At 32.4% G+C, this 121,896-nt stretch overlaps 4 protein-coding genes across 10 annotated transcripts in view; 2 read left to right on the plus strand and 2 right to left on the minus strand.

Annotated features, from left to right (window-relative positions):
- Positions 1-22,622, minus strand: part of LOC111049406 (histidine decarboxylase) — a 28,301-nt gene extending 5,679 nt beyond the window's left edge. The window contains exons 1-7 of the mRNA XM_039442979.1: positions 22,438-22,622; positions 13,915-13,958; positions 11,717-11,889; positions 8,917-9,030; positions 8,381-8,503; positions 7,878-8,012; positions 5,988-6,131 (exon numbers count right to left, since the gene is read on the minus strand). Coding sequence (XP_039298913.1) covers positions 5,988-6,131; positions 7,878-8,012; positions 8,381-8,503; positions 8,917-9,030; positions 11,717-11,889; positions 13,915-13,942 — 717 coding nt within the window. The 5' untranslated portion in view covers positions 13,943-13,958; positions 22,438-22,622. The remainder of the gene's footprint in view (positions 1-5,987; positions 6,132-7,877; positions 8,013-8,380; positions 8,504-8,916; positions 9,031-11,716; positions 11,890-13,914; positions 13,959-22,437) is intronic.
- A 3,371-nt stretch (positions 22,623-25,993) lies between these two features.
- On the minus strand, positions 25,994-52,033 carry LOC111049407 (N-acetylglucosamine-6-sulfatase). 5 transcript variants are annotated; one of them, XM_022335463.2, is made up of 10 exons: positions 51,705-52,033; positions 47,352-47,566; positions 46,287-46,346; positions 39,773-39,976; positions 36,944-37,090; positions 36,033-36,167; positions 31,891-32,092; positions 30,396-30,718; positions 27,338-27,454; positions 25,994-26,448 (listed from the first exon to the last, which is right to left on the minus strand). In XM_022335463.2, exons 2-10 carry the CDS (start codon positions 47,463-47,465, stop codon positions 26,290-26,292), a joined length of 1,461 nt encoding a protein of 486 aa, XP_022191155.1. In that variant the 5' UTR covers positions 47,466-47,566; positions 51,705-52,033; the 3' UTR covers positions 25,994-26,289. The 5 variants fall into 5 exon arrangements, with proteins under 5 accessions (XP_022191155.1, XP_022191154.1, XP_039298918.1 ...); XM_022335462.2 differs by having other exon boundaries at positions 35,994-36,167; XM_039442984.1 differs by lacking the exon at positions 46,287-46,346.
- A 138-nt stretch (positions 52,034-52,171) lies between these two features.
- Positions 52,172-82,098, plus strand: LOC120354903. 3 transcript variants are annotated; one of them, XM_039442981.1, is made up of 3 exons: positions 52,172-52,253; positions 55,509-55,673; positions 76,733-82,098. In XM_039442981.1, exon 3 carries the CDS (start codon positions 76,760-76,762, stop codon positions 78,494-78,496), a length of 1,737 nt encoding a protein of 578 aa, XP_039298915.1. In that variant the 5' UTR covers positions 52,172-52,253; positions 55,509-55,673; positions 76,733-76,759; the 3' UTR covers positions 78,497-82,098. The 3 variants fall into 3 exon arrangements, with proteins under 3 accessions (XP_039298915.1, XP_039298916.1, XP_039298917.1); XM_039442982.1 differs by lacking the exon at positions 52,172-52,253 and adding an exon at positions 52,278-52,400; XM_039442983.1 differs by lacking the exon at positions 52,172-52,253 and adding an exon at positions 53,204-53,226.
- A 7,549-nt stretch (positions 82,099-89,647) lies between these two features.
- LOC111045210 (CTTNBP2 N-terminal-like protein) lies at positions 89,648-121,543 on the plus strand. Its single transcript, XM_022330553.2, has 11 exons — positions 89,648-90,052; positions 94,937-95,038; positions 96,028-96,267; positions 97,870-97,974; positions 106,628-106,807; positions 109,071-109,231; positions 111,601-111,788; positions 113,071-113,190; positions 114,330-114,490; positions 117,098-117,422; positions 118,116-121,543. Exons 1-10 carry the CDS (start codon positions 89,924-89,926, stop codon positions 117,380-117,382), a joined length of 1,671 nt encoding a protein of 556 aa, XP_022186245.2. The 5' UTR covers positions 89,648-89,923; the 3' UTR covers positions 117,383-117,422; positions 118,116-121,543.
- The last annotated feature ends 353 nt before the right edge of the window (positions 121,544-121,896 follow it).

The raw sequence follows: 121,896 nt of genomic DNA on the forward strand, positions 1-121,896 counted from the left end.
GAAATTTCTATGGAATTGATTCTAATTAGTTAGTTGGTTAGTTGGTAATGTGTTCATTAGTTGGCAGTGGTTCTCGTATTTAATTTTTCAATTCTCTTTAGAAAAACACTTCAGAGGTGAAAAGTGTTTTTCTTGTGTTTTAGCGGACACTGATTGATTGATGATTGATTGATTTATATAATTAATTAAATTATTTTCATATTTATTACATGATGATTTTTAGAGGTAAAAATGATTTTTCTTCATTTCTTTTTTAATTGATGAATTTTATTTTTATTAACTTTAACATATTTGGATACTTGGAATTTACTGAATTTGTGAATAAATCAAATTCAAATATTATTTTTCATTTTATTTGACATAGAAGTGAATTTTGATTATTAAGTGTCATCTAAAAATAACCCGGGACACAGGAGTAGTAAAAATAATCATTTACCATCTATCTATCAATCTCATAAATCTTTGATAATGGACAGTTTCTTTCATTAGTTATAGAAAATTTTAAATTTAATTCATAGAAATTCATAGACATTCTCTAAAAGCATCGAGTTATTTATTATGCACATTATAAATCGCACAGATAAGGTACCGGTACAGGTAATGAGCGCCATATAATAATAATAATAATAATAATAATAATAATAATAATAATAATTTAAAATAATAATAATAATAATGTGCACATGACTGAGGCATGTGCTGGACCTGTATAAAAGTGAGCCCAGGAATTGTGAACTTCTTCTTGTCTGGTGTGATGACTCAGTGGAGGACCACACTGGGATGGGGTAGTGAATCATACAGAACACAAGGTGTCCCAATCAGGCGAGGCATATTCCATGGGGACAGTTTGAGCCCCCTGTGGTTCTGTATGGCTCTAAACCCATTGAGTAGAATGCTCTGTGACTCAGGCTATGAGTATGTGCTTAAAAGAAATCCTCAGGTGAAGGTATCACATTCCTTATATATGGATGACCTGAAGGTTTATGCTGCCAACCAAGACCAGTTGAAAAATATGCTCAAGCTTGTTAAGAGCTTCAGTGATTCAATATGTATGGAATTCGGATTGGAAAAGTGTAAAGTGCTGCATGTGAAACGAGGCCAAATATCAGGAGAGGGTGATGGAGCTATACAGTTGACTGAGGAAGTGCTTATTCAGAGTTTAGGCAGGCCAGATGAATACAAGTATTTGGATCTTGCTCAGCTCTTATGCAGAGCTGATACTGTCGTAAGAAGAGAAATTCAAAGGAAGACTGTGCAAAGACTTGAGAAGGTATGCCGAACAGGGCTTAGCTCTAGGAATAAAATATCTGCTATAAATACCTGGGCAGTCCCTGTGGCCATGTATACATTTGGCATAGTCAAGTGGACAGATACAGTTTTGCAGGAGTTTGACAGAAAGGTAAGAACAACTTTGACAAAGAATAGACTTCATCACCCTTAGCTCAATCCAGAGGTGTTGCCTAGAGGTGTTGGTGTCTTACCTGCCTAGAGGTGTTGGTGGAAGAGGCCTCTTGAGTCTGGAGACTATGTGTCATCAACAGGAAGACAGACTGCGGAAATAATTCCAGAATGCAAACAGTGGTCTGCTAAAGGCCGTTTGTCTGGTAGACAGGGAAGGGAGTACAGCCCATTGCAGCTGGCACATGGAGTCCAACAGCTAACAGCCAGTTCAGTAGAAGAGAGGCTGGAAGCGTGGAAGCAGAAAGAGCTGCATGGAAGATTTGCTGCAGTACTTCATTCTGATTGTGTTGACAAAAAAGAATCAATTGAATGGTTGCAGACTAGTGGAATATTCGGTGAGACTGAAGGTTTCATGTTTGCCATTCAGGACCAGGTAATCAGTACTAGAACATACAAAAGATATGTGATGGGACTTACATTGGATAGTAGCTTCGGCTCTGCAGGAAAGCGATAGAATCGATACAGCATATTTGTGGTGGCTGCTCTGTACTAGCTGTACAAGTGGTTCATCAGGCATTGGTGAAAAGATATGAGTTGATAGCGACTGAGGTGCCCTATTACAAGTGTAAGCTAGAAATGGTCTTGAATGGTGAAAAAGGAAGACTTCTTTGGGATGCCAACTGACAGAGCAGTGGAGGCTAACAGGCCAGACATCGTCTTGTTTGACAGAAAGAATAAAGAGGCTTACATAATTAATGTGGCAGTGCCCCTTGATGAGAATCTTGTGAGTACCACTGCTGAAAAGAAAAGAAAATACCAGCCCCTGTCAGTTGAACTGAAAGATATGTATAAATTAAGGAAGGTGGTGATAATCCCTATAGTAGTGTCTGCCAATGGACTGGTCACAAAAGAATGGAGACAAGCAATGAAACAACTGCAGTTGGAGAACTGGCATATGAAATTATGCAGAAAGCAGCAGTTCTTGGTACAACTAATATTGTACGCAAGTTTCTAAGCCTCTGATCTGGAAAAGAGTGAATGAGTCTCTGCTTTGAATTGCAACTATTTAGTCTTGAGATCAGAATTGATCTCCGGCTACTTAGTTATTAAGACAAAAAATATTTTTCAATAATAATAATAATAATCATCATCATCATCATCGGTTACAATTTGATTTTTTTCCACAATGAAATAAATTGAAGGATAGACAGATGTATCGATCACTTCTCATGAGAATGATTCGGCAGCTCGTGGCTTCTTCTGACGTCACGCCCTTTTGAACTCTGTTAGCCTGGTAGCATGAATCACTGAGTGAGTGCTGTTGGTACGTACGAAAAATTCCCACACTCCATCGCGTTTTTTCCCTCTGCTTTCAACATTTTTCACTCCGTTTCTGATTTCCATTTTCCACGTCACATGAATAATTGAACAATTATTATTGACGCTCTTTCTATTTATTACAAATTAAGAATAGTCGAAAAAAAAGCAAGCGCGTATTATAGTGGAAGGAACTGATGAATTGTTCTGAAATTTCTATGGAATTGATTCTTGATGAGTAGTATCATAGCCACCTCTAATACCTCTAGAGGTGGCTATGGTAGTACTCCTAATTAGTTAGTAGTTGATTGGTAATTTGTTGGTTAGTTGGCAGTGGTTCTCGTATTAAATTTTCAATTCTTTTTAGAAGAACACACTTCAGAGGTGAAAAGAATGTTTTTTCTTGTGTTTCAGCGGACTGATTGATTATTATTATCAATTAATCTTTTCATATTTATTCCATTTGTTTTTTTCATTTTTTTATTCCATTTATTTAGGGGTAAAAATTATTTTTCTTCAACTTTTTTTTAAATTAATAAATTTCAGTTTAATTAACTTCAACATTTAGATACTTGGTATTTACCATACCAAGTGTATTTTACTTTAGTTTGTGAATAAATAAAATTCAAATACTATTTTTCATTTTCTATGACAAGAAGTGTATTTGATCATTAAGTGTCACCTGAACAATTATAAATACGTAAGGTGAAATAAAAAGATATTGTCAATTCCACCTTAATATGGAGAAATTCCACAACATCTCTGTGCCAAGTGCTAATTTTATAAATAGGTAATATCAGTAGGTAATGAAAAAATCTGAGACACAAAAGTAAGTAATTCAATGTATGAATAAATATCATTTACTATCAATCTCATAAATCTTTAGGCAAGGTTTAGCAAGTAAATCCACTTCCACCTCTAAACCACGTCAGTAGGGTAGTTTTAATTTTAAATTACTGAATGAATTATTGTACATAAAAATATATTCAAAGTGGACAGTTTCATTAGTTACAAAAAATTGAAATTGGATTCACAGAAATTGAAAGCATTGAGTTATTTATTATGCACATTATAATCGCACAGATAAGGTACCGGTAATAAGCTCCATGATCTAAGAACAACTGGTATGCTCCGTCAATATCACTTCATAATGGTTTGGAACCCACCTAAAACTAGGTCTATTCATGGCTCTTAATAATAATAATGATAATAATAATAATAATATTAATAATAATCCTTTCCTTTCCTTTTTCCTTTTCCCTTCGTCCTGGTACCCCCAGAAGAAGGGAGTTTATTATAGAAAATATAACAAACAAAAATGAAAAATACACTTATAAAAAGAAATCTCACAAACTAAACAAATGAAGAATAATAAAAAAAGAAAGAATGACAAAAGATTAGAAAATTCCTTTTCAGTGGAAAATTTTAAATATTATAAACCAGACGAAATATAAATTCTCCAAAACTTTCTAAAGAAGGTTTGACTGGAGGAGTAAAGTTTTACATTATATTAAAAAAAAACATAGAAATAGTACATTGATATAATCAATCAGTGATCCCAAAATTATAATAATAATAATAATAATAATAATAATAATAATAATAATAATAATAATAATAATAATAGTAATAATAATAATAATAGTAATAATAATAATAATATCATCATCATTGGTTACAATTTAATTTTATTTCCACAATTAAATTAAATGGATCAGACAGATGTATCGATCATAGTTTCTCATATAGGAGGTGATATGTGTATTACTCACACACGCACAAAGGGAACATCATCTTCAGCAAAGAAATGCAGTCGGAAGAAAATAAATATTGTCCCAGATGGTGTGTACTAAATAATTTTCAAAGTCGAATCCGATCTTGAAGAAATAAACGATTGTTCTAAAAATCTTTTTTGTGTGACGTCTAGAAGAGTGCAGAGGAAGCTCCATCATCTTGCTGACAGATTGATCTGGTTATTGTGGGAATTGTCGGCATTCAACTGAAATAACGTTTAGATAAAGAAGAGGAAGAATGGAGCGCGCATCAGAAGATGGTCAGACGAGGAAGAAAGAAGGAAGAAGAGGACAGGAGAAGGAAAAAGGAGGAGAAGAAAAATAAGAAGAAGATGGAGAAAAAAAACAAAATTGAAGGAGGAAAAGAAAATGAGATGTGGGAGGTGAAAGAAAAGGATGAGAAGAAGAGAAAGAAGAAGACTGAGTCCTAATTGTCAATGAAGTCTGAAAAAGCTAGAGTTGCCACATGAGAAAGCATTGCGGACAGCTGTGAGCACTAGTAATTGGTCCCTAAGGGAGAAAACAATCCCTATATAAGCTGATTGTAGTGCTCGATTAATATCCCTTCGCAGCCCTGAGGGACCACCTTATTGGCCTAGGGGCCTGGCACTGACGTCTTTCCAATTCAACCATAATGATTCAGTTCTGAATAATTTGTTGAACATTTTGCAACCAACACAGTTTTGCAAATCCTGGATAATAATTTGTTGTGGAGCACATTTTTTACATTTCACAACCAAACACAGTTCTAAATACGGACAATAAAGTTGTTACAACCACATAATAATGGACTACAAATAAATAATGTAATGAACCATGAAACCATTTTTCAAAGCCTAAATTTTATTTAATGGTTCATCAGATTGATTGTCCTAGAAACCGAAAATTACTTGAATTGGCTCAAAATCAAACAGGAATCTCAAAATTCATTTAGCGCTACTTATTAGCTTTCCAATATTAGATTAGCTTACTATGCCTAGTTTACTTGAAAATTTATTTTTCAGAAAATTATTTATAGCATCAAAACATTGAAAAGGAGCCTTAAAATTTATTTAGCGCTATCTATGTTACTTTGTCAGTAAAAGTTTGGCTTTTATTTTTAATTATAAATTAATATGAAATATATTATTTCAATCAATACAGTGTCACACGTCCAGTTAAATGCCCATTTATTTTCAATTATAGCTTTCTCTTCTCGATTGGCTCTAATTCAAAATATATTAAACTTCTTTTCTGAAAATATTTATAGAATAATCAAGAACTCAAGTCTGATTTTGAGGTGATGAATGAATGTTCATTGCTGGATTGAGAAAATTCTCATTGGTCACATTTTGAAAATATTTATAAAAAATCAGTAAGATTCATTTTTAGATGATGAATGGTCATTGCCAGATTGATGTAAGAGACTGATTCAACATAAAAGTAGAAGAAAGTAATATAAAACTTATTCATACGAATATATAATTATCCACTTACGAAGAATGGAATGAGACCTTTGTTTCGGTCTTGTGCGATCGCTTCAACCAACTTATCTCCTCTCAAGGACAGGTTGTCATCAGATTCAATGTATCTCATCTTCACCAAGCCTATCAAGCCTGCCTTTTCTACTGAGCTGTGTGCCTAAATTTATAAAATAAAATAAATTTGATGCAATAAATGTTGCAATTAATTGTAAACAGCAATATTAATGATTTAATTCAAGTTCATCTGTATACAGAGTGGGTGAAAAGTCCGAGAACGGCTTAATATATAATACACAAAGGTAATTTAATGGTGGGTGTGATTGGGGGTCCTACTCAAATTGAAAAAACTACGTTGGTATGACTTAAAAAATCTGGTCCACCATCTTGGATCCGCCATTTTGAATGAAACTTTATTTTTTTTTAAATAGGAAGGTGGCCATGTGATACATGATTTCGATATGGAATTTTAAGAAAAAATGAATGGTGAAAAACGCACATCGATATCTCAAACCGTTTAGAAGATATTCTTATTATTAATAAATACCACTTATATATTTCATTTTCTGATTTGCATGGTATTGATTAACAATGTGGATATCTTCTAAACGGTTTGAGATATCTATGTGCGGTTTTCACCATTCAATTTTCTTAAAATTCCGTATAGAAATCATGTATCGCATGACCACCTTTCCATTTGAAAAAATAAAGTTACATTAGAAATGGCGGATCCAAGATGGCGGACCAGATTTGTATAGTCATAGTAAAGTAGTATTTTCAATTTGAATAGGATCCCCAATCATCACCCACCATCAAATTACTTTTGTGTATGAGATATTAGGCCGTTCTCGGACTTTTTCCTCTCCTTTCTGCTTTGAATAATATTGATTAATAATGTGAATATCTTCGAAACGGTTTGAGATATCTATGTGCGGTTTTTGCCAGTAATTTTCACTTGAAGGTCTGCATCGAAATCATGTATCATATGACCACCTTCGTATTTGAAAAAATAAAGTTGCATTCAATATGGCGGATCCAAGATGGTGGACCAGATTTTTTATGTCATAGTAAAGTAGTTTTTTTTTCAATTTGAGTGGGATCCCCAATCACACCCACTGTCAAATTACATTTGCGTATGAGATATTAAGCCGTTCTCGGACTTTTCACCCACTCTGTATGATGTAGTATGTTATTTTGAAGTTTCATGAAGTGTGTATGATAATTAATTACTCTTGGCACCTGATTTAATCAAATTTACAATTAACAAAGCAAACTACTAATTCTTGAAATTTTTATTTTGTTGTCTTTCAAAAATTCAACATAAGCTATAGCATTCAAGATAGAATTAATTACAGCCGTACATAAATTATTCTATAGAATTGGAGTGCATAATTATTATACTACACTTGAATTTTATTGAATCGTATATTCTTAAAATGTATGAATGCAGGGCTACTTTTCTTTTATAAAATAGAATATATAGTACCCTTTGAAATTAATAAAATAATAGAATAAGAATACAAATTATAACTGATATAATCAAATTTATTTCGATTTATTTTAAATATAATTGAATTCTTATTCTATTATTTTATTAATATCAAAATGTACTAAAATTTTATTCTATGAATCGTAAATATTGTACTTGTATAAGTTGTAGTATTATACTGAAGTATCGATGGAATATGATACTATGATGAATCGTAAATTGAATTTTTATTTGTTTAATAGAGCAACTGAAAAACTTAATTTCTCGTTAAAACGTAATAAAAGTACCTCTCTTTGTTTTGTAGAATAGAACTAAACGATTAGACTAGTATCGTTTGTGACTATTTATCTACTGAAAAAAATATAAAATAATTTTAAATTTATTAAATTTAATTTTCATAAATTCATCGAGGCTTACCTGATCTGAACAATATGCCACTAATCTACTGTTAATCTCAGCATCCTCCAAGTTGTAATCCAGTTCTTTATATCTATAGATAGCTTCTGTACGTCCAGCTAATAAGCAGATAAAGGTTGCCTCACTTGAAGTAGTCTGAAAAATTTAAATTAGTAGAAGATTGTTAAAAAAATGTAATGCCGAATAATAAATATGAATCTTCACAGTGTAATGTAGACTCATGAATCTTTCAAAATTATAATATTAAATAGATTATTTTTTTCAGGTTATGTAGGCTATTTCAAGTACTGTATGACTGTAGGTATTATACAGAGTAGGCTGAATCCTTTCAAATATTCAATCCATCTATTTTTTACATCATAACAAAATGAATGTGTTTATGGTCGAGATTCTCAAAGGTATTATTCTCTCATTATAAATAAAACAATATTATTGCATAGTATAAATAACATTTGTCATTTCATTAGAGAATTTGAAGATGTAATAATTATTTAAGATATTACCTGTATTACTCCACCACCAGGACTATCACTTCTAGTATGAAGAAATTCATCTGGCAGTCCAATCATTTTTCCCAGCCAATTCATAACGACCGTCTCAAGTTCGGTACAAGCGGGACTAGATGCCTGAAAAATGTATAAACTTGAAATTGGATAAATGAATCAAATCAGATCAAATCGACTTTAATTTGACAGGAGATTTTGAATATTTTTAGGAAAAATTTAGGAAAAGGTTTAGCTAGAGAAGCGAATTGGGTGAAAATTATAGAAGTTGATATTTCAAGTTAGAAATTAAAACTGACCCTGATTATTCAAAGACTTAGCTTTGAAATAATAAAACTTTAAAGTATTCATATTATGATTATTATTATATGGTGAATAAAACCAGTAGAAAGGTAGAAAAGGATAAGTTATTGAAGTGAAACACTGATTCACTATTTCTATAAACTGAGAGGTAAACTTTTTTTAGTTTCTCCAGAACAAGAAAAAATGTACCATAATAATTAATTCGATTTCAAATTGAAGTTTTTGAAACTTACCCAAGTGAATCCGAGGCAATTGATGGCATCGGCTAACATGTCTCCGAGCAGAGAGGGAAACGAATTCAAAGCCGGAAAATAAGCATGCATATATGGACTTTGCCAATGTGTTACCTGAAAAATATTACATATTATTTCCAACATGTTGTTATAGTAAATGATGATTGCATTCTTCGCATTAAATGTTTTTCAAAAATTAATTATAGTTTTCAACACATATTTTTCCCCCTTAGCAAATGTATTTAAGTATATAGTTCACCGACGAAGAATTGACCAGCTAGGATAGTGAAGACGACTAAAAGTGGATTCGCACACAACAGTGAACAGTGAACAGTGTTCAGTGATTAGAACATAGTTCTAATTGGACTATTGCCACTCAGCCCGGCCGAGTGAGTATATGGATAATACCATTATTAGAGCTCATGGGAATTATATTTTCACTGTACCCTGCAACTTTTGTGAGCGAATCCAGCGTATGCACCATTCAGTCTGCTAGCGCTACCTCTAGTCGTGGGTTCGAATCTCACCCGTTAGGAATGGACGTTTGATCATCTCATCAAATCACCGACGCACTTTCCATTACCTACGCACAAACTAGAAGCTCAAGTGGGCATCATCCGCAATAGAATAGAATAGGAAAAACGTTTATGGGGTAAATATAATTATTTCTTAATAAATTATTAATTAGGAGTTTATGGAATAAATAAGCTACCTTAAGCGAACCTTAAAGAGGCTGCTTGAATAATAATAAAAAATATTGATAGGATATATGGGCCCTTTATACAAAGCAAGTCATGGTTTCAATGTTGCTGGTATCAGAAATATTCTTCTTAAATTATTTTATGAATTGATTATTGAATAAATTATTTCTCCGTATACATAAAAAAATATAGCAAAATGGGATGATTTTCTGTTGTGAGGGCATTGGACTATGTCTCCCACTACGGCACATTTATTACCGTTACTGATTTACAAAATATCCCTGCTGCATTGAGTCGTTTTGAGTTTCAGTCCATCTTCAATTGGCTTAGAGATAAAACCAGATTAGTTGTGAGTTTTCAATGTCAAATGCGATAAATAATTCACATCCATTAGGTAATTAATTCAAGAATTTGTCCTGGTTTTTCTCGACACTTTTTACAATTGATTAGAATCACAATGCCAAAATCTAGAAGTCCTTTTCAGGCTAAACTTGAATATTATGCTTTTCATTAATCAGTTCGTAGAAATAGAATAAAATTTACTCAGATAGAATGATATATAGGCTATTTTTAAACATAAAAATACGGTTGCAAAACTAAGTTACTGTCGCACTGCAAAATTATGTTGTAGCCTTATACTGGACCAAATAACATTCCTAAATGCTTATAAAATGTGGACATTACTTAATTCTTCCTCAAGTTCTAATAAACCTTTACTGTATTCTCAAGTTAAAATAGTTGTTCACATTGTAATAAATGTTACAGTTTTGTAGGCAAAAATGGAAGTGTTCGAATTTTGGATGTTAATTATTTCAGTATATCATACATATTCTTATATATTGAACGACTTTTACAAAACAAATTAGTCACAATGTAAACGTTGTAAGACATGAGGATTAGTATATCCTTTGTAAACTATTCCATATGAATTTATAGAGTTCAGCTAATAATGTAATAGTTATATTTTTCTGCTGATTAACGTTATAGTTTTTCGTCAATGAAACGTTATCAATGTATCTGAATTATTATGATCTTCTCAAAAATATTTATCTGTTATTGAAAATTTCTAATTCAAAATCCATTAGACTCAGCACCTCTTAGATAGGCGTTTTGTATGCTGCATAAAGAAGAATCAGTGATTTAAGGCTAGTGCGGACGTAAGGTTTCACAATGTGTTTTTATGGGGCTTCTCTGTGATGGAGCAAAGCAATAACAATTCAGCTAATACAATGAATATTCATTTCCTTTTCTTCCACTGTGATCCGACTTAGAAACCTAGAAAAACAATATTTAGTTCTCGAAAAATTAATATTTTTATGCTATTTATTGTAAGATCTCTCAACAAGATTGGACCCTAATAAAATGCTGGTTAAAAAAAAAATTGGTATAAGAATGCACTAAATCTTTTTAGTTACAGTAAAGAATCGTCTTTGAAATTGCAGTTCGGAATTTGTCTAATGTTCCACTATTAGGCAATTTTGGTAAAAACCACAGGATAGATAATAGACTACTTATCAACTAATAGTGCAAATAAGAAATGAATATTACGATTTCTAATAATAATAATAATAATAAATATTATACAAATGGTTGACAAAAGTTTAGAACTGCATCAATCCCAATAGATTTTGTAAAAATAGCAAAAGTCAATAACATTCATATACTATTAGAAAAAATGACAAGTAAATATTAATATTAAATATCAATACAATAAATATGCTAAAAATTTCATGAATAGCACTACACTGTAAATATCAGTTATGAATTATATTCCCCCTATCAAAAATAAACATAAGAGAATAAAAGTAATAGATGAATATAATAAAAATATGTATAAATGAAAAATCAATAGAATCTAGTTCATTTAATTCATATGAAATATGCGAGAATTGGATTTTTCTATACTTATTCCATTTTTACACAATATATCACAAAATATAATATTACAAAATTATTAAGTACAGTATGCAGTAAAAACCTGATACAAACAAATTGAATTAGTTAGGTACAGTAATTTGTAAACAAAAATCCAAATTACTCTGCTATTTAAAAAAATTAAATTTCCACCAGTGAATACAAATGACTTTCTGTTAACTTACTCCGGGCATAATAATGGTGTCAATATCAGCAGAAATCTTCTCCCAGGGTTCGGGATCAAAAGGAGCATGATCAGGCACCATCTGCCTTAAATATCCGGGCTTCACATCGGGATACACCCTCCGTTCCCGTATATTCATCAAGTAATCGGCAATATAGTCCACCATTTCTTTGCCTGCAATAGTTGGAAAAATGTAGCCTACTGCAAGAGTTCTTCAGGAATAGTGAGATTATGAGAATAGTATTCATAAGAAAAGCTGAAAGTGGATACCTTTCTTACTATATATATCTCACTATACCTATGGATATTCTAAGAGCATAAAGTTTCATACTTGAGTGTTCACCATAAAAAAACTAAAATTAACTAGTCAAATGTTATATGAAGGATATTATTGCATATTATTATAAATAATAAAGATTATTGAATACTAGCCGGCAGGCTCACTTCGCTCGCCTTATCCGTCTGAACACCCAGATAGATCATCTTATAAAATGAGATCAGCAGGCTCACTTTGTTCGCCTTCATAATCCATTTAAGATTGCTTCCTTCTGTCGGAAGATACTTTCAGGCTCGATTCAATGACCGGTTGATTTGAATTAAGTAACTCATAATCACAAAATTTTATATTTTTATCACAATGAATTCCCATTTCCCAGTTAACGACTTGAGAATCAAGCTTATTGTATTTCAGTCTAGTTTTTTCGAAATTTGAGATAGGATTGTGGAGAACTTACAAAACATTCATATCTGTTACCTCTCCCAAAAGTATGAATTTACTTGATAAACTTGGAAAAATGAATTGAAAACTCAATGAAAAACTGAAAATAAGAAACCCGCTAATTTTAGCACCGCCATTAGGCCTACCTTACAAACTGAACCTGCGTATCAAGTTTAAACTTCCAAGTTCAGTTATTCCTGAAAACACTTGAAAAAATCACTCCAAACCCTTTTAAAACGTTTTGATTCAATAATGAAAGAATTATTGTCATTTTGTAATCGATTTATAGCTGGAGATAAGTATTCATCTCAATGAAATTGCTATGAAATGTGATTAGTATTTGAACTATTAATGTGAATGAATTTCTAGTAAAAGCACTAGAAGAAATTCCACACAATTGCCTTTTTTGCGTCCTAGATTGTATTTGTTTTAATTTATAATATCGCACATCGTCACGGAAAATTTCACTTGTTTATGTAGGGAATAAATAATATCCAGTAGATCTGAAACGAAAATCTAAAAGCTTACATCCACACTTCATCTAGAACTGTATTTATTTTGCGATAGGGCTCGTCTTTTCTTTTTCATTTTCAATAGCAGCTTCTCATTGTACAAAATAAAACGGCTGCTCGTAGTTACTTGAGCTGAAATCCCATCAACTACGGTTAGTGAGTTGTTTCGATCGCTTCCTATGTAAATTACCCAATTTCATTTCCCTTGTATTGTTTTATGGCACCATCCACACTTCTTACACTCATATATTGGGACAGAGATCTCTTCTTTACTTCCCCATTTCTTATACAATTTACCAAGTCTGTGAGCTTGTAGACTGTGTGTATATTGACAGAACTGGGATACAATGCGTTTGATTCGATAATAAAGATCGAACTTTAAAAGGCTGGTTGCGATTTGAACGTCAAATAAAGTCTGCTCTCAGTTGGAGATTTGAAACATTTGTTTAAAAAATAATAATTTCATTCATAAATGGTGAAACGATATGGTGGAAAGTGACTTCAGCGTTTGTAATTTTATACATATTTTCAACTTCAAACTTCAACGGCTGATTGTGACTCCAATCTTCGTTTAAGAGTTTGGATAAAAAAAATATTTTTTTTTAAATACAAAATTTCAATCGTATTCAATTTGGTCAAAAGTGAATTCTGCAGCTCTCTGCCTATACACATACCATACTTTACTTTACTAAAATCTTTACAACTATTGCAAATTTATTGATCAAAATTCTATTTCTGAAGCCTGTTACATGAAATATTTAGTAGTTTCGCGAAAAGTGCCTTGATACTCCTAAATGTGACCAGCATATACTGCTCGAGAAGCCGTATGTATATTGATTCAATAGAATCTTTATATCTGTGAGATACCGTAACTTACGTGTAACTTATCTAGGTAATATAAATTATACACCTTAAAAAGCTATTATCCGCAATTAAAAAAAAAAGATTAATAGTATTTTATTGCATTACCTCGTTTCCGGTACTCTTCAAAATCCATATATTGAGTGGTTTATCTGAAAAATAATAAGTTGAAATATTTTTAAAAAATCAAAAAGTAACAATTTTAACAGTATTTTGATTGGTTTTATTGATAAGGTTACATTTATGTAGATTTCTTGTTGCTGAGAATGATATCCACATAAGTCCTAGGATTATGCGTGAGCTGAAATAATAGTATAGAATGACTTTTTTATCTGATGATGAGACATGAAATAACTTATATTATAGGTGGGTTCCGATCTACCGGGAAGCAATTTTCAAGCTTCAATTATATCCAGCATAGCCGACTCAAGTGGTCACCCGTCCAACGGGTTAAAAAGATCCACGACTTTCATCGAGGATTCAACTCACGACTTTCGACTTTATCTAAACGATTAGAGACAAGTTCGACCACGGAGTCAGCCACTTCATTCACTTGTTCAATCAAGATAAATACCTACAATATTATGCTTGAGAGTAAACTCAACACAAAACTGCTCTCCCCATTTATGTAACAATAATAACGTATTTAAGAAAATAATTTGTATTTTAACAATGTCATTCAAATTTTCAAAATATATAAAAACTAGAAACTTTTAACTCAGTAGGATCAGAAACTAAATAAGAATAGAATATCGCGCCTCAATATTCACTCCAAACTTGAAAAGTATTGGGTTATTCAAAAGACTAGGCCTATTATTTAAAGCCACATAAAGCCATCCGAAAATTGTTATCTCAAAACCTGAAATTGTATCGAAGATCTTTGCAAAATCAGGCTTTATTTAAAGTTGCCTACGAACCAGTCAGAATCATCAAACCAGTCATCAGAATCGTTCTGATTGGTTTTCCAAAGCGTATTTAGCTGAAATAAAGTTTTCTAAAAGTACGGTACGCTTCTTAGTTTGGAATGATTGGTTGGTTTCAATTTGGTTGCAAGCAGTGGATAAATGACTGATCAATGATTGGTTGGTTTCAATTTGGTTGCAAGCAGTGGATGAATGAATGCTCAAGACAGCGAACAGCAAAAGAGCAATTAAATCGAACGGTTGGCTTCCATTTACTGAAATCATTTTTCTGTTGTGTTAAGGAGAAGAATGAGAATAGGTGTTGGCAGTCGTCACCGGCTCAGGTGTTCCATTAGAAGATTATCAGCCATTAAGAAAGAAGAAAATAGCCGTTTTCGTCCAACAATGAAGACTCACTGCGACAGTGATGCACTTAAAGCCTTTCAGCGTTATACGAATCAGACATTTTGTTTTGATTGTATCAAAAACTTTTGCAAAATCACAAAGCCTCTAGGAAAGTCACGGGTTTTCAAAAATAGTCAAGATTTTCGGAAAAAATCACATTTTTTGCAAAAATTAATCTCTTTTGTCACAAAATATAAATGTAGCTGTCTACACTCTAAGGATATATACAGAGTGGGTGAAAAGTCCGAGAACGGCTTAATATCTCATATACAAAGGTAATTTAATGATGGGTGTGATTGAGGATCCTAATAAAATTGAAAATTCTACTTCACTATGAGTTTAAAAATCTGGTCCGCCATCTTGGATGCAAATTTATTTTTTTAAATAAGAAGGTGGTCATGCGATCATGATTTCGATACGGAATTTCAAGAAAAAAAGAATGGTGAAAACCGCATATCGATATCTCAAACCGTTTCGAAGATATTCACATTATTGATCAATACTATTCAAAGCAGAAAGGAGAGAAAAAATATGAGAACGGCTTAGTAGGTTTGCATATTTTTAAAAACTCCTTAAAAAATACCCCTTTTTTGAAAATTCGTAGCTCCGGGACCAAAAATGGTAGTCCTGCACGACCACTCATTTTATTGGAAAATTTATTATCTTTAATTTTGTAGAGAATGTTTTTTTCCAAAAATTTGAAGTTTTCGAGATTGAATGGAAAAGTTGAAAAAAGTCCGAAATTTTGGAGGTTTTGGGGGTGAAGCCACCCTCTGGCGTGTCAGCAAATTTCAGATTCGAATTTAGCGCCCCAAAATACATTTATAGAACCGTCGAGAAAAATTCTTTCGGGGCTGTTTCCTAAAAAAAGACCATTTGGCTGGACTATAAAATTACATATAATGTAGACCTACACAATCTTTGCATAGTTTCAAAATTCAAATTTATTCAAAAGCACACACAAAATGCAAACAAAGTAAAAATACCAAATACGAAGTAACAGGTTCGTGGTGGGGTGTGCTAGAAAAGGGGACAAGGAAAGCATTTTTAGATTTCCAACTATGGTTAACCATGTACTAGGAAATCCTTCCATACTTGAGATTTGAGAGAATTTAATAGGAATCAAGAAACGTGAAGGAAATTTAGGTATGACAAAATGGGATGAAGGTATGATTGAATTCGAAAAACTAGCAGATATTTATTCAAATGATGATAATTACAGTAAGCGAACCACAAAACAGAAGAGTACTCTAACTATAATAGCTTTTATAAGTAGAAAAACAATTGCTATAAAAATTCAATTGTTGATATCATTCTATTCTTTTTTTAGTTATTATGGCATAGTAAATATGATGTGCAGGGATTATTTATTCATAATTTTAGTGCTTAAGAATATAAGTTGTCTTCTGATAGTTTCAATGCTGGTATTGTAGATCAAATATTTTATTTGAGGTGGGTCTCAGGTTGTATTAGCTGTTGACAGTGTTATTTGTAGACGAATTTGTTATATGCTTAATTATAAATTAAAATTATAATTATTACATTATTGTATAAGAAAATAACACCCACTGAAAGTATTTTATTATAGTATTTATATTATTATATAGTACGAGTATATTGGTATTTTAGTTTTGTTGTTATTCGTATCTATTTATCTATCGTTGATTTTTTTGCTGATTTTATTGTATTATGGTGATGTAGTTGAATGTGCACCATCACTCTTTGTATAAAGGACATGGCCCTGATTACAAAATAACAAATTTATTTATTTACTTTTAATACTTAATGTAAATAATTTCCTTGATGATGAATCAAATTCAAATTGGATTTGAAATCAAAACTTCTTGGGAAGGGATCGTCTAACAGGGACTGAAAAGCACACTCTAAATGAAATAAAAAAATATTAAAATATATTAGAAAAAATACAGTGAAATTCCAAAAGTATGTAACGAGGAGAATAATGAAGTATTATGTGGATGAGTGTGAAGTAATATTGAAACTGTCAATAATACAGGGTCTTTCTAAATGATGGACCCATTTTCAAAAATTGGTATTTAATAAAGTAAAAATGCAAAATGGACAACCTTTAAACCAATGGAAAGAGAAAGTTTCAAAGTTTTTCTTTAATACCTTACAAGTGTTCAATGTGGCCTCCGGCTGCTGCACGGCAAACATCTACGCGGTAGCCAAACTCGTCCCACACGCGAGAAATCTGGTGTTATTGAGTGCACGGCAGCAGTGATACGGTTCCGCAGATCGTGCAACAGCCGGAGACCATATTGAACATTTGTAAGGTACTAAAAGAAACTTTGAAGCTTTCTCTTTCCATTGGTATAAACGTTGTCCTTTTGCATTCTTACTTTAATAAATACCAATTTTTGAAAATGGGTCTATCATTAAGGTATTAAAAAAAACTTTAAAGCTTTCTCTTTCCATTGGTATAAATGTTGTCCTTTGGCATTCTTACTTTAATAAATACCAATTTTTGAAAATGGGTCTATCATTTAGAAAGACTCTGTATTATTTATTAAATATGATTCATTCTAAAATTAGCATAAGTTACATGAGCATTTTACAATATTTATCTGATTCACTCAGAAACTGCAAACATTTCTGAATTAACTATAAATGTCAAAAGAAGAAGAAATATAGGTATATTAGATAAACATGAATTCTGACATTCAGAACAATATTATATGCATCATAAGTATGATATTTGCTATGTATTATTTTCAATGTATCAACCTCATCTTCGTTTAAATTTTTACAGGAACTCGAATTGTTGATAGTTATAATCATAATTTTTATTTTCAATAATTGAAATTATTCCACTTCTAATCACATTTTCAGGATAAATGTTTAATGTAGGAATATCTTGATATATTTCTATATTTTATTCAATATCTCACGTTTTATAATAAAATAATTTAGTGTTAAACGTATTGATAAAAATGTAGTTTATCATTTTTACTTGAAAATAGAGTTTTCAATACTCTGTCTCAGATTATTTTGAGTAGAATAAACAATAATTTGTTTAAGATTGTCGTTCATTCGCCTCCTAAATTGATAAAAAAACATAATAATTCTGCTGAAATGAGCCATTCAACATTTCCTAGAAAGGATGAGAGAAGGAAGTTTTTTATGAATAGGAAGCCTACAGAAGAAATAATTTGATGATGTTTTGAGGAGATGAATGAGTTTATACACATGAAAACAAATTGAAAGCAAATGTATCACAGATTGGTTTCATCTATTTATGGAAAATGTATATTTCGTCAATTTCCTATGTGTGATGCATTACAATAATTAAGCTATGCTTTGCTTGACCTTCCTAGTTTATATAAGCTGGGCTTTAAATGTGAAGTATTTACATTTCAGTGCATCGCAACGTCCTTTACAATGTTAATGAAATGGGAAACAAAAACTCTCTAAGTATACTATCAGATATAAGTATAGAATTCTCAACTCTAGAAACTGAATTAATCATCTATATAAAGTCCATACAAAATTACTTATGACTTGTAGGATATGCGCAGCAGAGAAAAGTAGGGATACAGCGACGGCGATGTTACCGTTCTAAAGCGGCCAGCGTTCTCAAATTTCTAGTGAGTGATTTCTGTGCAAACGTCACTAAGAATAACGTTTATAACTCATTTTTCCCCATCATCAAATTGAACTTTGGTTTTAAATTAAATAATTAATCAAATATCATTAATCATTCTATATTATGCACATTTTCAATATAATTGGACCAAATCTCAATGAATAAAATCTAATTTACTAGCATTGAATAACAAAAAAGACAGATGTAATAATACAAATAATAATTCATGTAAAAATACATGAATAATTGTTAATCAGTAATGATTAATTTATGGAATCCTTCTTAAATTATGGAATCCAACTCAGGAATACAGAGTAAAATTCAGAATTTACCTAAAACTTTCTATCAAAAGTGTAAAACTTTTAAAAGGGTGGCCACGTACCGGGAAAACCGGAAGAACCTTGAACTCCTCATGATTTTACTAACCGGGAAAAATACCGTGAATTCCTCATGAATCTTTCCAATTACTCATGCATTTTTCATAAATTTCAATTAATTTAGTAAAGAAGTGTACAGTAACATATTTAATTAGTAAACTTCCTATAATTTTAGGTTAGCCTATGTTTTTTAAATGCTTCTTAATGTACTGATAACAGTTCCTCTGGTGCAATCATAAAGTTTTATTGGTCTAAGGGTGTAACTGAAGACTGTTGGTTTAGTAGATCTCACAATAATTTCTAGTGGTCTAAGGGTGTAACTGAAGACTGTTGGTTTAGTAGATCTCACAATAATTTCTAGTGGTCTAAGGGTGTAACTGAAGACTGTTGGTTTAGTAGATCTCACAATAATTTCTAGTGGTCTAAGGGTGTAACTGAAGACTGTTGGTTTAGTAGATCTCACAATAATTTCTAGTGGTCTAAGGGTGTAACTGAAGACTGTTGGTTTAGTAGATCTCACAATAATTTCTAGTGGTCTAAGGGTGTAACTGAAGACTGTTGGTTTAGTAGATCTCACAATAATTTCTAGTGGTCTAAGGGTGTAACTGAAGACTGTTGGTTTAGTAGATCTCACAATAATTTCTAGTGGTCTAAGGGTGTAACTGAAGACTGTTGGTTTAGTAGATCTCACAATAATTTCTAGTTTCAATCGATTTGTTAGCTTATTTTGAGTATAAAACAGTGAAAAAAAATTGGCGCTCGCTTATCGTTTATTTTAAAATGATCATATTTTTAGTCATGATATAAATCAATTACATTTTTAAATTAAATATTTTGATGACTCTATTCTCTTTGGAATGAGACTTTCTTGAAGGTTTGAAGAGTCACCAACAGCCGGAATCGGCTATGGTACTGTACATACATATACAGAGTGAGTCATATGTATGGGAACCCTTCAATAAATTGGAGACTGTTGTAAATATAATACTGTAACTTTCAGTATAAGTTATTGGTCCAATACTCTATCTTTTGACGTACAATTGAATTTTAACCCCTCATAGGTGGGTGACTTAGGGGTTATTGTAACTCGAATATTTTAAATGTAAACACTCATTGTGTGGTATACAGTACATCATTTTGAAGGCCTTTTGAAAACAAGAAAGATGACATCTATAAAAAAGTTCTATGATACTTGTATCTCAAGTGGTGCATGTTTGAAGTTTTAGTTTTTACCTGATCTAGTAAAATGAATAATAAAATAATAAATGATGATAAAATAATGGGTGTTTAAATTTGAAATATTCGAGTTACAACCCCTCATTTCTTTAAAAACTAAAACTTTAATAAGCCGCCATTTCGGATACAGATATCATAGAACATTTTTATTGGAGCAATTTTTCTTGTTTTAAAAAGGTCTTCAAAATTATGTACCACACAATGGGTGTTTACATTTGAAATATTCGAGTTACAAACCCTAAATCACCCCTCTATGAGGGGTTAAAATTCAGTTGTACGTCAAAAGATGGGGGTATCCGACCAATAACTTATCCTGAAAGTTACAGTATTATATCTACAAGTCTTCAACTTATTGAAGGGTTCCCATACATATGACTCACTATGTATATGTCTTCATTAGTGAAAGTATGACTCAGAATACATAATAAATGTTCAAATGTATTGATAACTTTGACATTGTAGTCCATTTTTGTGAGGATTTTTTCGTTTTTTAGGTACTCACTGAGTATTGAAAATGGACCCTGTCCGAAAGCACTCCACACATTAGTAGTTGGAAGAACGTACTAATTCCTCACAAAAATAGACTGTAATGTCAAAAATTATCAATATATTTGGAAATTTAATCAATTCATCAATTCAATTCAATTTCTTCAATTCATCATGGAAGATCAAACTGAAGATTCCCATAATAAATTCTTTACGAATGTATCTTGTTCCGCAAATACCGGAACTCTACCTGGAAAATTCGAAATTTTACTCTGAAAACCCGGGAATTACTCATGATTTTTTTATTTTTAAATGGGTGGCCACCCCCTGTTTTAAACTATTGAGAGTTAATTTATCTAATTTCAAACAATGGAATGTGCAGGAAAACATGACCCACAGCAAAGTGAGTAAACTTATTTGCACAAGAGAAGGTTAACTTGTTGATTTCATTGTACTAGTCTCTGCAAATGTATAACCCAGAAAAAGTGTTCCCTGTAAGTGAAAGTATTCTCTACAAGATCATATACTACATACAATCATACATTTTGCCTTGTGCAATAAGAACAAAACATGCATTATTTTCGATGGTTCTAAACAAATAGTCTTATGTCTTATTAAAATTTAACTGAGTTTTTCAGTTGTGAGAGTGCTGCTTTGAAGCGGTATTTTACTTGATGCATGCTCTTGCTTTGAGTGCATGTTTTTTCTTTTATTGTTAATGACTTGTCTATCTGTGACCATCTTATGTAGTTCACATTATGGTCAGAAACAAAAATAATAATAATAATAATAATTAATGTTCAACAATCTCAAGTTAATGTATACCGATACATAGATTACTTTATGAGAATTAAATACATAGCTTTTTATGGTGTGGTGTCGGATAAATCTGTTGCCTATCCAAGTAATCATATTAAAAAATTATAAGAGATACCGGTATTCATCATCAATGTGTAACTGATTGTTTTTGAATGAAAATGAAATTGAATGAAATGACAAAAAACGTGAACAACAGAAAACGCAATATCTCATCTTAACAATAAAAACGTTTCACAATATATTATAATGATTAAACATAATTATCAGTTTCTTTTGTACGAGTGAATAAAATAAAAATGCCTCCTCAGGCCTAGCTCGCGTGGGACGTGAGCCTGTGAGAATGTTCACTATACTATGAAAAAAGTGAAAACTGTTAATAATAATAAAGATATCATATTGCAAAAATTTCAGAAACTCTAATTCTATGTATATATAGATAGCATGATGAGTTTTGTACATACTTTTTTATGTGAGTCATATAATCTGATATCCAAGAGGTTATTTAAATAGAAGAACATTGAGAAATATCCGCCAACGTGCTTACTATACTATAATATACTAAACATAAATTATGGGAATGTGATCTCTATAATCGATTGTTACAGAATGAAAATTTATACTATAAGGTACCTCTACTATGAAGAATATATATGATAATTATTTATAGTATTGCAAATACTATGTTTTGGAATAAAAATGTATACTATACCGTGATAAAAAAATATGAAAATATTAATATTACCGCAAGAAACATAAATTATATTTTCATAAGAATTATATTAATAGAAGCGAATAAACTGACCTGATAGTTTCTGACGGGAATAGTGTAGAAAACGTAACAGAGCAGGCTCCGAGTCACAACTAGCGCACAAAAACAAAATCCAACTTCTTATATAGGCTACTCCTTCTTACCCCCACTCCCCACGCCACCACCTCACAAGTGCGTCCACCAAAGCACGTCTTCTTATTTCTTGATTCACTCATTTCTAGAAACATATTTCAATCATCTTCTTCCCAATCAACACAGAAATCTACAGTGAGACTAGCAATACATTACAACAAAATAAGGAAATAATCTCTTAAACGGAATAAAAAGATATGAATCAATAGTAATAAAAAACAAAAATTTCCATCAATTTAGAAAATTAAAAACAAGTTTTTGAAGCAAGAAAAAATAACATTTTACAAGAAAACCTATAGTGAGATTCACTTGAATCAGTCAGCATTCCTCATACAATTTCCCGATCAAACAATAATAATAATAATAATACTGACAGTTTAAAGTGAATCTCACTATAGATAGAAATCTATTTTTATTGATATTTCCAATCCAGTAGCTCAAAAAAATATTTGCCCAGCACCTTCCAAAGCAGCATAACTGAATAAATTACTTATTGAATGTAAGATATTATCTACAATATAAATAATATAGATTAAATATAGGGAATGAAAACAAAATGGCACTTGGTTGAATAATTAATTGCAAAACGTTTTAGTAACAAAAAAAAATCAGAAATCAAACTATTACTTATCATTCAATTTGACACTAGAAAATGGCATAATGCACCGTGTCTTGAAAAAGCAGATTGAAGATACTGATCTATCAAATTGAAAACCATTACGAATAATATGGAATATGAGTTGATAGAGATTTTTTTTTGAATTTCAAAATTTGAAATGATATTATATGTGGTGAATTTTCTATCTATATTCACTTAACTCTTAAATTTTGAATTGTTCTTGGACGCTACTTGAAAAATTATAATGTATTTTATATAATGAATAACAAAATCAAGATTCTAATAAAAATTATAAATTGAACAGAAAATCTAAACTTCAAATTGATAACTAATACAAAATAAATTTGTACAAAGATGATTTTTAAATAGTTAAAAAACTATGACTATGAAAAAAGTAGATAATAACAATGAGATTGATAACTGAAATTCAAACCAATATGTATAACATGATACAAAATAGAATGTGAAATAGACGAGTTCAAGACTAAAAATACAAAAAATAAAAATCAAATCACAAAGTCTAACTTGATTAGCATTCACTCACACATGCACACAGTTAAAAACAGTAATTATACTTCCCAAGATCTGGAATATTAATCTGTATTCAACATCCTATTCCGTCTACAAAGAAATAGAGATAAATTTCAAACGAAGAATAGTAATAGAATGGCACTTTCTCAGAAAGTTAAACTGATAACATTGAAAAGCTCAACCCGACTCACGCCTAACCCCCGACACCCGCCACCCGCCCTCAGCCAATCCAACACCGCCAACCATCCACGCCAGAGCTCGACTGTCAATACACCTAATTGTTGGAGGCAAGCGATTCCAAATTCGGCAAGCTGTCACGTGAAATATTATTCATTATATATGGTTGTCTTATGATTAGGGATAATCAATAGTTGTGCGCCCTGTCTAGTATCCCTCATACTTCGATCACCAATAAAAACAAACATTTTTGCCAGATATTTTGGACTTTTCATATGTAATAGTTCATGTAGTGACATCAAAACGTGATTATCTCGCATAGGCCTGAGCTTCAGTACGCCTAGCTGCTGGAAATCAGGTGTTATATGGTCATCTCTTCTAAAATTGTAAATTAAACGAATGCAGTAATTCTGGGCACTTGGCAGACGCTCTGGCAAGACCACAGTCATGTAATCAACCACAATGTCGGCGTAGTTAAAGTAAGGCAAAATCAATGACTTCACCAACATTACCTTCATGGAATGGAATCAAGACACCAATCTTTTTTAACGAGTGTATACCTGCAAATACCTTGTTGCAGGTGATGTCAACTTGGTGTGTCCAGTCAAGAGTCTTGTCCATTGTTAGTCCGAGATTGGTAACAGAGTCGCTGTAAATCTAGTCTTTGTAATTTATTTTGATGAAGGGCTCATTATTAAAGTGAATACATCGGCGAGAAATGAGTTTAGTATAGGCGACAATTATTGCTTTCGATTTAGCTTCGTTGATTCTTAGCCGTCCATGCCTGTGAGAGCCTCACGTTCATCATTCATCTTCTCTACTGTATCTGTGAAATCGCTCATGCTGAAGTGAATGTACATTGAGAAAGAGAATAGAATAGAATCGCTGCCTTCATTTTTTACCTAGGAGGGCGGAGTTAGGGCGCAGCCGGCCCTCTCTTACACTCAACCCTCCAATACAACGCTAAATAATTACCAGATTAAGGGCCGTTTGCACAGTGTAAGTTTAAGCTAAAGCTTAAACCAAATCTGGATTTTTTTTGGTTTAAACTAAAATTCCGTTTGCACAGTATCAGTTTAAACTCTGTATTGAGTTTAAACTTTCGAAAAGTTTAAACCTTCAAAGCAGGAGGTTTAAACCAATAATAATTTGGATTAACTTGACATCTGTAAAGATTTGATGGGAAACAGCTGATAGTAAATTATTTTTCGACAGTTGTTTTTAATGCTTCTGTAGACGATAATTATTATTAATTTAGGTTGTAGTGAATCATTATTTGAATGTAAAAATAATTTTAATGGAGGAATTGATAGAAGTTTTTAATGCGATTGATAAAGATTACTGAGAAGAAATTTTGAAACTGATAAAAATTCGGCAAAAAACAAATAATTTAAATTTCTGGGATAGAGACTTCTTAAACGGTTTTGCTTGAGTACAGCAACTGCCAATTTAGTATTTTGATTGAATAAACCATATGATAGAGATAGAGACAATTTTTAACAGTGGTCTTTGATTAGAAAACATGTTTTTAATAACACATAACTGAGATTTCTAATAAACGAGGAAGGCCGTAGTAGATTCAAGCGTAACAAAATAACTTTTTTATCTTACATTCTAAAATATATTTTCTGGTGCCAACTAAACATAAGTTTTTAAAGAATTTCTTGATCGCTTTTCACTTTTATAACCGCGTACAGCTTATATACTAACAGTTCTGTGGATTTTGAACAAAAACAAGAAAATACTAAAATAGTAGCTACATAACCTCAATTCACTGATGGTTTGTAAACAAATAACAAATTTCCTGTAAAAATCAGCCTTCCTGATAAATAAACGATGACATTCTATTACCAACTTAACGCTAAACTAGTTTAACTTAAACTGGATTAGTAAATGCACTGAGAAAACCGATTCAAGTTTAAACTTTCAGATTAACTTAAACTCGATTAGCTAATCGAGTTTAGCAATCTATACTGTGCAAACGGCCCTAAACAAATCAAATTGAGAAAAAAATTATACAATATTACAAACAAGGTAAATAAATAAGTGAGAGAGGGAGAGAGAGAGAAAAAAAAGAGAGGAAGAGAGAGATAGAGAGAGAGTGATTAGGGTTTAATCAAGTCATTGAAGTCAGTTGAGAGAAGGTATTATTTATTGAAGTAAAGGTCTACAAATTATCAATATTGTTAGTATTGTTATACTACTGTACGTGTACAATCATCTAATATATTGATTAAACCAATCTACTATAAGTTAGTTTTGTCAGTACATAATAGCATTAAACTAAAAGGTTATATGCGACAGTTTTAAAATATTTGTATAATATTCATAAGCAATCAAAAATGTCTCCAAAAATATGAATTACTTAATTAACTAAGCGAATAAGCTATAAAAAAAAACGTTGAAAGTCTACCATCAAAATCATTTCACGTCTTATGGCAATTAATGCCCCTGCATAAAGATAGGGCAGTCAATGCTTCTTGGAGTTGATGGACACGCTCATGACTGGTTGTTTCTTTTATTTTGTGAGCCAAATTATTCAGCTGATATGGATCTTCAACCAGGTTGTAAAATTCGGCAAAGTACTGCAACAAAAATTGTAATAATTAAATTGATTGAAACATTAATATTCAAGTACTATAATACTAATCATAAACTACAACACATAGTACTAGAAGTGCTGATGATCATGAATACAAAAGTGACAATATCACAAGTGTTACCAGTCAGCTTCAAATTAAGCACTTTCAAGCATCATATTAACCCTACATGTTTTGCAAGACAGCAAGTGTCTCTTTATATTGGGTCAATTTCTATCGCAAAAACTCAAAGTAACATTTTAAATTTCATAAATTTCCAGTTTTGATATAAATCTAGTAAATTTCATCGAAAAATTGTTTGTCTCAACCCAATTTTATCTAACATTGACAATGAAGGACGAAAGATATGGCAAGCAACGTTCCGTTCTGTGTCGTTCTGAAGCGTTGCAAGTCCAGTGTGCTAATGTTGATCTAGTCGTGGGTTCGAGTCCCATTCCACCTGACAATTATTTTATCATTCTTCTCCTCATCACCCACGCACAAGTCATAGACTTGAGTGAGAACCATCATAAAAAGCGGTAAACTTATACGTCTTGAATCTCCTTGAGTAACTGCTGTTATTTCACCAGCAGATTCCTATGCAAATAGACTTGAAAAGTATGTAAGAATTAGTTTATATATTGTAATAATGATTGTAATGTAATGTGTTTTGTAGTGTGAAGATTTTGTTTTGACGGAGTAAAGTAGAGATTTCATTTAATCCAGTATTCTTATTAGTAAATGGAATTGTATAATTTTTTGTTCTGGGTTTATTGTATGTAATTTGATTCATTATTTTTTTGGCAAAAGCTGATTTGATTCATGTAATTATTTGAATTATGTTGATAAAGTTCTATTAGATTCCATTTTAGACATATAAGAATTATGATCTTACCTCAGAGTCGACAAACTCGCAATAAATAAAATTATCAGGATCGCTTATTTTTCTCAGACAATTGTAAGTGTTGTTATGGGAATCCTGGCATTTACAGGCAGCTTCGAAATGACATCCCTAGAAAACGAAAAAATAGAGTGATGGATGAGGTGGGCTGAAAGCATTAAAACGTGCAAACTTTTTACATTTATGTATGTTTTAGTGAGTTCCATCATTGAAAACAATTCCAATTAATATAATTTAAACAGACTAGTTAGGCAGGGAGGGAAGTATGAATGATTTAAAACATCCGTCACACATTTTTCGATCAAACTCGTATTAAATTTCTGTTATGTAGACTAAACATTGCAAAAATAACATTGTCTAGGGAAGTAGATTTCAAAATATTTATTACTGAAATCTGTACTGAACATTTTTAGATAGACATTGATAGAGTAAACTGATTAACTTCTTATATTTAAGTTCAATACGGTAGTGTTCAATTATTATGAAATGCACAAAAATATATTTAATTTGGTAACTCATATAGAATATAATATACATCATTATGGCTGAAAAATGCATGACTGTTCTTTGAAGTTGATTGAAAAATGCCTGAGGGGAAATTTATCAAACCTATTCAATTCATGAAAAATATTTAATCAAAAATCGGAATATATGTGATGATATTGTGAGGTGAATGTATTACACATTACACTGTAACGTTGCAAATTACCAACGAACATAGGATAAATTATCAGCTTTGATACAAAACAAGAAAAATAAACACATTATAATGCATTGGAGTCATATGGTGAAGAATGAACAGTTCTAAAAATTAATTCATAAGAGCATCATGGAAGTTGAAGTTTTAGTTTAAATAATGTGAAAAACAAAGTGATAAGATTAAAACAAGTAAGTAGGGTTCAAATTTTCTGATGCAGAGCTCAATCATAAATTTAATAGTAATGTTCAAAAAATGTGAAGTGTTAAATACTGAATACAAAATACAAAAATAGAATTGCAGAAATCTTTGAAACCAGAATCTATAGCATATCTATCATCGAATTAATTTGAAGAAAGTGCGCAATTCAATGAGCAAAATCAATCAAAAATCTAAAATCGACCCATCAATGTGGTGCTTATATTAAAAATAAATGCTCAATACAATACATACAATAATTATGCAATGGTATTATTCAATTTTATCCACTAATTTGGTGAATCTCCACTTGTTTGTCAAATATAACATAAGTGACAGGAATTAATAATTAATATCACGTTAATTGGAACATGGATAAATATCCTTATTTATTTTTAAAAATTACAAAAATTCTAGTAAAACGACACCAAGAAAACTTTCCTGAATGTCAGTTGAGATTTAAAATGTCAATTGTTGGACATTCATTCTTGTTTAGAGGAAAAGCATAAGTCATTAAAGCATAGACTGGCATCTGTGATTAAAGCCAATTAAAACACCAGCGTCACTATAGTCGGATTCACTTCATAAGGAGTGCTGACAGATCAATGTGAATCTCTCACAATAGAAAAATGCCAGTCATATCGTCCAACACAATAATAACACCTTTTTAATATGATAATAAAATTAATTATGTATATATATATATATATATATATATATATATATATATATATATTATATATATATATATATATATATATATATATAGGGAACTGTAACCTTGCTCACTCATCAGTGTGAAGAGTAAAACAATTCGTGCTAAACTTTATGCATTTTTCAAATTGGTTCATTTAATCTATAATTTTCTGTTATTGAAAAAATAAATACAGTGTAACTTGGTTATTGCGACCTCGGCCATAGAGTCAACACAGATATAACGTCATTTATTTATAGGTCCCACCAAACTACAAGTAATTTACATTGCAAAAGCCACGGATTTATCGCCAGTAAATTTCAAAACCTCTAATATATCGTCAAGTAAATTGGGCCGAGAAGGACTGAGTGCTTAGAAGAAAATTACAAACTTCTTTGTCCAGTAGGACTTCCTATTTTCGTGCTTATAAGTTGTGAATTGCCATTTCCATTCTAGTACTTGGATAAGGCCTATGTTTATTTATTACTTTATTATGTTTATTTATTGTATACTTATTATACTTGTATTATATGTATACTTATTTATGTTTATTTATTACTGTTTATTTATACTTTATTTTGATTCTTAGACTTGAGTTCTAAGATAAGATTGAGTTATACATATACTGTATAATAAAGTATGTGTTTCCTAAATTACCTTTATTAAGAGTGTGTTTTCCATATAAAATCAATGTTTTTCAATTTCTCATTGGTTTAGAATAAGGATATTATTGTGTCACTCTGATATAGCGTCATTAAATGTGTGGTCCCTTAAATGACGTTATAACCATATTCCACTGTAGACACTTAATTTTGGAAATGTTTTTATACCATTCTAATCCAATATACATTCTAATCTATTTGAAGAAATTGGATTAATATATTGTTACAAATCACAACAAGAATAGCAATCACTTCTCAAACATTTATGAAAATTAAACTAGATAGCCTCACTTTGACGACGTACCTAAAATTAAGATTATCAGTATAACTATAAGAGATATACGGTTTCAGATCCCTCCACTATAACTTTATACAACCGTCTCTAGCGGAGTCAATGCCACTTTACCAGCCGAGTACTACTTGAGCAAACAACTGCATCGTTGTATTTTCAAATGCTTAGTGATACAAAGTTTTGGTGAAACTGATTTTCTTAGTTGCTAACTCAATTTCTCAGAATCATTCTTAATGCATCTTAATGAATCAGTCGAGTAAAGCAACTAACAGGTCATGATCTCGGAAAAAATTTGAATTAAAGTGAATTTCTCAAATCCAATTATTTCGGGATCAAGGAAAACTTTTTTTGCTTTCAGCAGGAAAATAACTTCTAATTACTATATTCATTACCAGAACGCAATTCGTAGGGAACATTGAGCTATGTGCTGTCTAACATTCAATATAATCATTGAATAAAAATTGTGAGAATGAAATGTATGAAATTAAATATAAAATATTAATATTTACCTTGATACCATAATCACCAATCAGATGCTCGCACTGCGGATCGATATCGATACTATTGCTTTCACCGCGATACTCTATGACAATTGATCGATGTCGACTGTCTGGCAAGGTGGTATTTGCAATAGGAAGAAACGATAAGCCATCAAACGAGTCCAAATCATAACGTACACCTGCCATGTCTAGTATTGTACCAGCAATATCAACATTTACAACTGGACTAGTCATCAGCTTTTTTTCCGGAATATTTGGTCCTCTCACAATGAGCGGTACCCGTATGTCTGTTTCATACATTTGTCTCTTATCCCAGGGTAAGCCAAACTGGCCTGCAAATGGATGAGAAGTGAAAAATATCAAAATCAAATCAATCAAGTCTTATAATCAGTTCAGAACCACATAGACCACATCAACAAATTCAATGGGCAATATACAATCTAATCTAGTTGAAGAAAAAGGAACAATCTATTGTTACAAATCACAAAGAGAGAGTAGCAATCACTCATTATGAAACAATAATAATAATTTGCAGATGGAAATTACAGAGATATTGTATTTATTTTTTCAGAATTTAATTTGAATTTTTGTTTAATAATAATTATCAAAAATAATTTGTAGAATAAACAGACAATAACATTTAATAATAGAAAAATGATGATGATAATAATAATAAGACAATGTCGTACATAAGTATTGAATAATAATAGTATTGCAACAATATACAATGATAATTGATTATAACAATTATAAATTTTCATTTTTAAAACATCAGTGACACGTTGAGTTGAGTGTAAACCTGTTTCAAGCCACTGTGGTCCATCTTCAGCGTACCTAATATTCAATAAAAATATAGTAACATTGTTCAATCAGTAGAAAATTCTGGAGGAGATTGATTGATTGAGTACTTTATTTATGGAGATTACAATATATACTGTCGTATACACTTATATAGCTTACAATACAGCAAAATTATAGATAGAGATATCAAAATTATAGATAGAGATATCAAGATAACAAAATTATAGAGATAGAGATATCATGATTCATAAAGATGATTCAATAATTGAACTTGCTAGCTTGGACAGGGAAAGATAATAATATAGAAAAGAAAGAGTATAGAAAGAGTATACAGTAGAAAGGCATCACTTTACTGTTGTAAAAAAACCTATACTTATTACATTTTTGAACAACACAGTTTAAATTGGGAAATGTTGGAAGATATTATAATTTTCTCTATAGTCTCTAAAATAAATATGACCCAAGTTTTAGACAAATACAAAATGCCTTAGATGAGTGAAACGAGTAAAGTACGATAATTGAACAGAACAAAGAATCAAATTTTGTACATATATTATTTGTAACCAATCTGAAAAATGAACTATCACTACTAATCCGAAAAATTCAATGGGAAACTCCAAATATTTCCATTAAATTCCGCAAACATACAATGGAAAATTATAGTTTAACTAAAATTAACCTAAATTTAAATTATTGCCCCTACCTAGATGGAATCCATTATCTGATGTGAATATAACGTAGGTATTATTCAAAAGCAATTTTTTTTCGAGTTCCTCAATTAAAGATTCGACTAGATCGTCAACTGAGAGAAGAGTTTCCCATCTCATTTCTTGAAATTGGTCCAGTTTCGAAATGAGATCATCAGGGAGAACTTCGGGCAGCATCCTAGTTAGCCAATGTTTAGTCTGTTTAAAGAAATTAAAAACTTCGTGAACTCATTCAATCTACAATATATGAAGAGTTATAAAATTATTACATTCATTCCGAATCACAATTGATTCCAACTATTGTGATGGAAAGCGTATTTTCACCTTGCCGCGGGCCCAATACCATTCATTATTGGGGAACATGTTAAACGATCACGCTTAGAGATTATAAAGGTGGCAAAATGGTTACAGAGTTTTAAATTTCTACTTTTCATTTCAAAAAAGCTATTTTCATTTGGAAAACGTTCTACCATGACTGAAAAATTTAGATTTCAAATGATTTTAATGTAAATCGTTAAAACAAAGAACAATCAATCAATTTTATTAATATGATCTAATGAAAAACAGTGTTTCCTTCCTGAATTTAGATATTCCAACAACGATTAATAGAACGAACCGTTGTAGGAGCGAAAGTTTTCATGAAAACATGTAATAACAAACATTTTAAACATAGAAGAAAGTAGTTTTATTTTGAATGTTTATAACACGAAACTATTTATAGTTTAATTTGAGAGGAAGTTATTAAAATTGACACAAAATTTGATAGTATTATACGTTCTCACTCACATTATGAGTGGAAATGAATCAGCATTAGGCCTACTTGAAATTTCAAGTTATGTCGGAAGCCTGTTTTCTGTTGTATCAAGGCGTTTTTGCTATTAGTTGTCTCATTCCGAATTGAAATATTTATGCCAATTGTAATATTCCACTCTGTAGTGCCAGTACTGACCAGTTAAACTGGTGTATAACAGAGTGTTTTCCCCAATGTATTAAAAGTCTCCAAAGTTGTTCCTGTTCATAAGAAGGGCTCTAAAGAGGAATCTTCCAGTAATAGACCCATCCAAATAGTACCTGTCTTCTCCAAGGTTCTAGAGATTGTCATGTATATACAGGAGTATGAATACTTAGTAAATCTTGGGGTACTGTCGGAGCATCAATTTGGTTTTGTGAAGGGAAGATCTACTACTGACGCCTTTGATGCACTAATGAAATTTGTAATTGAGTCTTTTGAAAACAGGTGCTTTGCTCAGGCCGCCTTCTCTGACCTGAGCAAGGTATTTGACTGCGTAAAACATGATATTTTGCTCGAAATATAAGCTTTTTATGAAATCAGTGGAAAGAGCCTTTTGCCCGGTTTTTCAGTCGTTCTATAAACTATTTATCCATTCAATAACTCTATTGAATCGATAAACATGAGAAATGCGTTTCTAGAACGCTCCATAAACTTATTGAATCCTTAAATCTCTCGATAAACTATATGCCCGGTTTCTCAGTCGTTCCATAAGCTGTTTATCCATTCAATAACTTTATTGAATAGATAAATATGTGAAATGCGTTTCTAGAACGCTCCTTAAACTTATTGAATCCATAAATCTCTCGATAAACTATAGTGCCAAAATCCAGCCTATAAATTTTTATGGAATGGATAAATTTGTCAAATTTTTGGTTCCAATCAAAAAATTAAGTTAGAAAAATTAAATTAAAAAATAAAATTAAAATTAGTGTAGATCACTAGTATTTTAAAAACAAAACAGAATCAAAGTTGCACTATATTTAGCATTGTTAGCCCTTATTTGGTGTCAGCCATCTTGTTTTGGAGACATCAGCCAAAAGATGTCAGTACCGTAGGAAATTACCTCACAACAAGAAGCATGGAATAAACATTCAAGATTTGGTTGGTTACCATAGGAACCATGTATAAAGTTTGTTTACGAGAGTGCTGGTTTTGGATCATGCCATGTTGCCAGATTCATTGAACAGATAAATCGTTCCATAACTATGAATTCTATAAATATGTTTGAGAAACCAATAAAGATTTATTGATTGGATAAAGTTATTGAATCAATAGCTATAGCATTTTTTCTTCTTCTTCTTCTTTGGCTACCGTAGGCCTAATTCCAATCATATGGTATAAGTTATAGCTTTGTTTATTGAACGAAATAATGCCAAAATCCAGCATATAATAATATATTTATACTGAATCGATAAATTTATTTTAAAGGTTATGTTTGAATGTTTTGTGTTCGATGCTCTATTATTTTAATAAATATTGAAATGGATCTATAGATATAATTAGGTAGAGCAGAGCAGTTCAGATGATAAAATGTTCGAGTTAATACCTGTAAGAAAATATAGGATTAGGCTTGACACATTTAATTATTTCTCGGACAGTGAATTCATAGCTTGATACAGGTTTAGTAAATAGACAGTGATCTACATTTATGAACTACTCCCCAATTTTGATAATTTGAACAACAGAGGTAAGCCGTTGTCGAAAATGGACCAATTACTTATTGGATTACGGTTCTACGCAACTGGAACATTTCAAAATGTTGTTGAGGATATCATTCATGTCCATAAAAGTACGGTGTGCAAAATAGTGGAAAGAATTTCCCTCTATTTAGCCTCTTTGCGCGTTTTATTTTATTCAAATGCCCACAAATGAGGAAATTTTAAGAACAAAAAACGATTTTATTTAAATTCGTCGTTTTTCTAACGTGGTTGGATGTATAGACTGTACTCATGTAAAAATTCTATCTCCTGGTGGCCAAGATTCAGAACTGTATAGAAATAGAAAAGGATATTTCTCTATCAATGTACAAAAGCTATTTGCAATGCACAGCTAGTATTCACAGAAATCACTGCTAGGTTCTAGCAGAACAGAACAGAACCTAGCAGAAACAAAATTTATGTGGGGTTCCCAGGTCAACCTGTGATTAAATATTAAGCCCAAGAGCTTAAAACTATTGTTATTGATATCTGTGTAATCCCTGAGACTAAATGTCATAAGATGTTTCATCCTCGTTTAATTTAAAGCCATTCGCTGTGAACCACTTGGAAGCTTCCGCCAAGGTATCAGCTGTCATGTTATGTAAAGTGTGTGCATCTTAATGAGAATTAAGAAAAGTAGTAATTAAAAATGTATCAGCATACAACACAGTCTTGCTGTTGATTGTGAGAGGAAGATCATTATCATCAACACAAAGAGGAGTGGTCCCAATATTGATCCTTGGGGGACGCCGTATTTTACATAAGCAAGATCGGATCACCCTGGGATATGACGACATCGAGTTTCATATACACTAAAGACCCCCTAACAATAATCCGAAGTCAAATTCTCTGCCTCTCTCATGTATGCTCAATGTAAGCCAGCGCCTGGACTATTTGTCAAGGCATTTGAAGAATCTTGTACCGGAAAAATACCTCAGAAACTCATATTTTGCTTTTTTCCAACGCATAATTGCAAACGGAATTTTTGAATATGGAAACAGCGGCCACATCGATAAGTTCCTACTTTTGCAGAGAAATGCAATCAGAATATTGACAGGTGCAGGGTATCAAGATCACTGTTGACCTCTTTAAAAAAAAAAATTCAACTGTCATAAATATATTTTGATCTATATATTTCATCTAATCATGCATACTAGAAAAAATCGCCATAACTTGAGAAAAAATCCAATATTCATGCTTATGATACTAGGAAAAGCGACCACATTGATATTTCATATCAACGTTTTGTCATAAGCATGAAACACTATGACAGCATCGGCTTGAGATAGTACAATAAGTTGCCATTGGATATCAAATGTTGTGAAAATATGGTTATTTAAAAAAACAACTTTTTGAGTGGCTAGTTTTGAGACTTTTCTATTGTTTGAATGGGGTTTTCGATTCTACTTAATGTAATTCTACTTTGTAACGTTAAACTATTACTTTGATTTCATTACTATAACTTTGTAAATTGCCTATATTGGTCTACTACAGTAAAATTTATTTATTATTTATTAAGCAACCATATTTGTCAGGTATCGAGTACATGAAAGTTTCAAGCTGCATCTTGAACAGAAAAAAATGAATAAAAAGCGTAAATAAGACTAACTTTTCCGGATTTATAGTTGAAATTTGGCGTACGAGGTACCTTTACTCCTTTGAAATGGCCTTTATATTGATCTTCAGGGGTAAAAGGTTCATGAGGTGCTGGTGTTGCCAAGACCATCAAAAACGGCTGATCAAGATTGCTTTGTGATTTCAAAAATTCCAGACCATAATTCTTCTGTAAAATATTATCGTAAATGAATTACTATCACTATTTATACAATACAATCGTAAATTACATTACTCATCATTCACAGGCTTTTATTTTGTCAACTCTGAATTAATTAATTGAAAATTAGACAACTCCAGTCAAGTTTGTTTTGAGTCCTTGATTTTCCTTTAGTATTTATAGGATTTTTAATTTCATGTACGGTAATTATATCCTTGATTTTCCTATTGAATATTTCCTTCGATTTTGGCATTCATAGGATGTTCTATTTTCAAATAATAATCAACTTCATATTAACAGCCAACGTGTTATAAAATGTTTTAATGTCAATTTAATCAAATTGCAGTTTCATGTGTCCTTGAGTTTGCAATTGAATATTCACTTGAATTTATCCCTATATTACTCTCCTAGTGTTTCATATTTTCAAGGTACCTAACTGTTTCAAATTAGCTTGTCACACACACTCTGAGTAACAATCAACTCCAAAAATCATAAAGAAATTGGAAATATACAGTGTATAACTAGGCATTTGAGACTCATGAGCTATATATTTGTTGTGTATTTGTCATAAAATAATAAATTAGTAACAATCCCCTATTACCACTTTCAAGTCTTATCTTGCACAAAATCTCTAACTTGTAATTAGTATAATAGGCCTACACCACATCGAAACGATTGTCACACACACATTGTGAGTAACAATGCCCCACTACTTCCTCCAATTTTATCTTTTATTACATCTGTATTTCAAATATTTCAACTCTAGCAAATCTATGATTACTTACGATGACTTTGGTTAGATATTGATCGGTGAAGTAATGGTTCGTTCCATTCACAGATAACGTATAATTGTAGTAGACTGAATTTCCGTGAAGTCCAAACCACCAGTCCCAGCCAGGAGGGATGTGACTACCGTTTTTGCCTGTACCGTACTGGAAATTTATAAATAGAGATTGTCAAAATTACATTGAGAGTATTTTTACTATTAAACTGGTATGGAAGTTTGCTTTTGCTTGCTTGTATGAGTTTTTCAAAAGCGTATTTTCAGAAGATAACATTGACAAGTTCTCCTCACATTTTCACAGTACGGTAGTCTATAATTTATTATTCTATAATATTCCCGCTCCATAAACAGAAATGAAACTGGTAGGTACTTTTTGATTTCTCGATTTGTGTTTCTCAGAATCATGAGAGTAGGCTAATATAGCCTACAAATGTACAACATTGGGCCTACTTTATACAGTATCAATTTTGGTAAGAGGAACATAAACACTATTTCCTTGTTATTTATGTTGTATCCTATTACCTCTCTTGATATTGAAAAATAGTTATTAGCTTCTATAGCTTCAAATACTTGAGAGAAATTTCAAACAGCTTGAAATGAACTATCGCGGAGTTGCTTTTGTATGATTCACTTCAAACTGTAACAATTCAAACACCCCGCTCTCATAGGTTATTAATTATTAGAATAGCGGAGTCATCACTCAGGCCACCAAATTGGACTTTTGAACTGGTGAGCTGAGAGAGTGATGACCGTCTAGAGGGAGAACGTTCCGAGACGCGCTAGAGGAAGGTTGTGCGTGAGATAGTGAGATGTAGTTTTTAGTAATGTGATTGAGGAGTGATTATGTTTAGAGAGAGAGAAAAAGTATAGATGTTTGTTATGGGATTTTTTCAATAGAGTAAGATTGTTTTGGTGAATTTGCGTATTTATTTAATAATATTATCCTATGAAAGTAGCAGGGCCCAGGACCCTAAAAACCTGGTGGTGACAGCGCTACTGGAGAGCACTGTCACGCACGCCACAAAACTGTCAGCATTTTTTGTGTTGACAAAAATTGAGCAAAGGAAGTATCGGTGACATTTGTAACGAATAATATGAATTTAAACTGAATATATCGTTTTAGCTTTCATGGATTACATAACATAAATTGGGCATTCATGATACATTTTCATAAAATTTTATATATTATTTAGATAATTTAATACCGAACCTATCTGATTTGTTGATGTTGAGACCTTTTCATGATGGAAAATAGAATAGAATAGAATAGATGTTTATTTCATCAAAACAATTTCAAAATACAATAATTACACTTCTTATCAATCGGATGACAATAGAAAGTACCATACAATCAGTAAAATATTTTTACTATGGCAATACTATGATAGAAGTATCTATAAACAGTGAATCACAAAAAAATTTACTTTATAGCACGTTTGTTGACTATACTACAATAATTCAACAAAACCTTCAAAATAAGCAAAATTCTAGCATTAAAATTAATCATTGATAATTATAATTTAAAAATAAATAGATCATTTCAGGCACAATACTATAATCACTAGCCACTGTATCAAATTACAAGAAAAACAAACAAAATAGATGAAATAAAATACTGACTTGCAAAGTGTTTCCCTTTGTTAACTTTACATTTTAGAAAATTCTGTTTATCAATGTTTCTCACAAATTTAACAATGATAGAAGGTGATGAGTCCTGGTTCGGTTTACTATAAAGTTTATGACAATTGTCAACCATATTATCAGTATATTCAAATTTTATCCTCCTTAGAATGTCAAAAATGTTTTCATTACTCAAAATGGAACACCAACAATATTGATACAGTTTTTCCTAGAATATTGCTGAAAAGCCGCAATGTCAACATTCACTTTTTGTTCATATTTGATTTCAAGGAAGCTATCTCAGAAGAATTTAACTCAATATTTGTGAAACAAGAGTTTATTTTTGTTTCGTGCTTCGAAATAACGGTTTCATTATCATTGATGAGTTCAAAGCATTTTACGATGGATGTAATCATATCCTTTTGTTCAGTGCGAATAGATTCTACATCAGATTTGATCACGCCTAACTGAGTGATGATAAAGTCGATTTTCACCTGTAACTGTTCTGCTGTGTAGCCTCCCGCTACACAAAATCTATTTGAGATTGGGCTATTCATTTACTGTATTAATAAAATTCAATTCATAGTTATTTTTATAGTATTAAGATTAAAAATAATAATTTTTGAGAGTACCGTACCATTTTTTTGTTTTAACCTTTATAACACCCTGACGAATGCCTAAAGTTTTCATTTTAGGGTAGAACCTATCTCAATGAAGGCATGGAACGGTTAAGGGAGAACAATACCCCTCCTTGACTGTTACATGCCACCATTAAGATAGGTTTTACCCTCACAAAACTAGTACATGATAAAACCGAATAAATTTATGAAGAACAAATGTGACATAGGACACGCAAAAACAAGAAACCCATGTCTTATTCAAATTTGTTCAAATGAATTGAGATACAGCAATGTATGAAACCTGTGTGTGGCCACTACCATCTAGAGATGTGGCCCGCCCTATGGTGGATCTACATATTGCGGTAAATCCGAAGGCCTGCTCCAAGGAAAATCTTCCGTCTTCAAGGAGCATCTTGACGTGTGGATTGAAAAATCTCCACAAATTATTTGTATTCTCCAAATGATGCTAAGGTCTGCCATAAGTGCAGAAAAGTGGCTCGATCTTTTCCTTGAAACTGGCCTTCTGGTTAACTGTTGGTTGTGAAGCTACCTTTTGACTAACTTGAGTTTACTTATAAACTACCGGTTACCTTGTTCAAGTACTTCCCAGCGTAGAAAGTTCTATAGCCATTCTTTTGGAGATGCACAGCAAATGTATTTTTTTCATGAACAGTCTGCCACTCATGAGAATTGCATCCACCATTAATGGAGTTATTGAATGTGCCATGGTTATGCGCATATCGTCCGGTCAATATTGATGATCTACTTGGACAACAGAGCGGAGTGCTAACAAACTGAAAAATATCATACTTTGATAATTTAAATGCTGTAGTCTGGAGTATTCATTATTAACTGTAGTAATGAATATAATAAATCAATTCGTTAACATTTGTAGCATATTTTACTATTTTAACAAATTTTGAATGTGTAGAAAAATTCAGCTTACATAGTCTGCTACAATGAAATGAAGAGGCTTATGTTGAATGTTGTGCAATTCAACAAGTCATAGGTAAACTGTAGATCAATGTTTTTGAAGATGAAAAGCAACATGTGATTGCGATCATTCAATTTATGCATAATAATAAATTAAATTAAATTCCAAATGATTAACAATATATTTGCCATATAAGACTTTTGCTACTCTAAAGATCAAAGTCCTAAGCGACGACTCTATAAAGCCGCGCTGTATTAACGGCAGTAGATGTACTCTATTACTGTATATTATTACGGTATAGGCTATAGTCGACATAGGCAGCATAGTGCTTAATTTCAATCAATTTCATTACATTGTCATTACATCATTGTCTGGCAATATTCACATTTGATTGGTACCGTAACTTGTCAAATTGGTCTTATAATATATAAGAGCATTTATAATAACAAACAATAAAATCAATACATATTGGGCCATATGAATAAAGTTGAGCATTTGCTTATACTTCTAAAATATGGAGCATTTGCTTCATTTTCTATGAATAAACGTGAGCAAAACGTTTTGCTCATACGCATCAAAAAAATAGTTTGAGCATTTGCTCAAAAGTAATTGTATGAATAAACTAGAGCATTTGCTTAACTTTTGAAGCAAATGCTTCAAAAAAGGTGAGTCTAGTCTGGAGCAGCTTATCACCTTTTGCTCATTGTAAAATGGCTGAACTAATTCGTATGAGGAAGAGGAAACTATACCAGATACGATCACAACCAATAGTTGAGAACCATAAAACTCTTTTTAGATTCAACCATGATATATATGACCATTATTCCTACAAAAGATAGCTACCTGATATAAAGATAGCCATCACAAAATAGGAAATGGGCATTTAAGAAGATGAGAGTGTAGACGATTATAAGAAGGGTATTGATGTTATAAGAATATGCTGAAGATTATTATACAGATTACATTTTTTTCACGCTATTATTTCAAAATTCTAAACTCAACTAACCTAAAACTCTATTCATAAATAGAAAACAGAGCAGACGACGCAAACACAAGCGGTGCCCCATACTTGCATATTTAGCGCTTCCGTGAGCTATAAAAGCAAAGGCTACAAAAACGAATCAGCTGATGAAAAATCTTTAAAATAGGTGAGCATTTGCTCCAGAGTTCAGGAGCATAAGGTAAGAGTATAAGGTAAAGCTTATTCATATAGAAATGATCAAATGCTTTTGCTTCTACCTTTTGCTCATAAGCAAAACCTTATGCTCCATTCTCTTGCTCATGAGCATTTGCTCTGGTTTTATTCATATGGGCCATTGAGTCACAGGTTTAGACTTATTCATTCAAAATAAAATAAATTTCATCTTAAAATCTATCAACGATAAACTCTGCTACCGAGTTATAAGAGCAAAAATATGTAACATTTTTCTCATATCTCTTATACTTTTCTAGAAATGAGCTCTCGAAGCTCTTGAAGAAAACCCCTTCCAGCTTCGAATTTTTCATTTTATGGCCTTATAACTTTAAAACAATTGATTGAAAAAATATGTGCTGATTATGAGCTTATCATTATTCTCTTCAATTTTATATATTATTTCATCATTTTACCCATCTCCTTACGATTGTTGCAGCTGTTATAGTGTTGAGTATAAAATCTTCAGTTCAACAACAATAGAACAATAGACAAGGAAATGTTTGGAACACAATATTTGACTTTACAGCTTTGTTTGGACTTCAGTTGGAAGGTAAACATATCAAAAGTCCTCATATCAAAATACCTTCGAGAGCTCATACCTAGAAAACTATGAGAGATATGGGAAAATGTTGAAAATGAAACTTGTACGCTTCAATTTTGTGTTTGAAATTTTCAACGAGATATATGCAAAAAATATATATATATATATATGGCACTTTAAAACCACCCCCACCCCCTTAGTACATGGGGTGAGGACTTTTGATATGTTTACCCCCTCACTATCCTTAAAAGGACTGTCAGGTCAAAAATTGGGTTCCAAACTTTTCCCTCTATAGGTAGGGACCTTCCTTTTTTTGAGCATTCGTTGCCTGGACTAGTTTGTATCTTATTACAAGTGAACTTTAATGACTCTTGAAAGGCTGTGAGCGGTGTAACTATTCTCTTTCTAATATTGAATTAATTAAACTCAAGTATATTCTTGTTTTGGTTTTAGTCTATTTTATCATTTCTAATTTTTGGATTTATATTCTATTCTAATCTTTATATTTAGGGGTTTCTATTATTTTTGTGCGGTGAAATTGAATAAAATCATGCTATGAAAGTTGAATTACACTTAATACTTTGTTGACTTTGTTTACCTGATTTATAGGCATTTATTAGTAAATAAAAAATCTTATTCAACATGTAAGACATGAAAGTAGCATGATAATTAGTGGTACAATTAATTAGTGATTAATAATGATTTAGAAAAATTTATTGAGTGCTCATTTCTCCTTCCATCTTTCATGAAAATGATCAGTCTATGAACTTCAAATTACTGTTTTCTTTGAACTTATTAAAATTTATAAGTTATTCATCCTTATTTCTTACATAAATCTGTTGTATAACAGGTGATTGAGACCTTGTGTAATATAAAACGTCTTTTTCAATCATTTTAGATTAAAGAAATCATAAATTTACCCAAGTTTATGTAAATTCCCGGGAATTTATGATTTTTGGGAATATTTCCCTCAAGTTCCCTGGGAATATTTCCTCGATCTTAAATTCCCGGTAATTTTACATCACAAGTTGATGTTGACTTAATAGTTTTTTTAAACAGCTGGAATGATTCTATTTCACGGATGGTCTCGGGTAACTTATTATACAATCTTATTCCTGAATAAGAAGGGTTTCTTTCGTAGGAGGCATGTCTGTGAATTAGAAATTGGAAATGATAGAAAGTTCTGATTATGCGTAGAGTAGTTATGTATGTCTGTGCCAAAATTAAATTTATGGATATTACTCTTTAAAAAATTAATATATGATATAGATGGCAGGTAGAGTGAGGATCTTCGAGTCCCGGAAAATAGATTTACATGTATCTCTAGCTCTTAGCCCAAAAATTACTCTGATCTTTTTTTGAATTAAAAATATTTTATAACTGTCAGTTGAACTTCCCTAGAAAATATTTCTATAACAAAGATGAGAATAGACGTAGGCATAATATACGGTGATAAGAGATTGAGATAGATTGAATAACATAATATGTCTTACTGAGATTGAGAGAGAGGCCATTTGCTTTAAGCCAAATAGTTATGTTTTTTATGTTACAATTCAAATTGTTTGATTTTTGAGTTGGCGGTCGTGTCATCAGCAAACATTATTAATCTGGACTGGGAGACTGATCCAGGAAAATCATTAACATAAATAATGAATAGTGGAGGCCCAAGTATCGATCCTTGAGGCACTCCATTTGTTATAATTTGAAAAGGAAGACGACCTAAGTGATACCCTATCTTTCACACATTGTTGTCTATGAATCAAGTAAGAGCTAAGCCAATTATAAGCTGTTCCAACTACACCATAGCAGCAAAACTTCTCCAACAGAATAGCATGATCCAAACACTCGATTGCCTTTGATAAATCGCAGAAGATGGCAGCAGCAAACTGTGATCCATCAACAGCCAATGAGAGACTCGATACAAACTCATAAATGGCGTCAGTTGTCTTCCTGCCCTTATGGAAACCATACTGATCAGTGTGAAGTAGGTTATTCATGTCACAAAACCTAATCAATCTAGAAGCAGCTGCAATTTCATAATTTTTCAAAATGCTGATAAAATGGCAATTGGTGGATAGTTACTGAATTGACTTTGATCGCCTTTTTAAATATTGGTAGCACGGTTGAATATTTTAGGAAATCAGGAAACAGTCCAGTCATAGATGAAGAATTGATCAGACACCATTGCTACTGACAACACAGAAATTCTGAGAATTTTTAAGCTTACACTGTCAAGTTCATTTTTTGTTCCTGCAAACCCTGGAAAAACTTACTCGAAACACAAAAAAAATTAGACAGACCTGTGTACCAAGTTTGAACAAGAAGATCAACATGATCGACTGTACAATATTCGTGATATCACTGAGCTTATCGTGAATTGTTCAACTCCTGAGAAATTCAGGCTGTAGATATCTTAGATTTCTAGAAATGGTGGGGAAAATACTACAAGAAAGCAACAGTATCCATCGAAACAGCCAAAGAATTAATTTTGGCATAAGTACACTGCACTGTATCATTTGTTATATTAATGTGACAGGAAAGGCTACATCACAGCTCACCCTCCACCCTCTCATCAATGCACTTGATTCAAATTATTCATGAAATCTGCACGAGAATGTGCTGAACTGCTGAGCTACCACCTCCTAACCAAGCTTATCCATTACGAAAAGTTCCGATCAAGGAGGTAAAGCTGACTGACATTCGGAAATTGATAAAGTAGATAACACATAGTGATGTGCAATTTTATAACGAATTGATTCACTGGCTATCTTCAGCTGTTCAAGATGCTAATGAACTGTGAACATACTATAATATCGCCAATTTTTCATCTAATTCCTTTTTAATTTTTCATTGCAATGTAAACTCATAAATATAAAAAAATTATGTAATCTCAACTTAATAACTGCTGGAATTTATTCATTCCTTTCTCATGCCCATTGATAAATGCTAAAAGGCATCATTTACATTGTTTTAAATGACCTTACGATGATAGTTATTCTATTCATATTGGTATTCTCCGTGTTAAATAATCCAGGTTTCCTAGGAGAATAACCGACAGTAGTCAAAAATGGTGACAACAATTCTCATTTCACTTTATGTAGTTATTTTTTGTTTCTCAAAAATTTACTTCTTGTGACTGAAACCCTTTTAATATTTATATCTGTATAGTGTGACAGATTATGGTGTATATAATTATATAATTATGGTGTGACCAAAAGTTTCTAAACACTTCCAAATTACAATGAATGTGCTTTGTACCATAGTGAGATTCACTTCAAACGGTCGACATTGATTGATTGAGAAGCATTCAGGCGCGGATCCAGGACTTTAACATTGGGGGAGAGGGGCGATTGGGGTGGTCGTCCGGAGGACTTCCCCCATCCGTTAAATTGTTGAACTTTTTAATTGAAAACAGTATTTGAGGGCTTTATTATTTAATATTGATTGGATTTTTAGAACTTGCACCCTTAGTTTAATCTTCAAAAAACCTCAACACTTTTTTTTAAACACCACTTGGAAAAGTGGTAGGGGGGCAATCGCTTCGAACGCACCCCCCCTGGAAGAATTAAAACTCTATAAATATAAGGAGTAGAAAGTATATAACAGTAGAAAGTGAATACCAAATAAGTATACTTGTAGAAGTATGACACTTCTTCATTATTTCAATCAATTATTTTAATTCAATTGCTACTGAAGTTTGGAGGATTTTTAAATTTGAGAACCTGGGGAATATTTCTGAACATTTTAAACACTTATGAAACGGAAAAGCTGGAAATAAGATGTGTACACACTAGACAAGCACTAATCCATCACATAATCGTTGTTCTATGTGCACATATTACTCTCAGCTACTGCCATGTAACTAGACCAAAACGTTTTAATGGTAGATTATGGTTCAAGTGAAAGTTATGGTAAGATTTTATGGTACTGTACATGCATTCACCAAAAAAACAGTAGGCTTGATAAGATATGTTATCTACTATATGATATACAAAGTAGCAGACTCACAAAGGAGAGTTCAAAGTATTGCCCAAATTTGATGAATTCGTTAAATCATCAGTAATTTACTACAATGATGGGTCAATTTGATGTAAGCAAAGGTGACATGATAAACTTGCTTCATGGAAATTTAAAATCTTGTGAACCGCAAACTGTATTTGTTTAACAAAGCTTTTATATTTTCATGAAACCCCCTAAACATGACCATCAAATCACCCTTTTCTAGGATTAGTCAAGGGCCGATGATCGACCTTCATTCAGTTTGTTACTTTGTAAAAAAATAGTATGCCTCAACCCCTCAACTATACAGAACTACTCTGTGGTTGGACTGAATAAATGCGGCTGAAGCTAAATTACGGCAAGTTCTTCATGAATAAGTATATTTACGTGCATTTTGCTGTAATAAATTCAAAGATCAACTTGGAGAAAGCTTACCGAATTTGAGAAAATAACACCTTTATTGGCAATAAGTCGTTGAGTTTTTCCCATTGGTACCTAAAATATGATTGAATATTTGATAGAATATAAAATAGAATATTTGAAAACCAAACAATAATTGTTTAAAACAAAATATTTGAAGAAAATCTAATTCTACAATTCCATGATATAAGTGTACCTACTGAATAATTTGAAACATGAATTGAGGGACCTATTGGTAGTTGAATCAACATATATAATGTAATAAATTATTGCTTCCTGTGAAGAAGTAAAATTGAGATTGTGAATACGATTTATTGAAAAATAGTTATTGAATAAGAAACTACAAACTGTCACACCCATTCATTTATTGAAATATAATGATGATTGTATAACAACAGCAGCTAGTTTCTTGTTATATTAATAAATAGATGGTAGAACAATATCACTCGTTTTACTCAATAATTCTTACAATTTGATGACTTTAAATGTCTAGAACTAGGAAAACCGCGACAGAACCAAATTGAGGATTATTGGATTGAAAAACTTCATTTTATTACCACATGATACTATATTCAGAAATTAGGGCAAATACAAATAAAAAATATTATCAACTATTATAACATCATAATATAATGATTTTTCTGTAGAGTTCAAATGAATCGTTGTATTTCCTTGGGTTGTTTTCCAATTTTTTGGATTTTTTTACAGTAGCTTGAACAGTCACAATTATATCATAAACAACAGAGAAAGGTTTCTTAATTACATGTGAACGTCAATCATAATAGCCGATTAAAATAAATACAGTTAAGTAGCGAAAAAAATTTAAATTCAACCAGGACAATTAAGAGGGGAAATATTTTGATAGCATATCACACTTGGTGTGCATCATAAATATATTGATTTTATGCATGGAATGCTAATAGACTGCTGATTGAGAATACAGCAGGAAAATGCTAAATTGACAATGAAATAATATTTACAAAGCTTGAGGAATACTATAATAGCTTGTTAAAAATATCATTGCTATTCATCTATTGATATTATCTATATTCTGAAATGAATGACCAGTCAAAATCTTACAATTCCTCCAAGCAGTTCATCCTGATCATCCGTTAAAAATAAGACAATGTTTGGTTTTTGTCCATTAGCGACTAGGATTACGGACAAAAAGAAGAGAAATACTAAGAAGTTCATTGTTGAGTGATTATTGAGCAGGAGGCATCAGCTGAAATCCACGAAACTCTCTAGAAATTTGAACACCAATCGCAGCCAAAGCGAAACTCTTCACCAGGCTCCTGAAAAATATGAAAAAATAATATTATTCATCAATACATTGATTTTTATCTTAGGCCGAGGACACACGAACGGTTTTTTGCCGGACAAAGTGCAAAATAAACAGGAAGGCATGGACAAGAGCACACTTCAGCCGGCCGGCAAAAACCGGACCCGGCGAGAAAATCTGAGTGGACCCGGCTAAGTGAAAAAAGCAAAATGACTGCTGTGTGGGTAAATGAAGACTTCCGGACAATTTAAATATGATATTTAGATATGTTTGTTACCCAGGAACAATGCCCTACAGTATTGGTAAGGAGTTCGTAAACACTCTAAATGATCTGTAAGATTCAACATATCATTGCATTTTATTGTAAAATGTACTTGTTTTGTGAAATTTGACTTTCAAAGTTTCTAAATAGCCGCCGTTTTGAAAATTTATAAAAAAATCACCCAAAGTTTCATCATTTCCTCTTTCTCCTGTGGTGGAGCGAACATAGCACAGCCAATTTCTGAGCTCTTGACAGTAACATTGCATAAATGCGACTGAGAACCTTCTAAATTCATTAAACATATTCTGTTATTATTGCTGCCGTGTCCGGCGACCGTCGAACGGCAGTTGCAGTGTGTTCTGGTATTCAACCGGCGCCGGATCCGGCAAAACAGCCGGTCCGGCAGTTTTGCCGTGTCGTGTGTCCCTGGCCTAAGGCTGTTTCACCGGATCCAGCGCCGGTTGAATACCAGAACACACTGCAACTGCCGTTCGACGGTCACCGGACACGGCAGCAATAATAACAGAATATGTTTAATTTTAATGTACTTAGATAATTTTGCTTTTTTCACTATTTTTTTCTAAATAATGGTTGAACATAAGAAATTGAAACTTTGCACAACCATTTATAACAACTAGACAAAAGTACCAGAATATTTTTATATAATTTTTCAAATTCATAAAACAAACTGAAGACGTCTGGACAATTTGAATATGATATTTAGATATGTTTGTTAGGCAGGCAGGAACAATGCCCTAGAGCCCTACATCATTGGTAGGCAGTTCGTAAACACTCTGTATAATGAACATAACATACATAAACATAATATAATTGTAACGCCAATTTTTTGATATCTTACAATGAATAAATGAGAGAGGCTAATGTAATTTAACTACTTTTGAGCACCTCAAGAGGCCTACCTAACAAAATACTACCCTTATGAAACTTTTCAGATCAGATTACATTATGTCAGTTGTTTATTGTAAGATCTCATCAAATTATAAATGAAATAGTAATATTAATTTCATTAATTTATTTTATAAATAATTAATTTTTATTCAAAATTCCACTTGGAAGTTTTTAAAGAACCATTTTGTAACGGATTGTTTAATGTAAAGCTTTCAATAGGAAATAAATAGAAAAGAGCATTTAAAATAAGAATTTAATAAACTGATAAGCATATAATTTATAAGATGGTTTATAATTTGTAAAATATAATATCATGCAATTCATTATAATTATCTAAAAACCAGTGTCAGAGTATGGGGAATACAAATTTTCTTGAACTACTGAAGAAGTGGTAGATGTAGGGACAGGGCCGGCCGGCTGTTTCTCCGGCTGATTTTCTCGCCGGGTCCGGTTTTTCGCCGGCCGGCTGAAGTGTGTCCTCCATGCCTTCCTGTGTATTTTGCACTTCGCCCGGCAAATAAAACCAGCCGGCAAAAAACCGTTCGTGTGTCCCCGGCCTTGGGGGGGGGGGTTAATAATGAAGAAAATGCAAGTGCTATGAAAGAATAAAAATAGTTGTTATCGTTTCAACTATCACTACAGATTTCACACACTAGCCTAACTTGTAACCCTTGAAATAAGTACCTAGTGAGCCCCCCGGTCTGGAAAACTCAATCAAAATGCCGCTAATATTTGGTCAGCTGTTCTATTGAACCTCCGGCTGGAATCGCTTTTCTTACAATATTCCAAATGGTTTGCACAAGAGTTTTTCCTTAGATTTTCACCATGATGTATAGTGATATTGATTATATATCCTTTCTCGCCTTATGAAAGATAACAGAGTTACCTAGTCAATATTATCGTCCAACGAACTTCATCTGTGTAGTAGCTCAAAAAATATGTAATAAAAATTAAAAACACATGAATTGAAATTGAAGTTGATTAATGAAACCATTCGAAACTTATCGTCCAACATACTAGCTCAGCTAGTATGAAGAGTCTATCTATCTATAGGTATATAGCCTATATAGAAGAGAGGCTATCTATCTATCTATAGCCTAGATTCTATCTTGAAAAGAGTCGTTCAAAAACAAAATATTGTCTGTTTTGAAAAAGTTTCATAGAGATAAATTTATATGTGATGCACGAGTGGGAAAAGTTAAACTTAATGCATGATACAAAACACTCCGAGCTGAGTGAAAAAATTATACATGCTGGCCACTAACGGTAGAGCATGCATGATACACAGACGTCATACATTGTTGTGTCATCAAATCTGTGATCACAGCAAAACACTTCGAGAAAAATGTGTTGAGGTTAGGTTTTTGTATCTCAGATGCTTTGAGCTTAGTTTTTCTTCGTTCTTTGCTCTATTTGAGGATAAATTATTTTTCTATTAAAATTATAATATGTAATTTTCAAGTTGTTTATATTTATTGTTATTGGTTGTTTATAATGTATTACGTTGGAAACCTCTCGCTGATGATGAACATGTGTATGTGCATGATAAACATGTATAACATGCCGCATGTTTATCATTTATGTTCTTCCGATAAGGCCAGCCTTAGAAATGACAAATAAATGTGGGTTATGAGGAGAATTTTTCATTAGCTCACGCTAATAATTAATTTGAATTATAAACCATGGGTACCTAATAGGTACTTTATTTGCTCGATGTATAATCTGAAGAAGGTTGAGGATATATCTACCATTTTATTGCTCGATGCCCATGTTTGAAGGAATGGAGGAAGAAATGTTTTGGTGATGGTAAATAATCAAGGGAAGAATTGATCATGTACATCATGACAAAGATTAGAAGAAAATCAACATCCTGTTGTAAAAAATCCTGGACCTACATACATGTTTTCACCCAAGAATTTAATTGGTAGAGCTACCGTATCATTTGTTACTTTGTCGTGATGCTCATCAAGTGATTTTAGGTTGCACTGATTATTTTTTTTCAACATCCTTTTTATATTTGTTTTATTCTTGAATGGTTGTCATACTTTGAAAATTCGATCATGTTCACTGTTGTTGTAAAACGTACTATGGGGTCATTATGCATTTGATCATATTCATGGTGCTTTTTACAATTATAAGTTATTTTTTTCCGACTTTCCTCTGGCGATTTTGTGATGAAGCCGGTAATGTGTGTTATATAATATACTTCTAATAGATTTTGTATTGATAATGTTGTAACAGAGAATAAACCCATTTTTCTATTTATATTCTACTAACTCGAACCTCAAAGTCAAAATCTTTTACGAGAGAGGGGGGGGGGGTAATAAAATAGTATCGACTTAAAACAAGAGATAAACTAAGGGATTACAGAAGGCGACCCGGCTAAAGTGCACGTCCAGTGCCAACATACCTGTCATCAAATTTTTTGGTTGGGATCGATTTAATATGTTATTTTGAGCACAAAAATTAAACGGCGGTCACTATTGTTTTTAAAATAAACTAAGTTCAAAGTAGCACAATTTTACATGCATTTAACCTATGAGTAGCAGCCATTTTGATTATTGAAATCATCAAATTATGACATTCCTAATCTGAGTTTTCCTAACCCAAAGCTTTTCCTAACCTAAGCTTTCCTAACCTAAAGCTTTTCCTAACCTTAGCTACTTATAGGTTAAATGCATGTAAAGTTGTGTAGTTTTGTGCTCAAAATAACATAGGCTACTAAATCGATCCCAACCAAAAATTTGATGACAGGTATGTTGGCACTGGACGTGCACTTACACCGGCGACCCCCAACGTGGATCTCGATCTCACTAGGCAGGTTATATCTGGATAATTTGTAGATTCAAATCCACAATACGGCAATGGATTAGATTCCTATGAGAACTAGTAATAGTTAAGTATTGTCACCTGGTCATATGGCTTACAGTATAAATAATTAAACATTGAGAGACAAGAATTACAAATAACTCATGCTTACCATCTAAACGGATCATAATACAAAGATTTGAAGAAATGAATAACGCCTTTTGATGATGATTCTGATGGAGCAACCATAGTGATATTGCACTGAAGAAACAAAAATGTTAATCAAATGAGCATAAATTGACCTTTGTACAGGCAGAGAGACAGTTACGCCAATTAAATTCAATATAGACAAGATTGGAAACTCATGGGCCTCAATTGTGTAAAATTATAAACCGATTAACCTCAAGTCGGGGGCTAACCAGCAGAACAGTATACATACAGTACGGAAACTTGGCTATACCCTGAAGCCAAAATCCGCCATCTTGTTAGGAAGCGCCGCATTGTAATAGTATCGATGGTAGGTTCGGATCACTTTAATGATCCGGATCAATTGATCTCGTTCACTGCCACAAGTCAATCAGAAGATCAGGATTGGAACTTTCCAAGGTCACGTGACGTGTTTAGTATTGGTTTGATTACAAGTTTCCATTCTGTATCTATTCTGTGTCCAAGGTCCAAGCCACTGGCACTGCGACTGCGTTAGGTTACATTATTCATTAATGTAAGTATTCTTATTTATTTATTTATTTAAACAAACTCATGTCAATGGTCGCCAAACTTATGAGCCTGTGTGCTAGAATAGCATTTATCCCATTTATAAATCTTCTAGTGAGCTACTACCAAGGAATATTACACTGAAGAAAATACGGTAGGCTACGCAAAAAGAAATTTTCACACTTTTATTGCCTATTAAGATACATCTCTAGTGTTAAAATCTACTTTATCCCATAGAAAAAGTATAACAAAAGTTGAAATTTACATTTCAATGAGAGCAGTGGAACTCTTTTTGTTCATCAAGTATTTTCTTGATGTTTGGAGTGTAGGCCTACGTTGTATTGCCATTCTGATTCAGTTGTCCAAATGTTCATCAGTCAGTCTATTCCTATATAGATTTTTTTATGAATTTCATACTTGAAAAGTATGCTCCACACAAGTAAGTAGAGCTGAACATAGCTTTCAACCTCAATGCAACTTGAATAATATTTGTATATTTTTCTTTGGGGACTTGAGGTCAAATATTTCTAGTTGTAGAAAGTGTTCTGAGATTTTTTTTGAAAATCCACAAATTCCATTCCAACTGAAGCCTGATCTCCACCGAAATGTTTTACAACACAAGCTGCAAAATCTTCTGAATTGATCTCTCCAAAGAGAGTTGATGAATTGTACCATAATAATGCTTTTAAAATCTTGAAATCGTTGATCAGACTGTTGTCTCAAGTCTGAAAGAATTGTATTCTTGGTTATTGCTGCGGTGCTGTGGAGGATTTTTCTCGTGATTGATTTTCTTCAGACTGGGAGAGTGTTTGTATTCAAACAGGACGGCATTCTTTTGCACGACCATTTCTGTGAGCTACCAAAAACTACCACAAGAGCTACCGGTAGCTCGCGATCGACTGTTTGGCGACCACTGACTTATGTAAACTTTATTGCTTTATTTACAGATCTCTCATGAATTGATTTGGACAATTTCAGTGGTAAGTTTTATCTCAGCGGTGCAAATTTATTTTTTTTTGTTAGGCTACAGTCATTAAAATATGTTGTCAACTTTTTGTTTTATAGGTTGTGTTGTTCAAACAATAAAATTTTGCCCTGACTTGTGATTTTTGAGTTGGATTTAGGGATGTCACCAGTAGGTAATTATTTCGTAAGTCGTCATTCCCCTTCAGATCTATTCATTTGAATTTCATTTTGGATATCATGGCTGACCTGCGTGGACTGATGCAGTTCTGAAAGGAGACCGTGGCTGACTGCTAAACAAATCGATTTTTGCGAGAAGACCTAGTTCATTGTGTTCAGCCTCAGGAATGGTGATCAGTACAACTTCCCCTCGGTGGAGCTTTTGGGCTTTACAATGAATCATAAGCTTGCTTGTGGAGATCACATTCAAGGTGTTTGTTGCAGGCTCAATAGAGTGAGTGCTTTCCTGCTGAGGAGTCTGAGAGGTTGCATCCCGGGGGCCCATCATCGCATGGTATGCTACATTGCCTTCTTCCATAACGTGATGGCTTGTGTATGGTATCACACTGTGGGGTGGTACCACCCAAGTGGAAAGGATATTGCTGGTGCAGAAGAAAGCCATACGATTTTGTGTGGGGCTGATTATCTGGCGATTGCAAGCCACTGTTCAACCTTTACGTTTTCAGGTCTGCCATGACAGCTTCTCGGGGACTGGATGCCTTGCCCATCAGAGGAGACTTTTATCAGCATGAAACGAGGCACAGGCTGATCCTTCCTTACTGTAGATTACGGAGGACTCAGAACAGCTTTACCTACCAGCGAGTCAAGATTCAGTTCATTGAAGTATTCCATGACTTCAGGACTTAATCACTAATCACACTCATCACACATGCTTCAATATTTAACTTGCTCGATTTCAACTTCAATTATATCTATGCCATCTCAATTGATTGTGATGTAAATGTATGATCTGTTCAATGAGAACGCCATACATCAATATTTATTTGGTTTACTCCATTATTTATAAGAAAACAAAAGATTTCGTTAATCAAGAACCGTTTTGTAAGTTTCAAAAACTTTGCAACGCCACAGTATTTTTCTTGATTCACTATAGTGTTCACTATACAGAGTTCGTGAAAAACATGGAAACAGCCTAATATTTTCAGCCATTCAGAAAGAAAATTTGATAGTAGGTTTCATTAGAGATCCTATTGGAATTAAAAAACTTCTTTTCTGTCGCTTCAAAATTGTTGACCGCCATATTGAAACTAACTTCATTATTTAAAATGGGAAGGTGATACATTATTCATATTTGTTTCATAAGAAACAAATTTTATTGTCATAGTTAGGTACAATCTTTCTTTACTTCTCTACATAATCGCCGTTCACTTGTAAGCATTTTTCGTAACGCTGCACCAGCTTCTTTAACCCCTGTGCGTATAAGCTTGCCGCCTGAGAGTGGAACCAGTTGACAACGGCGTTTTTGAGTCCCTCTTCGGTTTTCAAAGCGTTGTCCACCGAGCCACTGTTTAAAATGCAAGACAAAGAATTCGCTAGGTGCAAGGTTGGGATCACTGTCATCTGGCAATTCTCCTCCACGATAACGCTCGTCCTCACACTGCTTCCAAAACCATGGAGAAAATACAAGATTTTCGTTGAGAACTTTTTGACCGCCCCACCGTACAGTCCCGACAGTCGACAATAGCGACTAATTCCTCTTCTTGCATTTTAAACAGTGGCTCGGTGAACAACGCTTTAAAACTAATATAAACTGACTAACTTGAACTAAAATAATCAAAAAATTGAACTGCTGGACTAGAAAGAATCTGTACTGCCATGCCTCCCTGCAGTACCGTCTCACCGCCTGCCAGTCTTGTCCATTCAGGTGTGCCCGCAACTCCTCTCAAATTCTATTATCAATTCCATTGAGAAAAATTGAATTGTTATGTGTTTCTAATTAGGCTATAAAAAACTATCTACTTGTATGAACAACAGCTTTATAATAATGTGAGCCGGCAGTTCTATATAATTCTCCCATATATTTTTATCTTGTTTTGTCGATATTTAACAATGCATTATTTATTCATGTATTTATGAATAACTATCCATCTTTTTCATGGTACAACTAGTAGCACAGTTTTAATGTGTGATTTACAGAATAGTGGTAATAAATATGATTCGATAGTTTGAATTGAAATATGATTTTATAAATTTGAAAAGAAAGATAAAGACTCTATATGTTTTGAGCTGAAATTTCATTTGGTCAGTTCGAATTTGACTTTGAAATGTGAATTGACAGGTTGTTCAACACGATTCCTGCAAGGTTGGAGCCGGTCACTGTAGTTCCTTGTTCAGGTTTAAGCATCTGGCAACTATCTAGCTGCTGAAGTTGACGATGATAATGATTCTGCTGATCAGATGAGAACAGAGAGGATCAGCTGATCAGATGAGATTAAATTGAGAGGTTAGTATTGAAATAATTTTCATTAGTACTACATTGACACCGTACTGTGCAAAGTACCACTTGCTTTTTCAAGTACTGTTTCTAGTGTTGTGTAGTTCAACTTTACAGTTTATTTCCATTTTGACGATCATCAACGTTCAGCTGTTCAATTCTCAACTGAATAGGCTTAAAATGAAGTTGCTTATATTGTCAACTAAAATTGTGGTGCAATTATCCATCCTAGTACAGAAGCAATAACTTACATGCGTATGCTTTGTTCAAATCTTATTTAGTACTAGCAGGTAATCTGTGCTCCGCAAGGGTCTAATTGAAAAGTTGAAAAACTGAAAACTTGGCCGATTGATATCTTTAAGAATGTAAAATGGGCCTATTACTATCCTTGGTAAATTGAGAGTCTATATGCAAAATTTCAAGTTGATCAATTCAGTAGTTCGGACGTGATGATGCGTCATTCGTGAATTTCCTATTCCGTACGTGTTTAAACCCAAATCAAATCAAAATTCATTTATTGCCAAATACAAATCACAATTTGTATAGGCAACGTCATGAGAAAATTACATAGATCATTACATGTTGCCGTGCTACCAATTTTTCCTTAAACGGTTGGATTAGCATTTAACACCTATCACCTAAGGAAAGTTGTCGGCTCCAATAAAATAGATTCTTGATAAACTGTGAATGGATCTATTGCCTATGAATGAGAAATCCAGTTTTCAGAGCAAATTAACTTATAATCTTCAGATGAAAATTTTGGCAAAAACACAGAAATATAAAACGAACAATAACTTACAAGCCTAATGATTTCAGAGTTATTACGAACTAAAAAATACTTATCTAGTTTACAGTTGAAACACAGTGGCTATTGGCTTTACTAAACAAACAGCAAATTATGCACAAAATTTATATAAACTTCAATCTAAAACATTAATAAATTTACTTAAACAGACAATAATTCAGAGCACAAAATTATACAAGCAACAGCCAGCCATATATTCAGAAGAAGGTCCAACAGGAAAAAGACACAAGTTGCCAGTCACGAAAGACAACGCCCTCTTCAATATCGATCTTTACAGACACGTCAACACAAAATTATAACTTATAAGTTTAGAATTCACATTCTACATCTGTTCTCAATAAAACTTTATTTTGAAAATGTTATTTTAAATTTTTATACATATATTCTATTCAAATAAACGATTTATTTAGTAATTTGTTAACCCTACCTCGGTGACATTATGGAACAATGCAACAAACATTTACGATAATAAATTCTCCGTCAAAAAATTTATTCGTCTATTGATAACTCTGACATTTACTATAAAGTTCCATAGATCTCGAATTGAAGATTCGATTCCAATGTGAGAAGAAAAATGTAATATTACAAATACCCCCCTCTTGACATAAAAAAATTTTACTGTTTGAAAATTTAAAGAAAAAATTTACATTGACCCTAATGAAAATTGTTGAAATTTAAATTCGAGAACAGTAACAATTTTTTCTAGAAAAACAATACATGTCACCCTATAATTGAAAATTATTATAAAAATTCATCAATAGCGTTTGTTATATGTTTCCAAACAATATTTCAGAATATAGAATATCAATATTACTTTTGATTTAGCTTTATAATTTAAAGAAAAATATCTCAACAGAAAGTTTAATATGTAAAGAATAGTTTTTTTTTTTTTTTTTTTTTTTTTTGAAATTGCACATAAATTTAATAGATAGAAAAATTTAATTTTTATTGCATAAAAAAATTTAGTATGTTGAATGAAAAAATTTATTATCATTATTTATTTATTTATTTATTTATTTTTTTTTTTTTTTTTTTAAATGAATTGATGATTGTTACATTTAATTTTCACATAAAATTTCAATAAATCAAAAAATGTTCATTTCTTTCACTATTGACGCGGTTGATTTTATTGATGCACATTTTGGAAAACAGTCCGTTAAGGCACTCAGTATGATTTTCAGTTAAGTGTGACTCCAATGTGATGACGTTAAGTGTTGGGCTGATCTGGATGCACGTAGTGTTGGGCTGATACTTGTAGTCGACTGCTGCATACCAAACTCGATACAGGTGACATCTCAGTTAGCATTTCTTCATGTTTGTAGTAGACGGCTGCATTCCAAATTCAATACAGAGTCACATAAATTTTGTATCATATTTGTAATTATACAATGTACATTTCAGGCTTGAAATGACAATGTAATTTGTTTTTTTTTGGAAAAGAGATAGACGCTGCATACAGGATTAATTTAGGTGAGGATTAATTTAGGTAAGGTTTGGTTTTTTTTTGATATTTTCAGCTTTCAAGGTTTAGAGTTCTGCATACAGGAATAATTTAGGAGAGGATTTTTTGAATCAATTCTTTCATGATACTGTGACTGTTCTTCTGAATTCAAAGTTGTGAATGTGAACATGGATGGCAATTACCTCCAGGTAATGCAGTAGTGTTGAAGTTTGAGATACAGAGTCAGCAATAAGCATTGGCATTGCTATTGGCGTATGCTTTGGTGTCGGCTGTGGCATCGGCGTTGATATTGGCATTGGCGCAGGCATTGGCATTCGCATTGGCGCAGATTTTGGCATTGGCGTAGCTATTGGCATTGATTTTTTTTTTGTTGGCATTGGCATTGGCGCAGATTTTTTGGCATTGGCGTAGCTATTGGCATTTGCGCAGGCATCGGCATTGATTTTTTTTTTTTTTTTGGCATCAGCATTGGCGCAGATATTGGCTTCGGCGCAGGCATCGGCGTAGATATTGGCGTTGACATCAGCACAGGCATCGGCGTTGATTTTGGTGTTGGCATCAGCATTGGCGCAGGCATTGGTGTAGCTATTGGCATTGGTGCAGCATTGGCATTGATTTTTGTTGTTGGCATCAGCATTGGCGCAGGCTTTGGCATAGTTATTGGTGTTGACATTGTTGTTGGCATCAGCATTGGCGCAGATTTTGGCATCAGCATTGGCGCAGATATTGGCTTCGGCGTAGCTATTGGCGTTGACATCAGCACAGGCATCGGCGTAGATTTTGGCGTAGTTATTGGTGTTGACATTAGCGTAGTTATTGGTGTAGGCCGCAGCGTAGATTTAGGCGTAGATATTGGCGTAGTTATGTCACACTAGTTTGAAAATCACCCAAATGTTCTTAACACTCTTCATGGCGTTCACTTGTTACTGATTTCGAGATTCACATGATAACTATTTCAATGTTAATGTCTGTGCTGTACCTGTTATCTTAAAATGCTTATAAACTAAGAAGAAAAACTTGATTAGGCTATCAATACAATCTAATACACATAAAAATTATTTTAAGTATCTATGAAATTGAAATTTGTTAACATCTTATTATACAGTCAGCAATACATAAATTGTAAAATATGGACATATCAATGATAATTTAAAAAAAAAATCATTCATTTTCATCTATTCACTGTTCAAATATCAAAATTTAATCCATTCTTCAAAATAGAAATATAATTTCATAACACCCTGTATCATTATCAAAATTGTAAAAAACAAACATCATAACAACACAACAAAAATTAATTTCAATACATATTTCAATAATTTCAGACATTTGGTCTTCTATTCAATCATTTCATAATATATTTGCATTTCATTATTATTAATATAACATTTCATTTATAGCATGTTCATTTCACATTATGATTTATCATTCAGGTTTCAAAATTATTTAGTTTTAATTTTGTTCAAAAAATTGTATAAAAAGCAAATTATTTAATATTGTTAATCATCGTTTGTTGGATACTATAGTTTATTTCGACTCTTCAATGTTCTAAACACAAACTACATTTCATGACAAAACTTTACTATCAATCATTAAACAAGAAACCATTCAAAACATCAATAATATTTTGCTTCAAAGGCAAACAATATTCATAAGTAATCATCATTTTGCATCTATGGCAATCAACATTATAATCATTATTTTGCATCTATGGCAATCAACATTATTAATCAACACAAAAAATATTATCTCATTACTGCCTCTCTAAGTCATAACCTCTGTTATTCCTTCTTTAGGCAATAATGGGTTTCCATCTCAAAAAACAATCACATACCAGCAAAATTCTAATCAACAAACCCCACTAAAAATTCTACATACACTCCAGCATCCATTTCAAACGATAATCAATCATATCAAAATTTATAGAACAAACAGTTTTAAAATTAAAAAAAAAATCAATTACAAAACACTTTAGAAAAATTTTAGCCTTTAACTCATTTCAATTGATAATATAACACAACGTTTTAAATTAAACCAATTATTTTTTAAAATAATTTAAAATTTAAAGACTGTATAATAAGTATAAACAATTCAAGATTATGATACAAAGATGATCAAGATGAAATACTGGGTAAATAAGTTCCCTAAAAAATACAAACAAGAGAAAAAGAAAACTGGGTAAATAAATTCCCTAAAACAACACACACAAAATTGATACACTTCACATAAGTGATACATGATGAAAAAATATGTCACAAGCACACAATTCTTTACACTACAGTGGATAGATTTTGGAAAAGTTAAGTTTTATCAACAATTTAAAGATTAGGAAAATAAGCTACTATTTCAACTTCTAATATTATTTCAGAAAAAAAATACAAATTTAAATGACTATGGACAAGATTGGTTAAGATATGCTTCATAGAAGAAATTTACTGAATATTACACAAAGACAGGAAAGAATCGAAAATTGAAAAGATTAAGGGCCAAGAAAATAGGCTACAGGAAAGAAAAAAGACACAATTATGGACTCTTACCATACACTGTGTAGCGATTATGCTATTCTGAATCCCGGCATAACACAGGATTCCTAATCATTGTGTGCTTTCTGATGGTATTTCTTCATCATATATTGATTGACTCTCACAATTTTACCTGTACTTATCTCTTCCAGTTTGAAACACCCTTTATTGAGATCATCTCTTATTATGTAAGGTCCACGATATTTAGGACACAGCTTGGCAGAAAACTTTTTCAGCTTGCTCGACAAAATGTAATTTCGAATTATAACTAGATCATCAACTTTGAATTTATACTTGGGTTTATTATGCATATTCTGTTTGAATCTCCTGATGACACCTCTATTCTTTATTCTGTACAGTATTCGTTTGTTTCTGATACTTTCTTCTTCAAGTTCAAACTTATTTTCTACAGGATATTTGATATATTTGAAAACAAGATGTGCCAATTTATGATTCATCATAAGCTCCATGGGTATGTGACCAGTCGATTCATGAAAATTGTTGTTGATTACAAATTCAACCTTATCAATATACTTGTACCAAATATTATGCTTATTTACAGGAACGTAAGTTCTCAATATGCGAGTGACCTCTTTCAATGGTCTTTCACTAAGATTTGCCTGGGGATGATAAACTGAAATGTAGTAATATTTTATACCTAATCTTTCCATAGATTCTTTCCACAATCTGCTTTGAAAACAAGTACCATTATCACTGATTATATATTCAAATTTACCAAATTCATTTACATATTTCTCAACAACTTTTACTAAATTATGAGCGTTAGCCTTAACTATAGGATACAACTTTGTAAACTTAGTAAGCCATCATGAATAATGCACATCCATTTGTACTTGCCACCTGGTAATTCTCCATAAACATCAATGAACACTTTGTGATGTTTTTTCTCAGAAATTATGGTATGCATTTCTAATAATTTCTTTTCATTTGATGTCTTTACGAGTTGACAATACTTACAGTATCTTATAGTTTTGGTAACAAGTCTGTAACAATCTTTTATGTAAAAAGTTTCTTCAATAAATTTGCATGTTTTTGATATACCTACATGACCTAATCTTTCATGAAATTCAACTATCAATTCTTCATACAGTGCTGAAGGCACACAAACTTTCCAAAAACTATTCTTTCCAGATTTTCTAGTGAACAAAAGATCATCATTTACTTTAAAAAATTTGTTGATATTCAAATTACCTGTCTCCAACTTTTCTCTTACATTTTTTAACCAAACATCATCTTTTTGAATTTCTTTGATTTTCTTTACTATCTCGATTAACTTGTTATCACTCTTAATGATATTCAATACCTTGAATTCATTTGAATTTCGATTTTCTAAATTACCTTCATAATCAGTTCTAGAGATGATATCTGGCACAATGTTATCCTTTCCTGCTACAAATTCCCACTCAATATTAAAATTCTGTAATGCAAGAATCCATCTTCCCAAACGACCATGTCCTATCTTACATTTTTTTAAAAAGGTCAAGGCTTTATGATCTGTACGGACAACTATTTTTTGATTACCAAAATAATTTTGAAGTTTCATCAAGCCAAATAATACAGCTAAACATTCTTTCTCACATATTGTGTAATTTAATTCAGATTTCGTTAAGCTTCTGCTAGCATATGCAATGACACAGTGTTCCTTATCTTCACCTTCCTGAAATAACTCAGCTGCAATTCCTACATCACTGGCATCAGTGGCCAAAATGAAATTTTTGTTATAGTCAGGATGTTTCAAGATCACACAGTCGATGAACCTATCTTTGATTTCTTGAAAGGTATCATTATCTTTTTCAGTCCAAATGAATTTATTTTTCTTGCATAGAAGATGCTTAAAACGATTTGTCAAGTATGAATAATTTTTCTGAAACTTTCTGTAAAAATTACAGAGACCTATGAATGACTGCAATTGTTTCAAATTTTGAGGAATGGGAAATTTCTGAATAGCATTTAGCTTAGAGTCATCTGCTTCAATACCATTTTTACTGATAATATAACCCAAATACTTTATCTTATCTGCAATAAATTTCGATTTATTCAGTTTCAACTTTAAATTACTTTCCCTCAACTTATTGAATAATAATTCAATTCGACTGATATGTTGTTCAAGAGATATACTAGAAATGGCAAGATCATCAATATAAGCAATAGTAAACTCACAAACCTCTTCACCTAGCATTTTGTACAAGCACTTGATAAATTCAGAACCACTAATATTCAATCCAAATGGTAGATGTGTATATTGATAAGTCTGTCCAAAAACATTGAAAGCTACATACTTTTTACTATCTTCAGTTAATTTTACCTGATTGAAACCTTGAGTGAGATCAAAACTGCTAATGTAGTTGCACTTATTGAAACGTATGATCAAGTTATCTATTGGTTCAGTTTCTGTAAAATCCCTTATTATGTACTTATTTATTTCTCTTCCATCTAAACATAATCGAATTTCATTGTTTGGCTTTTTCACTACTACCATAGGGCTTGTATATTCAGAGCTACCCGTTCAATGATTTTCTGATCTAACATTTTCTTCAATTCTTTCTTGACTTGATCTCTATACTGATATGGAATCGGATAACTCTTCTTATCTAATTTCACATCATCTTTCATTTTAAGTTGACATAAATAGTCTTTTGCAGATCCAGGACTATCAGAGAAAATATCTTTGTTATTTTCAAATACTTCAATTAATTTGTTTACCAATTCAGGAGATTCATCGCTTAGCTGTAATCTTAAATTATCAATCTGCTGCTTCCATAAAGTATCAAACGTTTCTTGGTCTCTTACCATGTTAACATGAAAAAGTCTATTGTACTTCAAGGTATCCTTTTTAATAAATGGAAAACAACAATCTTTCAGTGATATCATATTTTGATTAAAATCAATAATTGCTCCAGCATCTTTTAAGAAATCACAACCCACCAAAATATCCACATTTAAATCTTGAACTATAAGAAAAACTATTGGCAATTCTAACTTACCAAAAAATACCTCTAACATAATCTGTTTATTTACTTTCTTATGTCTCATACCAGTAGCTACAACTATACTTACATTAGGAGCTGGTACCAAGTTCAACTTGAGATTGTTTTTCTTCATTTCATCAACAAGTTTCTCATTAATTACATTTACCTCAGAGCCGGTGTCAATAATCATTTGATATTTCTTATTGAAAATTTGTACTTCTATTTCTGCTAAGTCATATCCAGTGGGTGGAGTATTCTCTTGTTCCTCCAATAATTCATTAAAAATACAACCTATCATGTATGGTTCTTCTTGACAAACAATTTCAGATTCACTCATAGCTTCATCTACCTGAATTTCTGGAGTATGTACCATATTAACACTTGATGCTTTAATATGACTTTCTTGATAACTAGGCATTACTTCATTACTTAAATTCTTACAGCTATTTTCTTGCACATGAATTTGACTGATTAATTCTGGCTTTCTTACTTCAAATCTGTTTGAAGTTTCAGTTTCAAAATTTATTTTATTCATGTCTACAGTTATATCAAAATTTGACCTTTCCTTAACTGGGAGAGCAGGGCTGTCGTTTCGTCGTCCCATAATTAGTTTAAAGGAGCATTATGTCTTGGACGATTTGCATTTGTCTGATTTGAAGTTTGAGCAGGCATATAACCTGGCGGTGGGAGGCTGAAATCTAACTGGTAGTTGTTAGCTGGTCGATTTAGATTTGATTGATTTGAATTCACAAGTTGATGATTTCTATTATCTCTGAAATTATGCTGAAAATTTTGATCTCTATGACCATTATTGTTTGGTCCATTTTGGTACCGTCGATTTTGGAAATAATTCCTACCTCCTTGATACTGCTTATTATTATCATGAAACATCATACCATTTGAATTCTGAGACCTATTTCTATCATCCCTATGTTCACTCTGATGAAAACTTATTGTTTTATTTTGACCTCCAGTTTGAGCATTGTTATGATCACGGGGCATTTGTCTGTTTACTTTGTAAGTGTCAGTATTGTCAAACTCATTCAACAAACAAATAAACTCATCACTAGTCTTAATGTTACGAATAATAGCAGCTGTAGATATGGTTTCATCAAAATGACCTTTCAAAAACTTGAAAATAGTATCTTTATCTAAGGCTGGAATTAGATTCTTAGCAATGTTGAAACGAGAAATATAATACTCAGTAAGATTCTTAGATAAGTTTGGCTTATATTTTCCAAATCTCAAATCATCTCTAGCAGATGACTGAATGTTGTCTGACCACATTCTAGCAATGAATTTCTCTTTAAATTCTTCAAAGTTATTTATATCAAAACGGATGAAAATCCACCAATCACGATGAGCAAAATTTGAATTAAAATTGTTTTCCAAAATACCCTTAATTTTGATCCAGTTTGTGATTTCATTTCTCTCAAGATACTCGGTCAAGTTTACTAAGAAATGCATTGGATTCTTTTTGTCAATTTGCATTTGGAATTCAAACCTATCGAAATTACTATTGTTACCAGTATGATTACACATAGGTTTCGTTGACATGTTAATTTTATTTATGTTTTTTCTAACCTCAGTTATAGCAGCTGTATTTTCTTGACAATCTATTTTCAAAGAGGATAATACCTTGATTTCCTCGTCTACTTTTTCGTTTAACTCTACAACCTCTTTTTCAACATGCTTAATACTTTCATTGTTTTCTGCATTGATAGCATTTTGTGTCATATTTTGTTGCTCAACTATGATCTTATTTTTATTTACTCTTTCATTAACCTCACTGACCCTATCAGAAACTTGAATGATTTTGTTTTGCATTGATGTTTCTACATCTAACATTGATGTTTCAAGATCATTAGTTTTCTGCTGTAGATGACCTATTTCTTTGTGATTTTTATTTAATGTATCATTTATCTCTTTTATTTCCCGCTTTGTACTAACCTGATCTAGTCTTATGCTAGCAAATTCTTGCTTCATATCATCAAACCTAGCATTTTGCTCTTGTTTCAAATTATCAAATCTTTGTGTTAGGAATGCTATAAGATTTGTATCATTTTTAGCTCCTACCATACTTGTTTCATTTGATATTTCTACTACTTTCTCATGACTTGTTACATTTGAAACGTTTTCACTTACAGCTACACTATCGTTTGAGTCATTGTTTAAGGTTAGGTCTAAATCTTGTGATTCTTCATCTAAGTTTTGAATGTTTTCACTGGATAAAACTTCATTATTTTTATTGCTCTCCATCTTGCTACTGCGTAAAAAATATTTACTCATTAGAACCTGAACTTTCTTGAACCGATTTCCCACTCAGCAGAATCTCCCATTCACAATTCATCAAGATATCTATCCTACCAATAATTTTTTATAACCAGGGATATATTTTGTAGTTTGAGTCCCACACCAGGGCGTACCATTTGCCGTGCTACCAATTTTTCCTTAAACGGTTGGATTAGCATTTAACACCTATCACCTAAGGAAAGTTGTCGGCTCCAATAAAATAGATTCTTGATAAACTGTGAATGGATCTATTGCCTATGAATGAGAAATCCAGTTTTCAGAGCAAATTAACTTATAATCTTCAGATGAAAATTTTGGCAAAAACACAGAAATATAAAACGAACAATAACTTACAAGCCTAATGATTTCAGAGTTATTACGAACTAAAAAATACTTATCTAGTTTACAGTTGAAACACAGTGGCTATTGGCTTTACTAAACAAACAGCAAATTATGCACAAAAATTTATATAAACTTCAATCTAAAACATTAATAAATTTACTTAAACAGACAATAATTCAGAGCACAAAATTATACAAGCAACAGCCAGCCATATATTCAGAAGAAGGTCCAACAGGAAAAAGACACAAGTTGCCAGTCACGAAAGACAACGCCCTCTTCAATATCGATCTTTACAGACACGTCAACACAAAATTATAACTTATAAGTTTAGAATTCACATTCTACATCTGTTCTCAATAAAACTTTATTTTGAAAATGTTATTTTAAATTTTTATACATATATTCTATTCAAATAAACGATTTATTTAGTAATTTGTTAACCCTACCTCGGTGACATTATGGAACAATGCAACAAACATTTACGATAATAAATTCTCCGTCAAAAAATTTATTCGTCTATTGATAACTCTGACATTTACTATAAAGTTCCATAGATCTCGAATTGAAGATTCGATTCCAATGTGAGAAGAAAAATGTAATATTACAATGTATATAATCATACAACATAACAAGAAATCATCACATCAACGTCTTAAAAATTCTCCACATTGAAGGCAAAATATTCATCATTGGTATAAAAACAGTTTCTTATTAGAAAATCCTTAATTCTAAGTTTATATTCACTCACTAGTAAGCCTCTTATATCTAACGGTAACTGATTATAAAACCTAATTGCACAAGCCCTAAAACTAATATGACTAGATTTGTACCGACAATATTCGTTTCTAAGGTTCAACCTATTTCTTGTGTTGTGCGGATGAAAATCAAAATGACTAGAGAATGAGAGCAAGTTAGTCTTTACAAATAATAAACATAGAAAAATAAAAATACACGGCAAACACATAATTCTCAATCTAACAAATAGCGATTTGCAGTGAGTAAGGGGAGGAACATTACACATGGTTCTTATTGCTCTTTTTTGTAACACAAAAAGTGGATGGGAATCACTACAATTGGCCCATAATATAGCTCCATACAATAGATGTGAATGCACATAACTATAGTAGACATTTACTAAATTTTTTGAGACACTATTTCCTTTAATCTTCTCAACATAAAAACACCTCTTTTTACCTTGGGGATAGTGCAGTCAATATGACACTTCCATTTCATATTATTCTGTATATTGATGCCTAGAAATTTGACAGAATGCCCTGAATTCAAGTTACTATAAGATACAGATAAGTTCTGAGTTTTGTTCAAATTCAGAGCAAGTTAGCATTACACCAATCAGACATCAGTTCTAATTTTTCATTTAACAAGGGTTCTCTTCTGTTGAGATCGGTCACGATATTCAGGCACACATCATCTGCATACATATAACAAGTTGTGCTCTCATCCTCAATATTACCTGGTAGATCATTCATATAGATAATAAACAGTAATGGTCCTAGAATTGAGCCTTGAGGCACTCCAGTAATAACCGGCTTGGGACCAGACATGTCTTCATTAAAATACACTGCCTGAAATATATCCATTAAATATGACTTTAAAAGGTCTACTGATCTACAACTAAAACCAAGACTTTCAAGTTTAGAAAGTAGAATGTCATGAGAGACAGTGTCAAACGCTCTTGACATATCAAATAGAATTTTTACCTTCCATACCATTTAATATTTCCTGAATGAAAGACATAACTGCCTGACATGTAGTGTGGTTTTTCCTGAAGCCAAATTGCCTGCAAGATAGCAAGTTATTTTTCTCAATGAAATCAACCATCTGCTGAGCTATTAGGAATTCAAAAACTTTGGAAAAAACTGGTACTAAAGATATTGGCCTATAGTTGCTACATAGGTTGAGGTCACCTTTTTAAAATTCGGCACTACTTTAGACAGCTTGAGCATATCAGGATAGGTACTGGAGTCAATACAATGATTAAAGATATGACAAAGAACTTCTCAGATATGCTGATTGCTGGCTTTACATATGAAGGAATTCAAATGAAAAATATCCAAACAGCTACTATTACTTAGAGAGTTCAATGCAAGAAACACTTCTTCCACGGCTACATGATGGAAGGAGAAAGATGGACCTCTTTTTTCACTTTATTTAAATAGTGGCAGACAGTATTTAAGCTTTTTGGTATTGCAGCCAGAACCTCATTTATGCTTATAATACACGTTGAAGTTTTCAGAACTCAGGTCTACATTTTTTTTGGCGTGAAGCAGATTTACTATTCAATGATAGGTTGTCTTTAAATATCTTCCAGATTATTTTGGGTTTATTACATGCATTATTGACTAGATTATTATAGAATTTCAATTTTGCTTGTTTCACTTTCTTATTGTACAGATACTTCATATTCTTATAAATTTCTTTGTGTGTATCTATATTATTCTTTTTATTTACTCATAAAAATATAAACAGGTTTCCTTCATAGCAGTGAGTTCTTCATATCAGTGTTTACAAGGGGAGCGCTGTTTATTAGGCTTGATTGTTTTCACAGGAAATAAACAGTTAACATGCAACAAAAACATATAAAAAAGTAAAGAAAACTTAAGAGACAGTCTGCGGTAAGACTGCTGCATTCCATCTGGAGGGGTGAATTGATGTGATGACATTGTCAATACAAGTGCCGGAGTCACTATTATTAGGCCTAGTAATTTCATTGACAATCATGGTATGCATACCATAACAAGTAAGCAAATTCATAAAATTGGAAGTTAATGGATTCTGATTATCGTTAAAGTTCACATTAAAGTCTGCACAAATCAATACTTCATACTTCATTTGAGACAAAACATGAAGCATCACGTTAAATTTTTCCAGAAACGTAACAGTGTTACTGGGGTCAGGTACTCGTTAAAAACATACAACAATAGTCCTTATCTAGAAATATAGCACAAACTTCAAATACATTTATCACAGATAAATGACAAATTCTGGAGGCTATTTCCCAGGACAATTTATTATTAATGAAAATAGCTGAACCTCCACGGTTCATCGTCGGCCTACAATAGGAACTACTTAGGGCCGTTTGCACAGTGTAAGTTTAAGCTAAAGCTTAAACCAAATCTGGATTTTTTTTTTTGTTTAAACTAAAATTCCGTTTGCACAGTATCAGTTTAAACTCTGTATTGAGTTTAAACTCTGGGAAAGTTTAAACCTCCAAAGCATGAGGTTTAAACCAAATAATTTGGATCAAATTGACATCTGTAAAGATTTGTTGGGGAAACAGCTGAAAGTAAATTATTTTTCGACGGTTGTTTTTAATGCCTCTGTAGACGATAATTATTAATTTAGGTTATAGTGAATCATTATTTGAATGTAAAAATAATTATAATGGAGGACTTGATAGAAGTTTTTAATGCGATTGATAAAGATGACTGCAAAGAAATTTTAAAAGTGAGAAAAATTGGTCAAAAACGAATGATTTTAATTTCTGGGATGATAGAGAATTTTCTTAACGGTTTTGCTTGAGTAAAGCAACTGCCAATCCAGTATTTGATTAAATAAACCACTTGATAGAAAATAAGACAACATTAAACAGTTGTCTTTGATTAGGAAACATATTTTTAATAACACATAACTGAGATATTTTTCTTTCGAGAGATTTCTAATGAACGAGGAAGACCGTAGTAGATTCAAGTGTAACAAAATCGCTTTTTTAAAAACATTCTAAAATATATTTTTTGAAGAATTTCTTGATCGCTTTTCAACTTCTATTACCGTACAGCTTACACCTCTGTGGATTTTGAACAAGGAAATAGTAGCTACATAACCTCAATTTGTAAACAAATAACAAATTTCCTGTAAAAATCAGCCTTCCTGATATTATAAACGAAGGCATTCTATTACCAACTCAATGCTAAACTAGTTAAACTTAAACTGGATTAGTAAATGCACTGAGAAAACCGATTCAAGTTTAAACTTTCAGATTAACTTAATCGAGTTAGCAATCTATACTGTGCAAACGGCCCTTAGTGTATAGCCATGCAGTTTTATTAGTTCAAGTTCCTCTCTTAGCAGCCAGTGCTCAGTGAGACAAATTATGTCAAAATTATTTTCTTGAGCCTGGGTTTCAACTAGTTCAAACTTATTGCACAAGCCCTGACAATTCCACAGAAATAAGTTAATTTTGACACTAGGGTTCACTGGAAGAGCAGCACTATAGTTGGCTGACACAGGATTTGGTTGTGTAACATGTGTGGTACTTTGTTGTTCCACGTTGATATGAGCTTCTTCTATAGGCTGAGCGCTTTCTAAAAAATATCGTTGCGTTGTTATAACTGGAACTTCGTCCTCAGCCTCACATCCACTATTATCAACTGCAATTGGAGGTCTAAGTTCACTGTCTGTCTCCACGACCCATTTTCCAATGAAGTTCGAGATGTAGCGCTTTCCTATCAAGTTGAGGTGAAGTCCATGCGGTGTATGGTGAAATTCTTGAAACGTCTACAAACTTTAGCAATTTCGATGTTGATCCTCTCAATCTGGTATTGAATATTGGAGCTGAACGGTAAGTCATATCTTTTAGGAATATTCGTAGTTATAACATTCACATGCGTCAAGTTTGGAAGAAGTTTTTTATGGACTAAGTAGTTTATTCGAATTAAAACTGTTCATGTCATTTGTTCCTCTGATTAAAACAACCAGGTCACGCTCCGTCATATTTTCACTCTCCTTAATGCATCCAGCAGACACTTCTTCGAATCCAGCTCCTGGCTTTATCATACCAGACACCTTGCAGTTCACTTTTCTAGAGACAAGATTGTCAATTTTTTCCCATAACTGTCTGCAAATATTGCTATTCTATTAGACTTATCACTAATTGAGGAGACTGCTTGTAACTAATTTCGACTCATCCATAGGGGCCTTCGAGTTCTCGAAGATTTTGAAAGGGGATTGGTCGGATTCACACTCTCCTGCATCGTGACCACCTCTGCGAGCCTCACTTCTATCATCGGGGAGCTCAGATCGCCTCCTAGGATACTTATTAGTTTTTCTCCTCTTATTTTTTACTCTTGAAACCTTAGATTGGTCATTGGATAATGCCGTCAATTTTATATATAATTCATCATGTGATGAATTAATTTATCCATTTATCAATCTCCTTTCCATCTGTAATTTTCTCATTTCTCAGAGTCCTGTTGTCCGCCTCTAGCGCCTCAATCGATGTAGCTATTAGCATATAACTCTCTCTGACAAGACCTTATTCTCATCCTGAAATGCTCTCAATCTTTCATTAAGCTCAGCACTCTGACTCTGATTTTCAACCTTTAATTGCTCTATTTCACCTTTCAAATCTCTTGAGAAGTTTATAAGATCGTCTCTCAGTTGCAACAGTTCCAGTTCACGAATGTTGAGTGCAACGTCAGTAGTATAATATTGTATGTTCTGGAACAACATGTGCCAGACTTCTCCACCTAACCTAACCTAACTAAAATCCAACCTAACCTAACCAAAGGTCAAGGTCAAAGTCAAAGTAAAAAAAAAAAATTGAAAAAATAGAAAAAAAAATAATAAAATAAAAAAAATAAAAAAATTAAAAAAAAATAAATAAAAAATTTAAAAAAATGAAAAATAAAAAGAAAAAAAAGAAAATGAAATAAAAAAAATGAAAAATCAAAAATAAATAAAAATTAAAAAAATAAATCAGAAGGCCTCCCACCCACTCTGGAGTGTATATATAGTGTTCACAACAGTGGGGGGACCATCAGTGTTCAGTTAAGAGCCATCCATACAAGGCACATCATCTGTTCAGTTCTAGAACCCAGCGTTTCAGCACTCTGCAGCACACACTGTGAAAAAATATCCTAGGACACACCGCTGCCATTTTGATCCTCAATAAAATAGCATATGTTCAATGAATTACTAATTCCCATTCGTCAAATCCTCTTTACCCACATTTAGTAATGTAAGAAGAAGTGATCCTTCTACAGAATATACAAGGAGCTTGAATATCCAAACAGTAATGAGATATCCTCTGCAGTATAATGGGTAGCATGTATGCTTTCAAGATATGAATCCTAGAGTGTGAACAAATCATTGTATCACAAGGGATATATTTTCCTAGTTATATTTCCCAGAACAGCATCCAATAGTATTCAGTCAGTGTTCAGTCACTGTTCAGTCACTGTTTAGTCAGTGTTCACTTACAGCTCACTAGAAGCTGCAATGAGCTTGGATATAGTTGTTAAAGTATACATAATAAACAACAAGTAAATAGATATCCATCGTGGTGTAGTGGTTAGCACTTCTGCTTTCCATTCTAGAATCCTAGGTTCGAATCTCTATTGTATATAGATAGGTTAAGGGAATGTAGGTAGGTAGAGTGTAGGTGTAATTGTTTGTAAACCACTACACCACGATGGATATCTTTTGTTGAGATAACTTTTTCAATAGATCAACTATGACTCAACAGGAAAGTTTTCATTTTTCAACTGGTCTGTATGACATCATAATGGACTTATAGCCAAGTGATAAGGAAGTTGTTGAATAATAACGAAAATGTGCAAGTATATAGTATTTATTAACAAATCTCAATTATTGAGAAGAATATACAAATGAAACAGCTTCTCTCCTCTTGTATAATCATTGGTCCTATGATACCTCTCAGCTGACAGCTCCTCATGCTCACGAACTTTGCACGGTCCATCAGGCACATCACAAGAAATATCATCATCATCTTCGTCATAGAATTTGTAAGGTGTGCACATAATTCTGGAAGCAACTGCCTTGTAAATGATTATTTCAAAAGCTGGATCACCCGACTCTCCATCCTCAATCCTGAATCTCTTAACCCGATCAGTGCCCTCAACCAGTGAAAAGCCTGCAAATATAATCTTCTCCTTGCCCAATCATAGCAGAGTAAGTTCTTGGAGACCGCATTTGAATCCACACCAATAGCGTTCTTGTGTAACAAGAAAGTTCAGTACAATTTTCACATCCTTGTTCTTCCAGTCAGGCATCTGTTGGAGATCCACAATGGTGACCATGCTGTGTCCCAGCTTGAAGAATGTCTTCAACAACACTTGTGTGTCATCAAACAGCACACTAAACTTGATTGGAAGTCCAGGCAGGCAATGCTGCATTATAACTTTGTTGATTCTATCCTTGATATTCTTGATAGTGTGGGTGAAGACATCAGTCAGGAACTGATGCACACATCCATTGCTGACAGCTGTATTTTCCAATGGATTGTGAATATCACCTTTTCTATAGAGAACGCTGTCCACACTTACTGCATTGACAACTGCCTGTCATTCATCCGGAAGACTGGAGCAAGCACAAATGTAAGACTCATGATCTGGACATGATTCCAAATGTCCTGCATTGTTGAAAAAGTCTGTCAACGAGATAATACCATGGTTATGTAGTTCCTCCTCAAGCTCAATCACTGCATCCCGCAGACATAGCTCACTGTTTGACAACATGTTGCAGTAGACTGAATACCTCTCAGTGCTGACAAGCCTTCTTATACCAAACAGAGAAAAGTGGTGGTGGTGATAACTATTCCTGTTTCAACAGGCCTATGATGATGTCACCCCATCATGACTCACTTCTCAATTCCTCTTTATCATTAGTAATGTAGAAAGAAGTACCTTATTCTATATAATTTGAGTCTTCAAACATAAATCCTCTATGGTGTAGTGGTTAATGTGTAGTGGTGTGTGTCATGTCAGCTTTCCAAGTCAGAGGTTCCAGGTTCGAATCACCTATTAAAGGTCAGTATCAACAGAACCAGAGGATATATTTTTTGTATGTAGAAGTCTGAACACTTCACTAGTGGGTAGAGAAGAGAAAACAATATTTTTATTCTTCCCATATGCATTTATTTTCCATTATAAAACACAATATATATATATTAGTCATTGAATATACAATATATTATATATATAATATATTAGTCATTGAAAATCCTCTTCTATATTTTGTGGTTTCCTGATAGACCTCTGCTGACCTTTCCTCTCGTTCTGAAATGCTGCATACTCCATCAGTTTGTACATTATCCCGAAAAGCAGCACTGTAGATAGAACAGAGTCTAGAGCAGAGTCAGATAGAGCAGGGTCTCCTGAACAGTCCTCTGTAACTCTGAATCTCTTCACACGTCCATCATCTCTGCTGTCAATCTGCGGACGTTGATAGTTTCATTTTTCTTGACGCGTTACCTTATGGACATGCCCTGGTTGCCAAAAGATGGCTAATCACCATACATTTCAACTTATTTCATATTCTTTATTGACGTTAATCACTCAAAACAGCAAATAGAATAAGAAAATTTAATTTAGTCCATTAAATGTTTATTATTGGTTAAAAAGTTTCAAAACAAGTAATTAAAAAAAAAAAAAGTTTCAATTCAAGTAATTAATAGCAATTTGTTATAAAAACAGGGACTGCATGGCCGTTTTTTTTAATACACGTTAACAATTACACTGCAGTTCTTGTAATAGCAACTGTAGTTTTACAACTGTAATAGTTAATAAAAACTATCAAGTCTTTATAATCGCCTAAAAAGTTTCGAGTGTAGTTTAATATCTAGCTGACGTGTTTCAGACTATCAGCCGTCAAAATAAAAAAGCGACAATGATTTTAGTCATTTGTTTATCAAGTAAAAATTTTGAAAATGATAATGATCATCACATAACTTCCATTTGAACTTTTTATTAAGATTTTGGAGAAGATAAGTTATTTGTTAGGCTACAGTAATTAAAATATAGTGTCATTTTTTGTTTTTCAAGTTGCGTTGTTCAAACAATAAATTTTTGCCCTGACTGTTGCGATTTTTGACTTGGATTTAGGGATGTCACCAGTATAATTATTTCGTAAGTCGTCAGTACCTTTCAGATCTATTTATTTGAATTTCATTGTGTATATCAATGGGGACATGGCTGACCTGCGTGAACTGATCTCACTGAACGCGTACACTCGCTGGTGGTGTTCAGTGTGTGCAGCTAAAAGAACGTCACTTGTTTCTATGGCTTTTTCCACATTTTGTTTCTCATTTGCGCGCTGCAGCCTCAGGCTGATAAAGCTCATTCTTAGCAGCGAAATGCATTCCTTATTATTCCTCAACCAAATACTTGGAAACAGTGTCCAAACTACAACAGAGTTATTTTAAAGTGTTTCTTCATGCAAATCATCATCAATTTCAACATTACAATAATTGTACTCTTTATAGAAATATTTATTAGTTTTTCTTAAACTGAGAATTTTTATTATTTTTTCTTAAACTGAGAAACTATAAACTGAGCATTGAATGAAGGAATATGTTGAATAAATGCATTCAACAGTTCTTAATCCACTATAAGATTAATTTATCATGCACCAAATTCAGAGCTTGGAAAAAAGTTGAGTTCATAAAACTATACTTTTGATTGTGATGATATTTTTTGTTTTATAATACAAGATTGATGACAAACTTATTGTGAAAATGTATTTTTCAAATTAATTTACTTCGAACAGTTGTAGTGTTCTGCCTAATCAATAGATATTTTGAGATTCAGTTCATTAAAGTATTCCATGACTTCAGGACTTAATCACTAATCACACTCATCACACATGCTTCAATATTTAACTTGCTCGATTTCAACTTCAATTATATCTATGCCATCTCAATTGATTGTGATGTAAATGTATGATCTGTTCAATGAGAACGCCATACATTAATATTTATTTGGTTTACTCCATTATTTATAAAAAAACAAAAGATTTCGTTAACCAAGAACCGTTTTGTAAGTTTCAAAAACTTTGCAACGCCACAGTATTTTTCTTGATTCACTATAGTGTTCACTATACAGAGTTCGTGAAAAACATGGAAACAGCCTAATATTTTCAGCCATTCAGATAGAAAAGTTGATAGTTGGTTTCATTAGAGATACTAATGGAATTAAAAAAACTTCTTTTCTGTCGCTTCAAAATTGTTGACCGCCATATTGAAACTAACTTCATTATTTTAAAAGGGAAGGTGATACATTATTCCGATGCAGAATTGCAAGAGAAAATGAAGATACTAATGAATCATACCAGAATGAAATAAATGAGTACATTAAAAATATGACACATAAAATTCTCCTATTCAAAGTGTTACCTATAAAAAAGCGAAATTCAATAGTTTTGATTATTTTTTAGATTTTTAAATAACACATTTTTTATTTAATATTTGTGATTTATTAGTATCTTTGAAAGTGAATATTTTTGAAAAGGTTCAAGATATCGATGTGTGGTTTTCGCCATTCGTTTTCTCTTGAAATTCTGTATCGAAATAATGTATCATAAAATATGTACCTTCTCATTTAAAAAAATGAAGTTGGATTCAAAATGCCGGATCCATTATGACTAACAGGAATGTTGAAGCGACTGAAAAATATCATTTTTAATTCGAATAGGATCCGCAATGAAACCTACGTTACCGTAAAAATATTAAGCTGTTTCCATAATAATTTTCATCAACTCTGTAAATGTTGTGAAATGAAGAAGCATTGAAGCTATCTACAGGGATTGCTGCCATTTAAATGTGAATATCATTATAGAGATGGTGCATTGAGATCTATAAGTTTGTTGTGTAGATGTGTCAAATGTGTTTTTTGTTGCAGTATCAAACTTTCACAAAAAATTGTGCCATGGATGATACCAACTCGTCTGCACTTGAGTTGGAGCTCAATGACATCTGCTCAGGATTTGTTTCCGAGGAGCTACGGAGTGGAGTTGGCCAAAATATTTGGTATGACAATAAGCTCGAAGATTTGGATTTTGAACTCAATAATGCTGATTCTCAACATGTGGGTAGTGTTATTGATCATAACGACTATACTATTTCGGCTGATCTAAATCAAATTTTTGATCACACCTACTATAGCTTGTCAACAGATATAAACGGAATTTTCGACCACAATAGTTACACCATGTCAACTGATCTCAATCCAACTACTGAAGATCAAACCCATTCCACCATTGCGCCCGACAAATACAACAATAGCAACAACGTTTACAACCTAATTACCGAAAACCAATTACCATTAATGGAATCATCTGGTTCAATAGATGACAGCAAAACAGTTCATATTTCCCCTAGTTCTTCTTCATTTCACAATCTAGAGGAAGTTAGTAATATTAATTCATATTCTACTTGTAGATCTAGTCTTCCAAGAGAACATCATAGTTCACCAACGAAAAGCGAAACTGCTCGTTTCCCATGTGGTACGGAAACTGAGAGTGGTTTTACAAAGTATCGTGCTATCAGTTTCGATAATTCATCGGGGTTGAATCAGTTGCATATCAATAATAAACAAGAAAAAACTGAAAAACAGATAATTAAATCCTCGAAAAAGCCTCAAAGAGATGGCAAAGTGCAAAAGAATCAGTCATCTACAGAAGTAGATCTCTGTAGAGTAAGGAAATTTGATTTTTGTAACGGGTCTTTACAAGATTTCCCACCAAAAAAATTCAGTTACAACTGCGAATTGAAAAAAGCAAACTTTATGGAACCTAAAAAAGTACTGTATTATACGGGAATCCCGAACTATGAATATTTCATGACAATTCTCAATTGTTTGAACCTCCCATATATAAGTACTGCCGCTCCTTTCGAAATGATGCTAGTCACTTTAATCAAAATCAAACTGAACCTCGATTGGACCGATCTTGCCTTCCGATTTGGAGAATGTGAAGAAAGCATAAGGGTCATTTTCGGTTTCACTGTTTCAATTCTTTCAAGATGTGTCTCGAAATTAGTAAGATGGCTACCTGAATCAACTTCAGGTACTGGATCTCGAATTTTCTATGTGCTTCAAATTAATTTTATGCCTAGTAATTCTGTTTGTCACGAGAAAATTTTCATCTGCTTTTCAAACTCAACTAATTCAGTTGTGTTCATATCAAACCCTACTACTGAACAGTTTTCAACTCTCATCGATTTATTGAAAAACAGCGGAATAATGGAAGGATTGAAACATAATGATATCATTGTGTTCGATAATAGTGTTTCACTCACTTTGCATCTTGGAGCTTCAAAGCAACAAACCAATCCAGTACCACCGGAGAGTCTTATTTTTCAATTAGAAAAACTAGAGGGTCGAGCGTTCAGAATTTTTCGAACAATTCTGAACAAAAGAACAAGGAACCAAGTACTTTCCATTAAAAGAAAAATTTCTGAGTTTAATGGGTACAAATTTATAAACGATCCTATACGTTGTGAGTGGCTGAATAATTCCACCAATCATGAATTGCATTGTGATGTCATAAGAATTGTGTGTGGCTTTATAAATTTGTGCAGTACTCTGCCATTCAATCAGGAAAAAATAAAAATATTGATGGACGAGAGAAAAACATTGAATGTGGTTCTAGCACACACCAAGTAGGTAAGTGTATGTGGCTGATTACATAATAAGTAATTATGGCTCCATAGTAGTGGGACTCCACTATTTCCATTGATTTCTTAATATCAAGTTGTAACAATAAATGAGGAGTAACTTTTGTACCTTTTCGTTCATGAGACTTTATTCAACATAAGAGTTAACAGGCAAGGTTTGTATGAAGAATGAACTGTGTTGTACTAATCTACTATTCATAACAGAAGTCAACTGTCATTTCATAAATCTTCACATCCTTCCCCCTTCAGCAAATGTTGACTTATTGTATATTTGAGGTTTATGTGCCAGATAACGAAGAGGTACAGTACATTCGCATTCATCCTGATGAATGAATACATACTCAGGATTTGTCTGTATGAGTTCCACCTATTCGAATTCAACTAATGACTCATTTTTCTATCTGTTTACCTAACTGTGTCTCAAGCTGATAACTAGGAAGGAAGAGATGTGAGAACATCCGTGGTGTAGGAAGAACATTCGTTTGTATGGAGTTTGCATCAAGTAAAGTAGTCAAATTCTATTTGCTATTCATATTGTAACATGGTTAGTCATAACTGTAAAATCAATACAAAATCAATAATGCAACTGGTGAAATTAAATTTAAAAACCAGCCAAATACCAATTTTCATAGGTAACTGAACCCTAAAATTACAAATATGTAACCATTGAATAGTGAAACCCTTATATACCACTTGAAAAAAATATATATAAAAAATATGCTGAAGCATTCACATAAAATAGGCATGATATAATACTCATATAACACTTCAAATTTCAAAAGCCCCACTGTCTGAGAAGTAAATCAACCATAACACCTTCAATATCGAGATAGGGAATAAATAAAAATCTTCTATAATAACTGATTCTATATCGCAAAACAAGGTTCTACAATGATTACCAAAAATCACTACTGATTTTTGAAACCCAACCATAATAATAAGCCCTAAACTAAACAAACCTATTGTGCCGAAAAGAACATTTTTCTACCCAAAACCATTAATATTATTAGAACCATGACACGATGAAACTCAAATATTATCATGAAATATAATCGAGAACATAGTAATCATTACTTTGTACTGGGAAAAAAATATAAAACTAAATGCGATACAAAGATATAAACATATAAAACTGAAACTCTGCTATCCATAGCTGAAAAATTCCCCTATAAACGTTTACTATAACCCATGAACAATAAACTTGGTCTATATTACCATTGAAAAATATGTACTTCACCTTCAGCATTAATAATCAGTAATAATATTTTAATAAAATTCTATGAGGACTTATAATTTAAAGGCTTAAATCACCAGACCCCATCGAAAACAGACCAAATGAAAAAATATAACCCTATTATCTAACCACTGGATGATAAACCCATAAATATTACAATCAATTCTGATAAGCAATGATGAAATGTTAAATAATTACGAATAATATTTACAAAAATTGCCTTAGGGACTTTAATATATCGCATAACTTAAAAAAAACGACTTAAAAAATGACTATCACCATTAAACCTTGATTATTGACCCATATATGATAAAAAATTCAAATATTTCATTCATGAAATCTATCAACAATATATCAACCTTTAATAACCCTTAAAAATATTTCAATAAAACTTATTTGTAATCTTGATATAATGAAATATAAAATCCAAAGGGCCAAAATTTTAAAGCGAAATATCACAAAACCCTTTGCCCTAAACAAAATTATAATTATCGCAATGTTAAAATCTATGCTAAGAAAATATGAAACTGCAATAAACATTTTTCGAAAATCGACTTTTTCCCAATTTGTCTGAAATTTCTAGTCTAACAATCAAAATTCGCCGCATACCGTGTAGTCGGACAACGATATTAAATTATAGCATTACTAGAAGCTATAGGCTAAGCGAGGAAAAACATAGTCTGCCAGCACTTTTACAATAAAACGCTATTATTTATGTGGCGTTTGAAATGTGATATGATTTTAATAGACTGGCAATACTCATTAACTATTACTATAACCCATGAACAATAAATTTGGTCTATATTACCATTGAAAAATATGTACTTCTTGAAGAAAATTAAAAAATAACATTTATTCAAAATTCTATTGTATTTCTAAATATAAAAAAACTCAACTTTCCACTTTCAATGATAAAATCCTTCTAATAATCTTTATTATTTAACCATGGAACCCCAAAATATCATGATTTTATTATAAAAAATATTACGGAAAATGTAATTAATCCAGCAATCTCAATCAACAAAGTAAGCTGAATATCCTGTAATCCAAGGTATAATAATGTAACCTTACTCGCAGCTAAAGAATCATATTAGTAATCAAAATTATAGTTTCATCCATTTAAAATACTTTTCTAATTATATTATTCTACTCTTATCATTAACCATATAGTAGTTCAATATTTCCTTCGCATAGCATCAGTTTTTGTTGTTCATATTAGACACAAATTTTCTCCAATTATTAGATATCGATTCATGAATTTCATAGTAGGTAGTACATTAAATGACGACCATAAATCAACTGAATGCATCTATTCTAAAAGCAGCATTTTCTTCTGTAATACATTCGTTGCTGAGTCTGCTTTTCTATCCTCGATTGATTTGTTTGCAGGCCTGATTTCTCATTATTATCGTTCAACTGAGACCTAAAACATTTTCATCAATATGCCTGGTACTAAATTGCTGTGTCCTATCAAAAAAATATGCTTTCTTACGTCTAGCATTTTCCGAAAACTTTCTGCCATCAAAAGAACACACTCTAATATCATAGCCTTCTTTTTCACAAATTTTTCTCATCTTCGTATGTATTCGGTCATTGTAGCTCAAGGTATAAAAACAGTTCCGAGTTAGATGATTAAATTTATCACAAATTTTATATTTCCTACGCTTACTTTTTCGCTTTCCATTATTATGAACAACACTAGTATTTTGATTCACTGATAGATTTTGAACACTTTCTCAATAGAATCGTGTTCATTACAAATTATATCAGAGTTCACGTTCAGACGATTTTCAAACAACCTGTTATCAATCCTAAATGAAAAATCCAAGTCACTTTCCGATAATTCCAATAAATCTTCCTTAATCATTTCCATATATTTTTCCTCTACGTCAAATATTGCTCAATATTTTAAAAATTCTTCAATGGTCCTATTGGGTAACGTGATAATTCTTCCATATATATGTGAAGACAAACCTCTTAATATAATTCTGATAATCCGTGATTCTTGCATATTCGAATCTAATTTCCTACATAGGGATAAAACTCTCACTACAAAATCTCTGCCATCTTTTTCGAATTCAATTCTACAAGTATTGAATTCCTTTTTCTAATTTCCAAAATTTGTAAGGAGATCGAAAAAAATTAATCAATTTTTCTTTCACTGGCATATATTCAAAATTGTTTTGTCGGGTCAAATCGTTCTCAATAATTTCGAAGTATTTCTCAGCACTTCCTTTCAAACAAGCCCGTAAATTTAATATAATAAATTATCCCTTTCATCGACCCAACCATTTGCTGAGGCAACTTTCTCAAAGTAATAAAAAAATCATCAATGTCAAATTATTCATCTTTTCCATCAAAAAATCTCGGTAATAGTAAAGATCTATATATTTTTCCATTGTTAATCTGTTCCAATCCAATTATATTCAATAATAAAAAATAAATTCCCAATTAATCCGGTTTCAATAATAATAAATTATCCATATTATCTCAAAATATCTTCAATAATATAATAAATTTTCAATTTAATCCTTTCTTAATAATCATCAATTTTTCATATCATCATAAATGATCTAAATTTCTCCAATAATCATTAATCATAAATCTTGCAATCTTACAAAATCTTCAACTATCATAGCTTTTACAAGTTAAAATCTCAAAATTAATAATCGTAAATCTTTCCAATATCGTCTATCTCATAATCGTTATTCTTAATCCATCGAAATCCGTTAGTAATACATTTGTAATAGGCAATGATAGCATTATAGTTCCAAAATATTCCAATTCATTAAATTCTCAAAATTTATCCTAACAACTGTTTTTACAGCCCCGTAAGGTTTAAACTCAACTATTTGACCCATAATAAATCTCACTAAAATAAAAAACAATAATCAATAATAAAGAATGTGACCACTGAATTGAGGATACCAGAAAAGTCTGAAGTATAAAGCTGGATTAAAAATAACCCTTGAGCCTCCACCAAATATGTAACTGTGGGAAAAAGAAAAGAAATGGACATTCAGGTTTTTGAAAATAACGAAACAATAAAATATTTATTACGAATTATGGGTCTGAAAAAAGTACAATTAACTATTATCTTACTTTACCTTAAAAATTGTCCCTTGGCCTGCTCCTCAAGGTCCGGTTAAACCACTCCCGACTTTAAATAAAAAAATATATAAAAAAACTTATGCCAGCTGATGAATCAAAAACATCAGCCTTCCCTACAAGATTCAAATCCTGAAAATACAATTATGTAGGTTTAAACTGCCCGGACTACGACAGCCTATAATTGAATTCTCAAGACAGAATCCTTCAGGTAACCAATGCCTTAACTCAACAACTAACTTCACAAACGGTTCAAAGAATACGGGCCTCGAAAGAAAAATTCACAATCTATTTATGTGAAAAAACACAATCATGCAGCCTTGATTCACAGACCAAAAGTCTACTCACTCTTGTTTGTATAGCATGGAGCTAAAACTCATAATATTGCCTACACGAACGTGATAAAACACACGTTTCATCTTTGTACATTGGAGATCTTCTCGCTTTATCAATTACATTTAATAATTAAATCCGCGACCGATTTCCAATTCACAAAATAATATTTTAATAAAATTGAATGGGTTTTGATGTCATGTATGAAAATATAATTATCATATTCTCAGTCACATTCATATTTTTCGCTCGTCCGTTCATGTTTTTACTTATCCTGACTTATCCTTATTGTTCATTAAATCTACAGGAATGTTTGAATTGTGACCCTCCCTCCTTATATTTGAGTATTTGTAAAATTCTTCACGTCAAAGTCCTTTGTGAATATGCTCAGTATTATTGATAGTCTGATATTTCATACATAATTGTCTGCAATGGACTAGTTTAAATTAATAGTGTTACTGTATTATTAATATTATCTATGCTTAATAATATTGTAATTGTATTGAATAATTTTAGAATAGGATCTCCTCTCATCCAGCAATATTTTAAATTATCCTGTGCAAACTCAATCAAAGTATAGTAAGTTTATTGTGTATTTGAGAAGTTGATATTGTGGTAATTATTCAAATTAAATGAAAAAGACTAAGGAATTGTCAAAAAACCACAGATTTATTGATACTTATAAAGACCGGTTTCGGTTATTACACCATTGTTAATCTCTGATAAACTAAAATTAAATACAAGAGCAGCAGAATTTATACTAGTAGGCGAGTACTGCTATTGGTCAAGGGCATGAACGCCTGCCATTGGCTCAGCTAGACAGTCTCCTCCTACTCAACGGTGTCACAAAATGGCGGCTTAAGCAACAGACTCGCCATGATTACGAAATTTACTTTCAGTTCAAAATAAGAACCAAGGAAACAAGTGAAAGATAATAAAACAAATATGTAAATGGAAAAACTATTGACTAATGTATGCCTACAATGTTATGATAAAACTAAATTCGTAGTGTTGTATTGGTTGAAATGAATCTGGTAATTTAAACTATACTGGGAATTTTCCTTAATTACTCATGTTATTTCTAAAGCCTCTAGAATATTCAAAGATCTGTCTTTGTTATTAACATGCAGAAACTCAACATTCTCCTCAACTATGAACTTGTGATTATTTGTTATCAAATGTTATGCAAAGTTAGATTCCCCATTTTGTTTATTCCAATCTCTGATGTGTTCTTCAATTCTACTTTTGAAACTTCTATGTGTGGTTCAACCCACATAACAATCATTACAATCACCACATTTAAGTTTGTACAACCCACTTTTATCCCAAATATCAATTTTGTCTTTAAGCTAAATAGACTATTTAAAATCGGTTTGGTCTTCAAAGCAACATGAAATCCATTTCTCTTCAATTCCCTACCTATCTTATAAGATACAAGGCCTAAATATGGGATTGTTATCCAAGTATTCTCCTCACAGTTCGAGCCTACAAATCTAGAATTGATTGAAATTTGTTTGTCAATTTTATCAATAATCTATCCACCATACTTTCTTCATACCCAGTTGTGACAGTCTATCTAAGTATCAATAAATTTGTGGTTTTTGACAATTTCCTAGTCTTTTCCATTTAATATAATAAGTTTATTTTATGAATGGACAGGCATTAAATTAGATATTCTCTCCTTTTATTAGAATATTTTTATATTGTTTCATGCCAAAGCTTTTTTTAATATGTGCAATAATCGATAGTCTGATGAATTAGACGTCTGCAATTTAGTTTCTAATGTACTAGACCATAATGTTGATGATCTCTTCTAGGGCTAGTGTCTTTGTTCAAGGAGTCTATGTCGAATTCCAGAAGATTTGAATATGCACAGTAGTATTGATAGTATTGACAGTATCATATATATTTCATACATAAATTGTCTGCAATGGCCTATTATAAATTAATAGTATATCTATATTGTATTAAATCTTTATAATATTGTAATGGTTGCTGTACAGAGTTGGGAACAAATTGAGTACAAAGCTGTTTACGTATTGGTAGTTATGTTCCTTTTTTGGCACTTTCTAATGTACTAGACATTATGTTGATGGTCTCTTCTAGGGCTACTGTTTTTTGTTCAAGAAGTCTTTGTCGAATTTCAGAAGTTTTGATACCAGAAATGTATAAATGTAATAAATTTATAAAATTATTAGCGTCAAAATATCAGGTGCAATTCAGTAAATGATAATATGTACAATGAAATACATTATATCTAGTAGGTACAATTTATGTTATTGAGTTTAGATATCATGTGCAGTAGTCAAATTCTATTTGTTATTCTTATAATTATCATATTCTCAGTCACATTCGTATTCTTCGCTCGTCCTGACTTAGCCTGACTTATCCATATTGTACATTTAATCTACAGGAAAGGTTTGAATTGTGACACTCCCTCCTTATGTTTGAGTATTTGTAAAATTATTTAAGCCAAAGTCCTTTGTTAATATGCACAGTATTTTTGATAGTCTGATATTTCATACATAATTGTCTGCAATAGCCTAGTATAAATTAATAGTATTGTTAATAATAGTATATCTTTACCATATTAAAGATTAATAATATTGTAATGGTCTTAAGATTAGAATAGTAACTGTCGTCGTACTATACGATTTATACGGGTGATCGTAATTCTTTGCAATGAATATTCTTTGCATATATTATATGTATAAGCATTATACAGAGTGACACAGAATAACGGAAATTAAAAATGCCATAAAACATTAGTGGGAAGGGCAAAAATGATTCCTCCTGCACGAATACACTCTTGAAATCTGTTTTGAGATTCCTGAACGATTGCTGCAATATTTCAGCTGGGATATTGTTAATTTCATTTTGAATTGTCTGTTATGATTCAACCACAGTTATTGGTCAAGTTGTGAAAACGTTTGATTTTAGATAGCTCCACAAACAGAAAATCGCATGTGGACAGATCATGGGACCAGGAAACGCAACCTAATCGTGAGATTACAAGGTTACTAAACAATACTCACTCGCACAGTTGCCATTAAATGCTGTGCAGAGTGGATTTCGCTCACAATTTCATCAATAATTTTGAATTAATTAAAAATTGAAACATGATTCAAAATTAAATCCGCAATATCCTAGATGAGATGTTGCAGCGATCAATGAGGAATCGTCAACACAGATTTAAAGAGTGTATTTGCTCAGGAGAAAGCCATCTTAAAGAAGTAATTGTCAAAAAGTGATAGATGCTATTATAATAATTCTCACATGGCAAGTCAGAATGGCAACTTAACATTAGTTTGAATAAAATCATTTTCACCCTTCCCACTAATTTTTTTTGGCGTTTTTAAAAGTTCCCGTTATTCTGTGTCACTCTATACTTGTTAAAACTGATTCTGATACCAATGGTATTATTAAAAAATAATTTCTACTAAAAGTCCTATATTTTTGTCGTATATAGACCATTTGGCACGCCGTTTATTGTATATTGAATAAAAATCATAATCTATTCAGCAAAAATAATCAAGATAAAAACTTCGAACAACTAAATGATTCGCCAACCTACAAAATTTCGGCGTCGATTGATTGTTTATTATTATGTTTCAAGTCTGAAAAGACCCATTGCTCAAAAACAAGATACAAAATACATTTTTGAAGTACCTAATTATAGATAAATGACATACTACACTAAAGTATTATAAAATTATAGCTTATAAGTGGAAGTCAAGTGCCTAAATTAATTGAATATAATGTATGATTATAAATAATCATAATTATAGAGTAAGTTGTAAATAAAGTGTTTTGCACTGTAGGTATCTTAATGTCTTTAACTCCAGTGAACCAGACTGTGATAAAGTATGAATTTAGTAGGTTACTGTGATGTAATTTTGTGATAACTTTGACTTATTTGTGAGCTCTAAGGTGCCTGTTACCTAATATTTCATACTTTAAGTTACTCAGTTATTGTCGTTCGCAGAGGCTGAATTGTATTATACGAATTACGAAATTATATTATTGAATTTGAATGTGTGGTTGAGTTATGTTGTTCTATAGTAGATCCTTGTACCTTAGGCCACCAGTCTGAAATATCTTGAAATAAATGTATTTCTAATTCTATGCTAATGCTTATTCATGCATAGATACATATCTCAAGATGAATGGAAAGAGTTTTGTTGCGTGTTGCAACATTCGTCTCAAATTACAGGTTAGTTATTATTTCATAAAATCAGATGATGTTTAAAAGTTTACACTTTGTTTAGTAGAATATCGATGACAAATTGAAACATTCAGATGGCTTTAGATTTGTTAGGTATTTTTCGCAAACTAAAACTGAATGGTTGGTTCTCCAATCAAGGCTTACTTGATTTTTTTAATGTGTGCATAAGCCAAAATTATTATAATTATTTTTGGAAGTTGTTTCTAATACTATCAAACTCTTTAATGCGGAGGAGTAATAGGTACAGCTGAGCCTGCGTTATGTTTTTCTATCTTATTCAAGGTGGGAGCACTCAGTTTGAGTCTCCTTGCCGTGCTCTAAAGATTTCATAAGAAATAAAATATCAATTAATTAACTTATATATTTAAATTCATTTTTCCTTAAAGGGCTGCTACAATTATTTTGTTTATTTGTTAGTATTGGCTGATTATCCGTACGATTTTGTTTTCAGACTGCAAAACTTTATTGAAAATTGGGTTGTTAATGTAAATTTTAATTATGCTTATCAATTAATTTCTATACAATGTTCCTGCTCTATAAATATGATATAATTCTATTAAATATTTATCAAAAGCTGATTATTGTGTTGTATACGCATCTGAACGTTTAATAGAATTGAATCATAATTATTGGTATTAGATATAAATTATTTAACATGGAAATAAAATCAGAAGACAAAATAATACAAATAAAGAAGAATTTCATGTTTATAGAGCAGGAAAATTTAGGAAATAAATTATTTATGAACATAATTCAATTTGACATTAGCAATCAATTTCCAATGAAATTATGCAGTTTGAAAACTTAATAATAACTCATGGATAATTAATCAATCAACTGGATACTATACGACATAATAATAAACTTTCATGCATTTAAACCCTTTGCTAACAGGGACAATATTGTCGTCTACTAGACCTAGTAATCAGACCTAGTCTGTTGTCCCAGAGAGAAGGGGTTCGGAACGCTGCTAAAGGTGTGTACAGATATACGCGCCGCGAACATGAGCAATTCACTTTTAATCAGCTGATTATATCTATATTTTTACAGAAACGGTAAGATACAGATATAAAATGCTTGGCATCAGCTGATTAAAATTGAATTGCTCATGTTCGTGGCGCGTAAATCTGTACGCACCTTAATATCCCTGTGTCTTGGGCCTCTATCCCAAAAGGGCCATGGGCCCTTGGCCAACAAATTGCTACTCTTGTTGTCCTTGAGTGCAAGATGCTCAACTCATGCATTATTCCATTTTGCGCTTTTTTCTTGTATTTCAATATTGCTTGTCATTGCGTTATAAATATGTTTTCAAGGTCTTATATAATCTTTTTAAATTTTATCAGTCAATCAAAGTCGACAAATGTTTGAGACACGGTACAGAACTAGAAGTGTAGTTGGCAATATTTTTATAGTAAGACACTCCAGGGCATATAACACTTTTTTCAGAAATCCTTTGTCTCTGGGACCAAATTTTTAAAATTATTTCTTAGGTACTTGTTCATATATAAGAAATATTTAGAACAAAATCCTTAAAAAAAACAAATATTTAAATGGCTTATTGAATGTTTGCCTGAAACTGAGTTTTTTTTCTGTAATTATCTGAATTCCATTCCTTCCTATATAATACTTTTATTAACTACATGGAAAGAATCATTATTTAGCAAGTAGTATTTATATCTTTGTAGGAACCAACTGTATTAATGTATAAATCTTTATTTCGATGAGTTAGTGATAGTAAACTATTTCAATTATTATTGTATTGTTTTTTGTCAAAATAAATTATTTTTGAATTCGAATAGTAGTTTATCGATATTTTGCTTGCGATATATCGATACAGCAGAATCGATACGTACTTTGGAATCGATAATGATTAGTTAGCAAGCAATAGTTGATTTCTTTTGAATGATCGATCGAAAATCTCGAAATTATTATTATCCTCAATGAATTAAACTGAAATTTATTGTTAGTTGTTCATGGTTAAGTGAAAAATTTCTCTCCCAATTGAACAATTTCAATTTTGCTTATGTTTGATTTTTCTATGTTTAATTGAATGGAATAATCGAACCACAGACAAGAGAAAAATTTGTGTTTGTGAGATTGAACAAAAGCTCCAATATATTGATTCATGAAATAATCAAAAATAATAAAGATAATTATTATTATTATTTTATTCACGCCTCTTTTGTTGGCTAACCTGGTAAAATTGCATTGGCGAACGTGAGTGTGTTCTGTGTTTGTGTTGTGTTTGCGTTTGTGTTTGTGAGTGGTGGTGCTGCTAGAAGCCTAAAACTAAAACATAGTTCAATTACTTTTTTCTATGAAGGAACAACTATTTTAGGGTAAATGATTAGGCACGATTCATAGGACTGACTACTTCTGACCCCTGTTATAAAAAAAGTTCTATTCATACTTTATGGAACCTTATAGTAATGCAATAATAATTTCTTGTTGTATGTCTTTGGCAGGATTCGGCCCAGGTCCTTTACTTGGGCCTTCTGTTTGCAGGCCCACTCAAAATGGCATCAAACTTGAGCACCCCAACGGTTCAGTGCCTAGGTTCCCCTTTAAAGTCTGCAGAGCCACCAAATCAGAATCAAACACTGGCATACGAACCTTTGGATAAATCTTCTAGCAATACGTTAAAGGTATGTTATAAACTTATTCTCATGGCTGATGAATTTTCTTTTCCAACTAACCTTACTTTTCAATCGTTGTATTTTAGGGTTACAATCATTGTCTGAGCTAATGTCATAGTGACATAAGTTACTTTTTTTGGTTCAGATTGTACTTTGGATATGTCTTTCAATCATTGAATCGCAAGATGGAAAGAAGCAAGTAAGTTATAAGTTATTTGATGTTTAGATACAATGGTATCATTTGTCACTCCAATCTCCAATTATATTGATTCTCTGACACTATCATCCGAGTAGGCTATTTCAGTTTGCGTATGCCATTCCTGATGAACTTTATTCAGATTTCAAGTAATGGGTCTTACTATTCTTTGTTTTATAGTACCTAAGATGTAACTTATACTTTCATATCATGCGAACACCACTGTGCTGCATTAGGCTACATTGCTGGTTTTTAATCTAGGTTTTGTTTTTGTTTCGATGAATAAACTTACCCTACCTAAGAAATATTACAATCTAGTCCTATGTTAGCCATAGGCTCGTATTATATTAGGTCAACAGTCTCGGACATCAGTGGGTCACCAGATAGTAACTATTGGCGTCCGTGTGTAAAGCACACTGGATTGACCTTTTCCACACTCCCTGATTCCTGGACGACACGACAAGGCAGGAAGCTCTCCGATTGGCTGATTCTCAATAATTCAACCCAGCAGGCCAGTCGGAAAGCTTTATGGCCTGCCGTGTGGTGCATGTCGTGTAGTGATGTAAAATTCCCGGGAATTTAAGATCGAGGAAATATTCCCAGGGAATTTAAGGGAAATATTCCCAAAAATCATAAATTCCCGGGAATTTATGGGAAATTAAGGAAATTTATGATTTCTTTCATAAAAAATGACCGAAAAAGACGTTTCATGTTACACATGGTCTCAATCACCTGTTATACAACAGATTAATGTAAGAAATATAAGGATGAATAACTTATAAATTGTAGTAAGTTCAAAGAAAACAGTTATTTGAAGTTCATAGACTGAAAGGAGAAATGAACACTCAATAGATCATTCAATTGCACCTCTATTATCATGCTACTTTCATGTCTTACAAGTTGAATAAGATTTTTTTACTTACTAATAAATGCCTGTAAATCAGGTAAACAAAGTCAACAAGGTATTGAGTGTAATTCAACTTTCATTGCATGATTTTATTCAATTTCTCCGCACAAAAATAATTGACCCCCTAAATAAAGATTAGAGTAGAATATAAATCTAAAAATTAGAAATTATAAAATACAACAAAATAGGCTTAACTAAAACAAGGAACATACTCGAGTTTAATTCAATATTAAAAAGAAAATAATTCCAAAGCTCACAACCTTTCAAGAGTCATTGAGGCTCACTTAGGTAATTTGTAATACTAGTCCTGGCAACGAATGCTCAAAAAGATATAGGGAAAAGTTTGGAACCCAATTTTTGACCTCGCAGTCCTTTTAAGGATAGTGAGGGGGTAAGCATAGCCTATAGTCCTCACTCCTATCACACTCAACATTAAAACTGCTATAAAAATTGATGGAATGCATAAAATGATGAAATAATAAATTAAATTGAAGAGAATTGAATGCTCTACAACTTGTCTTTTAAATACTCCTATAGTCCAGCCAATGAAAGATTATAGAGGGAAAATTTTGGAACACAATTTTTGACCCCGTAGCTCTTCTTTTAAGGATAGCAAGTAAGTAATCATATTGAAAGTCCTCACTCCTACCCCCTGTGTAAAAAATTACATTTTTTCGATGCATTGTTGTTGAGTAATAAGCCCTGAAAGTGCAAAAAGTTGGAAGAATAACTGTCTTTTCAAAGAATTTATACTTTTAAAAGTTAATATCTCAAAAACTAAAGAAGTTATCACAAAACTCTACTGTACAAAACTTGTTGGAAATTTATCTAGCTTCATTTTTACTCAGTTAGCCATGTCGCTGAAATGCATTGTTTCCCACTTACATGCGTGTCAGCCAGAAATAAAAAAATCCAACCTTAAACTACCCTCATCCCTTAAGCTCAAGGAGTAGGGATGAGGACTTTTGATATGTTCACCTTCTAACTAGTTCAAACAAAGCTGCGAAGTCAAATATTGTGCTCAGAACATTCCCTCCCAATTTTCCTGGCAATTGAGCTATTGTTGTTGAACTGAAGATTTCACACTCAACACCATAACGGCTGCAACAATCGTTGGGAGTTGCGTCAAATAATGAGACCATAGATGGAATTGAAGATAATATAATGCTCTATGAGCCCATGATTAGCGCGGAATTTTCAATGAATCGTTAAAAAGTTATAAGGCCAAAAAGATGAAAAAATCTGAGCTGGAAGGGTTTTTCTTCAAAATGTGATACCTTAGAGAGCTCATATCTAGAAAACTATGAGAGATATGGAAAAATGTTTGATATGAAACTTGTAAGATAATTTGTGAGCTTAATATTATGCTTGTGTTGGACAAAAATTTCCGAAAGGCGCATATTGTTGGAGATATATGCAAAAAACAAATTATTGCAAACCACCTTACCACCTACCACCTTAGCACAGGGGGCAGGAGTGAGGACTTTTGATATGTTAACCCCCTTAAAAGAGCTACGGGGTCAAAAATTGTGTTCCAAAAATTTCCCTCTATAATCTTTCATTGACTAGACTATACGAGTATTTAAGAGACAGTGAGCAAAAACAGGCTCAAAGAATGATGATTTATTGATTATATCAATGTAAAATATGGCTGAGCTTGATCAATATCAAATAGAATGAAGATTTATTGATGTAAAATATGAGTGGGATTGATCAATTTCAATCATTTTTAGAACAATTTTATAAATTCACTCAAGTTCCCATAAATTCCCAAAATTTCTTTGCCTCGGAAATATTCCCGGAAATATTGCCAAATCATAAGTTCCTTCCCACTGGGAATATTCCCGATCCACATCACTAATGTCGTGTCGTGTGAAAACGGCCAATGACTGCCGCACTGATGACCCGAGTGAGACACCAAAATCATATGGACGGCTGTCAGAATCTGGTGACACAATTTGTAATCAGCGCAATAATAACTAATGCCCCGCAACTCGCTCAAACACTTGGTGACCCACTGGTGGCTGAGGCTAGTGGACTAATTTACTGCCGCATTCACATTCCAGCCAAGTACGTTCAAAGGACGACGAGCGCAAGAGTGTGGATGGCTCCTTTGCGCTCGCCGTGATTTGCCTACGCTTCGATTTATGCTAGGAAAGGATAATAGTCTCAAGAAATATAACGTATTTCTAAAATGTATATTCAATCGCTTCAATTTGACCCTTTGACTATTGGTTATTTGATTTTTTTTAATTTCTCTGTCAATTTGCAAGATCAGTACAAGCTTTGATGTCATATTTTACTATATTAGCTACTTCCAAGTTGGTAGTGTATGGTAGTACACAGTGTCTGGAGCAAAGTTTCCACATCTGTTTTCACCAAGGTCCCTTTAATCGATTTCAATTGCATAAAAGATCTGTAAAATGGTTTTAAAAGTAAAAAGTGAAAAAAATAATTTTTCTGTAATTAATCTACTACCATGTCACTACCAAATAATGTTCACAACAGAAAATAACATGGCGTTGTGTTCAACTTGGATTTATTAATTCATAATCCCTATCTTTGTCCAATAAGACATTTTCACATAAATTTAATCTGATGTACCGTATTTTAAATTGGAATTCTGTTGTTTATCGTTTTCATATATTATGTCCTTATGTCAACTCGAAGCTGATCTCTATATCCTCATAATATTGCAAGAAATATTGTATAATAATGTATGGCATTATGACTATTAGCTGTGAAATAATCCTTGAAATCAGGCCAATTTTCATGTGGTATTAACTATAAAATTCTTGTTATGTGCAGGTTTTATTCGTATTTTTCATTCATATTTCAATTGCGCCTAAGGCATTTCAATTGCAACTTCATTTGCATAAAGTCAAAATAATGACGGCGTATATATCAGTTCTAGGTTATTCAGTCTAGATATCAGTACTAGGTTATTTAGTCTAGAGCAAGACGAAATAAATCAACACTTATTTTTGAACGTTGAAGTAGTAAAATTTTATTATGTCAGTCAAGAGTCTAATTATAAACATTATTACTTTTCTCCACATTCTACTGAACTGAATGTTGTTCTCATTTTTTTAAATCAGAAAATCGTTTAAAATTATGAGTTTTGTAAAAGTCGTGTTGTTTTTTCTAGTGAATTTTTAGTTTTAATTTTTTAATAATCAATTTATTCCATAATATAACATTAAATATCATAACAAAAGACATTTACAAAAGGTGTTTGTACTGAAAAGGGTTAGTCTATTATTCATTCTAGAAAAGACTGATCATCGATCCAGTATTCAATGTGAATTATTTGAAGCTTGTTAGGAATATGCAAAAGTTTAAAACACATACAATTGATAAATAACTAATTCAATGGCACGATTGTATTGTGATAATAGAAAGTAATTACGATTGCAAGTATACTGTACTTTTAAAACTGTCATGAGAATACCATCCCTGAAAAAGATGAAGGTATGGTTCATACTAGTTGAACATGATATATAGTAAGCCTACAGTGATTGAGTGAAATACTTAATTTATGAAGTATAATTATAGTACCTTTTTTTGAAATTATTATAAAATAATCGATTAAAAATTATTACGGTATTTTATATTAATTTCAAAAAAAGGTACTATAATTATATTTTATAGAATACATAAATTTTAAGAAATACTTCAATATTTAATAACAGTAAACTAGACTGAACATTAAAATTCCTCATACTACAAAGCATCCTAATTACTAATTCTTATCAACGAATTTCAACCAATTTCGGATGTTTAATTTCAGCGCAATCCGAAGATGGAGCTCTGCAAACAAGATCTTTTGAAGTTACTTAGCTATCTGGAGGGAGAAGTTCAAGCAAGAGACATTGTCATTGCTACATTGAAGGTAACTTTTCAGCGTTCTGGTTTTGAATGTTTCATTTTCATTTCATATTTAGAAAAATAGTCTGTTTCTTGCTTCCTGGTGTATTTCAATGATTCCATGAATAAATAAATATCAAATGAATGTTGGATGTTTATCATGTCATGTGTGTTTATGCGTCCAGTTGATGAAATTCATAGACTCTAGGTTCAATCTACAAGTTTTATATCCAAACCCACTTTACCTTAGAACTTCATCATATGAATCTCACATTAGTATTTCTATTTCAATTTCTAAAAATGTTGATACGAGATATTTTTATCGTGAGCTTACTTACTACTTGTTCTCTGTAGTCAGTGGCCAAGGAATAACAGGATTAGGCTGACGAATTCAAGCTGGCTTGTTCTATATTGTTTCGACTATATTCTTGGTTGTAATAAATAATAGAGGATGATCCCTCATGTACGTTTACGAGATTTTCATGATATAATCTATGCGATTTTGAAATCATCAATGAGAAAAATATTAGCATGGGTATAAAAATGACCTTTTTGTTTGCGTTTGACATAATTTTTATTTTAGAATTTCATGTCAAATTTTGACATAATTTGCTTTTGCCATAATTTTCTTTATAACATAGATTTTAATATTACGTTTTTTGTATATTGATAATATTGTTGAAAACATTATTCCGTTTCAATAGTTTATTTATTAACGTTGTTGGTGCTGTCAACGTTATAATAATATTTACATTGAAATAGGCCACTCAAAATAGAATTGTCTTCATGTTGCTTGATATCTTGAATAAACAAACCTTTCTGTAAATAATATAATCGTGAGTATTGTTTGAAAAGACAGATAACTGTTTTTTAAAAACCCAACTAATAAAATCAGCAAATAACCTATCACTTATCAGCGAATTCCTTACCGTTTGAATCTTACTTTTACCTCATATATTATATCTTAGAAATAACAAAAAAACTATATTTCTCATTGAATTTGTACTATTGCAGTGTGAAAAGGTAAAGCAGATGCTAAGTCAGGGACGCTATAGGCCAGTAGCTTTGAATGATCCGGTGGCAGCTCTACAAAGAGACGCCTTCGCAGCTCCAGGACCTCGTATTGATGAAGCGCAAATTTGTAGCTTGGCTGATCATCAATTGAACTCATTGGAAAATCTTGTAATTCAACAAAGAAAAGCACAAATAAGAATAGCCAAAGTATTGAAAGATGCTGAATTGAGGCATAGAAAGGTATGTTTATCATGTTTCATCTTTTTATTTATTTTTTCCAGTTGCTACAAATTCTATTTCGTTTCTCTGTTGTATTCTACATGAATATTGTATTGATTTTTCCCAAATGCTTCTAATATTATAAAATTATACTTACGGTAAAATTATTAAGCCACCTACTTATAAAATGATATTTGATACTTATTGATTTCAGACAACATCCTTTTTTATCAATATTATAGGACGGCTAGTGCACAAGTTTAAAGATAAATTGATAGATGATTGTTTGATTTGGTAGCATTCACTGGCATTTAGGGGATCTGGAGCGTGTTGCCTACATCACTACATGCGAAAACAACGACAAAAAACGTATGTTAGTGGAATCACATTATTGATACTGTATCGTATCGTATTAGCATTTCATTTTAACATTCTTCTATTTCCGGTTTTATAGAGAGTGTGGGGAATCTAAACTTCCTTTTCTCAATACTTTATAAAACGCATTGTAAGAGTCAGAAAAACTTTGAAAATGTGATTATGTATTTAAAGTTTTGTTTCATTTATATAATGGATACACTTCCCTATAATATAATACTTCTCTATATAATGGATCCCCTACTCTGGATACACTAGAGTATCTATTTCTAGTATTTGATATCACTTTTTCAAACATTGCAGGCCTGTAATTTCCACATTTCAAGCAATTTCCACCTGTATGTTGTTCTTCAAATCTTGGAGGGTCTTCGGACGGCTCATAGAAATGGGATTCCAGAAAAAAAAACACAGAGAACAATCGCATGGGGGCAAATCCGGAGATAAGGCATTCTGGGAATAATTCCTTCGGAACAGCCATCTTGTAAATGATGTTCATCTTGTTTGGAATGAAAGGTCTTTGTGGAGAATCCTCCCCACAGAACGATCAGAAGTCAAAGAGCTGAAGCATGTTTGCTTGCTGAACGCCTTGGCAATTGCAAAATTGAAGCTCTCACTTTCTCGATGTTTTCACGTAGCCTAATGGGCCGTGGAACTTTAGATCATCGTTTATTTACTACCTATTTTTCTAAACATAGTAACCCACGAAACAATTCATTTCCGGTCTGGAACACAGGCCAATGGGGCTTAATAAAACGGACCGATTCCGAAAGGCGCGCTGAGTTGTAACAACTGAACAGTCACTCGAAAAGTAGGCCTCAACGACGAGCGCAAACTACGCGCTGTTCCAATGCATAAAGGCGATTGACCTGTGAAAGAACAGGACTTGAAAACCACGCCTATTGAATGTGACAACTGGCACTCCGCTATGTCATCAACTAACTGAATAGTGAGCATTGAAAGAAAATTAAGATGCCGCGCTCTGTACTTTATATTTATAGTATGTGTTTATATTATGCTAAGGAAGATAAGTATAGATCATTTTATCTATCGTTTATTGGTATCTTCCATTCATTCTGTTTACAGTGTATGTTTTGTTATTTCTCATGACAAATAACCTTTCTATTATAGTATAGTACTTGTCCAGAGTGTGTGAATAGGCCTACCAATGTTCACAGTTTTTCAAAATTTTGAAACAGGTCCTTTCTCTAAATTTTAGTTTTATAATATTACTTGTATTTTTTTCCGCAGGTGGTTCAAGAATTATTGGAAGAAAAGAGAAAGCATGAACATGACACAGCTCAGGGTGATGATATAACCTATGGATTGGAAAAAGAGAGAACTCGCTTAAAACAGGTAAGGTTTATTGTTCTGATTTGATGGCATAGTTTCATGTAATACGCGAGTAAACTGATTAGTATTGCACACATTCTCGTAAATAGTTATTTATATATCTAGAGTGAAAAATACAGTTTTTCTCCCTTAGGGGAAAGTTTGATGCCCGAGGCGAAGCCTCAACAATTTCCCTGAGGGAGAAAAAACATTTTTCACTCGTGATGTACACTACATTTTTTCTCCACCTACATTTATAGAAACTACAAATCGAATAATTAACTGACGTTATTGGTGAAAATGTTTTCATCCTACAACATAACCTGAAATCTGAAAACTAAAAACCGGCCGTCTGGCTGGCACTGCCGATTGCACTATCTATCGGCAAAATTCTTAATAATTATCAGCTAGCCGACTATCAACAATGGCTGACTGCAGTTCGCGCATTTCAGATTTGAATCGCAAATGATAAATATTTGTTGGCTGGTATTTTGAATAGAATAAAATATTTAAAAATATGTTTAAAATGTATGAATTCAGGGCTACTTTCTTGTATTTATAAAATAAATTATAGTACCCTTCAAAAAATAATAAAACAATATTACAAATTGTAACGTAACTACTAGTTTCGGTGATCACACCATCGTCAGGTTATAAAAATAAATTTGCAATAAATGTTTAAAAATAGTTTTATTATATCATCTTCAAGTAAATTATTTATAGGGGGCAGCTGCCCCTATCTATCAACTGATTTGAGATTTTTTAGTTTTACAATTTTTTTTTGAAAATTGGGATATGATTCTAACATTCTTTACATTCTAAACTTAATAAAAATAATATACTAAGCATCACCCATATGGAGAATCATAACCCAATTTTCGAAAAAAAATTAAAACTAGAAAATCTCAAATAAAACACTTGATAGATAGGGGCAGCTGCTAAAATAATTTACTTGAAGATTTTTTTTAAATTTACTATTGCTATCTAGTCATCAGACTAATGAGCAAATTTTCTTTATCCTAACCTACTTAATAAAAATAAAATACAGTGAAACTCTCACTAGAATCTCATACTGCTAATGATAATATTATGTACTTAAATAATAGTACTATAAAGCATGATTTTATTGTTTCACTCAATCACTGCTTTGCTTTTTCACTTGAAATCACTTGCACTACACTAATTCAAATGGCTTCCTCCTTTTGAGCCTCCGAAACAATCCTCCGTTGTCTAGCAGCTGGATTGCCTCGACGTTGTTGTGTTGGTGGAGTCGTGCTTCATGACTCTCTGCATACCGCTAAATCTCACAGGATACCATATCTTGACTCCTAATTGACTCCCATATCTCTATGGATGTCGCTGTTCCGCACATACGAAGGAGCATCAACGAGGTTTCTGAGCATCTTGTTTTGGAATCGTTGAATGATGGCGATGTTAGTCGGTTTGGTGCAGCCCCACAGTTGGATACCATAGGTCCAGACAGGTTTAAAGATCTGTTTGTACAGGAGAACTTAAGTATTGAAAGTGATGTGTTTCTTCCGATAAGCCAGTAGAATTTCTTGTATTTTATTGTGAGCTCTTCTTTTTTCTTTTTGACATGCTCTTTCCAGCGAAGCTTAGCATCAAGAGTCATGCCTAGATATTTAGCAGAATTTGCATGTGGTTTGTTGATATTATTTAAGCTGATTGGATGGTACTCATCAGCTCTCCTGTTGGTGAAGTTGACATGAATTGACTTGCCCTCATTGAGTTTCATCCTCCACTTACTGGCCTAGTCCTGTATTATGTTGACAGATCTGCATGGCTGTCGACTGCTAGTAGGGCGGTGTCGTCTGCAAACGTCACTGTGGTATTCTCCTCCAGATTAGGAATATCACTGGTGAAGAGAAGGTAAAGCACTGGCCCCAACACACTCCCCTGTCCAACTCCTGCTTTTATCTCTCTCACATCAGAATATGAATCTTCATACTTGACTGAAGTACCTGCCACCCAGATATGATTGCAATATTTCTGTGAATTGCTTGGGAAGCATTTTCTTCAACTTGTAAAGAAGTCCATCATGCCATACTTTGTCGAGGCTTGCCCTATGTCAAGAAAAGCTGCTGAACAATTTTTTTTTCTTCCAAACTCTTCTCTATTACATTAACTATTCTATGTACCTGGTCAATTGTGGAGTGCTTCTCTCTGAAACCAAACTGATGATTAGGAATCAATTGTTTACTCTCTATTATTGGCTTGAGCCTACTCAATAATAACCTTTCAAACAACTTTGATAACACAGGTAACAATGAAATGAAGTTACTTCATGTGGTTCTTTTCCTGACTTGAGCAGCATTATAACTGCAGCTACTTTCCAGATTCCTGGTACAAATCTAAGTCTAAATGAAGCATTTAGTATGTTTTTGACTTGATGAGTGCTTGGCAGATGCTTTAGGACTAAGCCAGCTATCAAGTCAAATCCTGGAGTTTTCTTTGCATTGATAAGCTTAATTTCCTTTTTAACTTCTTTCACCGAGACACGTAGAATTTCTTGATTCTCTTGCATAACATTTTCATCAGTTTCTAAATCTTGTTCCTGTAGTCCATTATTTGGCTGGAAAACTTTAACAAGATGATCTGAGAATGTCTGTGCTTTTTCTTCATTGGTTCTGGCCCATTCTCTGTTTTTCTTTCTGATAGAAGGAGCTTGTTGAATAGGTGTTTTTATTTTCCTATATGCCTTCCAGAGCGAGTAATCAGTGTTTTTTCCTCCTGTTAAGTTGTGCAAGTAACCGTTGATCGATTCATTTTCAATAGATTGTATCTCTCTTTTCAGCACTTGAGTTAGATTATTCAGCAATCTCTTATCTTGGGGAGAACGTGATTGCTGCCACTTTCTTCTAGCTCTTCTTTTCTCCGTAATCATTTCTCTTATTACTCTTTGGTAGTTATTTCTGGTTGTTCTTCTTCTACTTGCTTGTGGAGTATTACACCATGCTGCCTGTTGTATATCGGTTACACATTTTTCCAACTCGTCATCAATCTGATCTGCATTTATTAGTGGTGAATTAAGATGAATTCTTCCCTCCAGAATTATTTATTGAAAGCCATCCCAATCTGTATGCTCATTAAATAATGTGGTGCAAGGGCTTTGTTACTGAAGAATAGTGTCACTCAACTTCAGGATAATAGGGGAGTGGTGTGAGTTAAGATCAAAGCTTTCCTCAATTTGTAAATAATTCACTGAAATATTCTTTATAAGAAAAAAATCTATAAGATCAGGAATCTTTCTTGTGTCCGTTGGCCAGTAGGTTGGTTTGCCGTTTGAAAGAGCTTCACATTATAACTCTCTTATTGCATCATAGAGAGCTTTTCCTTTAGCGGTTGTTAATCGTGATCCCCAATGTATATGCTTTGAATTGAAATCACCACCAAGGATGAGTTTCGTTCCCAACATATTGAGCATTGATAAATATTCTTCTTTTCTACTGGAATATCTAGGTGGACAGTAGACAGCTGCAATTACAAATCTATAATTTACTGCTTGTACAGATACACCTGTTAATTGTATTCTCTCAGTTTCTATTTTAACTTCTTCATTATGTTGTAAGTTGTCTCTAATTATGATTGCACCATTGTTAGGGTGTAGGGCGTGGTAGGTCCTATAACCTTTGAATTTTATGTAACACTGCTTAGTAAAATGTGTCTATAAGATAAGACATATATATGTACGTTACCTATGTTTAGAACTGCTTCCAACTCATGTTGTCGTTGTAAGAGTCCGTTTGCATTCTACTCCATTATTTTCAGTGAATGAATCATCTTGATTTCTGTTGTCTAGTATTCTCTAATTTCTCGAAGCGAGATTGAAGGGATGAAATTAATTCCTGTTGGTTATTAAGTTTACCTGAGATGAGCTGTAGGATTTGTTGGGTGTCTTCCACTCCTTCATCTTTCTTTATCTGTTGTCTATTTTCTTTGGAGACGATCTCGGCAAAGGTCGCTCTCTTCTTGAGGTTTTTGAGCTTGGGAGTTAATCAAATTTTGAGCTTGGGAATTTGTTACATTATTTCTTGGTAAATTCTTATTGGTTATCCTACTCGAGTTTCTGATCTTCTGTAACTCAATTGCCACAGTACATCCACGGTAGCTCGCTGGGTGTCCTTCTCCACAATGGATGCACTTTGGCAGAGCTTCCCTGGGCTTTGGGCAATCGTTCGTTTCATGTTTGCCCGTACACTTCACACATCTGGCTTCCTTATTGCAGTAGGATTGCATGTGATTGTTATGTAGGACTGGCAACGCTTGCATTGTGGTATAAGATTGGGGTTTTTCAATGCTTGGACTTGTACTTTGCTACCCAGGATAGTATCAAGTTCAAATACTTTCTTGATATTCTCCTCTGAACTAAATGAAACAATAAACATGTCTAATGGTTCTTTGGTTTTCCACTTCAGCTTATTCACTACCTCTACTACTTGGAATCCTCTTGCCTTCAAATCATCCATTATTAAGTCTGTGCTACAAGAATGATGTATTTTTTTTATCATCACTCTTATTGGTCTTAATTGCTTGTTTTCATATGAATGCCAGTTATAGCTTTCATTGATCAGTTTTTTCGTGATGTTACGGTATGTTTCTGAGTCAACTACATTCACTTTAAGGGCCGGTTTCCGAGCTCGGGATTTAGCTAAGTCCTAGACTTTAAACAGCTGGAGTCAGAAAAATGCTGGGTTCAAACCACAGCTCTAGCTCAGTAGTAGTTGCATGAATACTCCAAATATATTGAATCACCATAGGGTTCAATGACTGGTGATCAATAATTCTTACCGCTGCTTCCGTGAAGTTCTGGAAGAATACCAATAAGGAAATCAAAAAGATAGTTGGTGACTGATTATCAGTAACCATATATTCAATCAAGAATAATGAGAATCAACTATGGTTTTTCTAGTTGACTCTTAAAACGCTTGTCATGAATACAGGTATACATACCCTTTTGAAATTCCTTGAAACTTACAGCGCCAGTTCTTGAAGCTCTCTGGATCTTTATATGATATACTGTAGACTTATTAATATAATTATCAGTAAGATCTTTCTGGCTGAATAGTGTGTCTATCATCAAAGGATGATAAGAAATAAATGCTCTGAATAAGATCAATATTAATTGATTCACTGATTTGATATGCTGCAGAAGATTTTTGCTTGGTACCAAGACAGCTCAAACTGTATATCACGAGATGAATTAGGAAATAATAAAAACTTCTAGGATTTTGTATGCTGACATAAAACATAAAATATATTCCCATAAAATAATATATATATAAAATATTCTTATATCTATAATTTTCTTTAAATAAATAAATTTTCTAATGTTTGAATAATTATCACAAGATTTATGAGCATTCACAGTGTTGTGAGCTTTAAAAATATATAAGTATATTTAATACTGATACGTGGACTTCAAGTCAATTCAGAATTCTACAACTTAAAACCTGTTCGGCCTGTAGATTTAACAGGACATACTTTGATCAATGAACAAATAATAATTAATAAAAATAACAATTTAAAAATCTCAGGGTTTATGAGTTCGTGCCGTGCATGGAAATAAGCTTCCTACATAAATCAATAAATTCATAAAAGAGTTTTTATAACTTATATGATAGTAGTTGACACTTTGCGAATTTCTTAAACTTGAATAAATTTTATATAGCGCTTTGATCAATTCCCCAATTCACTGCTAAAGGCCTTCTTAATAAATGAGCTCATTTAAGACAAATTTTGCACACTCACTATAATGATGTTCTTGAAGGTCTTGTAGAGTAAATTAATTATTTCCAATAATTAATTAGCCGGGGTCCTTTCGTCTCCGCTGGGCTCGTGTATGATCCAGATTTATTATAGATTTCTATCAGTATTAAAAAATATATTTACGGGAATAAGTTACAGTTAAGAACTCTTTAGCAACACTGAGTTCACAAATAATCAACAGTAATTACATATATTTGACATTTAAAAAGGGGATTGGCTTGTACTTTAACAAAAAATTAATTGAAAGAAAAAGCCCTAATCTCCATGTGCTCCTCACGGATCGAGATCACAAGCCAGAAAGAATGATTTCTAGAAAAGTTTCATCTCTTTTCTTGAACGATTTATAAGCTTCCTTCTGATTGGCTTTCTAATCTTAGTAAGACTCAATGTAATTGGTTACTTCAGATTCAGGGTTTCTCCAACTTTGTTATACAAAGATAAATAAAAAGTTTTTACATAAATAAATTAGGTAATAGACTGAGAGTATTCTAATAATTAAATCTCGATATATGATGCCATAATATGATATACATTTAATTTTTTATGTGAGTTTTGTGTACTCTTGGTTTTCATACTTTTTTAGATTGCAATAAATACTCGTGTAACAATAATAGTTGTCCTTATCTATTTACATAAACCTTCCCTAGTATATATAATATATATTTTATGAGTAAAAAACTATAATTCAATTCGTAATAGTTGATTTAGCAATCAGCTGGTTTGTTAGGTATCGATTCAAAAAACTGTCGATTGATCCTAGATCGATTGATGTATTAAATCAAATAAAGCATTCTAACCTCAAAATGTAGATGCAAACTTTTATTTTTTATAATCTGCCAATAATAAACAAGCCGCTTTATAATTTTACTTACTGCCAAAGAATTCTCATTATGGTTTAATTACAATTTTGTTTGGTTCTCTTAGCGCTTTAGATAATATGATTATTCTTTATCACAAATAACATTCGATTTTACTTGAGCGGTACCTTGACTAGGTTATCTATTCTTTCCATTTTACAATTCTATTAAAGCTCAATTCCAAAGTATTTCCAAAGTATTCTGTGGTGCTAAAATACCACGTCACAACGCCAATATTAGAGTAAAATTCAGACTATAGAATTATTCATCATAAATCAGCTGACAAGTGATTACACAGATGTGTGGAGAAGCCAGTCTATTAATGTATTTCTATAAGGTCTATAGTTTCAATCAAAGACCTTAAAGAGGTATGCATCTTTAAGCTGGGTCTACACCAAAGTTATTAACATAATGTTAATAACTTAATCCTTATAGATTCTATTAGATTGAACGGAAGTTGACAAACACACATCTTCATCATGTGTATGATAAGTTATGTTCAATCTAATATAATCTATAAGGATTGAGTTATTAAGATTTTGTTAATAACTTTGGTCTAATCGCAGCTTTAAGGTCTTTGGTTTCAATATTTGTTTTGCAGTCATGGTATTATTATGCGTACCCATTAGTATCAATATTCTCACCTTCCAAAAACCTAATTTAATAGGTCATTAAAAACAAACAAATGAACTAAATGCTGGAGAAATTATAACATTTTTTTATTGTAAAAAATTCATTTTCATCAGATAGAAAGATTATCACGGAACTGGATGAATTATATCATATGGAATACAAATTCAAACGTGAACTGAGTTTGTTGACATTTAAAACAAGTGACATAATGTACTTGTGGATGAGAATACTGCGTGAGGTCTACTGTTCACAGAACTACTAGTTTATTTAATTCTAGAAGCATAAACTGATTCTGTTTCACAAACTATTTGTGAAAACGTTCACATCAAAATCATCAAATCAGAATCAGCTGACATTCAAGGTTATTTCACCGGCCTAGGGCCGAAAATGCTACTTTACCGGCGATCTCGCCAGAAATGGATCGTTTTCGGTCCTCATATGTAGCATGAAAAACAGTTCATTATGTCCAAGTGTGGCGAAAACATTTACCGTATTTCATGAGTTGATCAAATTTCTGGTTGAGGTATTGAATTCAGTTGGCTCATTGACATACAACTCCATTATGTTTCCTTATCTGAGCTTCGACCTTCCAACCTATTTCCAATGTAAGCTTTTAAAATAGAGATGCTTTCCATGTTATTTAAATGGGAGTTAGTTACTCCCAAAGGTTTTTTGGTTTTTTAGTCCCGAGTGCGAAAAAGTGACACTATAGTGAGGTCCACGTTATAATGACAGTGGATGAAGATAGAAGAATAGCGATGCCGATTCTCTGCATTAATTAATTATATTTCTACACTGTCAAAAACATAATTGGCATCGTTGTGGACCTAGAAAAGGATAGTACCACCGGCTTTGTCGAATGATTGACAAGGATACCAAAACCAAAGTTGATCAAATACTGTCATTATAACATGGACCTCACTAATGTTTCAGGGAGTAAAGAAAGTACTTTAGACAGTAGATGGAGGAAAAATAAATCACATAACTGTTCCTAGTGGTACATGAAAGTAAAACGGAATCTTTTTTCATTCCATAGAATAATCATAATTTCATTACGCAATTAAGTTGGCTCCTTTCTTTAAATAGCTGCCTTGGTTCAAGACGTTGCTTTAATCATGTGTGTTTCGACCATAGTTGACTTGCATATTAATTGTTGCAATTATTGATTAAATTGGAGAAAAATTATGAGACAGACGGGACTAAAGTAATTCTTCTCTCAGGGAATTTTTTCTTGGTTACGCTGAACTGTTCCCCTAAGCGAGGAAAAATTCCGCTTTAGTCCCAAGTCTCATAAAACTAGTTTATGAAACTAAAACAAGTTCCACAGATGAATCCAGCTCTGTAACAGTATTGTCATTTCCCTTTTACAAGTTTTTAATTCAACTCTTATTTGTTTCTAGGAACTTGAAATGGAAAGGCAAGCCAGAAAACGGTTAGAAAAAGAATTGAAAAAATTGACGGATTTCGCTGAGGAAGAAAAGAATAGACAAAAACAAATAGTTTTGTTATTACTTGCCGAGAGAAAGAAAATGGTCATGAAGTATATTGAAGAACGTAAAAGATCTGAAGATCTGGCACAAGTAAGCTTAATGGTTTTGCTGGTGATATAAAATAATTTTAATCGAAGATTTAATTTGAATAATAAACTTCAATCGAAATTCAGTTTGTTGAAATGGTCATAATAATTATTCCTAAAGTCTCTATTGTCATCTCACATGCACGAAAATAGTATAAAACATTAATTGATACATTTGTCAATATATCATATTGACGGCCCTCAGAATATCTGCCCCAATTTGATTAAATGATGTACCTTGTTCGTTATTCCATTAAAAAGGTATGGTTAAGATAATAACTTGATGGGTTAATATTCTAAATAGATATCAGTTTTATATTCTTAGCATCATATTTAGTAGTAGAAGTAGAAGTACAAGTAGTAGTTGAAACGAATTCAACCATCCTTCGAAGAACCCTTTCTGATGATAGTTCAAGTGATGAAAGATCGTGCTCTTTATTATTCAGTCCACCTAAAAAACAAAATATTAGTAGTTGGAGGGATTCACAATAAAAATAGGGTGTAGTTGTATGGATTTATATTCTTTTCCTACAGTTACCTTGAAAAGTGACGATTCCTGCACTGATTACAGAACGCAAAGATTCACTTTTCCGCTCTAGTGCGGGAAAAAATTTTTCTGCACTCCAGATTTGCAACATGGCAACACAAAATAGTTGGTGGGTTATATGGAGGATTAGTGCACGAAAACAAACATTAAGTTGGTAAAAATGACTGGTTAGATTTAGATAAGAATCATTTCAATGGCTACCCTACATTTATGATAAAATCACAATCTAGAAATCCAAAACAAGAATAATGTTCATCTAAATCATAATTAAATAATCATCATTTACGAATTCTCATAATTAAATAATAAATAATGGTTCTTTTCTATTGATAATTATTATTTCAACTCCAAGAAATGAGAAATATAGCAAATATACATTATAAAATTCGAATTTTGAGGTTAAATGATTACCGTTCGATATTCATATAAATAAAAATAATAAAAAACATAGCAATACTACAATAAATATTCTCTGTTGTCTATGTTATTTTTATAAATATTTTTCAGTTTACTTTGAGCATTTTTCTCGTTAATTTGAGCAAAAGTCTAAATTTCTGAATCGTGTTTCAGTAATTTTTAGCTGGATGAAACAAACTTAGGCACGATTCTTCCCGCTAGGTCGCGCGCTTGTCGGTTCAGCCATCTTGTTGTGTTCAGCCATCTTGCATCTCGGTTCAGCCAATAAGCTGTTGGCGTGTATTTTGAATGTGAAGTTTTTGTTCCATCTGTATTTTTTCTTATTCTTGAATGAATAAAAATGAGAATTTTCAACTTCAATTGGATTATTAATTTTTAAATGAATTAAAGTTGCTATTAATAACAGAATCACACACACACATACACAAACATTTTATGGATTTCAGCCATCATTTTACCCATAATCATTTAATCAACCACTTCTCATATTCAATGGTAACTGTAGGAAAAATTAAATGTGAAATACGTGCACAAAGTTCCTCTGCTGCACTCAAGAAGCCATTCCGCCCTCGCCTACGGCTCGGCTCGGGCGTAAACGTTTCTTTCGGTGCAGCAAACTGTCACTTTGCGCACTAGTTGCAAAAATAACTATTTCATCATATTTAGTAGTCGTTGAAGAGAATCCAAGCATTCTTTTCTCCATTTCAGGGTCCTTTATTTTAATTCAGTAGCCTATCAAGAGATTCGCCATTTTCTGTATTATTCAGTCCACCTTAAATCCAGTGCGGCTCACATTGTAATAGTTGTATGATGTCTTATTTTTGGCATCTTATTCGGTGGTAGTGGGGATTTCAATCACTCTTTATGGTCATTTTTTGGTCAGCGTCAATAGATTCTGCAGTTTTATAAATAATTTAGCCTATCTAAAACCCCATTTATTATTAGTGGGATTCATATTCCCAATAGACAAATATCGTATCTATGATTTTCACTTGTTATAATAATTATTTTGTTGTAGTTGAACTTGCCATTTTTTAGTCTTACTGAGTCCTTAATTACTTTGTTGGTGCAAAAATATTATACACTTTTTTATTATTATTCTGTATTCATCTTCAGATTTCGGATTCAGATGAGCGGATCATTTTAAAAACATTTAAAATTCTTAAACTATATATTTTACCCTTTTCAACTATGAATTATTATCTATCTAAATGAGGGAGAAATCTGTCCAATGTCAGTAATTAAATCAATTTTATTCACTGTTCTTTGCAATTAGTTGTAATGTTATGATTTTGTTTTCAAGATATTGACTGAAGAAAAAGGAAGAATTGACTCGATGGCGGAAGGGTTAGAAGAAGAAAGTAAAAAGTCTCTTCAGATGGAAGCCGAGCTAGAAAAGCAGCTAGCGCAGTTCGATACAGAAAGTCAGCAACTAAAGGCCAGTCTTAACAGGGAAGAAACAAGGTCAGTTCACTATTCACAAATAAATTGTTAACCTATGATGATCACCAGTCATGAATTAAATGTTTAAATAATGCTATCATTAGTATCACGAATAGAACTGCTTAGACTAAAGGGATGTATAAATCACAGTACGGTACTCAATAATAATAATAATAATAATAATAATAATAATATAGGTCTTATAATAAAAAGTGCTAAATAAGGCGGCGGGAATGAGAACAAAGAAAGTGTTTCTTTGCATTGTATGGTCAAACTAGTTCCTTTTTATTTAGTAATAAAACAGGCTGATGTAGGCCTATGTCATGTTACTCAACGTTTGATGACTGGTAATTTGTCTCTTTAGCGTGTGTTACATCAGTGTTACTTTGCTAGCATATCCTGTCCATCAGTGGCGGCTGTTGTAAATTTAGTATGGGGTTGATGGTATTAAACCAAACTTGCCTAATGAATATGAAAACAATAAAAATAGGGATTATTAAATTGTCATTAATGAAACTTGTACGCTGAATATCAAATATTTCTCAACATAGTTCTAATATTTCCTGTAAGAGATGACAAAGAAATGAGTAAGTTCAAACAGTACAATAGATGTAGAATATTACGTCTATCAGTTCAACTAGACTAGAAAGTCAATGGCACGAATATGTATATTTTATGCTTCCGCTTGTACTCACGCCTACCCGATTTTACAAGATTTGAGAAAGGTCTTCCAAGCCTCCCCAAGTTCAATTCTTCTTAACTTAATATTGCAACTAAATTAATGACTTCATCAATTCTCAATTGAAGAAATAAAACTCGTTTATTATAAAATCAATCATATAACCTGAAATTCAACCTTATTTACAATTCAGGTAAATTCTAAAACAACTTTTCAACGTGGTCTGTGAACGTGATGCTGCGATACTTGATACTCTCGATTATTGATAAGAAACAAAGGCAATCTCGATAGATCGATATTTTGTTGGTATCGTGTCGTTGGTTGGTTGTAGGAGCGCAGCAACCAAGCTATTCTCAAAAATCCTTTCAACTGATGGTTTGCCAGCTTGAATGTTAATTCAATGTCACTCGACACACTTCAAGACATTGGGCCGGGTTAATAAAAACGATTAAGACGAGTGCTTGACTTGCAAACCAAGTCTAACAAGTTATCAAACTATGAATTGCATGAACGTTAAATTCATTAGCGACGGATCTAGCCGCTTGGTTAGAGTCGTAGCGGCTGGAGCACATAACCTATAAATCCATTAGATTCCATTATTCGTGGAAATTAATCGTAAAAGCAATATAGTAGCAAAGACTTCCAATTCATATGCCGCCATAACGTTCATACAACATGAAAAACTAATTAATGAATTTAAAGGTTAGGTCTAGCCGCGCGGCTGGAGTTGTCGCCACGGAATTGCACCTTTAGGATGTGAATAAACTTCTGAGCTTATTCAAACGGTTGTCTTGCTATTAAAATTACGGCTTGCTTACAAAACAACCGAATACTGTAAAAACATAAGTCAATGTTCAGCGAAATAGCTGCTCAATTTATAAATTCCAACCATCATGTTGTTGAATGTTGCAAGCCATAAATGTTGATTGTCCCTCTCAATGTAGCAAGTACGACTTGAGTGTATTAAACAAGATTCGTTGAGCATAAGAGATTCCTTATTTCTCCCCACTCAATCACCGCTCTGCTCTTTCACTGGACACTGAACAAGCACTACACTAGTTCAAATGGCTTCCTCCTTTTGAGCTTACGCACCAACCCTCCATTTTCTAGCAGCTGGATCGCCTCGACGTTGTCGTGTTGGTGGAGTCGCCTCTCGTGCCTCTTCACATGCCTCTGGTTCTTGGTGGATACTAGGTCAACGTTCAGGTCTCTCTGTAGATCGCTGTTTCTGACATACTAAGGAGCATTCACAATATTTCTCAGCAAACATAACACATTATTTTTTCGTTTACATTTTCGTTATTTCGTTGAATACACTAAAGACAAATACAAGTCTGGCATCAGGCTACCTTGTAAATTCACGAGTATTTTCTAGTCATGGAAGCATTTATTCCTGCTTACTCACACCGATTTATGCATTCATTCATAGTTTATTTGACTCGCAACCTTTCACTTGCGAGTAAGAGTTTCATTCACTTAGATATTTGCGTTTACTTTTCTCTTGATTCTAATGGAGAATTCAAGTTAGGTCTATATGGTACTCGTTTTTATTCACCTGATCCGATATGTGAGTTCTTCCCAAACTTTGATGAGTGTCTTATTAGTAATTACTGCAACAGTTGTTTCAATCCTTTTTACTCTGTCTTTAGTTATAAAGCTTTTTAAATGTACATTTCAATGACGATCAAGTGTTTGGTTTATTTGGTTTCAGAGTGAAAGAACTTGAGTTGGAATTGGAGAAGGCGAAGAACGATGTGGTGTCATTGGAGAAGCAGCTGGTGGAAGCTCACCAAGTGGCCATGTTCCAAGCTAGTGCCACCCTCCGTCCGCCTCAACCTCCCACTAAACCCGCCATCATACCCCCTCAAACCTCACCCAGGCTTGCTCTCAATGCTCCAGGTTTGTTTACTAATAAAATATCAATAATAACTCCTAAGAGGTTATTCGAACTGTTATCGACCTTTTTTGAACTACATCATCATCATCGTCTTACGGCAATAACTTACAGAAAACCCCCCACTTGGAAGTTATGGAGAAAGTGCAGTGAATGTGGGCTTTTGTCAATAAATTGTAAAAATGATCACCTGGTTTGTTTCATACTGTAATATTTACTAAGTCATTTCTAAGTGAAGCCTATTCATATAGGAAGTGGGCTCTCGTGTTCAGGTTTTAAACCTAGTTTTACCAAACCTTTTCTTCTGATAGAAATCATAAGAACACCTAAGAAGTATTACTTGGATTCTTTTTTTCTAGTAGGCTATTTGAATTATTTCTATTTACATTGATATCGAGTAAGAGTAGTTACTTCCTGGGGCTATTTCTCGAAAGTCACAAGTTACATATTCAGCTATAATTTTTAGCGGAAGTTTGACTCTGAATTCACTTGGTAAAACTAGCCATATGGGTCGTTGGGCCCTGTCTCACATTGTTATAAATGCCATCTCGGGGTGCGGCTACTACAACATAATAACGAACTAGTTACTTTTAGGAGCATCATATGTTTTCATAGTGGCTAATACGTCTGAAGAACATTATGCGTTGTTATAGTGGCTTAATATTTCTCAACACTCAATCATCTGTTAATTATTCATCTGATAATTTATTATTTTATCATTTTCATAAATCCAGTTTCACATGAAAAAGTCAGCTAATAAAAATGCATTAACTCTTTAAAAATGTAGTGCACTTGGTAATGTACTAGCATTTGTTACAGTTTGCATGTGAACTACTCATGCCATAATACCTGTAGACGAGACATCAAAGTTCAATATCAAAAGTAAGGCCCAATTCACACAGAACGCACTTCCGGCAGTCACTCTCTCGTCCAAGCCACATCTCTTTTTGCCGTATCTCAAAGTTTACATGAAGGTTAATAATATATTAGGCGATAATATATGAATATATGTGATTTATATTCAGGCGACGTGGGGCCTTCCCGAAAGGGATTCTCCACTAACAAAAAGCCTTATTAATTTACTAAGATATTCACTGCCAAAGAGTACATTTTAAAATACCGTCAAAATAAATGTTTTTTGGTCCCTCTGTAGGCTATATTGAAATATATTAAGTTACAAATATTGATTATTTTTTGTTATTCTCTCCTTGCTCAGTCAATTGGCTACTTCGGTCATGGAAGATCTTGCAGTCCAATTTCTTTTATGAGAATAAATACTTTTTTTAGGAAAAGCAGTCGCCAGTAATTGGGTGGAAGAACAAGTGCAAGCTCAAGCTATGATAAGCAGTGTGGCTAAGGTTGTACAACCTACTGCTACGGTTTCCAGTGTTCCTGTTTGTGGTCCTAGTAAGTTATACGTTCAAATTTATTTTTTCTATATCAAATTTACTTTGTTTCACTTATTTTATTCAAATTGATATTTTTCAAATCAATTGTCTATTTTTCTTAGGATATTTCCATTATTACACTTTGAAATTTTATTTAAATTGATGTTTTCCATATCATTATTTGATCAATAAATGAATGATATGATTGATTGTAAGTTGATAAATAAATCAGTTAATACATGGATAAGAAAACTTGTACATCATACATTGTTAGATAAAGAAAGAGACTAGTGCCAAAAATAAGTTGACAAACTATCATCATTGGTTGAATTGAGGCAACTAGGACCAATTGAGCTGAGTGACTATGTGTATGTAATAGATCTTTACTGTCTATGGTGAGATTCATTTTAAACTGTCAAATTTAAAGCGTTGGCTTATTTATAAGGAATGTTGGCAGTAAATCTCAGTTTGGCAGAGCAGTTTATTAGTATAGTGATCGAAAAGTCGCGCACATTAATACGTACATCATAATGTAAGGAAGTAGTAGAATGTATTTTACTAACTTTATTTATTATTACATGTATACACAAATTACTTGAATTTTTACAACAAATGCTCAAAATGACTGCCTTTTTCAGTAATGCATGCGTGAACTCGTTTTATAAAGTTTGATGACACTTTTTTCAGCACGTTCACATTGATATTGTTGATTTCTGTTATATTCATTTTCAGTTCATCGAGTGTGTGTGGCCTGTTTTTATAAACTCTTCCTTTAAGGTAACCCAATAGTAAGTGGGCTTATTTACCCCACTTCAAGGTAACACTGCAGACTTAATGTGGCTAGTATCCAGTTCAATGATCTCTAGATTTGTTGTAGGTACTACATGTGGTGTTATCTTGCATAACTAATTCATGGGAACTACTATTTACAGAAGGTTCATTTACATGTGCGCGACTTCGATCTCTCTAGTATAAAACTTTTATAATTGTATAATAATTGTGAAATAGTATCATAATTTATAAATAAATAATTCAATTGTACCCTTTTTATATAAAACACAACAACTACTAGTTTCTTTTGAAATTGTCTATTAGAATTTAATGTAAATGTTGATTTGATTGGTGTTGTGATGCGATGATTGGATGTTGTGTTTGCAGCGACGGGAGTTGCTTGGTCGGTGTCCCCAGGGCAGGGCTTGCGTGGTGTCAACATGTACTGTCCGGTGTCCCCCTCCACCAGTACCCCTGTCACCACCACCACCATGGTGACCACCAGCGACACCACACCGGCTGTGGTCACCGCTGCTAGTCCAGCCACGGTTAGCTACATATCTAATTATTCATTGCATCGATTACAGAATGTACAGCATTCACAATATCACATAATGTGTTGCACTAAAACTTGATAATCTTTGAATGTTCAATATTCAAATTATTATTAAACCCAAACAAAAAAGCCACTGTCAGACACCACAAAAATCATTTGTTGCACAAAACGTGATATCCAACAAAATCCATCAAATTTACAATATTAGAATTATCATTCGAATTACCTGTAGTAGCGTGATCTGTGGTAAAAGTAAAACATTCAATAATCAAACCATTTGTTACATAATGACAAAGCACAATATTCATTAGCAGTGGAAAATTTAGCATCGGTTTCTAGGCACTTCTTGAGTATAATGGGTTCCATTAAATCAATAGGTTTAATAGTCCATTCGATTCAATAAGTGTCCTAGGAACCTGGCCTTAGAATATTACATGTTTTATTGCACTGAAACTTGATAAGATATAGAAATTTTTATATCAATATTAAATGTACTTTCTCAGAATAACTTCATTAAACTGAACCTTAGTACAATATAAAGATCAAAACCTAACATCTTTTTGGACTTAAACATTTTATGAAAACTCGGGAGAGAAGTAGCTCAAGGTTAATCTTATTTATTCTTTGGCAATCATTTTGATATTTGCTGAAATGAAGAATTAAGTCATTTGAAAGAATAAAGAATATCAATATTCCATAAATATTAACATTGATTTTGATTCTTACTTTAACATCTTAGGAGGCAATGCTTGATTGTTGATCAACGTTCTTCTTTGTCTTTTAGCCGATTTCAGACCAATTTCAATGTGTGATTGAAACTTTCATGAAAATATCAGGGTTAAGTAAAATCTTGAAAGTAAAGTATCAGGGTGCAAAAGTAGGTTTTATACTGAAACATGTTTAATTCAGTTATAGAATATTTTATAGGAGAAGAAGGATTATTTTTATCATGACTTGATTGTCATGATAACATTACAAACTATAATATAACATTGCTACCTCTGTTGGTAAGGGTGTGTCCACACAGAAAGGAGTCAGATGTTTCGAGTTATACGATCTTGGAGAATGAAGTTGACTATTGAATCAGTAGTCTACAAGAGAGAGATTTTGTCGATACAAATAACATGGTTATGTCAGTTGAACGCATTGTTCCCAAGATAGAAGCGTGGAAGCAAAAAGCTGAAAAATTTTACTTTTAAACCAATATCATCTCTTTAGCACATGGGATAGGTGTAGGGACTTTTGATATTTTCTCCTAACTAGTCCCAACAAAGCTGCAAAGTCAAAAATTGTGTTTGAAACATTCCCTAAAATTGTTTTTGTTAATTGTTCTATTGTTGCATTTCTGAAAATTTTACACTCAACACTAAATCTGCTGCAACAGTCGTAAGGAATTGCGTAAAAGTGTGAAATTATACATCAAAAGTGAGCAGTTAATTTGTGTTTTTCGAAATACAAGAAGCATTGTTATCAGAGGTGTTCCTAGAAATCTATATGAGATAGAGATAGCGCTCTACCTGGTCTCAGGTTGTAGAACACGGAATTACGCCCATAGGAGTAATATTCATTTAATACATTTAAATGGTGACAATCAGAAGATATTGATGATTAAAAACTGAAATTCATCAAAATTTGATTCCTTCAATTCTCCTAATGATTTCATTTTATAATCCAAAAAAAGAGTTAATTTTTCTGCCTAATGACTGGATTTGGCGGAAATAGCTACAAACTTGAAAGTGAACCGAAAATACTAGGTTTTTGGAGCACTCTGTTTTTAGCACAATGAAATTTCGCATGAAAGAGTTGATTCTGGACTTTTATGTATCCCAATAACATATAAAAAAACTGCAATAGCAAGCACATACCATTTTTATGTCTATATAGACATAAAAACCACACCTCCTCAACCACTGGCATTAGCCCATGTGAGGAGCCTTCTTCATACTGATTGTATTTTTTTTTGTACATTGCTGTGAACTAAGAAGAATAAAACTAAATTTCAATTGACTGGACTATACGCCAATTCCTTCCTTTATAATATCATTGATCATTTTTATAAATATAGAATTTCAATAGGGCTACTTGAATGTTTAATTATTACTAGTTCCATTTTCATATTTGTATACTAACACAACTAGTTTTGAGTACTTATGTCATGTTCAAGTGTCAAAGTGAAACTATAAAAGGGGTACTAGTAATTTTCTATAATCATATTTATATTATATGAAATTGATCTGAAACTGATCTTATACTGTAGATATGATGATCTTAACCTATATAAAACTGATCTATTTGATTTATATTAAATTGATCTTGAATAGAAAGAAATAGAAATCCAAGTACCATTTTTTTTAATTGTCTATTTACGACATGTTTTGACATTTATGTCATTATCAAGTATTTTATTTATTTCTATTTAAGAGTAGCCCTAATAAAAAAAGGTAAACTGATCTTATATAAAATTGATATAATTATTAATTTCATAATCATATTATTTATATTATATTCAATTGATAATTTGTTTGTGAATTTAATATTGAATCGATTATGGTTTTGATCATCAATTGTGGTATTAATCAATAATTTTTGTCGCGTTCAGGCTGATAAACGGACAGTCCCTCGAGCCGCGAAGCATTTCACAAGCGCAGGGGGCAAACCGATGTATCCAGTGGCCAGTCCCGGTGCGCCGGAGACGTTGAAGAAGGCAGGGGGGGTTGGACGCGGGGTGCCCCCTCCAGTGCCCCCCAACAAGCCGGTCATACCCCCCAAGAAGGACGCTGTTCTGAACAGGAGGGCGGAATTGAGTGCCGCAGTGCCGGCTGTTACTCCGGCTGCCACCATAGCTGCGCCCCCCGCTGATCACACCACTGATCACAAGCAGTGAGCTGCAGCTACGAATTTTCCATCTGAATTTGAAATTCATGGTATGTAAATTTTTGGACTAGAACAAAATCATATAGATATTATATATCATATCGTAAAAAAGGAGTTTTATTATTGCTTTATTATTGAGTGTTAGCGAGTACCTAATTTTGACACACGGCCTAAATCGTTGTCCGTCTGTTTGTATGTATGTTCTACAATAACTTTCGAACGCTTTAATCAATCAGCTTCAAATTTTGAACACATGTTCTTCGAACCTTTTTACAGATAAGCTCGTTGGTCTACAAAATTTACCTACTCGTTTTTCAGACAAAAAAGGATAGGCTCTCAATTCAACTAAATATTGTGTCTACCAATAGTCACAAGAGAATAAAATCAGACTAACGTCATATGGAATATTGCAAATTCATTTCAACCAGAGATTTCAATAGAACAGCTGCAATTTCAGCGGCATTTTTGAAAATTATTATTCGAGATTTTCTGGGTCAAAAAATGAAATATTTTCATAAATAAACAACAGCTGATAGGAGGTGGCAACAAGCTGCTGATTTCAAAATCAGAATGATAGTTTATAAGCTAGTTCTTCAGCCCAGGGGGCTCACTTACCAGTACTAAGCCAAAGCGACAAGACAGTGCCGATGTAAATCATTCATTCAGAACATAGTTCTGTCCAATGACACTTCTTTTCCCGGTTGTTTATGCTTCATCTTTTCAACAAAATCTTTTTTTTGCAGGTGATTGGCAGCTGATCATTTCATGCGATCATTAAGTCTGGTAATAAATACTTAATCATTGATGCTCTCGACAAAATCGTTACATGTTGACTACTATAATGTTGGCTATTTGTATGGTATGGGATAGAAACATGGTACTTGTCACGAAACCTAAGACTACAGGTGAATTGAGTACTGATATATGATTTTTATACTAATAATCATATAGAAGGGGCCAGCTTGGATTCGAATCATCTTTGTTCTGTGTGATTTCACTCCTCATCATCACAAATCTCTTCACATGCTGCCAAAGAATCTTATTAGAAATAATTTCAACAACAGCTAATGTAAGATTGTAATCTTTTAGTATTATTTTTCAATTTTCGAGCGATGGTGGTATTTTGTCGTTGGAAATAGTCATGACCACTTCCATAAACTATTATTTTTTTAAGTTTTTTTCACATAACTATGACTCATTACATGATACTGAACTAACCAAAATTAACTAGCACTAGTAATCAATTTTTAGAAATTGGCTACCAATAAAAATGAAGGTGGATATATATATATTCATATATTCATAGTTTCAACACGGTTCTCCAAAAGTATTAGTTTTTGGTTTTAGTGGTGATGCTGTTAACGCTTATTAAACGTTCAATGTATAACAGTATTAAGCTATCTATGCTTTCAATGCATTTCTAAAGTTGAAAGAACATGATTAACAGAAAATATTTAACAATAATATAATTGAGTTATATATTATTTATATGGGTCTTGAAGCTTCATCAAGCTATAGTTTATTCCATTTCTAATAAAAACCTGAAGTTTCGAATTATAATATTTTTATACCTTCAAATGAATATCTCGATGTAAATTATTCTTTTAAATGATCTCGTTATTTATTTATAATAAAAATTTATTCTCGTTTTTCATTTTTTATGAAGTAACTTCCTTCAAGTTTTGGAACTAGCCGTATATAAGCAGGTGAATCTTTCTGAAAGATTCACTCCAATAACAAAATACCAGCATCTTGAATGCAGCTAGAGTAATTTTCAATGAAACTATCTTAATTAATTTAGTAATAATAATTCACTATATAAATAGATAAGTATTTACCACATAAGAGATTGACATGTTGTTATGACACTTTATTATTATTTGTTCTCTGACTGCTTAGCATCCTCTTCTATCTGCTAAATGAATCTTATTTTATTATCAATGTGAGGCGCCTTATGCAATTATATTTATTTTAGTAGTAGTTGTAAGAGAACAAAATTATAATTTCGAAATCGTATATCCAAACATCAAGCAGAAGCGGCCCCCTAGTCGGAAGGCCAAGCGAATGTGGCTTCCCAGCCGAAAAATTATTAATCTCGAACTTGATTATTGAAACATCTATTTTTATTTCATTGTGTTTGATCTATTGTCCCAAAATAATCTAATATGGTCGTCAATAATATCGAGTGACCTGGCTGGCTCAGGTCAGGTGTCTCAAGTCGAAACTGATCAATTTCAGGGTCTCTGACATGACCCAACGACTACTTTTTAGGCAGCCGGGCCCGACGGCTTGACGTGTTCATCAAAAATACGGGAGTTGCCCGAGAAAAATATCTAGCCCAGGCTGCGATTGGAACCCGGACCTTTGAATTATAAAGCCATCATTTAATCCACTCGATTACGGCCACTCCATGACAGTCAATAAAAAGTATCAAGTTAACTCTAAATCACATATTCATATAACAAATTCTCATACATCTACAGCAACTGACAGTACAATATGTAAATACCGAATTGTTATTGGTAGCGAATTTTATATGTATAAATATACTCACAAATACATACTATCTATGTTCTATAGGCATCATTGGATTAGGATTTGAGTACATTGAACCTCAAATTGTAGGACATTTAATAGTTTTAGAATTACTCCTGGGAAATTTCAGAAATAACCTGTTGATCATTTATGTAGATACGCAAATAAAAACAATAAATTTATATTTGCAAAAGACAATAATATCAATAGAGATGCCATCTGTTGAGTGAATTGTAATTCCCATGGCATTATCTATTTTTGTATTTTTCCAATCTCAATTTTGAAGGCTTCAAAATAGACACATTTTTATATTGATGGGAAATAAGTTTTTATTTATTACAGGTTTTTGTAAAACATTGATTGATAATGAATTTTTGGTTTTATAATATTCTATTAGTCCTGTTTGTTTAATGGACGATTGATAAAAACCATTTTTACAGTCAATTTGAAAATAATATTCCAAATACTGAATACATAATACTCCAATAAAGCATTATTATTCTTGCATATTCTGAGTGAATCGAATACCAACAAATCATCAATAGTAAGCCAATCACAAAACACCTCACATTTCAATTCGCAAAATAATTGTGTATAGCTTATAATATATGAAACTGCATAGATACTACTATCAAATATATCAACCTATCTGTTGTTGGAAAACGTTTTTAACATACTCTATGTATACTATAATTGCATTGAATCAAGTATATAGTTACTGAATGAAAATACTAGATATTGTCCAACCACAGATTTATTAAAAATCGAGATACCGGTTTCGGTTGTTACACAATTTTTAATGAATCTGTTGTTTTCGATTTTTAATAAATCTATGGTTGGACAATATCTAGTATTTTTATTCTGTACGGATTACTGCCACAATATCACCTTCATAATTACTCAGAAAGTATATAAGTATCAACATTTTATAGTCAATAGTGGACACAGAACATAGAATAAGGAAACACTACTGTGTATGAATAGAGATATATAATTTATCAAACGTAAAGAAACATAGAAATAACGAACTCAAATTTCCCAAAATATTCAAGTAAAGTTAAGGTTAATGAAATTAAGGTCAATCCAAAAAAATAATTGGATCCGCAAAAATCCATTGAAACTAACATGAGTCAAAATAAGCGATTAAATGCGTTTTGGCAGCAAAATCACCCCACTAAAAATTTCTTCCAAGAGGATAGTTACAAATGTATGAGAATTATATAGATGCGCTTAATAAAATTGAAATATGCTTAGTAACAATATTTAATACAATTTTAAGCAATTATAATTCTGTATTCAAATTAGTCAATAATAAGATATAATTTTATGTGAAAATGGCTTACCATGAATGAAATGATGATTGATTTTAGTCTTTGGTTCTTAGTTATCAATAAACTTCTAATTTTTGTTTAAATTTCACCGACTTATCAAAGTTGAAGGTTTGATACGACTCTATAAAATTGCCACATCAGTCAAATGTATAAATTGCAAATGCATGTAATTTCAGTATACATTAATGTTTCACAGTCACATTGAAAAATATACGGTTAGAGAGGCGGAAGTAGTTTCCGTTGGAAAATAAAATTATTTTTTAGTTCATGAGAATCTAGCAATGTGTTCTCTATAATATGGTCAATAATTACCACAGTAGAGCTCCTATTATCCATACTAATTCATACATTACAGTGCCCGGATTTATCATAGCTCTCAAGTGAACACTTAATTGAAACTTATCATTCTGGCCTACAGTACTTATTAGTTCAAGCTGTATGTAATATGAAAAATAAAAATACAGGGTGTTTCAGAAGTCTTGTCGAACATTTCAGGGTATTGTTCCTGTATGATAGGAGACTACAAATTTCGTATTTGAAGTGTCCAAAACTCAGCGGTTATCCTTATATCTGCCATTTTGTTTTTTTCACTTAGGAATTTTTATCTCAAAAACGAAATGTTTCTAACTTTTTTTTCTCTTGTAATTTTTCTGTAAAG

Source organism: Nilaparvata lugens, chromosome X (assembly GCF_014356525.2).
Source record: "Nilaparvata lugens isolate BPH chromosome X, ASM1435652v1, whole genome shotgun sequence".
NCBI classification, from domain to species: domain Eukaryota; kingdom Metazoa; phylum Arthropoda; class Insecta; order Hemiptera; family Delphacidae; genus Nilaparvata; species Nilaparvata lugens.

Excerpts from the sequence above, each read along its gene's own strand:
- LOC111049407 (XM_022335462.2), bottom strand. The coding sequence starts at position 47,465 with ATGAACTTCTTAGTATTTCTCTTCTTTTTGTCCGTAATCCTAGTCGCT. Across the intron at positions 36,168-36,943 it reads AATATCTAACCAAAGTCATC|AAGAATTATGGTCTGGAATT; the intron begins GTAAGTAATCAT and ends AATATTTTACAG. Across the intron at positions 32,093-35,993 it reads TCAACTATAAATCCGGAAAA|ACTAAACATTGGCTAACTAG; the intron begins GTTAGTCTTATT and ends TTCTTTAAACAG.
- LOC120354903 (XM_039442981.1), top strand. The coding sequence starts at position 76,760 with ATGGATGATACCAACTCGTCTGCACTTGAGTTGGAGCTCAATGACATC.
- LOC111045210 (XM_022330553.2), top strand. The coding sequence starts at position 89,924 with ATGGCATCAAACTTGAGCACCCCAACGGTTCAGTGCCTAGGTTCCCCT. Across the intron at positions 106,808-109,070 it reads GATCTGAAGATCTGGCACAA|ATATTGACTGAAGAAAAAGG; the intron begins GTAAGCTTAATG and ends TTTGTTTTCAAG. Across the intron at positions 111,789-113,070 it reads GCTTGCTCTCAATGCTCCAG|GAAAAGCAGTCGCCAGTAAT; the intron begins GTTTGTTTACTA and ends TACTTTTTTTAG.